The 121,896-nt window shown below is 45.1% G+C and overlaps 4 protein-coding genes across 6 annotated transcripts in view; 3 read left to right on the top strand and 1 right to left on the bottom strand.

Annotated features, from left to right (window-relative positions):
• Positions 1–2,814: 2,814 nt before the first annotated feature.
• GALNT16 (polypeptide N-acetylgalactosaminyltransferase 16) lies at positions 2,815–66,338 on the top strand. 2 transcript variants are annotated; one of them, XM_032189541.1, is made up of 16 exons: positions 2,815–2,985; positions 32,675–32,850; positions 35,363–35,461; positions 39,411–39,478; positions 41,390–41,455; positions 42,530–42,651; positions 44,269–44,356; positions 45,503–45,587; positions 46,924–47,027; positions 51,557–51,683; positions 52,370–52,462; positions 53,474–53,557; positions 54,489–54,630; positions 56,000–56,116; positions 63,608–63,747; positions 66,030–66,338. In XM_032189541.1, exons 1-15 carry the CDS (start codon positions 2,815–2,817, stop codon positions 63,743–63,745), a joined length of 1,680 nt encoding a protein of 559 aa, XP_032045432.1. In that variant the 3' UTR covers positions 63,746–63,747; positions 66,030–66,338. The 2 variants fall into 2 exon arrangements, with proteins under 2 accessions (XP_032045432.1, XP_032045431.1); XM_032189540.1 differs by lacking the exon at positions 66,030–66,338 and having other exon boundaries at positions 63,608–64,245.
• A 15,212-nt stretch (positions 66,339–81,550) lies between these two features.
• Positions 81,551–89,254, bottom strand: ERH (ERH mRNA splicing and mitosis factor). Its single transcript, XM_032188419.1, has 4 exons — positions 89,191–89,254; positions 86,057–86,144; positions 84,747–84,867; positions 81,551–82,050 (listed from the first exon to the last, which is right to left on the bottom strand). The coding sequence occupies exons 1-4, from the start codon at positions 89,191–89,193 to the stop codon at positions 81,948–81,950; spliced, it is 315 nt and encodes a 104-aa protein (XP_032044310.1). The 5' UTR covers positions 89,194–89,254; the 3' UTR covers positions 81,551–81,947.
• A 327-nt stretch (positions 89,255–89,581) lies between these two features.
• Positions 89,582–105,215, top strand: SLC39A9 (solute carrier family 39 member 9). Its single transcript, XM_032188316.1, has 7 exons — positions 89,582–89,717; positions 93,165–93,273; positions 97,356–97,547; positions 99,505–99,573; positions 100,673–100,758; positions 103,135–103,269; positions 103,559–105,215. Exons 1-7 carry the CDS (start codon positions 89,622–89,624, stop codon positions 103,787–103,789), a joined length of 918 nt encoding a protein of 305 aa, XP_032044207.1. The 5' UTR covers positions 89,582–89,621; the 3' UTR covers positions 103,790–105,215.
• Positions 105,216–116,216: 11,001 nt separating this feature from the next.
• The window catches only part of PLEKHD1 (pleckstrin homology and coiled-coil domain containing D1), a 22,921-nt gene continuing 17,241 nt past the window's right edge, over positions 116,217–121,896 (top strand). For both annotated transcript variants that reach the window (XR_004253311.1, XM_032188307.1), the window contains exon 1: positions 116,217–116,620. Coding sequence is in view for 1 of the 2 variants with exons in the window: in XM_032188307.1 (XP_032044198.1) it covers positions 116,472–116,620 (149 nt within the window). In the remaining variant the exon portion in view is untranslated. The remainder of the gene's footprint in view (positions 116,621–121,896) is intronic.

Below are 121,896 nucleotides of genomic sequence, written 5' to 3'. Positions count from 1 at the left end.
ATTCTTCCTCAACTGAAACCAGGGCTGAGCTCAGAGTCCTTCAGCAGGTAAACTGCTTTCACCCATGCCTGTGCACCTGCTGGAGCATCTGGAAGCTCACTGACCATTGTTCAAAGAGAGCAGGAGCTTCACCAGGAAGGGTGAGCCTCCAGCCCAGGGATGGAGTGGAGGAGGAGGAAGGAGCCACTTGGTGGCAGCAAGCTCAGAGAAAACCACCCTGAGATGCCTTGTATTCTTCTCCCAGTTACTGTGCTCTGCCCGTGTAGAAAGAGCTCTCTGAGGAGAGGTTTTGTGGGAAAAGTTCCTGAGCTGGGGCTGCTCTTTGTTTGCCTGGTTTGGCTGGGAGCCGTGATGAGCTTGTCTAAGAAAGCTACCAGAGCTGTCACAGCTGAACGTATGGATGGGCTTTGAAGTGAGAATTAAGAGAAGGAACCCCTGTGGATGGAGAGCTCCAGGGAAGTGAGCTGTGACTGTGTCCTCAGCCCTTGTGGCTTCAAGATATGTGACTTTCTGGATCCTCAGCCTGTAGTGCTTTCAGAGAGCAGGCAGGAGCCCAGCTGGGCACAAGGTACTTCTGCATGAGGTGCAGCTCCATGCCTGGCTGGTGGGCCGTGGGGGAGCAGAGCTGCATCTCCCTGAACAAGGGCCCACATCCCCGCAGGACAACGCCACACACTCCTTTCTCCCCCTTTTCTGTTCTCCTTGCTACCCTAATGACTGCTGAAGGAAGCACCCAGATGGGCAAGTGTCTCCTGCCAGCCTGGAACAGTGAAACCTCTCTGTCTGGCAAGGGTGCAGCTGCACAGCCCAGCCTTGCGTGACCTGCTCCAGCCCCTGAACTCTAATGCTGGTTTTCCTTACATATTATTAGCTAAACTCTGGATGACTTTGTCTAAACTGTTTCTGGAGTCTAGACAGGCCTTATGTTTGTGTTTCAGATGGCACTTCCATGCCCGGAGGCCACAAAAAATAGTGGACCTGATTTATCAGATCAGAATAGTGCTAAGGAAAGCCCTTTTGTGTTCTCCAGATGTTCCATAGTTGAAAGCTCAGCTATATTCATCGTTAATCTGATAAACATGTTCTCTGCACCACAGCTATAAAACAGCCGTGTTTTACTTTTTGTGACGACAAGTCCAGATGATGCTTGTCTTTATTATTAGTTTTTTTCCCCCCTGCAATGAAGAACACTTTAATTCTATCTGGGCAATTTGTCTCTCAAAAAAGACTTAAAATCTCTAACATGGAAGTCCCAGCTATAGAGGGAACACAAAAAGAGCAGTTGTGGTGGTAAGACCCCACAGTTCTGCTGTGATGCTTGTACAAGACTGACTTGTTTAGTTTATTATGTTTTTCAGGTCACTTCTGTTAGGCAACAAAGGTATTTATTGAATTATCTAATGCTTTTGCAAAATCAGCAATGTAATGCAGTCACTTAATATTCATTGTATGTCTACTCTGGAGGCCGCACTGAGGTCTCTGCTAGGCTGCTTCTGGTACTCTTATTTCTGATAAGGCTCTCTCCAATATCTATATACTACTTCGCAGCTTATAGTCATGCATGAAGAATTTGAGTTGTCAGAGGTCCCTGTATAAACACAAAGTTCAAAATATGCTGTCTTTTCAATGAGATGTGAGATTTTTGGAGCAAAGTCCTGCAGTTGGAGGTGAAATCCTTGCAAATTCTGGCTGCAGAGCACAGGACCTTGGTACTCATAGCTTGGGCCTGGGAGCCAGTGGAGCGTTTGGGCCTTGAAGATGAAATATGGCTGGGGAGGTCTTCAAGGCGTTCAGAGGCCTCGTGTTGTAGGAGTATGTGTCTCTGTGGTGGCTGTGCTGAACTGCTGCTGTCACAGGTGCCGTCTCCTTCAGGACAGCCAGCTAGCATGTCAGCTCTCCCTTGGCTGTTCAGCTCAGGTCCTGAAGCTTTAGAGACCTAAATAACAGGTCTCTGTGGATCTGGTTTATCTGTTTCAAGTGGGGTGCCTCAGGGCCAGCGTGAGCGGCTCATCTGGTGGCTCTGAGGTGTGATCTTGGTGGGGCTGCAGGCTGGAGCTGCCAGGCGGGTCTGGCTGAGTTTCTCCAGGTCTTGCTGGAGAAATTATTCCCCTTACTTGGGGGAATAATGCTCCTGGGGTGGCTAGCAGTGACTGCCCCCAGGGAGGAGAAACCCCTTCAGCTCCAGCTTGTCACTGCTGCTTCTGGGCAGGGGTCTGCACGCTTATTTTTGACACTTTCCTACAGGGCACCTAGCCAAAGGGGTTTGGGGCTTTCAAAGGGAAGAATTAGCTCATCTATCTTGGGGCTTCTCTTATGATCAACGAAGGGAGTTAAGGAGTCGTGATACTGTGCGGGATGCCTTCTTGCCGCTCATTTCTGTACTCAGCAAGCCGAGTTACCCAGGTGCTACAAATAAACTCCGAGTTTTGGGGTTTTCTGTGCCGTTTCCTGAAATCCACCACCCTGGAAACGCTGTGGGAACAGCGGGACGCAGTGAGGGCAAGGAAGCGAAGCATCAGGGCTATGAGACCTGCAGGCACGGGGGGGTTCTGCTGGGACCCTGAGGGTCCCGGGGGGCGGCTGTTCACGGGGGGGCGTCTCCATTACGGGGCTGCACCGCTGCTTCTCTCCGCTCCCCTCCAGCCGGCGTTAGGACCCGGCGGGGCGGCCCTAACCCGGCCCTCCCCAGCCCATGGAGGAGGAGGAGGAGGAGGAGGAGGAGGAGGAAGGGGGGGCCCCACGCTGCCTCCCCGCCTCCCTCCGCCGCCGCTGCCCGGCGAGGCAGCGCTCCCAGGCTCCACCGGGGCTGCCGGCATGAGGCGGCTGCGGGCCAATGCCATCGCCGTGCTGACGGTCGCCTGGATCCTGGGCACTTTCTACTACTTATGGCAGGACAGCAAGCCCCGCACGGCGGCGGGCGGCGGCGGCCCCAGGGCGGCCGGCCGGCCGGAGCTCCGCCGGGAGGACGGGAGCCTGCCCCTGGCCGTGAGTGGGGTGGTGTGAGGAGCCGTGCTCGGGCGAGGAGAGGGGGGTTTGGGGTCTCTTTTTTGGGTCGTTTTGGGGCGTTTTGGGGGAGGTTTGGCGTGCCCGCGCGTCACCATGGCAGCGGGAGCGCGGGGCGATGCTGCGCGGGGGGAGGTGGGGTCCCCTTCAGCCCGGGCGCAGCGGCAGCTCGCCCCGCTCCGGGGGCAGCTTCATTAAAAATAACGCTAATAACGAGGCAGCCCCGGGGCGGAGGTGGCCCGGCTGTGCTGCAAAACGTGCCCGTGCTGCTGGGCAGCGGGAGGGTTTGGAGCTCCGCTGTCTGTCGGACCCCCCCTCAGCTGCCCCGAGCCCCCCATGCCCTGCCTGTGCCGAGCGTGCGGCTCCGGCAGCTTATCTCTCAGTTCCCCCCACTTACCCTTCTGTTGGTATTTTTTAAACTGCGTTTACTTCGCTCCCCCTCGCAGGCTTTGCGAGGTTTCCAGGATCTGCGTGCCCTAGAAATCCTCGGCAGGAGGATGCCGTGGAGGTGCCGCGCGTTGCTGTGCTGCTGCTGGAGCTCGCTGCCAGCCACACAGCCTGGCTGTACCAGCTCTAGCGCCCGGCAGCTGCTGCTCCACGTCCCAGCCTGCTCACAGGTTGCTTACCACTTACCTTACCACTAAAATCCCTTGCCACGGGGAGAAATAATCACCCCTTGCCCTCCCGTCCCTCCGTGCTGGCGTCCCACGGTGTGCCACCCCCTGGGAAGGCGGTGGCAGGGATGGAGGACCTTCTCCTGACACACCTGACCACATCGTGGTGTGGTGGTAATACCACGTCCTGACCTGCAGCGATCCCACGGCACAGAGAATGGCAGCAGCGGGGTTTTGTGGTGTCTGGGCTTCCCCTTGTGCGTGCTGGGGACAGTATTGTCCCCACAGGGGTGGCATCTAGTGAGGGCTCGAGCTGCTGGTCTCGTGTGCCCTGTGTGCGTCTGTGGGGTTGGTTACGTGTGGCTGTGTTGAAAGCATCTGCTCCCCGTCCAGCCCAGAAAACGTGCCATTTCAACCTGAAATTGAACCAGGAGGGAGAACCCTGAGGGAGAAATGGTTATCTAGAGACATGGCTGTCCTGCTGCTGTGCAGAGCCCTCAGCCCTGAGCTCCTTCCTGGAGAAGCCGAACTCCTTGAGGTAATAAATAATGGCAGTGTTGTGCAAGAGGAGGCGTGCATATCCTCTGCTTGCTGCTCGAGTCCCCTGCCCTTCCACAGAGCCGCCAAGGCAAGCTGCCTGTTTTCAGCCGGCTTTTGGTCCGCTCTGCTCTGTGTGACTGATGCTGGAGTTCAGGTTTGGGTTCATCTGCAAGTAAGGGTGACTCATGTGACTTGCGCTTCTCTGGAAAAAATATTTTTGCATTTTTCTGCAATTGGCTGCTTTTCTGTCTGGGGGAAAAATTGTGTCTCTTTAATGATCAAGTCCAAGAGTTCTGCTCTTGCATCTATGCCGTGACATTTCAGATCCTGGGTGAATTATGGTGAAGTGTTTTCTGGGCTTGCAGTGAGATGTGGTTTTCCTAATTATTCTCTCCTGATGAATAAAAATAACTTAAGGTAAAAAAAAAAAAAAAAAGTTGATTCTGAGTCTCATCTTGAACCTGGGTTCTTACTTGTTTACCTCACATTTATTAGCACAAGTTTAAACTTAAATTCTGGATGCCTGACTCTTGGAAATGCCATTCCAAGGGAAATCTTTGAATCCTAAAGCTGGGCAGAGGGGCTGTCAGAGATCAAACAGCATCCCAGAAATAGCTCATGCATTAATGGTGATCCTACAGATCCCTGTTCCTTATCCAGAAGTCTAAAAAACTTGGCCTCTATGCAACAGCCTCTACCCAAACAGGTCCTGCAGATGCTTGAAATAAAAATGCAGCAACTGGGAAACTGGAGGCGTGAATCAGTGTGAGCTGTGCCCCTGGATGCTCCCTATTTCATCCACTGTGGGCAAGTGTCAGAGGCCAGGCAATGCACTTTTTCTGTTTGCCTCCTGACCCTTGGAGGCTTCCCAGAGGCAGAACCTGTGCGATGTGTCTTCAGAGGGGCTTTGGCATCGTTTCCACAGGCTGTTAATCATTCACCACTTGCCTCTCATCTGCTTTCGTGTGGAGCTGATGGCCAGAGCCTGACTCCATCCTCCTGCCACAGAACGCTGCCGGGTGGGAAGCTCGCCCAGAGCACCCCTGCCCCACCTGCAAAGCGTTTGGTCAGAGCCTTGTCTGCTACCTTTGTCCTGCCAGCTTCTGTGGCCTGTGCAGCTTCTCTGTGAGCCCACCAGAGTCTGCTTGGCAGCCGACAGCCCCGGCACGGTCACACTGCCTCATGTTTCCTGGTGTCAGCTCTGGTGGCTGCCTGCTATCTCCGTGTTCAGCCACTTAAAATGAACACCAGGCAGATAAGATCGCTGTGTCCTTTTCCCTTGTAGCAAAGGATTTCTAAATGCTCTGTGAGCGGCACTGAGCTGAGCTCTGCCTGCCTGTTGGGAGGCAGCTGGTGGGGCTCTGGGCTGGGCTGAAAAGGTGCTGCTGCCTCTGGGCACTGAGCAAGTTGGTGAGGAAGGATGCCAGTCGCCTGGCTTCCCTTTTGTTTAGCCAGATATTAGGTAGTGGCTGGGGGGAATGCCATTTGCCTAGCTGGCAGAAAATGATTGTATTTAATTTGTCCCAGTGGCCCGTGTGTGACATTAAAAATAAATTAATAATAATAATTAAAAAAGAGGTTCACAGTGATGTTAATTAAATCCAGTTGGTAGCATTGGCGTTGTCGATGTGTGGCATGGCAGTTCTGGTACAGGGGAGCGTGGTGACCGGGCAGCTGGGATGCTGCTTGGAGGTGGGGGGCTGAAAGCACAGCGCTCCCCAAAAAACATTTTTTAGCAATTTTTGAATTTTTAGCAATTTTTGAATGCTTTGAATAAGCGGGTGAAGCAGCTGCAGGCTTTAGTGAGAACGCAGTGTGCTGCTGCTTCCAGAGTTAGATTTCTCCTTGTGTTTGTAAAATCACCCTGACAAACCTCCGTGATCTAAAAGCTAAAAATTTAGTAGCGTTTGCTGGGAGCAGAAGCAGTTCTGTGCTGCCTTTTAGTTTCCCCAAAATCTAAAATGGAGATTTTACCTGCTTTGCAGGGCTTTTGGGAGCCTTAACTAGCAAGTCGTGCAAAGCATTTCAGATGAGATACCCTTAGCAAAACATTTGGTTGAGTTCACTCTTTTGTGAACATTTGAACCAAAAACTGGATTAGCAGAAATGCACGGGTCAGGGAGGATCAGCTGCAAGAGGGCAATGCTGTGAGCACAGCAGAGTTTGCTCGGTGTGCTGAGCAGCAAGGAGTGAAAAGAGGCTGTCTGCTACCTGCTGCTATTCCTCACTGCATTTTTGTGAGCATATTTTCTTGCAACTAATAAGAGACAAAGGACAGGAGGTAGGCTGTTCTTAGCAGACTTTCCAGGTCCAAATTGGGCTTGCGGCTGTATGTTCAATGAAGTATGTAGGAGTATGTTAAAAAAGACTTTATTCTGGACCAGCCAAATCCTGAAACAGCCACAGCCAGAAAAGCACTCTTGCCCAACAAGGCGTCTTTAGCAAGTCTCTGAAAAACTCTTCCTGCAGGACCAAACTGGAAAACACTGATGCTTTCCATCTGCTCACGTGCAGAATGCCCTGCATGAAGGATTTTTGTGCTGTGCCTCTGTGCCTTTTGGTATCAAGTGTGCAGTTTAAAAAAAAAAAAAAAAAAAAAAAAAAAAAAAGCTTAATAAGTGAGCATCTGAGAGCTGCAAAAAGTAGCTCCTTGGGTAACTTGTGAGTTGGTTTCTGAGTCTGAGAACGGTGATACAGTGGCAATTCAAATGGTAACCATCAAATCAACTTGAAGTTGCTTTAAAAAAATAATAGTAAATTAGTTATAAAAGTTAATAGTAAATTATCAAAGCTTAGGAAATGTGAGTGTTGGAAGTGCTCAGTGATGTGATCTTGCTGTATTTCCCAAGTGCTATAATAAGTATGTGATTCCTTCGTTTTCCTTTGTACCTGGAAGACATTTTGGATGCAGTTGTGCAGTAGGAGGAATTACCAGCTACGCCAGGCTGTTGGAGGAGGAGGCTGTGCGTTTCCTAACTTCCCAGGATGTCTGTTTGCCTGAAGTGCAAATGCCTCAAGTTACACCTGAAGCTAGGGCACAGTCAGCCTCCCAGTGTGGTTGCTGGGTGGGTTGATGGGAGCAGCAGCAAATAGGGCATAACCCGTGGTGCTCTGCCTTTGGCTTTGTGCTCAGGAATAGCAGAGCTGGATCCTGGCATCATCAGATGCAGACTGAGGGGAGCGTGGTTGTGTTTCTCCCACCTCTCAGAGCTCAGCATGGTGTTTACACCGAGCCTGGATTGGCAGCAGGATGGATGCTCTGCGGTGAGGTAGCCCCTTCCAAAAAAAAATCTGTCGGAGCAAACCTGTGCCTGTCTGCATCCGCTGTGTCTTTGGGTGGTCTGAGTCATGCTGTGCCATGCCCTGGGATGCCCGGCTTCTTCCAGTCTGCGCTGGGGAAACTGGTCTGTGCTGGCCGGGCACACCCAGAAATTTCGGGGAGGGCTGGGAGATCAGTGCTCCTGCAGAACAGCTGTGGTTGGCACAGAGGCTCCGTCAGGTCAGGAGACGAAGAGCACCAAAGGGAGGTCTAGCCTCAGAGGGGTTGCCCCGGCATGCTTCAAAAGCTGCTTTTGGCAGCGTGTGAAAGAGATGCAAAGAAAGACCTGCTGGCTCAGGGCAGGCTCCTGAACAGGCACAACTCGTGCTGCGATGCTGGGTGAGCCGGGAGGAGGTGGTTTGAATGGTGCTGTGCTTGCAGTGCAGGACACGGAGCGGCTCACATCAAGTAGCTGGGAAAATCTGCTGATCTGCTTGCATCGCTTAGCTTCCAGTGTTATTGAACATCATTGCTAATTGTAAATTATTTCTCATTGATTTTGGGGGCCCAAAGCCTTGCTTTCAGGACAGATATGCCAGAGCTGAAGGGAAATGTGGAGGGAAGATATAAATGATGGTGTTTGGCAGGGCGAATGACACAGGTTGTGTGGTATTCTCCTCTCTGCTGCTGTTCAGCCGCTGGCTTGTGCAGCTGTGCTCTGCCATGGGCACTGCTCCCTCCCCTCCTGCCCCGTACACCCAGGGAGTCAGGGAGCTTACTGAGTGCTCCTGCTGCCCCTGTGGTTTTGGGCACGCCAGTCTCAGCGTGGCAATGCCATGGCAGGAGAGCCCACTCGTCCACCACCGTAGCAGCGGGGCTCACCAGCTCTTCCTTGCCATAGAAAAAATTGCAAGGACACCATCCTGCGTGCAGCTCATCGGAGGCATAGGATGTGTGCGAAGCTGAGCCCTTTAAATCTTGGTGCCCTAGTTAACAGGGATTTAGTCCTTCCAACCTGTCACAGCCCATCTCATTTTTCCTCTTTTTTCTTTTTATTTAGAGGATTATGACTGTCGCATTGAGCTTAAAGGGGATCAGAACGCTCTGTGTCTTTCTTCTGCTTCTCCCCAATGTCTCCCGAGAGACACCACAAAGAAGGGGCAGGAGCGGATGAACGGGCATTAGCATCACTGCGAGTGCTGAAGAAGGGCTGAGGAAAATCCTGTGCCTTTGGGCTCATGTTCTTGCGGGATCTGCAGGGGATGCTGTGTCGTGCTCATGTCCTGATATCATGCCTGTGCAGGAGCAGGGGCTCGCAGCAGGCTGTTGGCGGCTGCAGGGGGAGAGTGCTGGTGGGCAGCTGTGTCTGAAGGGGTGCCCTTGCGGCTGCTCTGTGCTTCCTGTACCCTAGGAGGCATTATTCGAGCTCACGGGTGTGCAAAAGGCACTTGGTGCTGCCTGCGTGTTGCATGGTCAGAAAACAAGGTATGCAAACCTACCTGATTGCTTCAGCTGCATGTCGGTGAAATCCAAATCATAATATCTGAATTTCAAACGAAACCAGTGTAAGCAAGCAGAAGCACGGGGTGACTGAACTCGCTAGTTTATACAGCAGTGAATTGGAGAAACTAGAAAATAACGCAGCACACAGCATTTATTAAATGTCCAGGAATTCGCTAAACCAAGTCTTGTGGCAGATTCACTAAAGCTAAGCAAGCTTTGGGGATCCACATGACATCATCATTAGTTGTTTTTTTTTTTGTCTAGCTTTCTGCTAATGCAGTTATAATTCCACTAGAAACACACCTCCTGCTGCTATATTTAACTTGCCAGCCCTGTATGAAGCTTTAATTGTGGTTGTCACCGCTCCGTGGTGGGGACGGTCGGGAAGCACGTTGCCAGAAGGCTGCGTGAATCACTGAAGGGGGTTCTCTTCCCGGAGCCGAGTTGTGACTGAGTGGGAAAACACTTCTGTTTAGCTCAGAATTTGCCTTATCAGCTCAATGTTTTTCTTCCCAATGTAAATTCCCATCTCGCTGTCACTTGGGAGCGCCTGACGTGGGTAAATTTTGGTAGGTTTCAGTCGCTGCCTGTCAGCTGTTTTGGGTCTGAAGTTAGCGAAAGCGGCGCTGGCTGTAAGCCTGCCTCGCTGCTGGGCCCGTGCCTCCGGGGCAGGCTCTGCACGTGAGGGACGTGTCTGGGGGAGCCCCTGCAAGTGGGAGAGCGGGGCAGGGACACGTGTGGAAGATCAAACCATGGGGGGCTGCTGCAGGGCTGCCCACGGTCAGCAGCCGCTTCTCCAAATGGCTGCGGGTGAAGGCCGTGCGGCCTGAAGCACGTGGGCACAGCCCTCAGGCACAGCCCCTGCTGCCGGGTGCCTCGTGCTGTGACTGGGGGTGTCGGGATGTCCTACCCCTCGATTACCCCAAGTGCTGCCTCAAATTTATCGTGCCTATCTTTCTACCTGTTTGTTTGCGGGAAGAAGCAGCGTTTGGGGATAAGCTGCCGGGAGTGGGGATACAGGCGGGAGAAGCTTATAAACGGCTCCTCTGCGCGGCAGCGTTAATCATTAAGCCAGCCACCACTTCACTGCGTGACTTCTCGCCAGGGCGAGCTGCCCCTTCAGGCTGAGCAGAAATTAACCTCGGGGTGTTTGCTGAGCTTGTAGGTGGGCGCTGGGAGCTGGACCGCGGTCTCCCCACTGCTGGAGGCTCTGTCGCTGGCAGTGCAGCACGGCTCCTGCCGGCTCCTGCCTCGCTTACCACTCTGGCTTTGGAGAGTTAAATCCTCGACTTCACCCTGATAATGTGAGGTTGCCCAGCTTATGTTGCTTCTAATGTAAAGTGACAGCCGTAACCCATGGCTCAGGCCAGTAGCCTGTGTGATTTGCTCTTCTTGGGGGAAAAAATCCACTGTAGGCAGTCTGAAGATCATTCCCTCTGCAGAAAAAAAGCGTGTTCGTCTGGGAACGTGCTCCTGGCGTTTGTATTATGCGTTTGTTTTTTGCCTTGTTAACAATTTCTTTAAGCAGCTAGGTAACAGTAACGTGAATGCCTGCATGCTTAAACATACGGCACAAGGTAGAGTGGGCAATACTGGCTGACGGGGCACATGGCCTTTCTGCCACAAGTCATTAATAGTCAAATGCAAACACAAACTGCAGCACTGACTTTTGCAGGAGCAGAATTTTGCAAGGATAAGCTCAGCTGGTTGTACTTTCCCCCAGAAAAGAAATCTGAATGTTGCACATCCACTTCTGCTACTGCAACCTCTGACTTCGGTCAAGAGGGGTGTAACTAGTGTATGTTGGACAGTCTGGGCAAATTCTGCTGGATGATGAGAAGAAACACGAGTGAGCAGGCATTTAGCCTCACTGTACTGGTAGGTAAAGCTGGATATGTGAGCTATGGTCTGTGAGCTGCGCTGCGAGGCTCCAGAGACCACTTCCCTGATCAGAGGGGTACAGAGGGGGGATTTTGGGGCAGCAGCAACATGCCACCCCAAGGAGGCTCCTCACAGCCAACAGCAGCACCATTCCCCGAGGGAAACTTGCCCTGTCTGACACATCCTTGCTGTTCTTTCTTGAAAATCTCCTTATGGCTCTGTGAGATCTGCAATTTGGAGTGGCTCTGCACTGTAAGCAGGAATGGGTTATCCGGAGTTATTTGAGGGGAAGAAAATGACCAAGATGGAGTGAAAACCCTGCTGATTTAAAGAAAAGCTCCCTAGCTAAATACCTTTGCCCCTTGAGAAAGAAGAGAGTGGAAAATCCCCACTGTTTGATAGGGCTGCTCAGGCCCCCATGGGCTGTGCCTCCAGAACTACTCACAGTGCTTCTGCCAGCTCACTACCTCCAGCATTACCAAGGCACGCGTGAAAAGCATCTGCCCAGGAATGTCTTTGGTGTCATTTGGAGGGCAGCTCAGCTATCTGTCCTCTGGACAGACACTGGGTCTGGTGAGGAAAAAGACATTTATACTGTGCTTTACTAAGTGTTGACCTAAAAGAGCGTGTCACTGCACATTTCTCAAACCTGTTAGCTAAAAATAAATCTCTCCGTTTTTAATTAAACGGATTGAGTGGATTTCTGAGAATTTGAAGGTGGACAGCCATAAGCCTTTAGGTTTGCTGGAGTAGCTTGCATGAACTTGGAGAAGCTTCCCTGGTGCTCCCAGTGGATGAGAAAGGAGTACGAAGAAGCACAAAGTACAAGGACTTTTTTCTTCAGTATATGCCTATAATGTAGGGCTGGTGTAGAAGTATTAAAATAGCAAATATTTGAATGTTTTAAACACGAATCTTAATATTGTCCTTAATTGTCATGGCCTAATGGTGTTGTTGCAGAGAAGAGTGGGCAGAGGATGATTTTCCTCGAACATTTTCTTTGCTGTGTGGGCCGGGGGCAGTGCCCACCTGACTCAGCTGCTGTGCAGCCACGTTTCTCTCTGCTGGTCAATGAACAGAAAATGCTGCTTTCTGCACGGGGAGCGGGGATACTGGCTGCTAGAGTCACGTCTGAGCTGCTGCTGTCACAGGAGTTGGGAATTAGGCGTTGCACCAAGCCAAGGATCTACCTACTAAGGATACACAGACTGAAAAGGAACGAGTGTTTGTAAGTTAAACAAATTTGTAGTAGCATCTGTTTTACCCAAATTTTTATTTTTTTTTACTGGGGGAAACAATCCAGAGACAGTGAGACTGAGACACTTCAATTGTTATTTTTGGCACTAAATATATTTTGTATTGACACATCTGTCTGCTGCACTTCACTTAACACATTTCTGAAGAGCCCTTGAGCATCTTCTTTTACAGATCAAGAATCAGAGGCTAAGAAAGGTTAAAGTCTTGATTTGCACTGGTTGCTCATGCTCTGACTTCCTCTTTGAATGTGTCTCGCACCGGGCACTCGGCTGACACCCCTTTCTCTAGTGTATGTGTGAACAGCCATGGTTCCTTTGTGGGAAGAGGCAGTGGATTAACGAAAAGCGAGGTGAATATACCCTACTGGTGTGTGGTGCCAGGATGCTTCATCCCCTGAGGATGGTGCTTCTCCTCCTGATGAGTCTTTGGATGCAGCATTGAGAGCGCTCAGGTCTGTTGGCAAAGTGTGGCACCTTTCAGGGCTGCACGGTGAAGCCCCTAGTAATGAGAGGCTCAAATGAGACAGACAGTAACGAGCTGTCCAGGGATGGCTCATTGGCTTCTGCCTCGCAGACAAAAAAGTGTCACCCTAATTTGTGCTTACCTAGCCACGCAGCTGGCTTTTATTCTTGAACTAGATTCCTAGCTAAGATAAAGTCCCTTGGGCATGCCATTTGCATGGGGTTCTTAATTAGAAGAATTCATCCTAAACATGGGCATCTTTCACTCATTAATATGGCAGGGGATAGAGATTAATTGCATCAGCAGAAACGTGTTTGTTGTTGTTTATGTGAAATGTGGCGGTCCTTGGTGTCTGCAGGCAGGGATGAGGTTCTGGGTGATATTGCTGTGCTGCCACTGTTGTGTTTTTAATTATTTAATGAGTTGCTGACTTTGAGTGGAGGTAGCTCCACAAGGCTTGCTCTCTGCTGATCAGGAGATGCTTAAAACTTGCCTATTCCAAAGCTTCTAGATCTGCAGTGATAAAGGGGGAAAATAGTGCCATGTTTAAATTTTTAATAGCCCTCTCCTAAAACATCTTTGTTCTCCTCTCCTGTACTGCCACGAGTGAAGGAAGGGACAGGGTGCAGAGAGGTTTGCTATGATAATTTCAGAATTAACAGCTTAGTTTGCAGCACAAGTAGATCTTGTATCCTGCTTCTTTCCCCTCTGCCCCCCTGTCCCCTCTGGTTCAGCTGGCCAAGGGATGCCCTTTCAAGTGTCTGGAGAAGAGAGAGCTTAGAAAGTACTGTGCAGAGCTGAAGAATCGGAGCTTAGAATTGCTCGTTGGATCCTTCTATGTGAAACCCAGCTTCTAGAATTAATTGCTTACGTTCAGGTTTCGAAGGGGCTGTGTTGTTCACAGAGAATAATGCAGGAACAGCTCGCCGGCTCTGAAACACGTGAGCACGATTTGAAATGCTTGCCAGTGGGGTGCAGCAGGGCTCTCCTCTGAAGCTAGTGGCAGCAATTAAATCACTGGAGAGGAGTGTTGGTTCCCCCCCCCCCCTTTTTTTTTTGTTAATAATCTCATTCATCTTTTCAGTGGAAAATTTCTTTTAGCTGCCTCAACTCCTTCCTTCCTCCCCCGATACCTGTCATGGTGTAAACATATTGCCGAGGAGAACTGTGTCCTCACACAGAGTGAAGGCATGCGAGCTGGCTCATGGAGACAAGTCTTAAGCCCTCTTCTAACCTGGCTGAGATTTTGCTCTCACCCCAGGAGCCTTGGGTGCCCATACAGCTACCCCAGGTCCCTCTGGGGCTCTCTCTGTATGTAAAAACTGTGATCTTCAGCTTCTGTCCCCTAAGTACAAAAACTGGGAGATCTGTGGCATTATGAGAGAGGGGATGAGTATTTGCCCATGCACTTAGTTAATACCTGCTCTTCAGTGAGTGCTTTATTGCAGGTGTTTGCTGAACACTTCTCGCACTTCCCCTTTGGGATTAAAGTGTTAAGAAATTTTCTCCTTCCCCTTGTGCTCTGTGCTGTCTCACCACAAGTCAGGATGAAAGCGCCTCCTCGGCCAAACAAGATCTGGTGGAAGGTTGTGCCTGGAAGATTTCTTCGAGTAGGAGGTTTTTCAAGTTTAGTGGACACTAAGTTAAAGAAATATCTCAAAATGAGGGAAGGTAGAACAAGCATTTTTGCCTCTCCTTGTTCTTAAACGTGTAGTGCCAAGAAATCAGAAGAAGAAATACTATGGAGTTTTTAAGGTGATTGAAGATTTGGTGGTTTGCTGACCTGTGGACTGTGGAGCCTTCTCTGTCTAGAAAAGCCCCCAGAAGAGTTTCTGTGCAGTTTTCTACATGGCTAGCTCATAGTTTGAGGCCCCAGACATCTGATTTTCCAATCTGCCACGTGTCTGAGGACAAGAGTTACAGCCTAGCACTTCAGAATGGTCAAGAAGTTACTGACAGTCCTTGGCTTATTGGGTTCCTCTGTGTAAAATCTCATATACAGCACTGATGACTAATTGACTGAACTCTTGTCTGGAAAAGTTTCTTGTGAGATGTGAGTAATGTAAAATTGCCTTACTGGCTCCAAAAAGCATAAATATTAGTTTAAAATGACTGTTGCCAGGCAGAGAACGCTGTTATCTGCTTTTAATTACAGGACAATATTTTCATTAAAAAGTGAATCCAAGTCATTTTTTTTCCGTACAGTGAATGGAAGCAGTTAATAAAACTAAACACGTTGGGTTTGAGATTTGCAAGGTCTCTCAGATGAGGACGTACAAAACACCTGCTTCCAGGTGTGCCCGAAGCTGCTGCTGGTGTTGCAGCTCTCCCGTGGAGCTGAGGTGGAAAGGAGGTGTTAATCACTCCTCAGGGGCTCTGTGAGACATTGATGCAGCACTGTGAACGTCGCTGATCGTGTCCTCCAAAAGATCTTGCTGGGGCCATTCAGCTGGAAGAAGGGGTGGACAGCTCTGATAGCTTGCTGAGAGAAGCAAAATTTGTGATTTAAAAGCCTGGGGACGCTTCTTACTGTTCCTCTTGCTACATGAAGGTGAGATTCTTATATTTTGCTCTTCAGGTTAACATAATTTATGCCATTCCTGCAGATCTTGGTAGCTGCCAGTAGAGGCTGTGCGTGGGAGGTCTGGAGAAATTATCCTTACACTCTTGGGGTACGCCCTTCAGCTGTCTGCACATGTTGCTCCTGCTTCCTTGACCCAAGCAGGGCACTGCCTCCCTTTTGGGCTGTGACGGAGGCAGAGGCTCTCCCAAAGTATTAGTTAGTCTGTGACTAGGTTAGTCCTGGTGACCTGAGGAGATTCCTGGTTGCAGATAGCTCTGGAGATCATGGTACACCAGGAGGAGGAGTTGAGCTGGTATCTCACTGACCTTTTGTGGTGCTCCTGCTTGAATCATCAGGTATTTTCAGCTTCCTCAGCTGATGTGAGCACTGGCGTGATGACCAAAAGCGGGACCGATCTTCATGAGAAGGAAGGTGACAGACAGAGGAGGATTCAATCCCCAGTAGATCCAAGGGGCCAGCTTGTGTGCATGGCAAACTTGGCATCTGCAGTCGAAGCGATGCTACCTGACCCTAGATGAGATGCCTTGTTTTTTGAGGGAGTGGATTTAAATCAGGACAACGTTGCCGCCAAAGGCTGTTCATGACCTTGCAGCAGCCAGAAGCCCTGCTGTGCTCGCTGGCCTGACTGCATGTGCCACTAACCAGGCTGGAGTGGGTGGTGTGGAGCTCCTGGCATGTCTGTCCTGTCCCTGCTGCAGAGAGGGGAGAGCGTGTGTTGGGTCTGAATGCCATGGGAAGGGTCATGTTATGGAGGCAGCAGTACTGAGGGCACCAATGCCAGCTTGTGCCACTGCTGCCACTGACAGCAGGTCACCTCGTTGTGGGATCTTTGGAGGCTGGATGGAAAAGGAGTAGCAGGAGATGAGTTTATTTTGGACAGAGTAACCTGTGACTCATCCTCAGCTTCCTAGAACCCACTGGTCCAAAAAGTGTAATAATTCTGCAAGACTTCAGTGTCACGATCCTTCTTTTTGTTGGCGGTGTCTTAGAAAAGTCTTGGAGTATTGCTCATACTACTGCTTCAGCAATAACTGCTGAAGCCACCGAAGACTTAACCTTGCAACCTCACGTCAGCAGCACTGCTCCAAATCTTCAGATGGAAAACACGGAGCATGGAGGGGGCAAAGACGATTAATTGCCTTCTGGAGGTGATTCAGGGAAGCGTATGAGCACATCTCCATTTGCTGCCAGCAGGTACTACAGGCTCACCCTTGCTGTAAATTACAGGCTTCAATGGTAGGACTGAATGTCAACTGCTCTGTTAACCTATGAAATCTAAACCTTTTCAGCCCATCTCTGTATGGGCACCTTGCTAACCAAGTTTGCTTCTTCAGAAATCTTATGTCTGTGCTAGAAGAATTCAGCAAGATTGCTGGCTAGTGTTACAAAGTGCAGGACTTCAATAAAACCTCCAATGACGGTTTGCTTACGTAAATGTGACGTGAAACTTCTCTGTTCTCCTACCCTGCCTCTGGAAAGCAAAACATGATTTACTCAGGGAATCTTCCGTCGTCTTCTGTCTACACGCACCTCACATTAATCTGGTCACCCATTTAAATCTGTGTCTTCCTTGAGCTCTAACATTTATATAAGCCAAGTTCACTCAGCCCATTAGTCACAATTGCATCAAACTTACTGTAACATCCTTGTCAACGAAGACTAAATTGAATGAACTTCTTTCTGTGTCCCTTCTCCCCCCAGTATTTGGATATTTTCTCTTCAGAATTAATCTTTTAATCTCTTTAGTGTTTGAAATTTGACAATTCCACAACAAAGGTCACACCAACCGTGTGTACCTACTATGACAGAATATAACAGAGATAATAAAAACACGAGGGAAGGGCTGAGTTTAAAAGCCAAAAAGGTGGCCTCCTTGTAAAACCTCTCCCAAAAGCATCAGCAAAGAGGGATGCACCATAATGTCAAAGGATATTTGTCTAAAAGGAAAAAGGTTGTAAAAATAAAAATATTAAAATAATCCACGTTTGAAGTCTGGGTGATTGCAGGTGAGCTGTTAAAAATGTCTGTGCATATGCTACAAATGGTAGGCTGGCTGCCATCTTTTTCATCTGTTTCTCCTCTCATTTTTGTGTCTTTTCATGCAGAAACTACGTGCACGGTTTATGAATGAGTCGTTTGGGAGATGTGGATGTATAATTTACATGTGTGTATATTGGCAGGCTTGAGGTTCATATTGCAGCCCAGCTATGAGTGCATACTGTAATGATATTTTAATTGTGGCAACTTTGGGAGACTTCTTTTCAGTGCTGAGGATTTTCATTTTATTTGAAAATAAGTATTTTCCTGTTTTATTTCCAGTAGTGGTTCAGAGAGACTTTGCTGCTCTGTGGAGTGGTACCAATGAAGTGACAAGCTGTTGGACCTCTTGAGCAGAACCACAGGAGGTCAGAGGGATGCCTCTTGGTATCTACCACAGGAGCTATCTTACCTATCTAATAACAGACTAAACCAGATTGGTTTGGCTGCTATGGGAGGTTTGCTGGGGTATTTTTGTCCTCACTGAGCAGAGGTCCATCGTGGGCACCTTTTACTTTACAAGCCCTGGAGCCCTCTGTCAGAAAGGGCTGGTGCCAGTTGGCTCCTGGGAACAAGCTGCCTTTACTTCTCTTGGGTTTCTCCTGTCTGAGACAACCCAGATGGGACTTGGGGACGTCCAAGAACTGGAAACAGGCAAGTTACAGTCCCCTCCTGTGTGAGGATGGGGTGGCATTGCTGATGAATTCACCAGGGCACCATTGACTTGCAGCAGGTAGAGCCCTCTTTAATTAGAGGTGATGTCTGAGGTGGTAGCACATCCAAGTGTGGATTCCCTATTTGGGTTGCTGCTCAGAGGCAGTTTTCTATATCAGGTATCTCCTAAAGGGCTGCTTTGGTAACGCAATCTGCCATGACTTTTTTCCTCATCCATATCCAGAAGTCACAAGGCAGGCCAAATTTTCAGGATTCAGCCCTGCATCCCTCTATGTCATCTTATGCATATGAAGTGTACTTAAGCTTTTGTACTGCTTGATAAAAGCCTACAGGCAAATCTGAGATTGGATCAGTATTGGCAAATCCCTGAACTATTTGGCATGCTGCAGTGTTACCGAGTGGCTCTCTTGCTGCTATCTTCATAGGCCAGGGGAAACTGAGATGGAAAAGCACTCTCATGGTTGAGCTGGAGGGACCAGGAGTTGGAACTACAGGGTTTTACTCCTGACCTTTGCAGCTTACAGTTGCTCAGGACCTATTCCCCTCACAACCTGCCCGGCCCTCTGGTCCTCACCCCACTGGGGCAGGGGGGTGCCTCCACCAGCAGCCTGCCTCTGAGCAGAGGCTCCACCGGTGAAGCACTTTCAGCTCTGCAGATTAAGACCGCAATGAACGCACGCTTGCTTGTGAGGGCTAAGTGAAGAGGCAGTACCTTAAGCCACACGATTGTTAGATGTTTCAGTGTTCCCCAGTTAATGAGCCTCTTTGAGATAGGTGTCAAGAGAAAATAAATCCTATCGTGTCTCAGCCCTTACACAGTAGGATTTGAACTGTGTAACACCGGTTAATGCAGAGAGATAAATTGCTGTTGCGTTACCCTCGCCAAGGTACATGGTTCGTGTCAGTTGTCTCTCCGAGGCAGCCATTTCTGGAGCACTCCATCACACGCTACAAATACGCTTTTAGTAAGGAACACGACTGACTTTTCTGCAAAGAGAAATGTGATTTGTTCACTAATCTGTGATTAAAGATCAATGGGAAAGATGCCTTTCTACTTTCCTTTAATGAACTTATTCATTCTGTTGCTCTGTGTGACTGACAGATCTGTATCAAGCCCCAGCCTCTAGCATCACAGTACGAACCTTTATTGCTTGTGTTTAAGGGCTGACTGTTCATTTACCGTCCGAGTACCAGGCAGTTATCCTCTGCAAACCAGCACACAGAAGTGAGTAGTGTGAGGTTCTAGCAAAGCAGGGGGACAGGTGTTGAAAAATTGTGCCTTTTTGTGATGAATGCAGATTACAAGGAATTGATCTGCTAGTTTCTAATGAAGAATGTGCTCCTCAGGTCTTCTGCTCTGCTTAACTTGGGACACTGTTATAAAGGATCGGCTTTCCAGAATTGCCTGAACGTACCAAGAGTTTGGGTCTTTTTGCAAAAGGATGCTTTTCTTTCTCTTTCTGGAGGGGTTCTGCTTTGGGTGTCTTAAGTTTTAAGACCTTAGGTCTGAACATGACCGCAGTTGGTTATACTTGGGGGAGGGCAGGGAGCCAATTTCTGGCAGTTGGCTTGTTTCATTTTTGTGGGTCCTTTGGAGCAGCCCACAAATGACACGTTGAAAACCACACTGGTAACCCATGTATGTTGATATGGCAATTCTCTGTTTAGGCTCCTGTAGGTCGTTACCAGAGCCTTGAAGTAGGTGCTAGCAATGAAGAAGTCTACTTTACTCGTGCTGGTTTTGTAAGCTGCTTTTGGCCAAGCTGTTTGGGAAGAAGCTGCAAGTGGATGCCCAAAGCAGTCTGATGAGTGGCACCGTGCTGGGCACAGGCATCAGCTGTGGCTTGGGTCAAAGAAGCAGGCAGAGCCCTGCAGCCGCGGTGGGGCCTGAGGCAGGAGCTGAGCCAGCCAGCAGGCCCTGCCGGGTCTGCAGCTCACCGAGTGCTAATTCCCTTCTCACACATGGGAACTGCCTCTGTTTGCAGTGGGTGAGAACCTAGCTTTAAAAAAATAACACACACAAAGGCAACAAAACAAACTAAAAATTACTGTGGTATTGCTATGGTAACAAACATCTGAAAAGCAGGCAGATCTCTGTATCAATTGCAGGCTCAGACTTTATAGCCTGTGCCCTGGTGCGTGCATACGCAATCAGAGGCAGAAATGAAGCTGTGAGGGAAAACAGCAGCAGGCTTATGATACCTTGGGGTCTTCCCAAACGTGAGAGTTACTGCGGGCCCCACCTGAGGCAGGCTAGGGGCGGCTGCAGGCTGCTGGTACAGTCTGTCACTGCCAGTCTGTTGCCCAGCCAGACTGTGGGGGATGAGGGGACAAATGCACCTCACAGCATTGGTACAGCTGAGCAGAAACGGGTGATCATGGGATGGGTATTGGAATATCCCATGTTTTGAGTTTAAGAACACCTTAGCCTCTCATAAGGTTTTTGGGGAAGGCATAGATACAATTTGCACTCAGTTCACTGGCAGGCCTGGCATCAAGGCCTGGGAGGAGGCAACAGGAGCTCGGCTTCTCCTCTGGCATGGTGTGGTTCTGGGTTTTGCTTTGTTTTCATTCTTTGCTTTCTGTTTTCACTCTGTTATCGGCACCATTTGTCTCTTTAAAATCAGTGACATAGCAGAGGAGGTGCCAACAGCAGAGAGCTTTGCTTCTCCGGCTGAGATGGAGCAAGTTCTTCCAAAGCACCCCTAATGCATGGGGTATGGTGGTAGCTCTTCCCTTCCACAAGGAACTCCAAAAAGTACAGCAGGACCAGGCAATAGGGCAGGAGGGAATGAGAAGTAACTTCTACCAGGGCAATTGTGGAGGTGCATGGGAGCCACACTGTGTGGAGGCTGATGTGAGGAGAGAGGAAAATCCACCCTGAGACAGCCTGTTTTTGAAGAGGAGGCGCTAGCCCAGCATTGGTACACCTTCAAAACACTGCCGAGGAAAAGAGGTCTCGTTTCCCCCCAGCCCTCCCTGGGGGATGATGCTGAAAGGAGTATGGCACAGTGTGTGTGTGGAAGGGAGCGGCCTCTTGTCGTGCAGTGAATTCTCTGCTTGTTGCAGCTCCCGCTCCTCAGGGACCGAGCTGCAGGCTGATTCCTCCTGAACAACATCTCTGCCTTCAAATTAGTAGAAGCTATTAAGTGTGAGATACCGCTGGGGACGTGCTCTGGATGCTTCTGGCATGCTGCTCGTTTCTGGCCTACCTTGTGTGTGACTGCGGGGAGGCAGGGGAAGAGATTGTGGTTACTGAACTCTCACGTGTCAGGCAGGGCACACGGTGGCACGCCATTACGTGCAGTCATACCACTGAATGCTTACACGGGACATGTGTGGCAGAACTAACGTTGTGCTGAGACTTGTCACTCAGGATTGCCCTTTGTGCTGAGTGCTTGACTCTACAGCTTCAAATGTCCCTTCTGATACTGGTTTTGGGAGAGATCTCTATGAAGTATTGTAGATACTGACAGACAGTGAAGTGCCCGTCGTGTACGGTAGATAAATCCTGAAGGATGGGCTCCTGTAGAAGTTCAGCACATCTCTCATCTCTGACTTCAGAAATACAGAGCAGCTCCTGTTGCTTAAGCCTCTGCTAATTGGGGAGAAAAACTGAAAAATGACGTCCCAGCAGCTGGCCAAATCCTGAGAAGCGTGTCACTTGGTGGCATGAGAGCTGCTATGTGTGGCTCACACGCCGCGTCTGCAGAGATCTCAGTGGCAGCTGCCTTGTGTGCTAACCAAAAATCAGATTTCACATCTCACTTGAATCACTAAACCCACTTCATTCAGTAGGAGGTGCTGCTCTGCTAAGGCTTTTTGCTCTCTGTTTGGCGTGTTGCTCTTCAGGCCATCTCCAGCGGTGGTAGGCAGGCTGTGTGAGCTGGGGTGTGTGGGTCAGGAGATGGGTTGGTGCTGTCGGTCCATCGTCCTGCCACGTTCAGGCTTGTTACTCAGCATGCCTTTTGCACCCAACCAGTTATGGTAAGAAATGCTTCTTGCAGACTGTAATGAGAGTTATAAGCCAATTCTTCTTTCACACTTCTCTTTTCTCGTTTAAGAGTAGATCTTCCAAATCTTGTTCCCTCTTTAACAGTTCTTTCAAGTTTTTGGTGGATGGTTTTTGTTTTTGTTTTTAATGCGGTATCTTTAGTGCTGTGTGTCCCCATGCTTGCAACCACAGCTCTGCTGTTTGCTTTATAATTTATTTTTTTTGAATCTACTTTGAACAAACCTGTCAGCAAGTTTCCTTTGTTCATATTTGTTCATCTCCACGCTACCTTCTGGAGCCAGAAAAGCTAAAACCCAACAAGAGTGAGCCAGAACTGTGAAAAATGTCTCTACATCTTTTTCTATTTGGGAGAAAATGAGTTGTTAGAGACTCTATGTCTCTAACAAGCTGTATTGCATTTAACCTTTAGCTCACCACCACAACCTCCAGCTAGAAATTTATATATTACTTGTCTTTTCTGTAACGAAGGCTATGTAACAACATACTAATTAGAACGTTTTCTAAACATAACCCATTTCTAGGGCAAACATAGCAGAAAATTGGGGCTTTGATTAGTAGAGTGTGTGTGTTTCTGTTTATATTTCCTGTTCTGGCTGAGATACTGTCCTGCTGATGTGACTGGGAATTTTGCCACCGGTCAGGATTTCAGTGGTAATTTACAACACCCTTAGCTTTTACATTGTGTTCTTCTGAATATGAACAAAGCGTTTGTGCTTCGTGCTGCTCTCTGAGTAACTTTGGAGAGGAGGAAGCAGAGCTCATCCTCATGAGTACCCCTGTGATTTTGATGGAGTGAATGGTTGGATTATATGTATATAGTTTTTCTTTTCCCTTCGTATTTAGGAAGGCTGCTGGAGGCCCAGGCAAGATTCTTTGACCATCACAGCACTGGTGGCTTTTTGGAGCTATGCATCAATTTAGTGAAATAAATATGAATGGTGAAAAATGTGCCTGCCTGGTACTCCAAGGCAATGGGAGGAAGCTAGACTGTTGCACTGCCCAAAGACATGAGCTCACTTGATCCTACTCGCAGCTACCATGATTTGGAATAAGAACTAAAAATTAAAAATAAACAAAAAATTTTAAAAAAAGCACCTGATGGAACTTAAGGAGAAGAGAAGCCACGTTTCTTGACCACATTGGTTATATTCTCACAACACTCCTCTGGGAAGCAAAAGTTTATGGTCTCAGCTCCAGGTGTGGGAAACAGCCACGTACATTTTTCTTATGACAAATGCATGAGCTTTTTGTTTAAAAACTTGCTTGTGGATTGGAAACTGCTGCCACTGGGCTAAGGTGTGCGAGGCTGTCGGCACTGCAGCTGTGGCACTGTGAGGGAAGTGGCGTGTGATGGTGGGGCTCCTGCAAGCTTTCTGGAAATGTCATTTGGGCAAAAACTCCCCACTGGAGTAAAATGTTGAAGTGTCTTTTAATAAATGAACTCAAAAATAGCAGTTCTCAAAATCTGTCTGATCAGGCCTAAGATTTAGCCAAGCCAAAAACCAGCTGTAGGCCAAGCTTTCTGCATAGCTGTGCTTTTGCTGACCACAAACATTCAAACATTACAGGATTAGTGCTGTTTGTATTGTATGGGGACTGGTGCGGTAATGGATTTTAAAGATCCTCACTGGTCACATTGCAGTCACTGAGTTTGTTTTGCCGCAGTTTGCATCTGCAGGATGAGACGAGTGGCTGCGTGAGGGGCTGCAGGGCTCCGTGCATGGGGAGCTCTGGGTTTCCATGAGCAGTGGTTGTGCCCATGACCTGCCCTTAATATTTTGAGGCTCAGGTGTGTGCGTTTTTGTTGGTGCCTGGGTCAGTGGTTCAGCTCTTGCATATATGCCCAACTCTTCCCTGGTTGACAGTGATTAAAAAGGAGAGCAGAAGGGCTGTTGAGGATGCTGCTATTAATAATGTGATGGAAACCTAGAATGACAGAGGCCTGCATAGTGTAACACAGTTTTTTTTTCATATTTGACAGGCATATATGAGCCCGTTGCATGATTTTTCATTGGTATGCACTATCCTTGATTAAATTTGCTATTGGGGAGGTGAATTTAATGCCTGTGCAAATGGAGACCCAAGCAGGAGCCGAGCATGGTTCTGAGGGTCTTGTCAGTTCAAATTGATTGCTGAGCCCTGGAATTGGAGTAATGCAGTAACTGAAAAATTAATCAATTAAATTGGATTTCATTTGGCTTCTAAACAAAATGCCAATGGCCTGATCCACTCAAATCTTCACTGACAGGGAATGAGTTTCTGCATTATCAGAAGACTCTGTTGTGAGCCACAGAGCTGAATGCATGGTGGTGAACACATCTGAGCAAGCTGCCTCGTGCAGGACTAATGCTTGTAATAATTCATGGATGCATATGCACCATCCCCACTGTCCTACCCAGATGGTATTTCCTGGGAAGATGAGTTCCATGCAGTTTCTTATTGAGCAGACGGGTGCTGACGGGCTGGGTTTGTCCCTGTTGGGAAGATCCAGCTGTCCCCTGGTCTTCCTGTGCGTTTCTGAGGAATGTGAATGTTGGCTATAGCAGAACTATGCCATTTTATTCGTAATCTTCTAATTCCCATTTTAAAGCTGTGACTCTTGAGGATGAATGATTAAAGAGGTATTTCAACTCCCCTTTTCTAGTCTTAGCAAAAAGCCCTTGCAGGGTGATCTTGAAGGCAAAGAAAATGAGCCTCGAGCTTAATATAATTAAATATTTTAATGCTTTCAGTGAACTGTGCCAGCTCCTCAGTGCTCACTGACCTCTGCTTATCTCTTAAGTAACTAGTTTGCAACTGCCTACATTAGCAAGAAGCAGGCAGCAGCTGCAGGAGTTCAGACTAAGATGTTTCAGGGAAGCTGCACTGTTATTTTCTTGACCATTGGAGCCTTTCTCCTTTTATTTTTTTTTTTTTAATAGCTAAATCTTTAGTTTCACTGTTGGGGAAGCTTCTTCACACAGCTTTCTTGACAAATAGTATGGAAATGTAGGCTATATTCTTGAGTTTTGTCCATATTCTGTGCTGTGTTTTCTTTATGGAAAGCTGGGGATTAGTGTAGCTTCGTTTCCTCTCTTGACCTGAGGCATTCAGCAGGTTAAAACAAAAAACAAAACAAAACAAAAAGAAATCTTGACTTCATCAGGAGAGGTTATTTTTCCTTAGAAATTTCAGCTGCCTATTCTCAGCCTCCCGTTCTCCATGTCACTTCTCCTTTCTGCTGGCTTGGGAATAGCACAATGCTGCCTCGCCGTCCTCAGCTTAGCAGGCCTGAAGCTGCTTTCTCCTCTACGGAAATATCTGTGGCTGCATCTGTCACTCTGGACAGTTGTGATTCACTGGGAGGAAAAGGCTGAATGTAGGTCACTTGAGTTCAAGGGGAATGGATGAGTGCATCAGCTCAGGAGGCACATGCACATGTTGCATCTGTGCGGACAGCAGAGGTGGGGGAGTGGGCACAGGGAAATAATTAGTGATGGATATATTTAATGAAGATCTATCCCACCGCCATTTGCACTGTCTTATTGGCCTCATGGGTACTACCAGGTAATCAAGAGGGCATTATCTGTGTCTTGATGTTGAATGAGGTGCTATAAATCTGGGCTCAGGTAGTGACTATATCTAACACTTAGAAGACAAATAAAACTGTTCCTTTTTCTTCTTTGTTTTATTAACTCAAAATTACTTGGAAACCTGGGTCACTCTTAGTGTATTTAAGTGTCTACAAAGACAGGGATATTTTGCTGCAAGAACAAATGTAGCAGCCTATAGTGCCTGACTGAGAGACCTCAAAACCCACTTTTACAAACTGCATGTGTATAGCATTTAGCAGAGCAGTGCTCCTATATACAGTGAGTAGCCAAGATGGATTTTGCTAAGGAGGTTTTCTATGTGATACTAAACAGATGTCTGAAAGCAGACAGCTTCATATTCATGTGACCATCACTTCTTTGTTCAAAACCTTCATTCCCAGAGGCACTGTGTCTCCAGCTACCCTTTGGGATCTCTTTCTGACTATGCTGTTGTTCTGGTAGGGGCGCCAGTATCAACTGCCTAGTCTCTTAGGTATTGAAAGAGTGTGCTGGCATATGTCTTCTCCCTGACACTAGATGTTGTCATGGATATTTATGGATAGAAATAGGTGTGTTTGGAAAACAAGTGCTGTTTCAGGGAAGAAAAACTCACAGACCTCTCTCTCCTCTTTCATGCTGGTGCTCAGTAATTTTGAAGACTTTCCCCTCACTCCATTTTTCAGGGTTTTCTTCGCATTGGCTTTCTCCTAAAGAGAAATATAGAAGCATAAAGGCTTTCTGTCACCAAAAATGGTGTCCTTTGTGTTACAGCAAAATTTGCCAAATGGGGGAAAAAATCTTTCTACCCCAGGAAGTGAGAAGAAGATCAAATGAGCACAAAGCCAGATGTGTCCGGACATGCGGGTGTTTATATAAATTCAATGTATAAAAATATCATAAATATAATAAAAGCAAAAATTGTCACAGATTTTCAAGTTTGTATAATGGACATCTGTGTGCGTTAGACTTCAAACTCAGGGAAGAAATAGGCATTGGCAACTGCATCACCTCATCTGGGGTCTGGATTTCCATGCTTCTGAGCAGCTTTATTTCCTCAAAGTTGCTTATAAGGTAGTGCCTTCAGGCATCTATCTTTGAAGCTCTTTTGGCTTCCACTGTTGCTTTATATAACACTCCTAAAAACAAAAATTGAGAAGGATGCCCCAGAGCATCATGTCCCCTCCCTCCAGTTATTGGCAATTTCTTTTTGCCTGTGGTTAGCTGGGCCAGAAAGCTCGGTGGGGTGCAGCCCTTGCTAACTGCTTCAAGGTCTGCTCAGGGATTATATAGCTGGATCAAAGATGGGCATACTTAAAAGGTTACCTCCTATTAAATGTAGGGAAAAATCTGTCTTGGCCAGCTGTAGAGCACAATAACTGACAGTATCAGGCACTTGTCGTGTGAGGTTGTAGAATAAGTTCCATCTTCTCAGGTTACCATTCAACAATGAATATACATCAGGGAAAATGCATGTAGTAACATAATTGTCTTTATTTTCATCTCCCCCCACTCCTTTGTTAAATTTCCCTTGCACAGATTTCCCTCTCCTGTGTTGCCTACTTTCTTCCCCCAAACTGTCTAAAAGACCAGCTTGGCAAACCATGGCAAATCTGTTTGAAAGGCAGTGGCCAAGCCTTGTCCATCAACCCACTGTTGTGACCTGTAAGTTGGCATCGTCCCATTTCTAAATCTTTTATGCCACCAACCCCCAAGGTCCAGCGGCTTGTGACACACACCACAGGAGGACGTGATGTTTGCTGCATCCAGGCTGTAGGCAACACCATGGAAAACACCGTGCCATCTTCTGTGTCTCTTGGAGGAAGCTCTGAGAGTGGTGTCCAAAAAGTGATGGGTGTGGGGAGAAGGTTGCTGTGGAAACCAAACACAGGAAAATAGTTGCTTCGCCTTTCTTGCATCATGCAGGGTTTCTACCTTTTCAGGCCAGATGCTTGAGGACGCTTTCCTTGTCAACAGCTCATAGCCTCTGCTGGGGACCCACCACTGCTCTCTCCGTCCCCATTTGGAACTGGCAGCAGGCCTCACGATAGCACGGAGCCGATGCCAGTAGAAAATCTCTTGTGATTGATTGCTGGTGTGGGAGCTGATCAATTCAAGTTGCTTTACTACCTCCATTGTGTTACTCTGGTTTGTGCAATATACAAACTAAATGTCAAAATTAATTTCAGAGTCCTCTGTCAGCGCCTGTACTCCTCAAAGAACAAGGGATGGTTCTATTTAATTGTGGTAACTTTTATTAACATTTCATAGCAGAAGTTCTGTAAGAGCACGGTTCCCAAACCACATTTAAAAAGCTTTACACAGTTAAAGCATGAATAAAATAGGGCCTATTGCTGTCAGGCACAGCCTCTTCTCTTAAAGTATTTTGTGCAATTTAACAGAGCAGTTTATGGGTTATTCCACGAGGAATAAGAGCTGAGTGCACGCTGGGATTCCTAAACCCCCTCTGAGAACGTGATACCCCCTCTAAAACAATTGCCATTGGCAAAAGGCATTCGAGCTCGCATATTCAGCCCACTGACTGACAGTACCGTGCTCCCCAGCAAGTAGGATTCTCCTGGGAATTTACTGGGAGCTGCTGCAGCTCCCAGTCCTGCCCTGTCTGTATGCTGTGCCATTCGGAGCCCAGCACCGTGTTGCTGTAGGGGCTGCAGAGCAGCACGTGTCTCCCTAGCATCCCCAAGCACTGTTGTGCCCAGCAGCTGGGGTTAGAGGGAGAGAGGCACAGGCAGATGTGGGATCACTGCGGTGGAGGTATGTGGGGGCAGTGGGATAAATCACCTTAAAGATCACCCAGTTCCAACTACCCTGCCGTGGGCAGAGACACCTCCCACCGCACCAGGTTGCTCAAAGCCCCCTCCAGCCTGGCCTTACAGTCTCTCTGGGCATCCTGTTGCAGTGCCTCACCACCCTCTGAGTGAAGAATTCCCTCCTAATATCTAATCTAAACCTACCCTCTCTTAGTCTAAAGCCATCACCCCTTTTCCAATCTCTACACTCCCTGGTAGAGTCTCTCCCCATCTTTCCTATAGGGTCCCATTAAATACTGGAAGGCTGCTACAAGGACTCCCTGGACTTTTCTCTTCTCTAAGCTACCTAACCCCAGAAAGATATGCAAGAGCTGCAAAGTATGCATCCTGTCATAAAATTGGTGTGAATCTAACCTCAACTACAAATTATTAATTATACTTACATCTGAGAGTTTTGCATACCTTACCCCCGTTGAACAGTGATTCCTTCTGGCCCCTGGAATACGCTTTTTCTTTTTGAGTTTGGCCAAGCCAAAAAAAAACATCTTGGGACTCTAAGTTCCCAAACTGCTCTGGTTTTAGTGTCTGTTTTCTCAGTGTTGGAATTGGTGTGTCTGGGCCTGGTGGCAGATGATGGACAGAGGTGAATGGTGCTGTATATTACAGTCTTGCAAGCGATCTGGCCTAGAGCTATAGCACTGTCCTAGTTGAGAAATGAGGCCCTCACATTTTCACGGATGTGCATGGCATTAATTCCTTTCCCTTAATCCCCTGCTTATGGCATTAATTTTTCTACTTAAATAGTTGCTTGTCCCTCAAACCATGTCAAAACACACATAATGATGTGCTTTCAACATCCAGAAGAGTAGCTCAGTCCATCCTGTCACTAAAGGGAGGAGCATATGTGCAAAAGAGAAATGGTAAAATGAGATTAAAAGGCTTACAGTATTTCCTAAAATTTTAGTGTGTGAATTGTGTTGGAAGTCACAGTAACGTTTGGGTCAAACCTCAGTTTGTGCAAACTACTTTGCTAATCCCTAGTCTAGACACTCAAATTTCCAGTGCCTATTAATCTTTTTCTGCTTTCACGTAGCAATTTTTTGGGGTCTGTCATAGCACATCAATCAAAAGGAACTGGTCTCTTCTGCTCCTGTAACTCCCAGTTGTAGTTCCAGCCTCAAGAAGTGTCTAGCCATATAGGTTATGGCAACGAGCTATCCTGGTGATTTGGTAAAAACCTTACCTGTGAACTCAGCTGTACACACTGTGCCTTTAATGTGCCCAAAGCCCATACATGCTTAATTTGACTTTCTCCTCTCGTGAGAGGTGTTAATGCAAAGGGAGAGGAAGGAGGGGGTTGCTGTCAGTCTGCCCACCTCAGAGGAGTTTGTGGGGGAACTGAGTACTGTTTCATGGAGAATCAGTGCTGTTCCTGGTAAGTATGTTTTGAATTAACAGTGATGAATGTCCTGTAGTCAAACAGCTGTGTTCTAGGGAAGGAATCTGATAAAGCAAGTCAAGTCAGTCCTTTAAAAATAAGCTTTATATTCACTTTGCTGGGCTTTTATGTAGCTGTGTGGACACCACTGAGAATGGTGTTTGCTCTCCTCTGTTTATTAGGCTTTGCTTTTGTGTTGTTTGCAATGAGTTGTAATGTCTATGGCTTTTCTGAGGAACTGCTACCATGGTGTTTCCTCAGTTTTTTTGTATTAGTTCAGTCCTGCTGAACTCTAGGGGTTTGAGTGCCTTTATTGAATTACAGGTATTGTTTTCAGGTACTTTTCTACATGCATTGAGATAATTTTGAATTCTAATCCGGCTCCCCAATGTCTCTGACACCTTTTGCTGGATTTCCTTGGGCTTTGATAAAAATTGTTAGTCTCAAGATCCAAGCCGTTAATAGCCCTGGATCCAGCACCCCTAAAACCTGCCCTTGCAATAGCCCCTCTGCTCTGTCAATGAACGGTTGGTAATCCTGCTCTGACAGCAGCTTTTTAGTTGGTTTCAACCCATTCTCCTCTAGTTTTAGTCTAGGCTATTATTTCTCTAGCTTACTAATGATATTTTATAAGCCTGTATCAAGAGCCTTACCAAAGTCGTGATGTGTCACATCTACTGCTTTTCCACACCCGTAAGACTGATTACTCCATCACAGGAGCAAATTATCTTGGTCTGACATGATGTGGTCCTGTCATATCTCAGCTGGCTGCTATTTATTACCCTCTTCCCTTCCCGGTGCGCACACATCGGCCATTTGATTACTCCTTGCAGCATTTTCCTGAAGCTAGGCTGTCCGAGCTATCATCCCCTGAATCCTCCTTCTTCCACGTTTATAGAGAGCATGAAGAGATACCAGCTGAGTTAAAAATGAGATGTGTTCTTAACTGATAATGAATTCCTAGTGCTCTTTATGTATGGCCCACGTCAGCCCCAGGGCCACCAGCCCCAGTGAGGCCGCAGCAGGACTCCAGCTCCTCACAGCCCGGCCTGGCCACAGACCCCACAGAGCTGGGCCCACGTCCCAGGCCTTGTCTGGTCCCCAAGGAAAGTTCCTGGGGCTGAGGCTGCCCCGGGGCCCCTGTTCGGGGTGGAGGGATGGGGTCAGGCCCTGTCCCGCTGCCGTCGCAGTGCCCTGACAGGATGGCTCCCGCAGGCTTGCTGCTGCTTCCAGCGCCTTGCACAGTGTTCGGGGCAATATAAACCAAACCCAGCTGTCGCTTTTCCAGGGCTTGGGGAGACAGAGATAAGTAGCAAAGGGTGAGTGAGTGACTGGAAAATATTTAAAGGCGCAGGATTTGCTGGGGTTTTGCTACACAACAGCGTTGTTTTCTAGGGTGAGAAAGAAAGGAAGCTCTGATTGACATAACTTCAGATATAAATTAGAGGAGGAAATCATTTCAGCTTTTAAAGAAACCAAAGTAACTGTTTTTTCCTTGTTCTGACAATACAACCTCAGGGAAAGTCTAAGAAGCAGGGGAGGCAGGGGCTGGCATCCCCGCTGAGGTGCCTGCAGGGTGGAAGAGAGGCAGAGTGCGTGCCAAAGTGTGCCTGAACCTGAGCTGGGTAAATCCATGTGCAGCAGCTTGAGCATGCTGTGTTTGAGAAAGTTTCTGGGTATTGAAAATAGTGTAGCTTTATTTCCTATGCCAAGACGTTTTTTCCTTTCTTGTATGGTCAGAAAGGGAGATCTGAGCATCAGGCTGACTTGGCTATAGTAGTCATAACTTGATGGGTCTTCCTTTTTCCTCTCCGTCATTTCATTCATCTTTTCTCCAAACTGAATAATTATAACCTTTAGTTTCTCTTCATCCTCCAAAAATGTATTTCCAGAGACTGCGTTGACAAAAACTGTGCTCTGGCCATGACTGCTGAGCTGTCCCTGATTTTGTATGACAGCATTCATGACAGTTTGTTTTCTCCGTCCTGTTCTAAGTCCAGACGTTTGCTCTCAAAAGCATTTGGACAGTGCTCTCAGACACATGGTCCGATTTTTTGTGTGGTCCTTTGGGGACCCAGGAGTTGGACTCAGTGATCATTGTGGATCCCTTCCAACACAGGATACTCTGTGATTCTACTTTTTGTCCTATTTTCCACCTCTGCACACTAAGTGCTGAGGTTTCATTGAGCTGTCCATGGGGATGCTCAGATCCGTAATGCATGTGGTCACATTTAGTTTGCGGTCCATCAGTGTGTGTGAGTAGTTTAATTTGTTTCTTCTAATGTGTGTTACCTTGCACTTGCGTACACTGCATTTCATTTGCCATCATCTTGCTCAACCATTCAGGTCTCTTAGGGTTGTCCACACTGCAGAGGAGCCCTTTGCAGAGACAGTGACCCTATGAGATGGTCTTCGAGTGTTGGCATTGTGTTGACTCCGTGATCAGGGAAAGGAAATTAAGAAGCATTTAGGGAGTGGAGAGGGATAGCCCTGTTGTTTTAGCTTCTGTGTGGGACTGGGGATGGTCATACGCAGTTTCCAGCTTTATCATGGCCTTCCATGAGACTGAACAAAGTTAAGCAAGGCTTAGGGGGAAACCTGTTAAATCAACTCCATCTGTGTTCATAAGCAGTAGTGAATGATGAAAGGCTGAAAATTTTCCTCAAAGTACTGTGTTTCAGCCATACTGGCTGGAGGTTGTTCTCAAGCCCGTGCTGTCTGGAAGGGTTTCCAAATGCCTGCAGTCTTGCACGTTCTGTGTAACAAGTGCTGCAGAGAATTTGGCTCTGTCTGCACTATCGGGAAAGCAGATTTCAGCTGAAGCTGAGTTGGTGAGGATAGCGAGGCCTGCAATTTTCCTCAGGGAAGGCAATTATAACATTACATCTGTGAGGGTTTCCTGCTTACCCTTCCAAGCTCTTGCCTGTCTTGCTTCCTGCCATACCTGAGCTACTTGCGGATATGTGGCAAACAGCCTCCCGTAGTGTTTGCATCCAAACGTGTTACATGTGTCTAAACATGGATCAGCTGCTCTCCCTGACGCTCTGATGCTTATCTCTGCTCCAGATGACAAGGGCTCCCCAAGGAGAGAAGAACAGCCGGAGGGGGTTTGATGAAAAGGCTTATTTGTCCTCAAAGCTGCTGAAGGCTGGAGAAGACCCCTACCGCCAGCATGCTTTTAATCAGCTAGAGAGCGACAAACTCAGCAGCGACCGGCCCATACGGGACACCAGGCACTACAGGTACTGTGCAGCCCTTGCTCCACACCATGGCTGCTGCTTGCTGTGGGCAGTCCAGTGCCACACTGTGTTGTTCTGCAGTGTTAACAAAGGATGCCTTTAGCTTTTCTTCACCAAGGTCTGTTTGTTACTTCACTTTGTTTCATGGTTAATCTGCAAAGGTCTCAGTGCACATTCAGTCCCAGCCCAGCTTGTTGCTTTTCTAGTACATCTTCTCCTAGGTCTGAGCACTATCCTGTTATTTCAGTTTTTGGGTTTCAGCATAGCCCCTCCATTGCAGCTTAAATTGCTCAACTGGCAGCTGTTTTTTTTGTATAACTGCCTCTACACTCTTGGCTTCTCAGTGAGCCTCTGTCCTGGCTGCAAGGTACACAGCTGTTGTAACATTGCTTTACTCTGTTTTTTCTCACCTGCTGTGTGCCCTGGCTGTCTGAACTCATTTCGTGTGTTCTTTTCAGCCAGAGTGTTACATTTTGGATGAAAAGTGCTGAGGTGGGGATGAAAATAACACGATTTTCATCTTCATACAGTGAATATTTCATGGCTTGCAAAGTGCTGGTTGTTCTGTCCTTGTTTCACTGGGGGTGAATTTATTCTGCTGATTAAACTCATCCTTAAGTTACTAATAGTGCCCAGGTAATTATTTTGTACCTTCTTCAGTACAGAAAGATAACGTTGTACCTTGAAGATGATAGGTTTGATAGGGATAGGATAGTGCAAAAGAGCCTGCTTCAAAGAAGAAAAAATAGAAGCAGAGTAACCGTGCCTGAAATGATGGTCTGTCTGGGCTGGAACCTGGACCCAGTGTTGCAAAGCTTCTGGGGAAGGGAAGCCAGGCATCTAACTTGACTGAAACTGCGAAAGGGATGTCAGGAGAAATGGAGCTGTGTGAGTTTGCCAGCACTGACAGCCGTCAGGGTGCTTTGTGAATGTAAGCGGTTGGAATCGTGGTTGTGAGATGAAAGTCTTGCGGTCCCGTTCCCCGACCTAGTGCTAGGGATTGGCTTGCTAGTGACTCAGAGGCAGCGGTGCATGTCCTCCCTTGCTGACAGATCTCCCTGCCATGCAGGATTGCTGTTTTCTGTTAATCTGCTGTCATGCTCTGGCCTAAAAACAGCTTCCTTCAAAGAGGAATTATTTATTTTGATCTATGATCTGTGGTATCATGCAGAGCACGCTTTTTGTGAAAAGCCCTGTCTGTGCACTTCAGCCTGAAGACAAACATATATGCTGTTCCATGGAAACGTATGGCCGCTTCAGGCCCCAGCTTTGCAAACATTCCCTTAAGCAATGGGGAGTCCCTAAGCAGTGTATGATCAGGGCAGATAAACCTATTACCGTGTTCCTCTGTTCTGCAGGGAGATGGGGGAGTTTTTGGGCACCTTGCCTTGTAGCGATATTGGAATGGCTGATGTGATGGCAACTTAGGATGAGGACTTTTTTCAGCTGATACAAGTTGGATGTGGTTTGAGAAATCAATACATCCTACAATCTGCTTCTAACCTAGCATGTAGCTGTTTTCTGATCCAAAGCAAAGGTAGACCCCACTTTCAAGCACAAACTTTATCCTTGTCCTCTGTGATGCTGTAATAATGCTGAGATCTTAGAAAGTCTCTCTCAAGTAACACATACACCTCTCTCTTTTGTTTTTCCACTTCCTGATGACTTAATGCATTTTACATTCATTACACCATGGATTTATTTTGAAACAGTAATAAGTGAGGTATGTCTCCTGTCTGATCGCATGTTTTTCACTTTAGTCTTTTCAAAGGTTTTTTGTATGTTTGAAAATTGCTGTAAGAAGTAGTCGTCTTAATAAAATATTGCAATGAAAAATAGTAGTAATTTAGAATAGTTGTAAACCAGTAGGATTGAAGGTGGTGATAAAAATAGTTAACAATTTTGCAATAGCCATGAAAAAAATAGTAACTAAATGTAGGAGTACAAGTAGTGGCTATAAGAAATGAATTATATTCCTTCTAGTGATGTATTCCGTCTAAGCATGGTCTTAAGTAGTTAAAAACACCGGGCCACAGTTTCAGGTGCAGGTTCTTTGCCAGGCCAGAAATCAGTGCAGACTGACTGCTGCCTGATACGGGCTGGAAGTTAAGGTGGCAGCATTCCGGAGGAGCAGATCAGCCCAAATCTGTCATTTCTAGTACCTGCCAGAATTGGATCCAGGGTTCATATTCATGAGTTGCTCTCCTCCAAGAATCTTTGTTGTCCACAGGGTATAAGCAGCCCTGGTGCAAGCTGATTCTGAGGTAGTTCTTGATTTTGAGTGTGTGAATGAATATACATACCTAACATTACAAAGTCAGATAAGAAGATAAGAGGAATTATTTTCCCTTGCCAGCTGCAGTACTAGTGTTCTGAGCTCCCTTGCTGCATCTCCACTGTGCTGGTTCTGGTTTTAGCATATTATTCTCTTCTCTTATAGATATTCTAGATGCATTGCCCCAGCAGCTGCTGGTGGACGATGTTTGGCTCACACTTCTGCTCTTTGGTGTTGCAGGTGCACCTCTGTACGCTACGATCCAGACCTGCCAGCTACCAGCCTCATCATCACCTTCCACAACGAGGCCCGCTCCACCCTGCTCCGTACGGTGAAGAGGTGAGTTCAGCACGGGGTGCTGGGCCCAAACCGCCGTGCCTGGAAGGCCACCACTGGTGGGTGTAGACATTTGCAGTGGTTAGGCAAGCAAGGTTTGCTTGCTATTTTGTACTAGTGGCTCCTGATTTCTGAGTATCAGCAGTGGCCAAATCTGACCAGTAAATAGGTGGCATAGGGCCTGGCAGCATCCCCAAGCAGATGGGACCATGCAATTATCTGCACCACAGAGCAGTGCTACAGCTGCTCCTTCTCCTCCCCATCACCCCTGCAGAACCTGGGGAGGCTCTTTTCCTTTTTTAATTTTACATAAAATATGTCCTTTGCCCTCTGACTTATCAAGCATTTGCATAGATGGTCCCTGAAGCCTGCAAGCAGGTCCAGGAACAGATTGTGAAGGCTGAAAGGAGAGTGAATTGTCCAGGTAGAAGGTTGAACTCATGGTATCACTAGCAGGAATGCATTATTCATCATCATAACTTCTTGTCAGGTCCTGTGGGCTTAGAGGAATGTGCTTTATGAATAAATAACAAGCTTGTTCAAGTCAGCCTTATGGCTAGAAGGCTGGGTTTCTGTCTGCCCGGCTTGGTGCTGCTGTGTTTCCAGAGGTCTGCATATATTGCATTAACACATTCTGTCTTTTTACCTCTTACCATTTCCTTTTCTCTTGAACCATAAAATTAGTTCTGCGGAGCCACTGTTCAGAAAATGAGCAGATTTGTTTGGAACTACAGTGCTGCTAGGGCAACAGCAGGAGATTTCTGCTGATTACATCATAGGTCAGATAATAAATGGCTAGGTGCTCAGAAGCTGTAGTAGTGTGATCCTCAAGAAAGATCTCAAGGCAGTCAATCAAATAGCCAGATGCTATGATAATTAAAATGTAGAGAAGATGACATTCAGAACAGCAGTAACCCATAAAGAGAGGAACTGATATCCATGTCCTATGGGGGTGATATGTACTAACGAGCAGATGAGCATTGCCAGTGCATTAACAGGCCAGGTTTGCTCCAAGCAGGATCAGCTTGAGTAGGTTGCTCACGTCTGTGTCCAGTCAGTTTTGAATATCTCCAAGGACAGAGACAATGCAACATCTCTGAGCCTTCTGTTTTCAAGGCTAAACAATCCCAGCTCTTTCAGCCTCGCTTCATGCATATGATGCTCCAGTCCTTAAATCATCTTACTTGGTTCTTTACTAGACCTGCTTCAGCATGTCCTTGTTTTTCTTGTCCTGTGAAGCCCAGAATTGGACATAGCACTTAAGAAGTGGCCTCGCCAGTCTCTCAGATGTGGTCTTCTGCAACCCGGAGCCCCCAGCAAAGATTTTGAAAAGTGGATGCCATAGGGACCAGGCCCAAGCATGAATAGGCCATGCTGCCCTAAATCTCACTGGTCCCATGTGGAGAGCCCTTCAGATGAACTTTGGTTAGTTTTCAGCCTAAAGGAAGAAAACTGCTTAAAAATATTCAGCAAGTGACTAAGAAGGTGCGTAGGGAAGAAAGTGGGAAATGGGCTATCCTCCAGGACCTGTGAATGTTCCAAAACAAATGGGTCATTGCTGACAGCCTTGGTCCTGCTGGTGCTGCGAGTCCATCAAGAGCTGCATGCCTGCTTGATCTTTTCCTTGGCAGGACGTAGCTGTCACTTGCAAACCAGTTACTTGCTTGGCATCCTGTTCTTCTTGGAAATAACTGTCATTCAAAAGCCATTTTGAATAATTGGTGTCTTTGCCTGATTAGTTGTTAAGTGATACCATCATGTGTGTTGCAGTGATGATTTTTGTAGAAGGGAAGATCAACCGCCCTTTCTTTTTATTTATTTCTGATTTCAGTCAGTATTGCAGGTACTGTTTGTCTTTGTAAATGCAAAGGTGAATGGTCAGGCTTTAAGACAAGGGTCTTGAACAACTGTTAGTGGTTCAGTGCCTGTGCAGGCAGCCTGTATAAATTATGCGTAAAGGATGCTGATGCAATGCTAGACCTTTGGTATTGTAACTCATTATGATGACAATTTAATTAATGGCGAAAGAAGAGACAATTTTAGAGCACAAGAAAAAAGAGATGGTTCTCTGCTAACATATGGAATAAACAAGAGTATTTGTGAACTGATGAGGGATGGACAGATCAGCAGAGGAAAAAGCTATTGGCAGTTGCTGATTTGGTGTTGTAGGACTGAGTCAGGACACTGATATTGAAAGAACAACAAAGCTGTGAGGAAGGACGAAGGTTGTAAGGTATCTTTGAGATGAGGGTAGAAGTCTGTGTTTCTGCTGTAAAAGGCAATTGTCATTTGGATTTTGGATTTTGGAATCCTCATAATACACTTTGTTCCCAAGAGTAATTGATTGTCATGCCAGCCTGGGCACCTCACTGAAGGGAAATAGTCGGATTACTGTGTTGGTTGTTAAAAAACAGGCAAGATGAAGTGCAAAGAAGATAAAGTACCTTTCCCAAGGATCCACAGCAAATTATTGCAGAGCTGAGAGCAAAACTAGGCATTGAGCGGGAAGCTGTGAACTCTTCAAGAATGCTTCCTCTGCTGGGGGATCAGTGGACAACTGAGGAATGGAAAACAAAGTGTTGGCTTTTTTGCCAGTTATGTTAACTTGGAAGACCTGAAACTTGTGGAGAAAATGTGAGCAGCATTAGTAGTCAAGGCAGTGGGAGAAGAATTAGAATCCCATTTTACAGCTGTTACGCTGCAGTATGCAGCCAGTCTGGATCGCTAATGCTTTGCATTGAGTTTGCATGGACAAGTATTTCAGCACAGGGCAACCTTGTCTTTAAAATATGCAGATAATGGCTGTGCTGGGAAAAGCTGCAGTCATAAATGCAGAGAGGAACATCTCCCACCTCCCACCCCGCTATGCAATGCTAAAGGATCCAGAGAAGTATGAGCCAAGAGCAGCAAATGAAGTTCAGCTTTGAAAAATGCAAGCTCAGACATCCAGGGACATATAAGCTCAAAATACAAATACTCTTGAGATGTATGAAGCAGCATACATCTGAAATAGAGTGGGATGTGATACTGAACAGCAGAGCAGTCAGGATTTTGCAGTGTGAGACAACAGAAAACTAAGGAAGCTTTGGCTCTGTATGCAAAGCCATCATTGATGCTAGTTAGCAAGACAGTGACTTCTTTCTCTGCAGACTTAGTGGGCCATTCCTGGGAGTATGAGATTATGCTTGTTGTGTTTCCTATATAGAACAAAAAAAAAAAAGCCAAACAAAACAAAACAAAACAAAACAAAACACAAAGAACTTAACCAACACTTTCCCCTAAATCACTCAAAATCAGAAGAGTAACTCCCACTGGAATGAGATGGGTCGCTAGAACCATGAGGACAGTGTTTACCTCTGATTTTTAATATTGAAGTTTGTGTAACTGACCTCTTCATGGGGTGCCTAAGTGCAAGTGACTTTCAGCACGTGGGCAGTCTTATTGGAGGTGGTGAGGACCTGCCTGTGCATTTGCTGAAGGAGGCTCAAAGAGGGAGTGTGCTGTGTGGTTGTAAAGACAAGGGAGGGATTTGAAGAAAGTCATAGAAAATTAGTTCAAGCATTTTAAACAAATGAGAGAGACAAAATGTAACTCCAGGGTACTAGAGTATATCAACCTCTATAGAGGGTGGAAGCTCTTATCACCTCTTATCACCTTTCCTTATATGCGAAAGTGTCTGTGTCCTGCAGACACAAACTCACTACATCTCTGGTGGTATTGCAAAGTACAGTGGAAGCCACCCAAAGGAAAGGTGTGTCTCAGCAAATGTCGTGGCTGTTTTGAATGAAAGACAAGTAACAACCAAAAGGGGTACAAGCGCAGGGTTACCTCTTCCACTGGCGTTTGTTATTCCTGCTGTAACGCGTGGCACAGCAGGCTTGTGTCAGTCCTACCATTGCCATTACTTTGGCAACTCACAGAGACTGTCTTTTTCCTCTCTGGATCCCTGCAGCGTCCTGAACCGCACTCCTCCCAGCCTCATCCAGGAGATCATTTTGGTAGATGACTTCAGCTCAGATCGTAAGTATGGACCCATTTCCCTTGCACTTTTTTTCCCCTCTATTTTCCATATTTTTGTTTGCTCTATTTAGTCCCCCTCTCTCACAGAGATTCCATCATGTCTGTGTACAAGAGAAAAGCAAGAGGGAGGTGGTCTTTGTATTTGTTTTAAGCACGTACATGGCAGAAGCCAGAGTTTCCTGCTTTTTTTGTCTGGTGCGTCTTCCCTCTCTGTCAGCTTGGCAGTTTTGGCCACATTGCCAGAGATCTCTGTCTAGTTTCATTGTGTACCATTTTGTGAGCTCTTCAGCACAGTTGCTGAGGCAATGCTGAGGTTGGGGATTTAAGAATGATGCTTTCAGAGTCTGATTTGGATAAAGACTGAGCTGCATCCAGCTGTTGGGGTTGGGTGTTTCTGAGCATCTCTAAACAGTCCTAAGTGTCTCACACTCAGCCCCTTGAAAATTCCTATATAATGCCAGTGGCCTAAGTGTTCCAGATCAATGCCGATGGATCTCTGGCACCAGCACTGCACAGGGCTCAGCCAGAAATTCCCATTTAGGTTCCTAAGTGGAAAAAAATATATCAAAAAACCCTATCCTGTGACAGTTCTTATTTTTCTCTCTGGCAGACAGATATCTGTGCTCATACAGCTACTGCACTGAAGCGCCTCCATAGGGATGCTTTAGTACCTATTTGATGACTCTTTGCTTTAGTATCTACCTCAGTTTCTTCAAAAATACAAAGAGTCTGCCAGTGCTGGCACCTTGTTACACTCAGAGTGACGTGCTCCACTCCTGGAGAGTGAGTGACTAGATAAAGGTTCTTGTACTTATTTGAAATGGTGACTTAGCCAAGAGAAGAGATGCTTTCTGTTGTAGCAGCTGTCCAGCAAAATCTCAGTAGACTTTGAAAGCACCTGCCACTTTACTTGGATGGTGCAGCAGCTGCCAGAGTGCCCACACAAGAGCAGTATTTCAGATTGCATGTGTCCTTGAGAGTGGAAATGCTCCTGCAGGACTGTGCCAAGAGATGCACTTTGGATGATGGCTTTTGCATTCTCCCCAGAGTGCTGAGTCTGTGGGTGGATGAAAATGGGTAAGGGGGGGATGTAAGACATGAAAAGGAGTGTGGAATAAACATGGAAAGTGATGAGGGCGTGCAGAAGCAGGGGAAAAGTGTATTAGAAATTGCTATTACTGTGACTTCTGCTAGGGCAGTTCTCAGGCAGTGTAGCCCATGGCATCCTGCAAAGCCCGTGCAGCCTTGAAAACTTGCATGACCTGGTGCTTTGCTATGGATGGGCTGAGCCTGGGAGCTGCTGCTCTCCATCATGTTCCCTGGGCAGTGGAAATGAGGGATGGCCCAAGATTCAGGCAAGCTGCCAGCAAAGCCCTCAGTTAGGCATCCATCTATTAATCTAATAGCGTCTCCAAGGAAGCAGGTCAGATCCCTGTGACTTACATTAAATAAAATCAAGCAGAAACTGCCTTGAGAATAAATGTTGGGAAATGCCCAGGTGAGCCGCTGAAGGCAAAGAGAATGGATGAGATCACTTCATATGACAGGGCTCTCTTTTACTTGGCACTTCTGCAATTTACAGCCCAGGCTCCCTACAGCCCCTCGTTTTCATCATCGCTCAGTGCCACATTGCTAGCATATGCCCTGATGTTGCTGTGAAGTGCTGAGTGTAGGAGGGCGATGGCCTGGCCCACTGGAGCCTCAGCTGTCTGAGGTGGACAGCAGGCAAGCAGCTTTCTTTTCTGTACCCTTTAGACAAGAGAACTAAGGCCATCAGGCTGCTTAATGTGATACTAAGTGAAAGCCGAAGTTCCCCTCCCATGGCGATGCAGGAGAATAGTTAATTGGAGCTCTCTGTTGAAGCCAAGTAATTCATGCATGTGTGCCAAACGTTTTTTTGCCTTCCTTAAGCTGAGGACTGCCAGCTCCTTACCAAGATCCCGAAGGTCAAGTGTCTACGAAACACCCGTCGAGAAGGTGAGTGTGGAAACTTCGTAGGTGCAACGTTTTAGTGGGCTTTCCCACATGGCCCTGTTTGCCTGCCAGCTGCATGTAAGTTGTTTCTTACCGTCATGTTGGTTTTTTTTTCTTCTTTTTTTTTTTTTTTTTTTTCCCAGTATAAGGGTTTGGTGTCCTAGTGTTGGAGGTCTTTGGACAGATAACCTCTCTTATCAAACCTAAGGCTCTCATTTCATAGTTAAGTAATGACAAGTGGTATCCGGAGGCCCTGGCTAGAGCAAGGACAACATTTTAAGATCTTTGTGAATATAGGTGCAGATGGAAGTCCTGTCTTTTAAACTCAGAGAGCAAGATAATAAGCCATTCAGGAGATGTGGGAAAGGAAAAAAAAACAATTATATTATCATAAATAAATACAATTAAGGAAAAAATTCTTATATATCTCATGTATGCATAAATGGTAACACTGACTTACCCGGCTGCTCTCTAGTTTGACTCAAATGTTCTGGCTGATTTCTAAAGCTGTCAGTGCACAGCAGGCCTGGAGCAAGGGTCTGAAATGAGAGATAGGAGTCACTGTTCTGTTCATGAAAGTCATCCCAGGTAGTGGGATGGTCTGTGAGAAAGTATGGAGATGTCTGAGAGCCAGGCCGACACCTCTGATCACGGGTTAGAATAAAGGAGAAAAGGAAGCAGGTAAGAAGGAAGAAAGGCAGCAAGAGAGTAGAGCTGGTTCCTGTTTAAGTGGTAAGAGAGGCAGTAGGGTGCTCTGAGGGGAGAGACACTGAGCAGGTGTGGCCCAGGCAGCAGCAAGGTATGTGTGGGAAGGGGACCCTCGTCAAGGCAGGAACCAGATGAAAGTTGAGTGGCACGGACAGAAGTAGCAGATTAAGTCATTCTTTGAGCGCTGGGGGGGCTCACGTTGTGGTGTGGCCCTCAAGGGATGCCCTGCTGTAGCTGCTTTCTGCTCCTGACAGAGGTGTGATAGTGGACAATCACCTGGTCTTCTCATGCTAATGGCCACCCAATTAGTTTATTTTCTGAAGGAGGCTCAGCTGTTTCCCTTCCTAACCTTCTGGCTCCTCATCGCAGGGCTGATTCGCTCTCGGGTGCGAGGAGCTGAAGTGGCCACCGCCGACATCCTCACCTTCTTGGACAGTCACTGTGAAGTCAACAGCGAGTGGCTGCAGCCAATGCTTCAGAGGGTTAAAGAGGTGAGCACCATCTCCCAGTCTGGGCTAGCTGGGGCTGGGGCCTGCCTTGTGCTGATGAATGCTGTGCCCTTGTGTGCCAGGAACAGTGTCAGCAAGGACAGAGCCTTCCCAGGTAGTCCTCTTTTCAGGCAGGCTGTTACAGAGGAAGGTACAGCCTGAGCTAGATGGGCAAGAGATCCCTGATGGCCTTCATACATGCTCCTGCCGATGTGGCAGGGCAGGAGGTGCTGAGTGACGGGAGCTTCCCAGCACGGAGGAGCTGCCAGTGAGTGCAGGGATGTCCTTTTGTTGGCTCACTTGGGAAAGGTTTGTCATGTGTCTGGAAGAGTGAAAACGAGACAGGAATATTAGCAACTGTCACCCTGATTGCACTGCTGACTTGTATCCATCTCTGGCTTACAGTGGAAGAAGGTGAAATTTCAGAGCCGATGACTTAAAAGATTCTGCTTCTTAGTCATGCTCAATAAATCCTCCATCTTGGAAGCCCATAAATATTTACTTTACTAATTCTGTGTAAGTCAAACTACAGCAGCATGGTGTTCCTAAGCAGCAAAGACCTCACTGGTTTCTTCAGGGAAGGATCTAACTTGCAAAAGCTTGGCTGCCGACTCCAGCCTTATTTAGTGAGCAGATTTCAAGTCAGCGTGTTGCAGACCTACTTCATACGTTCCCGATGTGGGTCCTGGTTTGGATTTCAGTCTTGCCCTACCCAGTCCTAGTGCTGTCTAGTAGGAGCAGTAGCTGGAGCATCGGGCTCAGGCACTGCCAGCATACTCCCTGTGCAGCTGTCACAGCACTAAGGGGATATCCATGAGCAATAGGCTCTTGCTTCCATGCTGGCCAGCCAGGCCACAGCAGGAGGAGCTACTTCAAGGCATGAAATGGAGGCTTGGTATGAACATTGTGGAGGCTGGTAGGTGCCAGATAACAAGATGATGTTTCTGGAATTGCCAGCTCTCTGTTTCATCATAGATTTCAGCTATCACAAGGCTGTCTCTAATGCCCTGTCTCATGAAGAAAACTTGTTATAATCTCAAGTTCCATTTACTAAAAGGATTGCAAAGTAAAACTGTAACTATCTATACCCCTTAAGGCCAGTAAAGTATCCCTTTAATATTACAATATATTTATTTTTTTCATTTTGTGCTACGATTCTTAATTATGGAGCTTTGATTCATAACACTTATTAGGGAGATGTTTTTTTTAGTGGGTTGATTGTTTCTGGGCTGATGGCAATGAGTTAATTCAAGGATGGCTGAGCAGGAAGCATGCTGTCAATAGATAGCAAAAATGAGCACAAAACCTTAGGGACAGTGATTCACGTCCTGTGACTTGGGCAGAAAATAAAGAGCCGTTTCTTAGCAGCACTTCTGGGTATCAGGGTCCCACGCTTCATTCCCCATTTCCATGGTGCACACTTGGCTAATACCCACCATCTCCTTGTTTGGATGTTGTGGACATCCATCACTTGCCCAGCTGTCAGAACTATACTGGAGAAGCCAAACAAAAATTTGGATGTTACATGTGCAGCTTTGTGTTTTTTATGATCTCTGGCAGTTTTTCCAGACCCTCAAGAATAACCTGACTGTTTTTTCCCCCTTTCTCTATCTCCTTCAGGATTATACCCGAGTGGTGAGTCCAATCATTGATGTTATCAGCCTGGATAATTTTGCCTACCTGGCAGCATCAGCAGATCTGCGGGGAGGTGGGTATAACGAACGGCTTGTGTAAGCTTGGCCTGAGGGATGGTGCATGAAAAATAATTGTTGTTCTCTTTAGCTTTACAAGAAAATAGTGAGACTCTTTCCTGATGGGTTCTCTGTCCTCCTTTTCCTGCAACTTGCTAAATCAGATCTTTTGCAGAGTTGAATTAAAGCCTAAATACTGTTTTTTTTTTTTTTTTCTTTTTTTTTTTTTCTTTTTTTCTTTTCTTGAGCTTACATCAGTGTCATTGTGTCTTGCAGTATCAGGGCTTAGTTAACTGGTTACATATATCACCATATCCTCTGGCCACTTTACCTCCTACCAGCAAGTGAACAGCAGGATTTTTAGGCTGTGGCACTCAGACTGAGCAGCCAGCCATGAAACACACTCCTTCTGTGCTCTGTTTTTATGTTCATAAACCATGGAGGTGACTCTTTACAGGTTCCACTAAGGGAAGGAGGGTAATACGAAAGAAGATCGGTGAAAGCCACCCCTACAAACTCTTCACTCTTCTTGTGCTACTTGTGGTCCTTTTAGCATCTTGTGCTGTTTCTGCATGATGCAATTTGCTCCCTGGGAGAGAGCCACTAGAATTAGGAGTGGAAAATTAAACTCTATATTAGCACAAGTGTCCAGGCTTTGTTCCTATGTGGCTAACCTTAACAGTGGTATGGTGCTACTGACTGCTGTGCTCAGCTCTCCACCACAGGCCAACTGTAAGCAAATGGTAGGCTCAGAGGGGAAAATGGTTAAAATGCTCTACAAGCCTTTGTTTCCACAGTGCGTCACATCCAACCCCACAAAGTGCTTTGATTAAAGCCTCATAACTCTGGTACTCAGGGAAGTGTAAAACAAACTGGCCAAAATGCAGCAGCACTAATTAGTACATCTCACACTGACAACACTCTCCTGAAAATGTAGAGTGGAACTGAGCAGAGACCTGTACTGCTAAGGGATGAGGACGCCAAGACAGTAAATTGTCAACTTCTTAGCTGCATTAAGATAGACTCTTACTATTTTGGGTAGACAGAAAAGGGAGGTCAGGGAAGGAAAGTAGGGTAGCTTGTGATGTAAGGACAGAGGCTATTGCTAAAGCTAGTAGAAAATCAAGAACAAAACCTATCTGGTATGTTTCTTTTTTTCACAGGGTTTGACTGGAGCCTTCACTTTAAGTGGGAGCAGATTCCTATAGAGCAGAAGATGTCCCGAACAGACCCAACTCAGTCTATAAGGTATCTGTCTGTGTGCAATCCTCTAAATGCCTTCATAAGCCTTCACCTTTATGGCAAGCCTTCCCTTTAAGGGGATTGCCTTGCTGAAGACAAGATACCAGAGTGTTCACTCAATAATGACAAAATCCCAGAATCATAGAATATCCTGAGTTGAAGGGACCCACAAAGATCATCAAGTCCAACTCCTGGCTCCCCATAGGACCAACCAAAAATCAGACCATGTATCAGAGAGCATTGTCTAAATGCTTCTTGCACTCTGGCATGCTTGCTGCTGTGACCACTTCCCTGGGCAGCCTGGTCCAGTGGCTGACCACCCTCTTGGTGAAGAACCTTTTCCTAAAATTCAGTCTGAACCTCCCTTGATGCAGCTCCATGCCATTCCCTCATCCTGCCCTCTAAAAATCATGTTAGTTCTGAAGAAATCTTGCAATGTATTGGTGCACTAATCCTGAGAGTATTATTCCATGAATATCATAAGAATAGTAATTATATACTGTCATAGGCTTGTAGTCTTGCCATCTCTGCAAGCCACCTCTTCTTGTTCTATATGTTTGTTTTTGTGATCTCCCTCACTCAACACTCTAAATGCCTCAGAAATCATTTTAATCATTTTTTTTTTAATTACTTCTGTCTTCCAGGTGGAATTAAGGAATTAAAGAATGAAGTAGCTAAACAGTCACCTTGGGAAGTGTAAAGCAGACCTGGGAATTGAATCTCACCTAGTAATTTGAGCACAGAATTAACCTCCTCTCCTAAATAAGTGTGTCCATGGACAAAACAGATTGAGTTGGCTGGAGCAGTTATTGCCAGCCTTGCTGCTGTGTACAGGGTTCTGAGGAATGTAGAGTGTGACAAATCCTGATATAAAAAGTCAGTGTTTGTCCGTATAGGTAGACAGCTCCCTGTTTGTAGCATAAAAGTATCATTCAATTCCTTTGCATAATTTGTGAGCCTCTGTTTTGCACTCAGGAAGCAGCCCGTTTACCGGCAGCAGAGCAGTACATGCAGCAAAGCCCCTCACACCATGTCTAGCTGCTGAACACAGTTATCAGACAATACTCTTGTCATTCCTTCATACTGCACGCATTTGTGGAAGTACAAAAGACAGCATTTTTCAAGTAGTGCTTGCAGCACCACCTGAAAAAGGAGGAGGATCTAGTGAGGGGCATCTCAGAAGACTCCTGTTCATGCCTCAGCTCTGCTATTTTCTTGTTTTGAAGAGATAGGATTTGTTGGGTCTGAACAAATTGTCTCTTCCCTAAAATGTAGATGGTGATGATGGTGGTGTTGCATGTACTTGTGATAATTTAGTATGGGCTTGTGTTTTCTTTTCCAGAACCCCTGTCATAGCAGGAGGCATCTTTGTGATTGACAAGTCCTGGTTTAACCACCTGGGAAAATACGACACTCAAATGGACATATGGGGAGGAGAGAATTTTGGTAAGCTTAGGGTGTTTCGGGTGAATGACACTAAAGAACCACTTCCCAGTATTTGTTCACCTACCTGAACTCTTCTTGCAAGGGACTGATCTGCATGTTGATGTAAGGCTATGGACATGGTGAGGCAAACCCCATGTTGGTCAAAATTGTACCTGTTATCTTTGTGCAGAGTAAATGGAGGCTCTTTGAGGTCAGGGCTATCACTGTCTTACATGCATATGCACTATTGTATTCTTATTATTGTATACTCTGGTACAAATAAGTGAAAAACCAAAAAAGTCCTGATATTTAAATTGTTGCTTGTTTTTGGAGAATACTCCTCTGGTCCTCCTTCACATGACAGTCTGTGTCAGCCCAACTCTGCAAGGGACAGTCACTCTGACATTCTCTTCCTATAACTGTCCTTCCTTCCTAGAGAAGTCTGAATTACTCTCCCAGCTTCATAACTCTGAAGGATGATTTTCCTAATAAAATAAGCCTCTTTGTAAGTGGAATTTGTGTATAAATACACTCAGAATTAAAACATTTTGAAGCAAAGTAGAGCATCATAAACATCTGAGCTATTCACATGCCCAGAATAGACTGTCCATTTAAGTGCAGTTACCTCAGAATGTGGTGCTGAAACCCATCTTTTTGTACCTAATGGTGGCACAGCTATTTCAGGGATCTCTCTTCTCTGCCCCTCTGAAAGGATGCTGCACTGTCACTGGGGATTAGTGACAAAAGGAAGAATGACATTGAAAAGACATTCAGGGAGACCTCAAGTATTTGGGGCATTCATTTAGAAATGACGTAGCTGGAGCAGACGTGACAAAAGTTTTCCTCTGTTCTTCAGTCAAATTGATTTTTCTCTTGCTTACACTGGCAAAAAACATATTCTGTTTCTACAGCTTCCATAAATATCACAGATTTGTAAATAAATCTCTTTAAAGAAGAATTTATTTGGTGTTTCCTAGCACCTGAAGGGCCAATTAGGAAGAATGAAATAGAAGAAACTTTTGTTTCTCTGAACACAGCTGGGAGAGGTGCCATTTTCTGAAATGCTGTCTGAAACCAATAAATGATATTTTTTGTCTGGTAACAGAATATCAAGTACCAATTTTTAAAAACAAAATACAAATAATGAATGCTTATGCTCTCAGTTTGCTGAGGTCTTGCTTCAATTTTGTGATATTCATGATATTAAAAAGAGGTGTTCAACTAGCAGTGCCAGTAATGTCTGCTAAGTGTTGTAGGCAGATATAAATAACAGGGAGCATTTACCTAGGCATGAGGATGCCTTTTCCTGTGTCCCTCAGACTCCTCTGCACAGCCAAACTCAGCTCCTTGCTGTCACTAGCCCTGCTCCAGCTGCAGTCAGCCATTTAGCCATCATGCCAGCCTCTCAGCTGCAGCTGTGTAAACCCCAAAGATAGTGAAAGAATATTTATTTAGGCTTTTCATTGTCTGCTGCTGCCTGCCTGGGAATCCTAGCATGGTTGTTTGGTGCGTATGTCGGTAGCTGATGCTAAGCAGAGCTCTCTGCCACAAGTGGCAGTAAATTACCTGCACACCCACAGCCCTTCGTGCCTATACAGATGATAAAAACCTCCACAGACTTGGTTCACTCTCCTCCTTCAAACTGCTCTTGTACAGCCTGACAGTGGCTGGGCCAGGCTGTGTGGGACTGGGCGAGGTGTGCAGGGCTTGCCAGTTCTGCCTCGTGCAGTTCCTTGTACATTTGTCTCCCATCACTTGCCTCTTACCCTGCACCTTGACACTTCTCTTCAGAAGTCAAGGCTAAATGCACAATGCTCTGTATAACGGGGCCTGTCCCTGAGATGCATTGCCACAGCACCAGTGTGATGATAGCAATGGGAAAATATTTTAAAAACAAGACAACTTTTCTTCTCTAAAGCTAACATTTGTTCAGCTCGTTGGCATAGCATGAAGCAATGATTCAATCAATGGCTTCTACATTCAGCCTGTTGCTGTTGCATAGCAGAAGGGTAGAAACCAACCTGTATTTGACAACAAAAAGTATTCATTTTCCTTGAAAAAGTATTTAAAGTGGTGAATTTATACTCTGAAAAAAATGTTTTCCATACTTAATTGAAAATTAAATTCTCTGTTCAAGGAAAAACGTTGATAATATTCTGAAACACTTTTTACTGCAAGTCACAATTTTGAGTGGAAAGGAACTGGTTGGATAAGGTCACCATTTGTGGGTGAGCTGAGAGAGTAGCTCTGACTAATCTGTGTGGGTGAGAATGGCCACAAAGGCCATTTTTAGGTGTTTTTTTTAAAAAAAACAAACAAACAAACTACTTTTCCACAAGAAAACAGAATAAGAGAATGTATTTTAAGGAGCTGGACAAGCCCTGTGCACACAGCAGGTAAACAGGAGTGTTCTGGTAGTGATTACCAGCTGCCAGAGTATTCTTCCAGCTGGATGTGAGCTGGTTAAAAACTTTTTTTTCAATTGCATGGAGAAAAGCCACAGTGATTAAATCATTTAAAATGTATATGGACTAGGCCAGGTTCTGGAAAGCATATAGCAAAAAAATCTCATATGCTTTTCATCAAAGGATGCATGGAAGACCTTAATAAGTTATGCTTGATCTCCATTTTCCTTTCTGTGCCAAAACCTGCATCCTTTCATCCCTTTTCTAAAGAATTCTGTCATCTGCAAACCTGGTCATGCAAAGTCTGTCTGTGTGCCTAAGATATGAATATGGCATGAGGATTCCTCTCTTGAGAAATGGACATTGCTTTAAGTTAAACCTACTAGATTGAGAATTTTGTTTCTGTTATAGGCCAGAGCAAATCAGAACCTCATTTCAGGAGAGCAAATGCCAGCTGGACACAACACCAGACAGAAACTCATGTCTTGACCCTTTTATTTTTATTTTTTTATTTTTTTATTGGAGCCCTTCTTTTATTTGAAGCTGAAACTCCCTGTTGAAAAGAGACTAAAAACAATAAGCTGTAGGAAAGGGTCAGGGAGAGACCAGAGTTAGTAAGAAATGCCACAAAATGCAGTCCACTTATTTAGTAGCTAGATTAAATACCTCTCCCCACTATTCACCCACCCAACCAAGTGAGAAACACACTACACAGTTTAAACAACCTTTCCCAGGAGCTGGAGAGGAAAGCTATGGAGAAAGATGAAGAGCAAAAGGATGTTAGTGTGTGTGCATGCTTTAAAACAGCCATTAGAGCTGGATGCATCATTTCTTTTTTAATTTCTGAACATCAGAGCTCCATAATTCGGGCATTACTGGAGGGAGATCCCAAGTGAGTAATTTTTTTGAAGTAATCAGTCTACACAATCTGAAGCCCTTTTGTAAGGACTTGATCAGAAATCCCAACCAACTACCCAGCTAATTTTCCTTTTCCCTCTTACTTCTTCTCTTCTCACCGCCACATGAAACACAAGCAGAAAACCCCTCTGGTGTGGCAGTGATTAAACCTGTGAGGACAGACCCATAAGCCTGAGCGAGGTCATATCTCTTCTGTGATGCAAATAAGTGCCTGCACATCAAAGCCCCATGTTCTTCTAATCCTTTAAGAAAATGTTGAATTTAGCTTCAGGACCAGCTGAATTTCTTCAGGAAACAGGGCTCTCTCCATATATTTGTAATCACGCTATTAGGCTGATTTCTGCTCCCTGTAGCTCCCCCAGCAGGGGCAACAGGTGACAAACTGCAAACCAGTCATCCTCTTTCTATTTTATTTTTTTGACATAGCCAAGCAGAACAAGAGCGATGAAGCACCTTAAGGTGTATAACAGGTTGATGCAGGATATACTGCCATTCCTGGAGGCCTGGGAGAGGCCAGCAGCAAAAGAAGAGGGGCTCCTTGGCTTGTGGTACTCGCTCTGCAGGGAGTGAGCGTTCTGGGCCCCAGGTTAGGGAAATGTGTTTGCCTGTAAATATACCAATCTCCTCAGCTGTGCTATTATCACACTGCATGATGTAGAGGGGACAACTGCAGATCATGTCCAAGCAGTGTTGGAGGTATTCTGCTTTCAGGTGGTACCTCAGGTGATGTAGCTGGAGGTATGGGGGAGAGGACTTGGCCCTAAGCATTGCCTCGCTTCCTATGCCCTCATATTGTTTTCTTCTTTCTCCTTTGTCTCCCAGATCCCTTCTCTTCCTCACATGATTTGCTTTACACAGTGAATTCTTTTTTTCCTTCCATCCGTGTGCTGGGTGGGAGAGTTAGAGAAGTCCAAAACAAGATGGGCGTGGGGGTGATCTCAGCCACTAGGATCTGCTTAAATGGAAAGTTATCTCAGGATATACCAGAGAGGAACAGGACTGGAGAAGGTTAAGGCAGTCTCTGAGCCATGGGGGTTGCCTCCATTTTAATGAAGGAATGAATTTGTTTTTCATTCTCGCCCTGGCATCACTTTTTCTGTTTTTGCTGTTGCTGGAAACACATCTAGAGCAGAGGGGCAAGGATTTCAGGCACATTGCTGAGGTTGCTCTTCTTGGAAATGCTGATGGCCTGGCTGCATCTGTGTAACTCTTGGGGTTTTCTTCCAGAGCTCTCTTTCCGAGTGTGGATGTGTGGTGGCAGCTTGGAGATTGTGCCCTGCAGTCGAGTGGGACACGTGTTCAGGAAGCGCCATCCCTATGACTTCCCCGAGGGCAACGCGCTGACGTACATCAAGTAGGTGCTCAGGAGTTCCTGGTAACAGACAGATCACCTTGATGTCGAGCATGTCTAAATAAGCCTGAATTCTTTGTTGTTTTTCTGCCTGGTGACAGAGAACAGCTTGCGGTTGAGCATCTGTTCTCAAGGGTAGGATGGGTTGCTGCTGTCTACGCACAAAACCTGTTCCCTTCTCTGTTTGTGTTCCTGCAGCTTGTTCTTCCTCGCTTTGCAGTGGAGGTGGGGAGCAGTGCCCCAGGGAGAGACCATGACCATTTGTGGATGCTGCCCTAAGACATGTGCTAGACACAAAGCTAGTCCTGCTTTCTGTGGGAGGGTTGGACTAGGTGGTGCCCAGGGATGCTTTCTGAGCTGATTTATTCCGTAGTATTATTCTAACGTGGGGAAAGGGAGCAGGGTGATATCAACAGTTGGTCCAGTTACCTCTGCAGAGGGAGCATATTTGAAAGAAATCATGCTGAATTGGCTGATTATTTTTTTCTTTTTAACTCCTGAACTGTAGCATCCATGCAAGACTTTGTAGAGTTAATACATTCAGTCTAAATCTGACCATACTGCTCACTTTGTTTCATGTTTGGTACTGTTCCCCACTCCCTCCGGGCAGGCTGGCAACCCTGTGCTTGTTCACAAGGAGAACAGGTTCTACAGCAGCACTCAGCAAACATTTCCTTGTCCCCATGCAGGAACACTAAGCGCACGGCAGAGGTGTGGATGGACGAATACAAGCAGTACTACTACGAAGCCCGGCCGTCAGCCATTGGCAAGTCGTTTGGGAGGTAAGCTGCTCCACGAGCACAGGAGGAGAGCTCTGGTAAGCTGCTTGCTAGCAAGAAATAGTTATGGGATCTTCTCCGGGACTTAGTGTGGGAAAGAGAAACAGAGGTGTTCTGAATGGCTGGCTTGCCAGGAGGGTTGGAACTCAAGTGTCTGGCTAATGAGGTTTGCTTCTAATTCACTTTATTTTTCCCTCAGTAACCCTGCATAAATCATTTGTTAATGGAAGGCCAAAGGGATCTATAATGAAATTAAAATGCTAGACTTTTTAAGTGGATAAGAATATTTTCTAATACAGCATGCAGCTGCTCTGGAAATGGGAGCTATGCAGTTACTAGAGCTTGATCCAGAGCTCCTGTGCAGATGCAGAACTGAGGGCCAAGCACAGCTAGCTGGCACATGGGGGAGGTTGCTACCTGGTGCACTCCTCTTTGCTGATGAGTGTTTTGCCTGGTTTATAGGTCAGGAAAGAGCACGGCCAATAGTGAGATGTTATACTCCTCTTCTTTCCCAAAAGAACAAATAATTATGTTTTTTAAAGTCTGCAATCCAGCCTACAGCTGCTGCCATGTCCCCTTACCTCTAGCACACACATATCTGAGCATAAACATTTTCTAGGCCTTTTCAGGAGCTGATAGTTGTGCAAGTTTTGTGGTATGCTGCTACAAGGGTAAAAAAGCTAGGCTGAAAAGCTTTCTTGGTCCTACAGTAGCCTTACTGTGCTGTATCATTTAGCACTGTAGAATCTGGGCTCTGGCATCTTTCTGAACTGAAGGAAATGCAAGAATTGCTCTCCAAAGGCATTTGTTTCTTCCTTTTCTATTTCCCCCCTGTTGCCTCTCCATTCTTCTTCACCTCAGGTCACTGGTAGTGCTCTGAACCCAGCAACTAGGTGGGAGAACAAGTGAGGGGAGAAAATTCATATAGTCTCCCTCAAACCTCTTGATTGCTCTCCATTGCTCCCCTTCCTCCGGTTCACTATCTTATCTACAACAACCTGCCTGTGTTTCCAGTGTTGCAGAACGAGTGGAGCAGCGCCGCAAGCTGAACTGTAAATCCTTCCAGTGGTATCTGGAGAACGTCTATCCCGAGCTCAAGTGAGTCAGTTCTCAGCTTGTAAAAATCTCTGATCAGGGAGATGGGTCCCAATGAGAAGCTGAGCTGCGGCAGCAGCAAGCAAAAAAAAACAAACAAGCAGGCTTATGCTTGGAAAAGGTTTTCCTCTGGTCCTCTGGTGAGAAAGCTTCAGTGATTTCCTGGTTTGTACCATTACAACTCTGAGAAAGGTTTGTTGCTTCTGCCTCTGGGAGCCCTCTGTTCTGCCCCGTACAGCTGTTTCAGGCTTGGTCTCTGCCTGTTGGATGTTATTCCTGGAGGTAGCTGGGCAAAGTAGAGCTAGGCTGCCTCAGTGCAGAGGTGCAGGTGTTTCAGAGAAAATCCTGGTGAATGCCAAACCCAGCTTGTCTGTGTCTTCCACTGCCCTGGGTCAGGCTGTGGTAGTGTTGTGGCACTGCTCTGCTGGGAGGTAGCATGGACCACTCCAGAGTTGTGTTGTTAGCACTTGCTAGTCAACACACCTTCACATCCCAGTCAGCAAAGGCTGTAACTAACATGCATTGAGACTAAAACATCTAGTTGTAGTCTGGCTTTGACGGATCTTTCCTGTATTGCTACCAAAGAGGCAGTGAATACTGCCACTGGGGGGAAGAGTGTGGAAAAGGTGGAGGCAGATGCAATATAGGTGCGGATATGGCTTTTTACTGGCAATGATCTCTTTCAGAGGAGGCATCACACTGAACTACTTTCTGAAGAGCCTTCTGAAACAAGGGTACTGGTCCTCTGATCAGGTTTTCCCTTGACTTTTGCCTGCTCCAGACATTTTCAGCATATAGTGTGATATCTTGCATTTTCTGTCAAATACAGGGTGCTGTGTTTCATACAGGGGCCAGTTATGCTCTTATAAATCTGTAAAAGCGCTTTGGACTTTTGTGTGTATGAAGTGCCTTACAATTGTTGTTTTGTTCCAAGGGTTCCTGAAAAGGAGTTAATTCCAGGGATAATTAGACAAGGAGGAAATTGCCTGGAGTCTTGGGCACAGGATACCACTGGAAATATGTTGGCTGGCATGGGAAACTGTAAAGGGACAGTGAACAATCCACCTGTCACTCAGGTAAGGCGGGCTTCAGCTTGATGCTTTGCTCCTGCCTCTGCCCTTTTTATTACCAGTGGCCCTGGTGGGTTTGTACGGAGATGAATGAAGGAAAAATTTGGCCCTGTTAATGGTATTAGCAGTAAGAAGGAAAAGAAGCAGTGCCCATCTCAGAGCTCCGTTGGCTTAACAGATGCAACAGTCAGGCACAGGGTAGGAAGGATTTCGTCACTTGGAAGCAACAGGTAACACCTGAATGCTCAGAAGTGTGACTAGTCTCTGCAGTAAACTCATGACCAGGGTTTGAATCATGTGGCTATCACCGCTTGGGCCATCACTTGGGTGTGCTCCAGCCCGTGTGGCTATGACTTTTCCATGAGAACCAGTCCAGGGGTGTACCTGGCTGGTACCCAGGCATGCAGGGTAAGAGAGTTCCTCAGGGTCAGAAATGTTCCTTGCTCCACCACTTCAGCTGTAGCTGTGGATGGCTTGAATTGTGCTGTGTTACAGATGTGTTTCAGTATAATGCCCAAGTACAGTTTAAGTAGCCAAGACCTCAGCTGCAGTAACTGGGTGCAGCTTCTCTAACTGCAGTGGAGATGTGCTGGTTTGTACCAGCCGAGGATGTGCACTCCATCTCTTCTTTTGGTAGTCAAAGCAGCAGAGAAGCAGCTTGAGAAAGTTAAGGGTTGCTGCAGGATATTTTATGCCAGAAAATACATAATCACATCTGTTAACTCTTGGAAACCAGTTTTCAGACAGCTTTCGACATGCCATTAAATCTGACTCATTGCTTCTTGTCATTACCATTTAAAGTGTCTGAAACTTACCGTTTTGTGTTTCTTCCTTGGGGAAAGTAATAATAATTGATTGGGTTAATAGTTGCATGGGTCAGGCATCCATCTAGTGAGAGGAAGGAAAAATGAAGTAGTTTGTGCTTTATGTGTATTGGTGAAATTTATTAACCCATGGATATGTTTGCATGTGTTTTGCTTCATTTGACAGCCTGTACTCCTGGTTACCTGTTGCAGAACACGTTGGTTATGTAAAATATGCAGAGGCAGTTGCACATCTTGTAAATCGGGGTTGGTGGCCTCCCTGCTTTGTAGGCCAGACTGTGAATCTGCAGAGTAAGGAGTTGCAAGGGATCCAAGGTTAATCAGGCAGCTCAGAAGGTCAGGGGAGTCAGCTGCAGCTTTTGCAATAGTCATGATGTACCAAGCCTGAGCATAAACTTCTGATCAAGTGAAGACTGCTTCCATAATTTTCCCAGGGAGTCATTGAAGAAAATATCCAAGTTTTTGAAATGTACGCTGGTAAAAACTTTCTCCCTCGTCTTGTCAGCATTATGATCATAACAGAACCTTTCTTTTTCTTTCTTATGCCAAAGGAGTGGGTATTCAGTGACCCTCTAATTAGACAACAAGACAAGTGTCTTTCCATTACCTCCTTCTCTACTGGCTCTCAAATCGCACTGGAAGCCTGCAATCAAAAAGATGGCAGACAGGTAACTGTGCACCTTTATTAATCCCTTTGTTGTCACATACAGGTGTTCGTACATCAGTGCAGCTTATGGGAATGAACACAGTACTATCAAAGTGTGTAAAAGTCCCTTCCACCTCCACATCTCCCTCTCTGGTGCATTTCATAAGCACAGATGTACGAGATTGCCTATGACCAGAGAGAGAGGGTGGGGGTATATGCTCTGCCTGGGCCCTTGGCATTGTAGTTAGCTCCAGCCCAGTCACACCACCACGTCACTCCATGGAAACACTGATGTTCAGCAAGGTTGGTTCACGGATGAAGAACAGCATCAGTGAGGAGTAGGTAAGCAGCAAATACTTTGAGATACCTGAGAGAAGGGCAATGTATGCTATCATTTGTTTGCTTATTTAAGAGAATAGTTCAGTTGGAAGGGACCGTCAAAGATCTAGTCCAACTGTCTGACCACTTTAGGGCTAACGAAAAGTTAAAATGCATTATTGAGAAGCTAAAAGTTAAAACACAATAAATTATTGAAGACCTTATCCAAATGCCTCTTGAACACTGATAGGCATGGGCACCAACCAGCTTGCTAGGAAGCCTATTCCAGTGATTGACCACCCTCACAGTAAAAGCATTTTTCCTAATTTAGAAGTGAGAACTGTGTTCTTTGTGCTGTCTTTGGACATGTTAACAGGCCTTTAAAACTGAGTGTGCGCAACTCATTTGAGAAATATTGACTGGCATAAAGCACCATATGTTCTGTCCAAACTACTCCCTGAGGAGAAATACACAGCAGCAGTATTGGCTTTGCAATGCTCCTGACAAAATGCAGCTCTGGGACTGTCATGCAGTTTCCAAGACGCGTGTCCCTGATCTGTCAGGACACCTAAGTCATTTTGCCTTGCAATACAAGGTGTGAGATAGTGTCTGAGATGGCTGCAGTGCTCCTGCAGATACATTATGTGTTTTGTTTTGTTTTGTTTTTTTATCAGAACTGGTCAAAACATAACATGTGACAACACAGCAGTGGCAGACAGTGAATGCACAGGACTTACTTCATCCCTAGCTCCCGTGCTTCCCTCTATACCAAGAGAGAACAATTTTCCTGTCATCTAGAGCTATACTGGCTCTGTTGTGTTTTCCTTTCATCTATTGTTTTGGTAGCCCAAAGACAGGAGGTGGCTCAGCTTGCTACCAGTCCTCAGCATCATCCTTTTTTGTCAGTACTTTTTAATGCCATATGAATTTCTGAATTAGGTTCTTCCTGAAAGAAAGCACTGAATTCCAGTCTTGCCCATGTGTTGAATGCCTGTGTAGACTTTCCTCTGGAGGTTTGGTTAATGCAGAAATGTCTTGAAGAGTTGTCACCATGAATACGTTGGGAAAACTCTTAGCTCAGCTTAGCATTGCAAAGATATCCCAGGTGGGCTGTGCTCGCCTGCTCCTTTTTCTTGTTGGTAATCACTCAGCCTCTTGCTGTGTAATTAGGTCACTTAGCTTCCCCTTAGGTGCCTTGCAGCATTTTCCTCCCTGGCAGCAGAGAGGACTCTAGCAGCTGCCAAAATCAGTTCTTTCCCCACCTCCTGTATCATGGAAGGACAAGGGTCCCCTGGAGGGGGGTGGAGTACAGGCTCTATTAGCCAGAAGAGAGATTAATCCACACTAACACATGCAGGTTCATTCTGCTACTGGAGTAGGATTTATTGAGCCTTGATGTGCTGATTGTATACAGGCTCATTATAAAGACATGCATATACACTTAAGGATGTGAGCTGTTGTTTTCCATTACCTTGTGTGAACAAACCGCACTTAGATCAAGGACTTGAGCTAACAGATGATTTGGCCAACTGACGGTGAGCAGGGATTTTGTTGAAGCATTTCAAAAAACTAGAGACTGATCTGAATCTCAGCTGCCATTCCAAACCCCCTTGTGGTGGTGGGGATGAGGTAGCAGAACTGCATTTGAATTTTTAATCTAATTTGGGTTGAAATGCTCTGAAATTTTGGGGTTGCTATGAAGCCCCAAACTGCTATTTCAGATTTCTGCTTAGAAAGCCAGTTCCACATGCAGTGCTCAAGTTTGTTGTGTTCTTGGGGAATGTTGTTATGGTATCTTCCTTCCATAAACACATTGTGTTTTAATTAGTTGGAAGTCAGTTGTCTTTGCGAACTGGCCCATTCTCTTTCCTCTGCCTCACTTCTAGAAGGACCACATACATCTGATGCGATGTGTTGTCTGTTCACTTTGGGAACTGACTCTTTCTTTGCCAAATCCTATCTGAAGTGAGAAGTGAACCTAACAGCTTATATGGGGTCATCTGGGTTAGCAAGGCAGGATTCTGGCAACAAAGAGACAAGAAAGAGACGGAGTCTTGTTCTTCATAAGCAGGCAGCTTGCAAATCCCCCTGCCTAGGATGTTACCCCAGCCCAGCTCCCAGTACTTACAAAGGTGAATTTCAAGGTGTGGAAACTTTAACATATTCCCTCAGTTTGCCCTACAGGATGCCTCTCTCCCCGTGGGCGTGAGGTGTTGGGAGGGATTGCTGCCTTTTCAAACTACACATGGGTGTAGCCACTCCTCAGTTCCAGCAGGCTTCTCAGAAAGCCAAAGGGGCTGAGTGGGAATGGAGGAAGGGAATTGAACTACCTCAGAGAAGTGGAAGTGGCAAGCAAGAGCCTTGAGAGGAAGAGGGCAAGCCTGGCAATGTGCAACATGTGTTATCCTGCGAGGAGATGGTGGCATAAAGTCCAGATCTGACCATCTCTAGTGTCATTGTCATCAGAGGTCTGTGGTGGAAGGCATTTGGACTTTCCTGGATCTAGACTTTGTGTCTATGGCTGAGTGATTTCAAAAGCACAAAAAAGTGATGGGTTCATTGTTTGGTGTCAGCAGAGCAGATTAGTTCACAACAGCACCATATAGCTGCTAAAGCTGCTTTCTGCTTTCCAACATGCTGAATCTGTGCTCGCGCTACACAGCTGTTGTGTGTTAAGCCTGTCCACAGGGAAGAGAATTTTGTTGTTGTTTTTGACTGCAAACAACAGTCTCATGTCCATCTGACGTGTATGTAATACTCTAGCAGAGGCTTTAAAGTCTTATGAGCAGTATATGTAGGGTATTACCTCAAAATAACTCTGGAACCTTGCAAGCAGGATACTAGACAATGCTCCGAATGTAGATGACTTTTGACTCTGTCAGACTTCTCCCTTGGGCTGAAAGAAACCAGGAACAGAACCTATTTGGCACCACGATCCTTGTTGATCATTCAGCAGCAACAGCCAGCACTGCTAGCACAAGACCAGCCAAGAGCTATTGTGCATAATCAGAACTAGATTTCAAAGCAGATGGATGTCATCCATAATGTTATTTGGAGAATAGCATTTTACTTGAATGCACAATAAATTCTTGCCTTTAGCTTTTGTTTTGGCTCTGACTGATGGTGGGAGTGGCATTTTAATTCGTATTATAGTGAGGACAAATAGGAGGCAACGTGAGAGTCAGACACTAAAACAAGAGAATGAAAATGAGAAACATTGGCACAGTATCTCCCAAAAGAACAAGAAGCATGCTGAGAAACCTTATTAAATGGCCATATTTCATTAAAATGTGCTCAAGGAACGTGACCCCAGCCTGAAAATGAGGACATCAAGCTTTCTTGGGAGACAAACAGTATTTGAAGTCCTATGTGCCTTTGGACATGATTGGGAGTTTTTCCCACCTTACTTCTCAGTGTCTTGTATTACATGAAATGCAGACAAATGCAACTTTGCACAGACTTTCAGAAAAGGGGAGTGAAGACCTGTGTGTTCTGGAAGCACCTGACTCAGCATCTTCCTGATAGTAAGCAGGTAAAATGCTCCTTGCAATATGCCAGACCTTGAAAGCAATTTTCAGGAGACAAGAGTTGCTCTCAGTTCTGATTCTTCCTTTTACAAATTTAAAACTAAAATTTAAAATTTAAGAGTTCAAAGGGAGACAGTATTTGCTGGGTGCTGACATTAGCTTTTCTATCACACTCTCTCTGCTCATATGTTTAAAAATGAGGGTTTGTCATCTTCAGCACCAGCTTTGGGTTGCCCATGGCTCTGCAAATACATTCAATTACAACTTGCAGCATCCTTGTCTATTCCAGTTATCAGTTCTCCATACATCTCTGTCTGAGGCGTCTCTGTCCTAATCAGCAACATCTGCTCTTCCCAGCTGCGTTTCCTAATCTTGGCCAGCTCCACCACATTTCCAGGGTTACAAGGCTATTGTCTGGAATTTGAAATAAACCCTGGACTGATCGGATTGCTGTGGGTTAAAAGAAGGCTTTTGATTATCCTGAGAAATTACAGTACTGTAAACACTTTCAGCTCTTGTATATATTGTGCTGTTTCTTACTGACTGGTTAGATGAGAACTAGCTGTTTCAGACTTTTCTCTTAGTAATTTCACATGGAGTGCTTCTACCCAACCACCTCAAGGTACTTTGCAGTGATAGATAATAAAGATGGAGAGAGAGCTTTACTAAAAAGTAGGGAAAATTTTGATTGACATTTGGGGAAGAGGTTCAAGCAGAGAGTGGGATAGTATTTCAAAGAAAATATTGCTTCTTTTTTCCATCTTCACTTCATACCTGCTGCGACCAGTAAACTGTATTAGCTACATTTGCACTAAGGAAGATTTTCAAATCAAAATTTTTCACATTGTGGCAATGCTTAAATCTTCAAAAAGTTGCCCTTGGTCCAAGTACAGGCTGATCAAAACTGTTTGTGAGTAAGAAAGAAGGCTCCCTGTAAAGTTTGGCTCCATGCAGGAATTATCTGATCTGTTAGTACTTTTTTTTTAAATTCTTCTAAAGATGGCAATCACTGCTGCGATTTAAAACTTAGCTGTCCAGGTTCCCCTTGTGGTCTTTGGAGGAAGCTGTGCCCTCCCAAAAGGTGTTTGTACTTCAGACCCCTCCGTTAACGTGTCACTAGGGGACTAGTTTAGGATAAGATGCTCAGATCTGAGGTGGCTGAAGGTGGGAGCATCTTATCTTCTATTTCCATCCATTCCTACTGCCCTTCCTCCTGAAGGGTCAAAGATACAATTTGTCCTTGCAGGGTTAGCTATTGGGCTGTCCCTGGCTATTCTGTGGTCTGGCAGCCAGGCAGTGGGCTCTTGTGAAAGGTTCAGGTGAAGTCAGAGGAGCTCATCAGGTATGTCGTGGAGGACAGCAGAACACACTTTCTGACCAGAATGAGTAGAATCCATCACTTTGAAAATACCACTTATGTGAAATGAGGGAGCCCTACTTTAGCTTGGGCTGTCATTGTGCTTTATAATAGCTCCATGCATGCATAACCAGCCAACCAGCTAACTCTGTCACCTTCTCAGTGTTCCTCCCAGTTTCCCCATCCTTCCTATCCAGTCTGTTGAATGGAGGGACACAGAGTGACTCTGGCTCTGGGCCTTCCAGTGGTGCCATTCACTGAGATTGATTTGGTGTAGTTCATTAGCAGCAGAGAATGTGCTCTGGTGAGTGTTTGCTGGTGTCTTGCTGTGTCTGTTGCTGCAGACTCTTCCTGCAGACAGCACAGTGGGTGCCTGCTCAGCATGGAGAGATCACAGCAGCAGGTCTCTGATCTGGAGGAATAACAGGAGAGAACCTCCTGGTAGTGCCAGGTTTCTTCTAAGCAGCTGGAAGAAAGAAGAAAAAAGTGTCTCTTGGTAAAATGACAGAGGCAGGGACAAGGGTGGAGGGCAAGGAAGAGTTTCCTACATGGAAGCTGGGAGTCAGAGTAGGGCAAGAGGCTCTTCACAGAGCTATCTGTGACCTTGGGAAACAGTGAGGGAGGGGGGTCATTGCTCAGAGATCACACCAGATAGACACAGTGTGCTGTTTTCTGGTATTAACTTCTTCCTCAGTTCTTTGCAGGGAAACTTCTGCCAGATGAGAGCCAGATGGCTCCAGGACCCATGTAGACACTGGGATGCAGCAGCTGGTGAGGGTATTGCAGGCTCCTCTGTGTGCACAGACTGTGTTGGATCTTCCACTGCATCATCGCTACATTCCTCTTTCTGCTTGCCTGTTAAAACCAGCTTCTTCCTGCTGTTACAAACAATTTGCCTCTAGCAGTGTCCCATCAGTCAGGGTTAGCAGCCATAGCACAGTGATTCTCCCCCTGGAATAACGTCTTGAAGGACTGTGTGATGTAGGAGTGACATTACTCCAGGCTTCGCGACTGCCCAGCCCTCCAAGAAGCATAACCAGCACACGGGTTTGGAGGAGAGCTGCCAGCAGTATGTGAACATAACGGATTGCCTTAAAACACACAGCATGTGGCAGTCTAAGCTGTTTGCTGCGTTACTTAACCAGGAATTAAAATATTGGTAGGTTTTGACATTGCCTGGATAGCACAGGATTTTTTTACTCCAGTTTGCATGCATTTCTGCAACAGACTTGAGGTCCATCAGTGCTGCCAAGCTGTTTCTTCTTCCTCATCAGTCACATGGGTTAGCCAAAATATCCTCCTCATATCCCTAAGCCGCTGACCGACTGAGTCATCTGCGACTGAGTGGGAGAAAAACCAGGAGCCTGGAGCACTCAGTCCAATCACCTGCTGGTCCCAGCTGTGCCCCGCTGGAGGGAAATGGCACAGCCCCACCTGGGAGATCCCAAATTCACAGACTCATTTCTGCTTTATTTTCTCGGGGCTATTAGCAGGGATGGAAGGTACTGCCTTTTCCCAGCAGGATTTGCAATTCAAGATTAGGAGATATGTTTTCATACCTCAACAGCAGCACAAACAAACAGGGCCTTCAGGAAAACGGGGTTGCATGTGGGGTCTTGTGCATACGCTTTGGTGGGAGCAGACCCAGGGGACAGCACTGCAGAAAGCAGAGTGACGTGTGCTGAGCAGCTGTGAGATGTACACTTACAGACTGAAATGTTGGTAGGGCAGATGAGATTATGAAGAACCAGCTTAGGAAGATGCAGAGATATGAAGAGCTTTCAGTGTAGTGCTGATAAAAGTCTTGATTTGATGAGAGGAGAGATGAGGACATGAAAGAGGGAGAGATACAATCTAGTCAAAGAGCAAGAAGTGTGGTTTTTGTGTTCTGTGGATGGTTTGCTTTCTGTGCTGGGAGAGATTTTTGAGGATTGGAAAGAAACCATAGAAGGGTTTCAGGTTTTGAAAGGTATCTGGGTGTGCAGAGATACAGAGCAAATGTGATTTCCTACATTCCTACAGAATGGTAGGGAAATTCTGGGTATAATATACTTTTGAAAATGCTGGTGGTTGATGGTTTTGTGTTGCTTGCCTTCTGGATACTTCTGAATATCTAACCCTATAAACCAGCTAAGCTCAAGCTCCAGATATCATTAACGCAGGAAACCAGTGCTTTGGAGAAGCTGCCAATACCCAGATTTCCCAGTTGTTGAGGTTTACAACAGGTTTATGCTCAACCTTTCTCCTCCTTCTTGAAGGCATGGTTACCTGGTGAAATGGCAGTAACAGTGTGTTTCTTCTCTCCTCACAGAAGTGGAAGATGAAAGGCAGTTTCATTCAACACTTCGTCAGTGGTCTCTGTCTGGAAAACCAGGCTGGGAGAGTGGTGACCAACCCGTGCCAAGCAGATGTACCTGGCCAACAGTGGGAGCTGCTACAAGCAACATGATGGTAGCACAGAGATCTCCTTGTTTCTTTGTGCATGAGACTTTGGGAACAGAGAGGGATTGGGATGGGAGGAATGGCTTTGTATGTCTGACCCTAAACGTTTTCATTGTGTCCATCAGCAAGCCACCATTTCAGCTGAATACTTGGTGTTTTTGAGCTTTCCAGAGAAGAAGCTGTGGGTGAGAGAAGGATGAGGAGTTGTTGAAATCAGCCTGTCTGTTGTCTTAAGTTCTCCTCTGTAGCTGGTGTCTGCACAGCAGCACACAGGGAGGGGAGAGCACCTAGCCTGATACTCAAAATGGTCAGAACTGCCTTGCAGCTCTCCCCCTATCCATTCCTTTCTCTGCATCCAGAGTCTGTGACCTTCAGTCCAACACTTTGGACAATGCTCATACAAACGTCGGTAGCTCTTTGTCTTCCCTGGCTTTTCACTTCAACATCGTGCATCATTTATGCATATATGTGCTGGTGTGTCGCAGCGAGGACTGGCCAGAAGAGGAGCCATCGCGATGAGTGGAGGGGCTGGGGGGGGATGAGCAGGCCCTGGGGGCAGGTTTGTAACCTCGTTGTGGTAGGCCCACATCTTCCTCTGCCTCACAGCCAAATGGGCTGAGGCTGGGAAATAGGGCACAATATTGATGAGATCTGGAAAAGGGCCCTGTCTGTTTTAGCAGTGTAACCTGGGATTTTTTCAGGAACTATTCCCTGCTGAATTCCTGCTTCCAGTTTTCTACAGGTGGAAGGCTGGCCCCGTCTCCATGAGTAACGCAATCTGCAGGCAGCCCAGCTGGACCTGGGTTCAGGGTACGGTGCTCCTGTGGAGCTGCCCTTGATGCTCAGCAAAGGGTGCTGATGCTCGGGGATTCCAGACAAGCTGGGGCCATTCCCTGGCTGCTCTTTCTGGTGCTGTCAGATGCTGCCCACTACATCCTGTATCAAAGGCAACGTGTAGCCCTTGTGAACATATCCCAGCGTGACAAGCCACCCAACCCCTCTGTCCAGCTGATCTTTCCCCTCTCTCTGAAAGAGGAGGTGAAAAGGCCTGGGGCTGCTCTACTTGCGAGGCCCAGCTCTCCTCCCAGGGTCACCTGGTGGGGGTTGGCTGGTGGAGCTGAAACTGCTCTGAACTGCCACTGCCACAGAATAGGTCTGCCCAAGAGCTCTCCTCTGGATGCTGGAAATACTGAGGACAGATGGTGTTTCTAGCTGACATCCCCTTCTTGCTCCCAGTTACCAGTCAGCTGTAGCTGAGTTTGTGTTTTCAGACTTGCCAGGGGAAGCTTACCAATTTAAACAAGCAAACAGAAGTCTCCACAACATCACCTTGGAGCACGGTTTTGTAAACCAACCCTCCTCTTCAAGAGCCTGGCAGGGAAACCATATGGTGGGGCCACCTTCAGAAGACATTTGCTCATCTGGGTCCTTTCTCATTTGGTATAAAAGAAACACAGGGGGATCATTTGGGTTCTGAACAATGGCAGCTTTTGATCATGTTTGTAACCCTTTTTAATTCTTTCTTCTACCTTGTTATTACTCCGATTTGTTGACAAAAGAACAGATACTGTTCTTCATATGTATGTTTGCATGTGCTCGGAAGTGCTTGTGTGAGAACTGGAAGATTTTTTTTTCCCTGTTCTCAGTTTTTCTTTTATTTAAAAAATTAAATATCAGTGAGGTGGCAGGAGCTCTTTTCTTGTTTCCCCCTATATTTGACATCAGCTCACCATCTTGACAGATGGTGACGAATGACCTTGCCTGCACAGTGAAGACTCAGGAGGCAGTTCCCTCTGGCCCCAAGTGTGCAGCATGGTACAGCTGCACTTCTCTGTGGGGACAGAGGTACTGACTCTGCAGAGACTTCTCTTTCCCTGTAGAAATGCTTTGAGCCTGGACCACTGAGGCTGAAAGAGCTGAAATTGGAAGAAAATAGCCTAGGAAAGGAAAGATGACAGGGCAAATGGACCCATCTCAGGGAGAGATGCCATCCCACTGACAACTGCATTTTTAAACAAGCATATGCAGGACATGCTACTTACAGAAAAGCATTATTAGGCAGTAGGAGACATGAATGGTCAACTTCGCAGACAGCTGGCTTGAAAAAGTTAATGCAAAGACAATGAAAGGCCACTGAGCAGGTACTGTATGTAAGCTCTGCATACAATAAAGTGTTAAAGGATTATTTATTTTCATCAAAATGTATCCTAAGTGAACCATCCGAGCTTCCCCCATTTCACTTTCCGGCATCTCACGGGTTGCAGCTAACAGCATGTTCGCTCCTCCACCAGGTACTGCTTCCTTCCTTCTTGCTCCCACTGTGTGTGTGCAGCTTTCTTGCAGTTCCTTCTTCATAACCCCACTGGGACTAGGACCCCGCTCCTCTACAAACAATCCTCCTGACTGCTGCAGGCCACAGGAACTCTGCTTATATAGCCTCCAAGCGCTGGGCCAGCCCTGGTTCAAAGGGTTCTCCTTAGCATGCTGGCTACTGCCCTGGACTTTGTGCTTGGCTCCAATGTTAGAGGTTCCTGATGGGTCCCAGAGCAGCGGTACCTGGACTCGCTGTGCTGATTTGTGCCTCTCTTACCACTAGTCACCGCCTGGCAGAGTGTGAGCTCGCAGCCATCCGGGGCTGTGAGCTGGAGCAGCCTGAGCGCTCGTCTTCAAGTGCTCTGGCCTGGGGGAGAAAAGGGAGTGGGTGGGCAGATGCTAGATGTCAATAACTTAAATCGTCCCTGGAGTTAGGGGCTGCCAGAACCCTAAATATGCCTGGCTTTGGACGTGTTATCCTGAGGTCCCCTGCCAGCTGCTGTACTCCCCTGTCAGCCAAAGCACAGCTCACAGGGCCTCCCCCGCATAACCTGGAAGTTAATGGACTTCAGCAATTGCTGAAAAGCCGATGTGTTACAAAAAGCTGCTTTTAAGTGTGGGCAAACTAGTCTTCTCAGAATAAACGAAGGCTTGGCCAAACTCCTTACTGACGTGCTTTCTACTTCCCTTGCACCAAAGGGAGGAGGAGGGATGTCATCTGTTTTCTTTCGGCAAGGTCCAGCGGTGCCATGCTTTGGAACAGGACTCCAGTGGGGTTTTTGAAAGAAAACTGAGCCCTCAGATTTGGTTGATTTGTTTCTTCAGCAGTCAGAATAAGCAGCTGCTCACCTTTGTTTTCCTGTTTACTTTAAACAGACCTCTAGACTGTGAAGACGGAGCATTTGCATTGGTAATACCCTTTAAGAAAGCTGTTATTGTGTCAGATCATGCAATGTAATTTCATGTGCTACGAACCAATGGGGGTTTATTTAAGAGGAACTGAAACTACTGTTGTACAGAAATCAATTTCAAAAGGTTTATTTTCCCCACTCAGTTGTAAGTTGCACTTTGCCAGATGTAATTTATGTGGAACCCAGATTTGTTTTCCCTTTTCTTGAAGAAAGCATGTGCCAGAATCTCTCTAATGCCTGGAATAAAATCCACTTTGAAACAAGTGCTCCAGCCTGTTCTTATTCCCCTTTGCTTCCCATTGGAAAAGAGCCTCCCTCCTCTTCTTCCTGGTCCCTGCCTCTGTTTCTCCGTAGGTTTGTGTCCCCCCAGTTCATTGCGTGGGTTCCGGGGGTGTTTCTAGAGGGGCTCTGCAGGAGCTGGCTCAGAGATCTCCAGGTTACAGTGGCGTATCAGTTGAAAATGACTGAAGTAGCCCTCCTTAGCTGGCTGAGCAGGAGAGTATCCTTCCTAGCAAAAGCTAAGAGCAGTTGTAGGCTGGCTTTTACACGCTGAAAGAAATAGCTTGGTTGGGTGGGGGATGGTGGTTCTTCCCTTAACTCCATCCTTAATCTGCCCTTCAGGCTATTGGCCTGCCTGTTCCCTACTAGACCTCCCAAAGGCCTTTCTTCTGCCTCTAGCTTGAGGGCAGGGCAGCATCACCACCCACTGCTGTGTGCTAGCAGGCGTGTTGCAGAGCCTCAAGTATTGTGACTCCAAGAAGGCTGGTAAGCTTTCCTAATCTCACCTGAAAAAAATCATCCACACAGTATCAACAAGAAGCCTAGCCAGCAGCGTGTTCTTGGAGGCTGTGGGTTTAAAACCAGGGCTTAAGTGCCTGCTAATGCACCCACAGAGGCTTTTGCAAACCAGGATCAGCTGGGGCTGCCCCTACAGCCATCAGCCTGCTGGAGCCTCGGCCTAGGGAAGGAGGGGGAGCCTGTGCTGGAGGTCGGTGGGGGGGAAAACAACACCTCCCCATCCTGCCCGGCAATGTCTGTGTTTGAGGGTTGGGTTTTTCTTTCTTAGCGCTGCTTCTGGAGCAGGACATCAGCAGAGCTGTGACCCAGGACTCCTGCTCAGGTATGCCCCAAGCAATGACTGCTGTCGTACCCTAGAAACCATTTTAGCACACACAAGGCAGAATATAGTCCTAGAAACAGAGACATTCTCCAAGCTGGCTTCAGTAGGAACACGAAGGGCTAGATCTCCTGTTTCAGCAGCCTGTTAAAAGGGATGTTCTCGATACAGAGACCTTACAGGAGTGTCTCTTTGTTTCCAAACCCCTGCTGACGAGCTGCAGGAGGTGCTGAGGTGGATGGCTGTCTCCCAGCCCCTCTCCTTGGACCTCTCCTGCACTGTAGAGGTGCTCACGGATTACAGAAGTGCCTGGAAACCTGCCGGCTGCTCCTCCCTCAGGCCTGACACACTTCTTCCATCCTGTCTCTTTTGGTCTTGTACTTCCTGGCCAACGCAGCCCAGGAGCTCCTGTATCCCTTTCCCTAAGGCCTGGGGCTTCACTCCTCTGATCTACCTGAAACAAAACTTGTTTTCCATGTGTCTGTTCTGCTGCTGTGGCAGCAAGAAACCAGCGCTGCCCCTCCCTATCGCAACAAAAGGGTTGTTTGCAGGGTGCTGGGGGTTTGGCTGGGCTTTCCCAGCAGAGAATTGTGTCTCTGCACAGATAGGAAGGATCGCCCTTTGCCAGCCTCCTTGCTTCAGTGCCAGCTGACGGGGCTGTCATCCACGTTCCTCGTGCTTCATTTCTGTGAGGCGCTGTGCAAACATCTGCGGCAGGGTCAGGAGCTGCACGAGCAGTGTGCCCGTGCTGCAGCGTGTTGCAGAGGTGCCACCGGGCAACGGGAGGCTGGAACAGCAGGGAAGTGAACGGGCGTTTGCTTTCCTGACTGATCTGCATCTGTTGGACCACAGCTGCTTACGTCTCACCCGTGACTGAGCAGTGATTAAAGCCAGGGCAGAACAGTGCAGGGCTGGGAATGGCTCTGGGAAGCGTTCGGCCCTGCCTCTTTGAGTCAGGGACATCCCATCGGAATGGGAACAGCAGCTCCTGCGTGACATCCCGGTGACACTCCTGCTTACCAAATCCCTGCCAGTAAAACAAATCCAGCTTCCTCCGTGTACTGTGTGGTGCAAGAAGAAAAACGAGAGGAAAGATAACAAAATAATCCACTTGGGACAAAATTGTGCTTTAATATGATTTTGGTGGGAACCAGCTGCTCTGGCTCCATTTCCATGGAAACCAGCACGGCGAGGCCGCCTTGCTGCCTGTGGCAGGGCTGTGCCTGGCAGCAGGAGCCCTCACAGTGTGCTGGTGATGAGCTGACCGCTGCCCAGGGGTGCTCAGGAACATGAGCTGAACAAAGTGGGGGCACTGACCCCAAACACTGCCTGTGGGCCGCTCCACACCCATGGCTCTGCCTCAGCTTTCTGTTCCCAAGGCCTCCTCTCTGAATTTTGTGGTCAGAGCCCAGGCCTGCCTTGCCTCCTCCCTGTCTCTGCCTCAGTTTGTTGGCAGGATCCCAGCGTCACCGTCCCTGCAGCAGCCTGGGGCTTTGTGTGAGCGTGGTGGCCGCTGGCTCCCCAGGCTTAGTGCCAGTGCCCGCAATCCCACCTTGCCTCGCACTGTGGCCTGTCATTTCACAGCCCCAGGGCCTCTCCTGACAGTTATTCAGCTTTAACCTGCGGGCCTGCTGCCGTCTCCTATGGGCTTCCCTTCAGCAGCTGGGTTACCCGAACTGGCCCTGCAGACAGATGTGTTTTGGAAGGGACCACAGAGGTTTCAAAGAAGTGGGACAGCTGCGTGCAAAGCAGAGAAAAGAGCTTATTGAAAAAGCTGACACCTTTTCATGGTTCACCAGAATTTGTGTGACAATCAGTTCAGAGTTTTGCCTCCTCTTGCTGTGGGACAGAGCACAAGGGACGTGTTCTGCTGCCAGCTGTGACCCTCAGGGACCACAGACAAGTCCCATTGCCTCCCAGTGCTCCCTTCCCTTTGCTGGAACTGCCCACTGCTGTGTAGATGACGGCTTGACTATGTGGGCTTTATATTGTCATCTCTCTGCTGCTGAACATGCTGCAAGGCAGGAAACATGCAAACGGTGTTTCAGCAGCATGGAGAAACCTCTCTGAAGCAGAAGTCCTTTTCTCTAGGCAATTTCTCAGATTTTGGAGGAAATGTATCAAATTGTAGCAGAGTCTTCATTCCAAACTGCTGGATTTGCTGCAGTTGGTGCATTAAGCTCACTGGTGGCTTTGTCTTTTTCTCAAGCCCTGAATAATTTTAAACCATCCCTTGGACCAGACTTGCCAGCACAGCTTGGTGTGGTACAGTCCACCTGTAGGCTGAGAAACTCCTCTGGCATGGGAGAGCTCAGTCCCTCACTCAGCAATTGGTCCTACCTCCTGCCAGAGCTGGGATTTCCACGGGAGACTTCACATCCAAGAATTTCATTTAGTCTAAATCGCCTGTGATGATACTGCAGCCATAGGTATCTGCTGATGAAAATGGGCATTCGAACGTGACAGACGTAGCTAAGTGTAAAAGCATACTGCAGGATTTCATTCTTGGGGTGACATTACAGAGTGCAATCTGGTTCTTTCATGGCTCCTCTCAAGGCGTCAGTGCAGCGTGGCTAAGCTTTTGTATTTTTAACTCGTAAATTTTGTTGTGTGAGATTTGTTGTGTGCATACACATTATAATGCTGTTGACAAGGACAACCAAATGATGTCAAAGTCCTTCTAATTATCCCGAGCTGAAGTGTCACCTCTGCTTTCTGCCTCTGTGGATGAAAGCAATATTCAAGGAGTCCCACTTAATACTGGAGCATTTTTCAAGGCAATCAGCTGCTCCAAGCTCTTTTCCCTCTAAGCAATCTAAATGCTAAATAGATCTTTAAAATAATTACCATAGCTAAGATGAGGAGCCATTTTCCCCTGCAAACACCTGATGCTCATTAGCAATATTTAACCTGTCACACATCACCTCAGTTTGCTCTAAACTTTCTTGACAGGAGTTTGTCAGGTGTCTGCAAGTGCTGAGCCTCTGCTGAAGAGCTTTGGAAAGCCTCTTGAGCACAAATCCTTTGCCCGAGGAGAGAAGGGGAGAGAATTTCTGAGAAACACTGCCTATCTTCCCCTGCCCAGTTTCGTTCTGGTGTTAGTTACAACACCTAGTCTCAGTGAGTGGTGCCAGCCTGAAATGGGCCCCCAGACCAGAGATGAACGTGGCACTGAGCTCATGAGGGACAGAAAAGCTGGCTTTGTCACATCCACACAGCCAGGACAGAGCAGGACCCAGCTGGGTCACTGGTGGCTGCTTACAACATCAGAGAGCCCTCGGGAGCTGGTTTGTAGCCAGGCCTTTGCCCAGAAACGCATTTAGCACACTTGGAAATGTGAGCACCATGGGCCTGCTGCAGGGCCTTGCCATGGCCTCCCTGCAGCAAGCACAGCTCCTGCTGGGGACATCCCCAGGAGTCTGCTCCCTGCCCCTCATGTGGCTCTTGGGAACCAGTCCCACCCTCGTACCAAGGCAATGTATTAATAAAGAAGAGGCCCTCTGGGAAACTGGGCTTGTTAAAGGTCTGCCTGCTGAAGCTGTTCTTTATGCCTGACGTGACAATAAAGCTTGATTCAGACATGGGATGTGTATTTCTGGCCTAGTGGCTCAAGAGCTTTCAGTCTTTGGAGCAGGGCCTGGAGCCCAAGGTTGCTTCAGGAATTACTTAGCATTTTTGATCTGTACCAGTTTAATTTCAAGTTCACAGCCTTTTGGAGCCATGCCTGGAATCCAGGACCTTTTTGCCATGCTAATGCCCCAGCTGCTGCTAGAAACCTGTAATTACTTTCCCTCTGGTGCAGGTCATCCTCAGATAGTTCATGCAAGGTATTTCAAAAGAGCCTCACAAGAAGCCATACAGTGTTTTGCCCTCTAATGCCTCCCATCAGCCCCAGAAGAGCCTGTGTAACTTGGTGAAACGAGGCAGTGCCTGGGGAGGAGAGGTCTCTTTGTCACGGCAGAACTGAGCCTGCTTCACCACATTTACTGTGATGCTGCAGCGCGTGGTAAGGTCGGAGGGGACCAGCTGTCAGCAAAGGCAATGCTTTAACATGCGCTGAGCTGTGAGAACTGAGAGGTGTGCAGTGAAGGTGAATCTACCTTTGGACAACAGCTGAGTGGAGGCTTTGCGGATTCCCCTGTGAGCTGTAAGCGTTCAGATGTCACCCACATCCTTTGGATCTGGACTTCTGAACACCCTGCATCATCCACACATCACCCCGCCTGGAACAGTCTGAAGTCATCCACCTTTAAGCCCCGTTTTTAGGATGGGATGCCATACCCTCCTCATATATCTTAATGCACACTTCTCGAAAATCTTGATCAAATGTCTCATTTGAATAATGTGTGCTTCATTACCACAGGGGCTCTTTAGCCTGTAATATACTACACATAACGCTGAAGGTGTTGAGTTAGTGAGACCCTTTCGTGGGTGTGCTGTGCATGGTAATGCTATCATCTGTGACTTCTGGGAAGCCCAGAACCTCCAGACAACATTGTCCCATTAATAAAATGGATTAGACACTCTCAAAGGTTTTTGAGATTGCTCAGAGGAGAAGCTAGAGCTGCTGTAGAAATTTCCTCTGAATTAGGCAGTAATAAAACCCGTCCCAGAGGGTGGTGAGCATGTGTGAGAAGGGTTATTTGGGGGTGCTCCCTCATAGCCTGGAGCCCACACCAGCTGATCTGTTCAATCACATCTTAATTTAACCATAATCCCAGCAAGATAATGAAAGGGAAATAGCATGAAAGGCTCGGTGCCTGCCGTAGCAATGAGTGACCAAGCAGATTCTGAAAGCTGGCAAATCCCTAAAAGGTTTTAAGTGGATCAATATTCTCTGTGCTCTCATTTCTAATTGGGCTTTATTGCAGGGCTCTGATTCATGTAGTTCATTAAACGGCCTCAGATGGAGTTTCTACAACTGAGTTTATACTCCCAGGGCATAGAAGTAAAATAGCAGCAGCGAGCAATTGCCAAGGCCCCCAGAACTCATCTAGAGAAGTAATTGCCAGAGTGCTGAAGTATTAGGCCTCAATGAGACATGGATGTGGCTAAATCACTGTTATTAATTGCATTTTAGTTTACAAAAAAGTTATCTGCCATGTTAACAGTCACTTTAAAAACCACTCAGTGCCATGAAGTGGATAGTTCAACTCATCTGTAGTACCACCTGCATTCTGGGGGAAGTGTTTCCCAGGTCTTCATGAAGCCCCCAAGCAAACAGCTCTTAACCAGTCACTCCGTCAGCCAGAGCCGTGTCGTCTCCTGCAGAGTCTCAGTCTCAGGATAGCCTGTACGAACCACTAAGAGGTGGAGGCAAGGAGGAAGACAGTGTGTATGGCAGCTCCTCATCTACCTTAGGTCTGCATACACACTTTAATCTTCCCTGTAAAACATCTGTGAAAAAAAATAGTTAAGTTAAAAAAAAAAAAAAATGGTTTTGTGTCCAGCTAGTCCCTTAGCCTGTTTCTGTCAGTGACCAAAACCAAGTGTCTAGGGGAAAAAATAGGAATAGGGCAATTGAATGGTGCTAGTCTGCCAAAACATTCTCAGGGCCCTTAATAACTCCTGCGTTATTGACAGCCTGAGCCAGGGAGAGCATCCTTGAATTTAACAACCACTAATGGATTTCTCTTTACTGGGCTTGTCTAAGTAAACAGGAAGAAGGGTGTATTTCAATCCTCATGGGATCTTCTGCTTTAATTAGCAATAGTTATTCCTAGTTATGGTGAGTCAGTGTTTGGTGGAAACTAGGGCAGGAGATATCAGATCAGTCAATACACATGTGAGTGAAGGAAATGGGGGAAACTGTGCGAAGCTGGTGAAGCTGTTGTTGGGCTGGGACCTGGATTTTATTTTTACATTACTCCAGTAGCTGGAAGAGAGCTTGGACAAGTCACAAAGGCAGATTATTTTCAGTCTGAATTATATGTCAGGTACCTTTGAGGCTGGACCTTCATTCTCTCTGCAAATAGATTTAAGTAACATCTAACTTCCAGTGACAGCACGCCTAGAGGTAGTCATGAATTTTGTACAGTTTAAATGGAGACCTTGGAGTTGTGGAGCTTAACATGTTTTACTTGAGGTCTATTGTGTGTGTGTTGGGGGGTGTCTTAAAATAAAATTTCTACTGGCTGCTGTTCCACCCCAGGAGAAATGTAGGGCACCAAATGAGTAGCCTGAGCTTGGGGGGAATGCGGTCTGAAGAATAAGATAGACAGAAGCCACCACGCTGAGCAGGTGCCCAGGTTATGCAATGTGCTAACGAGATGATTGGCTCATTAATTAAAAGATGGAGGGAGGTGCTTCTTTTCCTGGGGACTTGCAAATGGGAAATACTTCCTGGAGCTGTGGCTGACCTGATTTGGGTGCCTTTCTCCCAAGGCACAACAACACAATTTTGGGATTAACACAGTCCCTGTTTTACTCATTTCAGAGAGACCTCGAGTCCTCTGTAAACGTCCTGGTGAGTGTCCTAATTAAGGCTAATTACTTGGTTATCCTTGCATGGCTCTTTCTAGCTGAAGTTTCATTTTGTATAAATAACAACTGTTTGGAGATCACAGGGTGAAGAGATATCCAGAACGATAAAAGTGTTGCAAACGTTAAAACAACATATGCGTTGTTTAGAGGCATTAAATGATTCATTCTTGGTTAAGATTAGGGAGATATCATTAACACACTATGAAAGATTGGTAAACTTCATTCAGAATGGTAGGTGCCCAGAATGGAAACTACCCATCACAAAGTGTTCATTTAGCAACACTGGAATGGGGAACGGTTATTTTTCATGGGAGATGAGGGGAGAAGTACCTGGAGAAAGAATATAAAATGTTGTTACTGGCACACAGTCAATAGAAATTGACCATAAACTCACCTAGGTCAGAATCTAGAAGGTTCTGGAGCTGCAAAGATTCCTGTTCTAGAGTTGGAATGAGCTGCAGAAGGTGTTCTGGAGTAGCCTCACTAGTTGGCAGGGAAAGCTGCATTAATTCAGCATGGGCTAAACTTCTGGAGATGTTTGGGATGGAATGGAAACAATTCTGGTTTGAGAAATGCACTCCTTCAAAGAGAAGGATTGGATGATCGACTCTGCTTGCTGCAGGCTGCTGATGTCTTGGTGGTTTTGCTGCATTCCATTGTTACGGGGGAATAGGTGTAGGAGATAAGAACCCCCTCAGAAATCATGTTAATACTTTTTTTCATTTTATTTTAAAATAATTGTTTCTTCTGCTCAGAACCTGGAAGTAGCCATAGTGAAAAGCAAAACACGGCACAAGGCTTGTTTCTAGTCCTAGTGGGGTTGACTTCTTCCCCAGCACGTACCTCACCGGGTACTGTGTTAGGATGCCTTTGCTTCCCCTTGAGGTTGGCAGGGAGTGTTGAGCTTTTCCTATCAAAACATTACGGATTTTTTATGCCTTTTATATAGAAATATTTACGTTTGTTGACAGCTGGAAAAGCATATGGGTGGGTGTTTGGGGGGGCAGAGGTGTGTCTGGGTGGAAGGTCTGATGGCCTCCCAGGACTACACCCATGTAATAAGGGATTTTACTCTGTGTCATGTGTGAACCTTCATTCCTGCACAGAAAATATTGAAACAAGATCAAATCTAACCTGTCCATACCCTTCTTAGTAGTTAAGATAACTACTACCCAGCAAGTACATACAGTACCTGCTGTAGCCCAGTGAATGTGTCATACAAACCCATTTAGGAGTACTCGATATGCTGCCATTTGCAGCAATGTCCTAGGAAGGCTGGGGAACACTGAGTTCAGATGCTTCTGTGAAATCAGCCACAGTAGGGATTCAAAACTCTTATTTCCCACTTCTTGAGATGGGATGTCCCAGTAATGAGTCCCATAGAGCGACAGATAGCTTAGGATGGAAGGAGGCTCCCCAAGTCCTCTATTCACGTCCTGCTTAGAGCAGGTCCAACCAGACCAGGTTGCCTGGGGCCATGTCAAGTTGTGTCTTGAATATCTCCAAGCACGGCTGCTCCCCAGGCTCCCTGTGCACCAGGCGTGTGTTGGAGTGTGCAAAATCCCATCCCCCAGGCAACCAACAAGGCAGCAGCTTAAACTCAGGAGCCTGCTTCCCACAGTCAGTGGAGTGATGGAGACACCGAACAGGAGTTAGACGCTAGGTTGAAGCACTGATGCGTTAGAGATCGGGGCCATGCAAGTATCTCTTTAGCCAGTAGCTAAGCCCAGAAACGCAGACCTTAAGCACGCAGGCTCATTTTCCTCCTGGTCTCATTGACTTACGTGGCACAAGCAGAAGGCATGCAGCAGCTACGTGCAGTGACAGGAGCTGTGTGCGTGTCACTGACTGCTGATGCTAAGACAGCAGTGCAAAGTAACGGTTTATTTGGAAAGACTAAGAAGTTCAATGCTGCAGGGGTTGTAGGAGACAATTGACTGTTCTGTGTACAAAAATATTAGCAAAATTCCTGCCAATGCTTCACAAGCAGTGGCATTGACTGGGGATTTGCGGCACGCAAGTTTCGCTTGTGTGTCATTTGCAAGCTAAGCACAAAGAGTAGAAAGAAAAGCTATAGATTGGAGCTGAGCCTGAAACTCATGCAGATAAACTGTTCGTACAGATCCATAGCTCAGATTGCAGTAATGAGAAAACATCGCTAGGATCCAGTGTTTCTTTGCGACAAATCCAATCGGGGCTTGCTTTAACTTGGACGATTTTCAGATGAAGTGAAGACGAAACCTTTATTCATGGGTCAGAACAGAGAACTGTCTTGTACTGTGCAAAATCAAACCTCTCCATTCAGTGCATTTCAGTGGCAATTCATTCCCCTGCTACTTCAGTGAATGGCACATTATATTCAGCCAGCACTCAGTAGCCTTCTAACAGACAACACTCGGTGTAGGAAGAACTCAGAGGACTGGCTAATATAGCAGAGCTTTAAAATAGTTCTCTATTTTAAACAGATTTACAGTTTTGATATGTAACTTCTGCTAGCTCAGGGTAAAACTGAGACAAATCTGAAGCAAATGGTTCCAAGCGTCAGGCACAAGCAGTCAGATACTTGGTGATGCTGACACTCCTGAGCTCAGTTACTAGCCTCAGCCACAACCTGCCTCGTGGTGGGGCTGCTAAATGAAGCTCCCTGACCCCTCAAATACTTTCCTTCCCTCCTCCCACAACAAACTTACATTAATGGTAAGACGTTGGATGTATTTAATACTCTCCAGAGTCAACAAAGAGACAATACTAGGTTCCAGCAGACCATTATTTTTCACAGGGGTTGGAAAGCAAGAGCTTGAAATTACTTTATACTTGTAATCCAGTGACTGTTGACTTTCACTGTTTATTATCTTTCTTGATGGACTGTGTAAGTGAATTTCTTCCAACAAAGCTCTCTTTAAATACAATCACAAAATCAATACACTTTGCAATTCAGTGGGAATGGCAAATGTTTCTATTTATGTACTCTAAAGAAGAGTAACTGGAGCATTCCCTTCTTCCCTCTGAAGGTAACTCCTCTTAAGAAGTTTCCATGTGTTTTCAGTGCATCATGAACTAGTGATGCATTGAGTCTTCAGAATTCTGAAAGGTGGCTGCAGAGCGGGATTCTTGTAAGAGAGCGATCCTGTTAATGTTGTGATGTGAAATGTAACCCCACTTGGATTAAAATTCTGATTACATCAGACCTAGGTCCTTGAACTGGCTGCGAAGTTTTGGTCCAAAACACACAATATAATCGTGTCAGGCATCCTCTCCCTCCATCCCAGTCCATCACAAACTGACAGGAATGTGCAATGGCAGATAAACTGGTCCTTTATGTATACAGCAGTTTAGCTACTGTTTTCTGAAACAGCATTTACTTGCTTGATCTTGCTGTCAAAGCACAAATGAGATTAAGTAACCAACTGCTTTGCTTATGGCTGCTGAGTGGCAGGCCCTGTTCTGCCTTTCTCCCGTGACTCCCAGTGTCTCTCCACTACCAGCTGTATTACCTACAAGTGTAGAAACTACAGCGTGGAGCAGCGTAATGCCCTTACAATAGCAGTGAACTGTTAGATCAACTCAGTCATCTCATGGAACTTCACCTTATTTGCTTGGTGAACAGGCATGCCGTGAAATGAGCTGTACCGCTCTGGTTTTGCCACACCTGGGATCAGTAGCAGGCAGTTCAGGGTCTGCATGAGGACTAACGATTAGATGAGATGTAGAATGCTTCATGGCTCCATAAGCCAAACTGAAGTCAGGCAAGCAACTCAGATGCTTCATGCTCCTGGCAAGGGATGAGGGCTCATCTATTCCACTGAAGCGAGGCTAGGCTTGCTTGATGGACTTTTTTTTAAAAAAAAAAAAAAAAAAATCAAGTATTTGGAAATACTCTCTCTCTGAACTCCATTCCTTTTCCAATTCTTAGAAGACTGTACTGTTCCCCTGCAGAAACAGTCAGTATGATTTACCTTTATCATTTACTCCCACACTGTAGCTGCTATGATCAACGCTGCCACGTATGCATGTCCTTCATGCAGGAAGCATCAGGCTGCCACAGGGCAAAACGTGCATAGGATGATGGGTTCTGTTCAGACATACCTTCTGTAATCATGTAGCTTAGTTACGGGTTACTAGCCAAACACTGCTAACAAACCTTAATTGTAAAGTAGCTGAACTCAGGCAAATAAACGTTTGATATTGGTTAGTGGAACTGCTGTCTTATGCCTTCATGGACAGGTGCAACTGGAGAAGGTCCTAAGAACACTGCTATCGCCCCTTAATGGAAAGGAGCTAGTAAAGAAACACCACGAGACTCCTCGTGTCTCTGGATCTGGAAGCAGTCACTTGCTCTAGGCCCAATCCTCCTGTAGTTGTGGCTTTGACCATAGGGACCACTCTGATACTTCAAGCTTGGCTAAGGGAGCATTAGAGCACTGTCAGTGACCCATCTTCTGGGTACAGTCTGGCATTTCTTTCACCTGTTTTAGACACATGCTGTAAGGTTTGGGCAGAGTTAGATGATAAAAATGAGAGCTTGAAGGGGCGCAAAGCTTTAACAAAATACACGACTTGGATTTTTTTCTGCCAAGCAGCAAATTGAGAAGTAATTTTTCACCTGGCCTCCTACAGCAGACTACATTACTAGAGTGCCAATAGAATGCCTACTGGCATATTCTATGTTTCCAAATGCTCACAACCCTCTTCTTTACTATATTTCTGAAAGCAAGTTAGATGGATTTCAGATTAGTTTCATATTCGCCTTTCTCATCAGTTACAGGTCAGGCAGATGCTGCAGCATCTCTTCTTTCCTTCAAGTGTTTTTGCACTCAGCTGCCCAGTTAAGCAATTGCTCTGTTGTCTCATGAATAGTTAATCAAGTAAAAGGCGAACCCAAGGCAATGTGGAGAATGGCAACTCGGAAACTACACACTAGGGAATTTTAACCAGTAGCTTATTTCAGGAGGAAAGAAAAAGCAGCCTCCCCCCAAAAAAAACAAATCAAAAAGACAGCTATAGTTAGGTGCTGAGGGGAAAATAGATGTTTAAGTCCCTTCTCTTAAAGCGGTCTACCGACCCTATCTTTTCTATCAGCAGAAGGCTGAGTCTGGCTCCACAGGTATAAAAGGAACTTTACTTACATTTTCCAGTTCTGCTAAACTTCAATTACTGAGATAACCAGAAGTGCAAAAATGTTCTTGTGAATTAACCTCAAGAAGTTAAAGCTTGTTTGCCTTCTATGTTCTAAGAAACCCCATACTTTCATAAAGTCCCCTTCATAAAGGAGAAACTTAGTGCTACCTGCTTTAAAGTACCATCTTCCCAGTTTCTGCTCTGACATGAGAACCTCTGTACTTGTTAACCAGCCTTAGTTTGTGCTGTTACATCACAGTCAAAAACTTTTTTTTTTTAAATCAGACTAAACTTCAGGTTATCTTTGAAGGAAGAGAGATGTTATGTTCCAAGCCCCAGACTGCTATAGATTCTGCACAATCCTTGTACTTTTCAAAATCAGGAAAGTGCCCACATGCCTTTTTTTTTTTTTTTCCTTTAAGTAAAACCATGCTCACAAAATGATAAAAAATACTTGATCAGTCATTTCTAGTGTGCAGAAAGCGAGAAGGGATTTTTGACTTCACTTAAAGATGGCAGTATTGCATCCTGCTTAGCACCTTAGAGGAATATGCACTAGATTGGTTCACTGTGAGAATAGTGGAGTTTTAACGAAGTATTTACCAGTAATAAAACCCAAATATTTCCAAATATAGGAAAGAACGTGCTATTTTAGTACTTCCTAAATAGGAGGATAAACTATACAAGATGCTTGAATAACACTGCTTATATTAATTTGAATGTCACTATATGGGGCAACAGTTAGCGAATTATTTTTGTTTTAAGCTGCATTTGGATATAAAAGCAAGCTTCCACGCAGAAATACTTCCAGATATAAGTAATCATGTGTTGATACACTTCAACCTGCCCTGCTTTGAAAAATCTGTTTTGAGGTTAGCAGACTGAATCGATTCCTTATTGCTACAATCATAGAACTAGTAGCTTTACTCTCCAATTTGTACTCATGTTGGAGAAAGTTTTAACATTCCCCTTGGATATGTCTAAGAATTTTTCTCTCTCCTGTAATTTGATTCCAAGTCTTCAGCAGCACTTACTTATCACTTAAGTGAAGCTATTTTCATTAAAGCTTTACTATACACAGTCCATTTAAACTCATGTTCTTTTAAGCCAATGCATTTGCTGTAAAGTCTATTGGAAAATATTAATGTGTTTCAGGAAGTTAAGCACACTGGAGACATTCTTCCATTAACCCTAGCACTACTCCTGGTTGGGCATACCTGGAGAGTCTGATTCCGATCTGTACCCACAGTGGACGGACTCTGGGTTAACACAAAGGCAAAAAGTACCAGTCTAAGTATAGCCTTGCTCTTCTACCTGCTGTTATTTGGTCCAATATATCCTCCAGCACTATTTTTTTCAGTATAGCAAGATTATAAACACTGCAGCATCTGTTTTAGGCAGGGGGGAGGGTATTGTTCTACAGAACGTGCAAGAAGATAGGTCCTTATCCTTTGTAAAGCGGGAACACGGTTTGGGCAAGATTCATGTCAGAATAATTCACTTTGCCCATTCCTTTCTCAGGGGAAGCTTGGAAGTAGAATTATTCATGGGGTCTGTGATGCGATACATCAGCCTGCTCTTAGCCATCATCTGTCCTAGCAAGCAGGCACACTTACCTGAATATAAATGCCTTCTAAGAAAGATCAAGTTTAGAGTGCAAGAACAAGAGGGTTGCTATGCTTCCCAAAGTTGCCCAGGAAAGACAGCCAAATATAGGCCAGAGAAGTTAATTTTGGAAGGTCAGAATCTGAGCCACCCTGCAAGTAACCGTGGTGTTCAGTCCATACATGCTTTCAAACCCCATTCTTCAGCAAATGGACAAGAAAGATTTAGTTCATTGTTTAGCATGAAAAAACACACAATTCAGCACTCAAATTTAACTAAAGGGTAGTTTTTTTATTCCCCATTAAGACCGCCTCAAGGACAAAACTAAATGTTGGAAACCCCACGGAAGGGCACATACAGTGGATGTGGTGAAGTACAATGTGAACAGCCCCAGGGGTTCAAATAAGGTAAGACCATTAGCTAACCAGTGGGAAAAAAAAAATTAAAACTCTGCTGAAGATGTTGCAGTTTCTTCCCCATTTACACTGAAAAAAAAGTCAATCCAACAAAATCCTTGCATCTCTAACAATACATTCAGTCCCGACTAAAGAGTTTAACAAGATGGCAACAGGATGACTATAATACAAAACTTTCACTACTACACTCTGTACACACCTGTTGTCCAAGCCCTCCCCCAGCCCCACGTAAGGATGGTGTCCCCATTATTTGCTTGCTTGCTGGGCCTGCCTGCGGAGGAGGACATAGATCTTCTCCTTTATCCAGTCTTTATTGTACGGCTGGTATGTCTGAGTGTCAGCACGGTAACTAGAAAAAAGAAAAGGACTCATGTAATATTGGTCTGTCCCACGGAACGCTTACTACAAAGACTTCACAAACAATTAAGTGTCCTCTAGTGTACGAGGCAGAAAGTTGTATACAGAACATCAGTAATATCAAAAGTGAATGGAAATTGCCATTTAGAAGTTCTGTTTCCTAAAAAAAAAAAAAAAAACCCTTACAAGTTACCCAGCAGATCAGTAAGAAGCTGAAACAACTAGGAACTCCAAAGACTAAGAGACTGCACTTTGCATTTAAATTCATGAAGGTAATTACTTATGGGAGAAAGAAAACAGCACCTCGGTATTCTGGAGCTCAGAATTAAGAAGAATAGTTCCACCAGGAAACCATACTTAATTTGTCTTAATGAGCCAAACACTCAGTTTAACTTCAAGCAAGTGTTCGTGTAATTTCTCAAGTGTACCACTTCTGCCTGGATTTTTTTTTTTTAAATAGAATGAATAAAAGCACAATTTTCCAGGAGTAAAGGCAGGCTAATAGATGGATGACAAATGATTCTTGCCAGCTAGCAGCAAGGAAAAGCTTGCATCTATTAACCAAGGACACTTCATAATAAGCAAACTGAAAACAAGAACCTACAGGTTAATTTTCTTTACTACTCAGGGACAGGTGATAGAAGTAGACCATTAGCAAGATTTCTTGTCAGGGCTAAAGAACTTGGTTACTCAAGACACTGCTGAACTGCAACAGAATTAGACCGAAAAATAGAAGCAAAGCATATAAAGCTAACTGAATATTCATGCTGTCCTTTTCCCCTTTAGTCCTTAAAGGTAAAAATTTTTCTTTTTTTTTGGATGAAGATGGTATTTTCAGTGAATGTCCCAGCCAGTCCCTCAATTTCCTATCAGGTAAGAACAGTAAGGAGGTCACTGATAAGCAGCTGAGTATAAATCCAGTTGTTTAACTCAATCCAGAACAATTTGCAGTTCTTTCTCTAAAAAACAGAACTCTGAACATACTGTTTTTAAAGAAACCTTATTTAAAACCTAGCATGAATAATTCAAAGCCATAGAAAGAGTTTTATTCTATACTAACATATTAATGATTTCATTACAGTATAAGAAATGTTAGTTTTGGGAATTGTTTGATTTATAACCCTCCCTTCCTCCTTATCCATTCATAATGCTACACTGCAAGACCAGATAGCAAGTACTTTACAAATCTCCACGAGCACAAGTCATATCGGGTATGTTATGTGCTACGTGTGCCATCTGGTGGAAAACTCTAAGCTGAAGTAGCATGACGCTAAGTTTACAAGCCTTATTAAAGAATACGAAAGACTGTACTAGAAATCAGTCGCTACTTCTTAAAACAAATAGTCGTCAGTCTGTTAAATATGCTAAAACAAAGCTTGGCTTTCAAACCACGTCAGCCTAGTATGATGACACCAGGAGACCTGACATGGCAGAACAAGGTAACTGCAGAAATTGTAATAGTACTTTATTTATTCCACTGAAATCTTTGGTGAATGGCATTTGTCTAAGTCACTATCAGTAACAAAATCTGTTTCTGTATGTATATCTAGATGCAAAGAAAAGCAATCCAATGTGTTTTGTTTTTTAAAACTTTATTAACTGGCAAGGATTGCTTACTGTACAGCTGCACGGTACTTGCATTGGGATTTAAGACTGAGCGGTGCAGCTGCAGGAATGTCCATGCTAGATGCTCACTGGCTTAAAAAGAGATCCTAGAATTTTGAATTAAGCAAAATGAAGTGGTTTTGGTTATCTGAATGTGCGATTTGTATCCATATTCCTACATAATTTCTATGAAATTCAATGCCACCGTCACCTCAAACCATTACTCTGAAAGGTGTGGTACGGAAATCAGCCAGGATCTAACTGGTTGGGTCACAATGTTAGCTACATTCTAAATACTGAAATTTAACACTTGATTTCACAGTCCAGTCAGAGTGGAAACCACACAAGACCACCTTTGCTTCCTCACAACTTTAACACACAGATGAGAACCAGAGATGATATATTCACAAGGGCACTCAAACCACTAGCTAGGGGGCTCAACAGGATTAATAGGTTCCTCAGTCACTTAATTAGGATTTACAGAAGCTTCCATCTTGCTGTGTCTTAATCAAAGTAAATAGTTGCAAGTGACTTCTATAGACTACCACTATACTGATGTTAAATCCTACAGCTGAATACAATTCATTAATCATTCTGCCTCCTTAAGAATCAGACCAACTGCATAAAGGCAGATCCAGTCCCAAATCAAAGAATCACAGAATTTCACAGAATTTTCTAGGTTGGAAGAGACCTCAAGATCATCGAGTCCAATCTCTGACCTAACGCTAACAGTCCCCACTAAACCATTTCCCTAAGCTCTACATCTAAACGTCTTTTGAAGACTTCCAGGGATGGTGACTCCACCACTTCCCTGGGCAGCCTGTTCCAATGCCTCACAACCCTTTCAGTGAAAAAGTTCTTCCTAAGATCTAACCTAAAACTCCCCTGGCTCAACTTAAGCCCATTCCCCCTCGTCCTGTCACCAGGCACGTGGGAGAACAGACCAACCCCCACCTCGCTACAGCCTCCCTTGAGGTACCCATAGAGAGCGAGATTAAACAGACTAGCCAGACTAAAATATGTAGAAGTTTATACAGAAGAGTTTTGTGAGTCACTGACACAGATTTATACAACTGAACTTACACAAGACAGCTGAGGTCTGCCAAGTCATCAATGAAGTCAAACAACTGGCTGATATCATATGTAATGGATGGACTGTTGGGATTCATTCTCTTCAGATGCTCTTCATACATTTTACAGACTCCTACAGAGGGGGGAAAAAAACAGATGAATAATGCAATAATGTCAGCACTGGAGAAAAGAAGAAAAAAAAATCTGTATTTGCTGTACTTTTTTTCAGATATTGAACCAGATGCCAAGAAAGTTTAGATGTGAGTACCATGAAAACAGATATGAACTTACTCAGATTTTCTGTTGTTGAAATGCTTTTGTTTTAGCTGTTTGCATTGAACACAATGCTATAGAACTAGGTAAGATGCATGATGAGCATCATCATCTAAAGGGAAAAAAAATTAGTTCTGTTGTGGATATAATGTTCTATGGAGTAAGTTCCAAATGAAATATGGAACTCTAATAACTTTTAAACAGCAATTGCAACATGTATTTCTACTATACAAGCACCTGAGAAAGAAGGAGTTCTGTTAAATACAGCTGGTCAAGTCTCAGAAGAGGTCATTCTTGATGAAATAGTCAAACACAGTGACTGAGGTAAGAGTGACAGAGCAAGTCTGTACATTTACATAAGTTTTACTTAAGCTAGCCCATAAATAAGTCAGATACATTTGAAAAGAATGTAATATTAAAACGAGCATGGGGGTTTTACATTATCTCTCCTGTGCTTTTGTTTGTCTTGCAAAGCTTCCTGGAATTAGATTTTAATGCTAAGAGAACTTTTACATTTAAATTATACAGCTGTAGTATTTCAATCTTTTCTCCAACTCACTGCATCTCTTAAAGTCACACAGAACTTTTTTTTTTTTCTGGCACAGAAGCCACCAGGTTGCAAACTACATTTCAACTAAAAAAATGCTTTTATTTTATATATTATTTCCAGTAGCAATCTTTCCTTTACATGGTTAGCACCAAAATTTGTGAGAAGGTTGGAATCTGATTGTGCAGTGAAATATGTTCAGCCTGGTCTGTTGCACAGCACCACCACAAATATTGCCTGCTTCCATGAATTGAATGAACATGGTTCAATCTAGTTAAGCCAGAAGGAGACATTTAATGTCACAAGGAAGTTTTAGAAACAAGGATAATAGTTTGCTAAAGCACTAGTAAATTAAAAACATAAGACCCTTTTTAACTTTTTTTTTTTTTGGTGAATTATCTTGGGAATACATGAACAGCAGCTTACTCTTACCAAGGAAGTATGAGAATATGTCAAAACCAGGATTTTAACAGTAGTTTTAAACTACAATGATTGCACCCACCTTCCATGCACTCATTCACCGATTCATAATCAGCATATGTTCTGCCTTCTGGCCTCTTGGTAGGCTGAACAAGTAGAATTGTGTGAGACTGAAAAACAAAACAAGATTTTTTCAAAACCTTTTTTTTTTTTTTAATTAAAGTTACTGATCTGAATGAAAAATAAGCTGTAATTTTGTTTTTGGCCACCCAATCATTACACAAACTGGGAAGCATACCACAGCTGTTCCCAGTGTTACTTTGTGATGCTTCCACACATCTTTGGCATGTAAAGGTTAATTATGAGGAGTAAGATAGCACGGTCTTCTCAGAACTAACCAGGCTAAGTAACTTGCAAAATTAGTACAGCTTTAAACATGGAATTACCAATCAAGTTCACAGACGTTTTCCAAATAATACTTTTCATATAAGCTGTGTTACTTTTTGTTTTCAATCAGTTCTATCAATTCTCATAAACTTTTAAAAATACGTAATGTAAAATCATCAGTAAAGCAGCTATTGTGTTGAAGAAATCAAACATGGAAATTGTAGTTTCTACTTAAACAGAAAAGCAAGGTGATGCAGTCAACATCTAGAAGCTATCCCATTGTACATTTACTTATTTTATTCCAAGGGCAAGCTGTTAGTATGAATTAAGTACCCCAGCTAGAAAACAAAAATGGGGTCCAAGTTAGCATCGCTGTCAGTCTCACCTTGAAGATCTAAACACAAACAGCTATTTAGAGTTATTCAGCTTCAAGATAACACACATTCTTTAACAAATCCGCACTTGGTACTCAAGATTATTTCCTGCAAATCAGATGTGCTGATTTTTTTTTTTTTTTTAACACTTCAGCAAGTCTACTGAAAGGGTAATTATGGCACAGATAACTGTTCCAAATGTCAGCCTGTAAACTCGCTCTTCTGCAGGGAAGGCTTTGATGATTGTACAGTCTGTGGCTTGCATTATTTCTGTAATATTTTTCACTTGGATGCAGCAAATAATTTAAACAAACAAGATTTTAAGTGTATACAGCCTGTGACCTAATTAACAGGTTACACATCATAGGAAGTTTGCAAGCACACCAGAAAACAGCATTGCCCGTGCTGCTAATTTAATCCAGCACTTTCAATGCTAATATATGAAGTGAGTACTCAACTTCTAAAATTCATGCAGGGAACTGCAGAGTAAGACACACTGGAAACAAATACTGAAGTGTATTATCATGCTACAATGAAAATCATATGAAGGAGACCAGCCTGCTAAGGCTGCTTCCCTGCACACCGGAGGACACTAGATGCAAACAAGATGCCTCCAGGGCTGCTGGTACCCAGCTGCTCCTAAGGGCACTGCACTGCCCCAGGCACGCCTTACCAGGGAGTCAAAGGACTGCCAAATCCATTCACAACTACTTCCAGCAGTGTCCTTTTTATTTGCTTATACCAGGCTCACTTCCAGGACTTGGAACTCTGATCTCCCAGGAGCATCTGAGCAAGAACCCCTTATTAATAAAAAATGGGGTCTGTCAGTTCAGTGTGTTTGATAAAATCTTGTGTGTTCTAGCAGCAGAATGCCCTGCAAACTGCAATTGTGGTCGTTGTACTTTCAAACTCAACTGTAATATTAGAAGAAAAAGTTGGGTTTATTTGACAAAACCTAAAAGTATAGATATCTCAATACTCAGACTACAGAAAAAGTATCAGTGAGCCAGACACATAAGCCAGTTCTTTCAGAACTTCAAGTTAGAATTTATTTGAACTTCTGACTTGAAACCATTTTTCCCTTCGCAACTTTTTCAGTATCCTTATCAGCCTGGAGATTATTAATTGCCTTGTACAAAAAAATGGAATAATTCAGCTTTTTTAAAAGCAACACCAATAGATCATGAGTCTCTAAGAATAATTACTACAATAACATCAAAAAAGTCTAAATTATTGCTAGTATTTCTTTTGATCCTGTTACTGCCAACTAAATTTCTCCTTTTAACAAGTACTAACGTCTCAGCTTCTACTAAAAGCTCTGAAGTAAAGCAAAGAATAAAAGAATCAATTCTTTCATGTTTATATTGTACAAAATGGCTTTTAAGATCTTTGTCCACCTTAACTGGTCTACCAAAATTACTGCCACTGGGATCACCTCTATTGCAGGATTAATGCATTACATCTGAAGAGTTTCTTTAGGAACTTCCCATTATTTTACCTTAAGGCAAATAAATAAATAAATAAATAAATAAATAAATAAATAAATAAATCCCAATTTAGCTTGATTTGCTAAAATCGTTCCTCCTCTCCCACCAGAGATGCAACAAGTTCATAAACCTGAGAGGTTTCTTCCAAGTTTTACCTGCCCCGCTGAATATGTGCCTAGGTGACGTGGGACAAAAATCAGTGTAAATAAAATGTTTGTTTTTTTCTGAGTATAAATCTCATTGTAAGGAAAAAGAAAACCAAAACAGGGGAAGATAGTGAAGATGTCATGCCTTAGGCGCAGGTAATGTGGAAAAGCCCTGTACAGACTCTTTATCGTGTTGCACTGTTGTGTGTTTTTGTGTTTTCTTTTGGAGGGCAGTTGCACTGGCTGTCGTTAAGGTTTATATCCCTCCAATTTCCAACTCCCAGAGCGCCCTTGAGAAACCTCCCCAAGTCCAAGATTGCAGACGTAGCCGCGCAGAAACAGTCGAGGCAGCGCTGGCAGCCCCAGGAGCAGGACCCGGGCAGCACCTGCCTGAAGAGGCTTTTTCCAGCTGTGAGGCTTAGCTGAGCCCCAAACGTGGGGACGAAAAGAGGGGAGAGAGGCGGAGGCATTGTGAGGGCAAGGCGCCTGGCCAGGCGAGGCAGCGCACCGCATACTCGGGGCCCTCCAGCCCCCCGTGCAAGGCAAGAGGAGCGATTTCGATGACTTTTTCCCCTTTTCAGGGTGCAAAGCTCCCGCCCGGCCCGGCCCGCGGCCGCCAGCCCCGCGGCACCCCTCAGGGAGGCGACCCCCGGGCCAGGCCCCGGCCCCCGCTCGCGGCCTCCCCCCGCCACGTGCAGCCGGGACGGGCCCCCCCCGGGCCTTACCGTGTCCCCCGACCTCCCCCCGGTCCCTCCCGGTCCCCCCCGGTGCCGGTGCGGCCTCACCGAGCCCCCCTCGCCCCCCCCGGAGCCCCCCGCTCACCATCGCGGCTCCCGCTCCTCAGCTCCGCCACCGCCAGGCGCCCGCCGATCCCCCACAACCCCCCGCGGCCGCACCAGCGAGAGGGAGCTAGAGCGCCCCCCCGCGCACGCGCGCCCTCTGAAGCTGAAGCGCTGAGGGCGCCGCGCGGGACGCGCTGGAGGGAAAGGGGGGCGAAGCGGGTTGCGCCGCCATCTTTGATGAGGGAGCCGCGCTTTCCCGCCTCCCAGCGGCGGGCGGCCGCCATCTTGGAGCCGGGAAGGCCCGGAAGGGGAAGCGGCGCGCAGCCGCTCGGCCGAGGGGGCGGCCATGGGACGGGGCCGCTGCGGGGCCCGGGGCGGCCGCGAGGGCTGAGGGGGGCGAGGGGAGGCTGAGGGGAACCCGGGTGGGCTGAGGGGAGCCGGGCTGAGGCGGGCAGCTCGCCGCCGGGCGCCATGGATGACTTCCCTGCCATCTGCCTGCTGTCCCTCGCCATGCTGCTGGCCTGCTATGTGGCGGGCATCATCCCGCTGGCCGTCAGCTTCTCCGAGGTGAGCGGGGCCCGGGGGGGCCGGGCCGGGCTGAGGCGCGCAGCGGGGAGCGGGGCTCGGCGCTCCCTGACAGGTCCTTGACGTGTACGGACGAGGTTATGGCCTCGGTTCGGTTTTACGCTTGCCGTAAGCTTGGTGCTGTAAGGAGCTGTCTGCTCGGCTGGTTTAGCAACGGAGCTGTGTCTCTGCGCTCGTTTTATCTGCAGACACCAGTCCTGGAAGCGTCTGATTAGCAGTTACAATCGTTTTGTTTAAAATAGTCGCTTAGGCCCCTGCTACGTGAGTAGTTTTAAACTGAAATGACTTTAGGCTGTTCATTATGTGGTCTGCAGAAAGCTTTCTAGGTGATGCTAGAGAAAAACGTCTCCTCCCCCTGGGTACTTATCATGGTTAAGTACAAATCAAATTAATGCTGTACGTAATAAACCCAGATGATAGAGAACAATAGAATTATTAATTAATACATTTCTTCAGATGAGTTTAACTGTGGACCTAATTGTGTTTTGATTTCATATTTCTATTCTTTTAATTACGCTTGAATATTCTTGAGAGTATGAAGCTCCAATAAAGCCAGGTATAACTAAACATCAGTGATGAAAAGGTTCAGACAAACAGCTCTCTGCTTTATTTCTGCAGGCAGTTGTACGTTTTCAGTTTAATCCCGATTTACATGAAGTACTCTAGGAGGCTAACCGTGGGCCAGAAACCACACTCTAGCAGTACTTGAGGCTCTCTGAAGCTGCAGCCTAAATGCTCAAAATAAAAACAAGTTGTTCAGGTAGTTCGAATCTTTTCCTTGGGTAACAAAGACTCACAGTGTTGACTGGAATGGGACTGTTTACTTTTTGCTAGGTCCAAGTAAGAGTTTCAGTGTCATGAACATTTAAACCAAGAAATAACTGAGCTGTGGAACAGCTTGCTGATTCGAGGAATTTAGGTTTTCCCTATGTATTTTTTAACAGCATTTACTGTGCTGTTCTTAAGAAGAGACACACAAGTGGTGTGGAACTGAAATAGTTGATTTCCGGGAACTTTTTGGAACTGAAATAGTTTGGCTTCCTGAATTAAACTAGATGACTTCCCTGTCAGGATAAGTTGCAGTTATTAGGTCGCTGTATTCACTGTTTTGAAGTATTTCGTATTGAAAAAGAAATGCAGACTTCTCTTGAAATAGTAATTTGTTAGTGTTTATTATTTTAATGCATTTTTAAAATTCACAGATGTCCAAATTGAAGCCGCGCTCCGTATTTGCACTAGTAATAAAGCATTAGTACTTGAGGTGTTTTTTGGTAAATGCACACACACAAATGCATGCACACAGTGTAAAAGAGATTATAGTGCTGCAGTATAAAATCATCTTGTTTTCATTCTGAAACATCATATTTTGGCAAAACTACTCTGGGAACAGTGGGTGTGGAAGATTATCTTTTCATCTAGATTGGCACTGCTTAATGATTTATCAAGTGCAATTGTCATACATGCAACTGTACCATGCATGTTGATGGAAACTTGGCATCTTTTGCATATTAGTACTCACGTTTTCCCCAGTGATGCTGTGATTGTTTCCTGATGGTCCCAGTTGGCTTCCTTTCAGAAAGCTGGTTGTGTTGTCGAGAGGTTATGCTGTTTTTCTATGCCAACGTCACCTGTGTAGGCGAGATAAAGAGGGCAGGTAGCACGACGTGTCTGTGCTACAAGTGGTTTCACAATATTTGAGCACAGACCTTTGTCTCCAGGGCTCTGGTAGCTATTTGGCGGCACGCAGTCCTCTTGTGTGTGGAAGGTGATAGTTTTGCCACAAAATAGGTGATACCCGATTGTTAGGAGGACCTAATTTTGCACGGTTACTATACGCACTGTGTTACAGCCTAGTTCAGGAGTGACCTCTGCAAGTTGTCATATTTTGCAGTCTAGCAGATGATGCCTATATAATTGCATTTTCAGCACGTGACTTTGACTCTAGCCTGCCAATGTTGTGTTCACAGGGAAGCAAAAAATATTACAAACTGTTCTTATGTTGGTGAAACAGAATTTGGTCAAACAGTACTGCAGTTAAGTTGAGCATCTCTGGCTTTTATGTTTTGTTTGGTCCAAAATTAGAATATAACTAGGAAAACAGCCGTTACTTATGGTATCGAATGTCTACCTACCCTTTGTGATTTTTTTTTTAAGCATGTTGAAACTTTTTCTGGAGTATAAACTAAACTATTTTTGTTTACTGTACTTTAAAAGCATTAAGTTTATGTAATTTTTGTTAAGATTTAATTACAAATTTGCAAAACCAACCAACTGGCATGTATTTTAAAAGCTCTCTTTGCGGGGGGGGGGAAGAGGGATGGCTGTGGTTTGTAATTCAGTAAGTTTATACTTACTGAATAAAACTTAATTTGATGCCTTTTTGAATACATGGAACACATCATCAGATCTTTCAAATACACAAAAGTACATTTCTCTTTAATTATCTTTTATTCACAACTGTTTTTTAAATAAGCTCTTCTTCAGTGATACTGTATTAAACACAATGCCATTAAAATATGGCAGTTTTAGGACAGACTTTTGTGCAAGGGTTGTTTTAGAGACTGAAATGTAGTTCATCTCATGTAACAGTCTTGTAACAGGTTAACTTTGTTGTGTCTCTCAAAACTTGTAGGTGACTTTTGTGCTCTAAAATCTTCCTTTTATTCTTCCTGCAGTCCTGAAGCTTTTCTTAGCCTTTTTCTGTTATCTAAATATAGCTGACTTTGTGGTTTGTACTCTTATTTGACCAACGTATTTGCATCTGTAGAGGCGTTTATATTTTTGTATCTCTCATTTTTCTGTCTTTTGGCAATTTGCTTCATTTATATATTTTCCTTTGTTATTTTGTCTGACGTTTTCAGGAATGGGTGATTTATCCTGTGTTGTGCTGTACCTACAAGAGGTTTTAGGGAACTTACAAGTTTAAGTAGGTTTCTAGTGGGAAGGATGTTTAATGGGTATTTGATAACAAACCCAGAGCAGAGATAAAGTACAGAATTGTGAACATGCCGCACTTCAAATGTATTCTCCATGATCCTTTGTCTCTGCAGGCTTTGCAATTTGAGGTCTTGGGCGTGAATTAGCCCCAAATAACTATTAGTGTCAATTATAACAATTCTGGCTGTTGTCAAGTATGCACCGCTTCACTTCTCTGATGTTGCCAGTCTAATGGGCTGTCTCCAACTTTCATTGCCTATTTCAGCTGTTTGTAGTGGACACTGGGTGCGTTCACATTTCAGCAAGTTAATTGTTAGAAATACAGGACTATACAACTGGATCTCTTGAATACGAATCAGCAAGAGGTTTTGTGGATCATTCTCTCTCCTCCACTCCACTTTGTCCCTACCCCGTTTCCCTTACTCTCCCTTCTTAACAGTGGTTAAGCGTTTTCATTCTTAAAGGTGATGCTTGTTTTGTGCTTGCTTGCAGGAGAGATTAAAGTTGGTGACCGTTCTGGGTGCCGGGCTGCTGTGCGGAACTGCCTTGGCTGTCATTGTGCCCGAAGGAGTACATGCACTTTATGAAGACATCTTGGAGGGTAAGAACCAAAACTATGGCTCTAGATAGCCTTGTTCAAGGTAACTTAGGCCACAGCTTTATTATTTACTGGGGCCTGTTTGTAGGGCTTTTAACATAAGATTGGCAGGGGCTTTCACAGTACGGCACAAAGCCAGCATACAAACACAGAACTGCCATACGTAAGATACTGTACGTTTCTGGTGGTTTGGGAGAGGAGTGTGATCAGGCTGGGGATCGGTCGGGTGATTCTTGCTAAGCGATCCCGTCGCTTGCAGGTCCAGCTTAACAGACTGCTCATGGAACCATAACACATTACGCTGGGTCATGTGTAATTTTTCTTATTGTGGGGAGAGTTAAACTTTAACTTTCACCGGAACTTCTGATGAGGTGTAGGGATGTCTTTGGGTGAGAATGGACTCATCGACTATTTGCTGTTGCATTTCGTAACGTAGATCACTTCTCATTTCAGCAATTGCTGGAAGTGCTTTTTGGATCTACGTGTACTTGCCATGTAATAGTTTTCTCTTTTGAAACTGAAGAACTTACTGAAGTACAGACAGAACACTGGATGGCAGCTGCTGTTCCTGCCCACAGCAAGCTGGGGGGCTGTTCCAAGCCAGTTAAAATGGTCTGAAGTAGGAACCAAGATAACTTAAGGCACCTGACTGAAAATTTTGGTTACGTGGGGCTAATTCACAGAGTAGGAGGCATTTCTATCTTGGGTGGTATAAATACATCTTGTACCCAGAAGTCTTGGAAAATCCTCAGATTGAGGTTATGACCTTATTTTGAATAGTTGGGGCCTGTTACCTTTGTTTGCAGTGCCCTTTGAATCTTGCTTTAGCTTGGCGTGATGTGCTATCACATTACCTTCTGACAACTTTCTGATCTGAGCACACTGGGAGGTATCACACATGCAGTGGTAAACAGCAACAACTTAACGGTCACAGGAGTAAGGCCTATGAAGTTGAGACTAGAGAAATCAGCAATTGTCCGATGTACCATTGGTCCTAATCTGTAATTGAGAGATAATTGCAATACTCTGTTTTTTGTGTGCTACTGCATCTTTCTTAATTCAACAACCTTTTACATTTCTTTTTAGGAGTATGCTTTCATCTATTGTGCTTTAGTTTCCACAAAATTTATATGGTGTTTCACTTATCTTCTGTTTACTTCAAATCTATAAAATCATCCATTATCAAGAAGTAAAAGAACCTCTGATTATGCCTTTATACTGTACTGTAATTTGTGCACTCCAATGTAGGATGTCTCTAATGAGCTGTAGTTGTGGGCTTGCTCTTCATTCCATTTTAATTCAAAGTAGAATAAATTTTCTTCTAATGATACGGATAGCAGTAAATACAATTACTGTGAATATTTGCATATTTTTCACTAAATACGGTGTACAGTTCACATTTAATATCTACATTCAGATGTTTAGAGCTGTTAATCTATATTTTTATAATACATTATCAGGGGAAATGTCAGAGGTATTTACCTACTAAAAAAGATTTTTTTTTCCTGTGAATGACTTCAGGCTCAATTCCGAGCTCACAGTATTATGGGTGAAGTGATTCTGTCTGTAAAGAAACGTGTAAGTGACATTAAGAGAATGATCTTTTCCAGAGAATTCTCCCTTCTGTGGTTGTCTTTGTAGTTTAATTTTGTCCAACACATTACACTTGCTAATCAAAACCTAAGTCATTGTTTTCATTTCTTGTAGATGCAAGAGAGAATGAGATTTTATTCATTTTTTATTGCAGAGAGGCAAAATGCACAGATATTACGGATTTAACTACAAAAATACTTGTGATACCTTTCTTAGAGAAGTAGGACATACAAAGTTAAGCGTAAGATTCTTAGAACGTATCAGCTTTCATTACAGCTCTTGCAACGTACCCATTTACGTCACTAAGTCTGGAAAGGTGCTGAAGGGAACACTGAGGCTTAAGGCTGTATATGGTGTACACACACACATGTATGTATGTGGGCTGTGTTTGCCCAGTTCCAAGTGTAATTTAGCTCTGGTTTCCTGTTATCAGTACAAGAGTTTGCCATTGTTACAAAAGTCACTTACCCTTCTGTATCTTCCCTCAGGCTGCAGAATAAGTAACTGCTCATTTTTTGACCTCTTAGGCTTCAAGGAGAGCAAACAGCATGCCATGAATCAGATTAGTATTTGCTCATAAACCTATTTATGCACGTATGTACGTAGTGAAACCAAGTATTACCAATACATAAAATTCCTTGGTGACTGTGGTCCTTTGTTTTAACTGGTGAAACTGCATGACTTTGGTTGCTGCGAATTACCCACGACGTCTTAAATCTTGAAATAATGTGAAGCGATGCTATCTTTTTTTATAGAGATGGCAACAATATTGTTTGGTCTAAATTGATTTATTGGTTGATCTTGTGCAGCAAAGAGAGGCTGGTGAAATCTTTCAAAGATTCTAGTGCTCTTTGTCTGTAGTAATGGCATGGTGCCAACATCTTGTGCAGGAGGGTGGTACGACTGAGGCAAATCCAAGAACGTGTGAATACTCCAGCATAAAGATGACTTGAATCAGTCACGTTTTTGCTGTTAGTGTCTAAAACTTCAGAGCTGCCAACCAAAAAACCTGCCCAAAATGACAGTTTTGCTTTTGTCACTTACACCACAGATGTTAGAAAAGGCATGATGTGCTGTGCTCCATTTTGTTTCTTGCTGTTCTTTTTTCAAAAAGGTGAGAGATATTATTCTACTTTTTTTAGGTAGCAGCATATCTAGAATAAACCTTAAAAGTGCAGACAGATTTTGTGTTGAAGTATAGTGATTATTCACGTCTCGATTCATTACATCCTTACCTTGATTCAGGCACAACAAATTGGCTCTTCAGAAGTCAGAAAGCTTTCCAGAGCTGAACTATAATTCCTTCCAAGCCCATGCTTGTTCTCATACTGAGAAAACATTGGTTGCTGTTAGACCAGTGAAACAATCTAGTTAATATTCTACTTCCTTAAGTGCTGTATGCTAATCCTGTTAGTCCTTTTACCCTTAAATGAGATTAAAATTAAACTAAAATCAGTAACATTATTTACAGTGAAGACTTCAGAATTTCTGATGGAAACTGATGGAAATTTCTGACGGAAGTGAGAATTGCTGATGGAAACTTGCTTAATCAGTGCTCTTTGATATTGTAATCAAAGCATTGCTGCCCTGTGTAATAGCAAGGAGTACGAAGTGAAACCTAGGTGTTTGTGTTACTGTTTCAAGTCATTTTTTCAGAAAAAAGAGATTTTTAAAGATGGAGTACAACTGGTGGATAAGGTCAAGGAGATCATTCTAAACTTGATATAGTATTTAAAAGGGGTAAGAAAAGTGATGAATACATAAGGAGTGACAACTGGATCGTGTGGATTGAGCAAATGCAGTAGAGAGGAACCCGAGGAAGAGATTGGAAATACCAATAAACTCCAAATCTTCCCCTTAGTTAAAAATAAACAAAAAAAAGTATTGCTGTACATGCATAAGGCATGATTGAATGCTTGTGGGCAGCGTGATCCTGTCCTTGCTTCCCCAAGTTATTTGCTGAAAGATTTGCTCAAGTAGGAGAAATGTTGAGACATGTTTGTATCTTGCCTGTGATGCCCAGATGTCTCTTAGAGTAGCTGCTAATTGCTACTAATCACAGAATGGCTGAGGTTGGAAGGGACTCTAGAGGACATCTGCTCCAACCCTCTGCTCTAGTGGGGCCACCCGGAGCAGCATGCCCAGGACCATGTCCAGGCAGCTTTTGAAGATCTCCTGTTGCAACTGCAAGGCTTACAAACTCTGGGCAACCTGTGTTGGTGCTCGCTCACAGTTCCAATGAACAAAGTCTTTTTTTTTTTTTTTCCTCGTGTTCAGAGGGACCCTCCTGTGTTTCTGTTTGTTCCTATTGACTCTTGTCCTCTCTCTGGGTACTATGCAGTACCTGGGGACTTGATTCAAAATTTCTTATTCCTGATCTTTGCTTGTGCCTTTCAAGTAGTGTATTTCTTTATGTCTAGGCCTTCCTTCTGCCAACAGCAAATGCCACATTTAGCCCACTGTCTCCTAATCTGTTTGTTTGGCTGCCGCAGGGAAGCATCGCCCAGTGAGTGAGATGCAGCACGTGGTGGAGTCTGAGAAGGTCGCAGAAATCCCAGTTGTACACGAGTATGGCCACGACCATTCCAGGTTGCACGCCTACATTGGTGTTTCCCTTGTCCTTGGCTTTGTCTTCATGCTCCTGGTTGACCAGATAGGCAGCTCTCATGTGCACTCTACAGATGGTAAGTAGAGAAACATTTGGTTATTCTTGCTAATTAGTTCTAATTAGCAAGGTGCAACATTTTTCTATGCTACTGGGATTTAATTTGACCAGTCACATCCAGAATTTCAGTAGGTGCTGTTCAAACATAAAGCAGGGTCTGTGTGAAATGTTTGTGCTGGAAATCTGTCCTGGAATCCAGCATAATTTGAGAGCTTGCTTCATTAATGTAAAATAACTGCAGGCATGTGTATTGTGTGCGTGGAGGGTGACTTGACACCGGAGTTATTGTCTGTTTTACAGTATCACCCATAGGGTTTTTCTGTGGCTTTCCCAAAAACTTCAGGTTAGTCTTACCATCATTATTTTTCCTACTTAATTGTCATACGTGAAGGCAAAATTTGCAAAAATAAAAAAATAAAAAAAAAATTATCACAAGACTGCAGAAAGAACTACATTTCAGCTCTGGTCCTTTGCTGTAACTGCACGGCTGGGCTCCTGTATTAAGTCTACAGCCTCACTTCCTGTGAAGTCCAAAGATTTCTCAACTTACTGCAAGATTCTCAAAATGCCCCCAGTTGCCCTTGTTTCTTGCTGCAGCTTCAGGCCCAGACTGTAGCTTAAAATGCTCCAAAGGTATTTTGTCATCAAGAAAGGTATTTATTGCCTCTGGCTGCTCATTTTTTCCCCACGTAGTCTCTTCTGTTAGTAGAATTTGTCCCTCCAAAATTAAGGAACACATATGACAAGAAAAAAGGAGCTGGGGTGGGGAAATGTTTTGTTTGGATCCTTAGCAGTTCATGGTGCAGCTGCACAAATGCTTGTATGGGGTCAGTGTGATGGGACAATTATGAGGCAAGTTCAGTGGCTGTGTCTTTCTCTAAACTAGAGAAATTCTGGAGGCTGGAACGGAGGTACGAACTTAAATGTGACTGTCCCCTTGACTTTTAGTTCTGATCAATCAGTGCAGTTGAAGAACTTGAGAAAACGTGTTTTGTGACTGATCTCCTGTTTGACACGAGTATACCATCCCAGTCATCTGGTGCAATTGCTCACGTAGGCTCTCCCTCATAAGGAAGACCAATCTAATGGAAGAGAGTACGTTAATTTTTTTAGCCAGCTCACTTCCTTGATATGAGACTTCAGGAGGAAAGGAACAGTATTTTTCTCTTTTGGCAGCAGTGCAGACTTGTTAAAATAGCTGTGTAAGCATGCTTGCAGTCTAATTAAATAATTCCTGTTTAACTATTCTGGAATTAAACAGTTGAATAATGTAAGTCCTATGCAAATATAGAAGCATCACTGTGATAAACAATGGAGCTTCCTCGTATCACTTTCACTGTCTTTCACTGCAACTGCTGGTTGCAGTCACAGTGGATGTATGTGCTGGGCTATATAATTAGCTGACATGAAAATGTCCTCAGAGTAGTTGTCAAACAGCTGCAGTCAAAGCACTGGGTCAGGAAAATTACTGAAATCTTTGCAGCTGCCCCCACAAGAAGTAGCATTTATTGCTTACTGGGAATTCCCAGAGAATCAGTGCAGCAGGGACTGTCACAGATTGTCACCTGAAGGAAAACTGGGCTGGGTGGGGGGAAGCATCCTGACCGTTGGAGTAACTTGAGTTTGGGATCTGAAAGCTAAATTTTCTTCCCCTTGATAGCAAAGAACTTCAAGGTTCAGTTTCAGGAGCTTAAGAAAAACAGCTAGTATTGCCTGTATCAGTGATCCTGTAAGTTACAAATAATAATCTATGATTCTGTTATTTGTTGATGGAATTTTGGGTTATTTGAAGGTGATAAGTATCAAACTGTTTTAGAATAAATTTAATGCAGAAATTCAAGAGCTGATAGTTTCGAATACAGCTGCCTAAACTGCTTAGCACAGGTAAGTGATGTGCAATTATACTTATAATTTTTCTTCCAGCATAATTTGTTTATTTGTTCTCATTATGTTTGCTTTCCTCATGACCATTTCAGATCCAGAAGCTGCTAGATCGGGCAACTCCAAGATCACCACAACACTGGGATTAGTGGTCCATGCTGCAGGTAATGAGGGACTTCTTGTTAGAACTTGAGGAGGGCTTCTGTTGCTCTGTGGCGTGTCCCTAGGTGCAATAGAAACGCTTGCATTTTAGTTTAGAAGGTGGTTTTTTTTTATAAGCAAAAAAGAGGGGAAAGAACTAAGGCTTTTTACCAAAAGTGGCTAAGAAAACATACTCCAGTACTCAGAATGTTTCAGAGAATTTTGAGTGCTGTGTTTTCCCTTCTTTATTTTTCCAGTCTAAAATATTGTGTGACACTTTCTGCCTGTCCTTTGCTGGCTGCTGTAGCTGCAGGATTTCAGTACGTGCATACTCATTTAATATGTAGGATGAAATACGTTTGGGTTTCTCATCAGTAGAGATGTGTTTTAAAAAATAAAAAATAATATCTTGTGGAAAAAGGAAATGATAGGGTGGAGCTTAAAGGTTTGACTGAAACATTTATGTTGATTTACAGGGATTGAAAAAATTAAACTTGTATTGCAGTTAGCCCATGTTCATGTTGTAATCCTTCATTATATATCCGTAGTGTAAATATGATACCTTTTAATCTCTTCTGCTGACAGTTACCATGTAAATGTCTTAATTTTGATCAAAAGGTATGTCACTAAATGAAGTGTCTACATAGTACGGATTAATACAGTATCTATTTCCTATTTCATTTAGATGATAAAATTGTTAAATGGTACTAAAATAATGTATTTAAACATTCATTTGAAGAATAGTAATTAAAGTTCTTTTAATGTTAAGAATCTAAAGCAGCTTTAAAAAATGTATACAGACAGCATTTCTACCACAGAAAAATAAAATTAATAAAGTTGTTATTTGATTCTAATTTGTCAGACTTTGTCAATGCTGTATACGTTCTCCTTATAATTTTTATGGGCTTGGGGAAAGTGATACAGCTCCTGTTGTGGGTTGTCTGAAATCCTCAAGTTGTTTTACCTGAAGAAACAAAGGGGAATGAATGACATGCTGAGCTGGTTTATTTAATAGTATTTTGAGTAATGGGACTTCGCAAATGTTTCGTGATCCCAGCCATTATGGGGGGCAGCTGAAATTTACATGGAGGAATAATCCAGGAACTTTTACTTCTCTTTCAGCCGATGGTGTTGCGTTGGGAGCAGCAGCTTCTACTTCTCAGACTAGTGTCCAGTTAATAGTGTTTGTTGCAATTATGTTGCACAAGGTAAGTCAACAACCAAAAATCTGTTCTTTAGTCATTAAAAACTGTTAAAGCATACAGGCATTACTGAAGATCTTAAATTTGATTGATGGTGTGATCTGGAAGTGTGTCATCCCATTGAAATGAACAGGTTGGCAGTACAACTTCAAGGACCAAAAAGCACTGGTATGTGTATGACAGAACAGTAAGTGATAGATGTAAGTCTGAATGAGGTGCAAATGAGAAGAAATTCAGACTTCTTACTGCCTAATTTGTCTGTAGTTGTTGGGAGGAGTCTCCCAAATGCAGGGATAGAAGAACAGCTCATTAAGAAATATGGCAGCTTCGCGTTACTTTTTGAAACAAGGTGTGTTTTGGTGTTCTTTTAGATAGTATTTTTGGTGGGGAGGGATGGGTTTTTCTTTTTCTTTTTCTTTTTTTTTTCTTCTTTTTCTTTAAGGATTCTTGTTGTTATAAAAGATGTTTTCAAGCAAGATGTGGATGGCGGACCACAGGATTATATGCTAGTATTTTCAAGGACACAAAATATTTTTATGCTGTTACACAGCTTTTTTTTTTTTTTGCCTCTGTTCTCAAAAAAGTGAGAAGGATATTCATGTTATGAAGGGTTTCACAGTGTATGGGGTTAGTCTTTTGAAACTACATAATAATGGAGTGCTAGAAAATAACTTCTGATTACCTGTGTTATTGTAGTAGCTTCAACATCAATCATGACGCTTCTGCAAGAAAAAACTGTGAAACATTTTTTTTAATGATAACAGGCAAGCAGTGAAGATGGGAAGATCTTTTTTCCTTAATGTTTATTCAAAGATTGGCTATATAAGTGTGCTGATGCACATAACTTATGGCAATACATACATATATTACAATAGTTAGTCATGTGTATATTCAAGCACAATTTTGGATTATTATATGCCCAAAATGTTTGGAAATTCAGGTTTAGTACGTCTTCTGTTCAATGTTCATGCAATAAACCATTCTTCATGTAAACCTCTTCAAAGGTGGTGATAACAATGTCACATGTTGCTGTGAAGCTTATTTCACAGCTAATGCTAGACATAATTTTTCCTCTTTTATTTGTAATGTTCAAGTTAACTGGCTTCTTAAGTTTTGCAGTTGCACAATTTTAAAAGAGAACTTTTCCCCAAAAGATTATCAAGAAATATGTGATATTTAAAGAGTTTCTTTTTGGTCATTTTTTGATTCTTTTCTTCTGATCCAGATTGATGGTCATCTTTCTCACTTTTTCCCCTCACTCATTTTCTTTCTTTTATTTCTTTAAAAAAAAAAAGACTGCACATAAAACCAGTGCTAATACATATTAGTTGGTCTTGAATAGTATTGTCTAGGTGGAATTGTACTGTCTGTGTGTGAGTAAAAATACAGTAAACTGTATGAGCAGGACAGCCACACCTTGTGAATAAGAAACTGGATGTTAGTGGGGGGAATACAAAAGTATTTGCTTCACAGTGGGAATAAAAGTATAACTGAATGATGAACAAACCAAAGGAGCTCTTCAGTCGTTGTTCATTTGCTATCTCTCTTTGGGAACCTTTTCCTTTCCATTTAAATGTAGATTTTTTTCTGTTTCAACTTTATAAAAAAAATAAATCTAAGAATGCATAATATCAGGATGGAAAAAAAAAAGAAATTACATAAGTTAATGGAAATTTAGGGAGTATAGCAACCACTCAAGTCAGAATGAACATCTGAGCATTTATGACTACACAAATATCTTTACTTGTGGTACCTTTCCCAGTGTTGCACTAATAGAATAACATTGTGAATCTGTAACTGCAGACCTTCCTCTAGAATCAGCATGAGAATAGTCTAAACTCTTGCTTCTATCCCTTCTTTTTGCAAAGAAATTATTGGCAATAGAAGTAGAGCAATCCGTATCTGAGAGTCTGCAGTTGGAGTTTATAATGAAGAAATTCATGGAATAAACTTCTAAAATGTGTTGCTACCCCCAAAAAGATGGGTCATAAAACAGGGCTAGGACTGCAGTTTGGTGAGATGGACAGGATTTTCTTAACTCACAGTTCACATGTCTTTTTTTCTGGAGACCTTTAAATATTTTTTTGTGTCTTACTGCAACACAAATAAATAAAATAGTTTGTAGGCTGATGAAAATACAAAATATAATTTACTTGAATGATAGGCAGAACATGGCTTTCTATTAGGTAGTGTTCCTAAGGCAGAGCATTGTATAGGATTTTGTTTATCTGGGTTAACTGAAACATGTAAGTGCCTTCCCCAAATTTCTTCAAAATCTGTGCATTTCAGTGAAGTAAGTCATATTTCAACTTAATCTTTATCATGTGTTTTAGGTAATTTTAGAATGAATTGTATTACCAGTAAATAGTATTTTTTTTGCAGGCACCGGCTGCCTTTGGCCTGGTTTCCTTCCTGATGCATGCTGGGCTGGAACGGAATCGAATTAGAAAACACTTGCTGGTCTTCGCATTGGCAGCACCTGTTATGTCCATGGTGACATACCTGGGGCTAAGCAAGGTAGGTCTGCGATGTTTGTCCTGCCCAAAACATAGGTTAGTGGTGGAGTTCAGGGAAAGGAGTATCATACAAGGTTCATAATTCTCTGCCCCATCAGCTTTATAATGTCACTATCCCCATGTGACGTGGAAGACATTAAGCAACATACTGAACTACTGTCACTGTGAGAGAAGGAGATTTGATAGAAGTCCTGTTGTGTCTGGACCTTTATAGAATTGTTTCATTATTGGTTGAAGAACTTCTGCTCATCTTCATTTTTCGCTCTTTGTGTTTTTTTCCCATTTCACAGAGTAGCAAAGAAGCCCTTTCAGAAGTCAACGCCACCGGAGTTGCTATGCTTTTTTCTGCTGGGACTTTTCTTTACGTTGCCACAGTTCACGTCCTCCCAGAAGTAGGAGGAATTGCTCATAGCCACAAACCTGAATCAACTGGAGGAAAAGGACTCAGCCGTCTGGAGGTGGCAGCCCTAGTCTTAGGATGCCTTATTCCTCTAGTTTTGTCCATTGGACACCATCACTAAGAGCGCGAATTTCACCGTTCTCCTCCTTGATCTGACATGAGCAGTAAATGTCGGCTGCTCCCTTTATCACTGTCTGTCTTATCCATCATCCATCCCATCTACTTTATGGAGTTCAGAGGGAACCTTGATTGCAAAATGAGGAATACTGGGAAAATTTTTAGTGTAGCAAAATGTACTTTGGCAGCCGGACATAAATTCTATGTAACTCTTCTGAAGACATTTGCTATTTTAATTGTTACTTCTGGCCCTATTCTCAGGGAAGACGGAATTTGGAATTTGAGAAAGGTGAGTGGGGAAGAACATAGCGACTCATCATGAAATTGCAATCACCAAAGTATCCTGCAGTTCAGCTTTCAAAGCTGAGAGCAAAAACAAAGGATGGCTGCCTTTTGAGAGGTTGAAGTCTTCTTACTAATGAAGAAGGGGGCTCTCCCCCATCGGTTCCATGTTGTCTTGGCAACGTGAACGGTTCTTGTAATGTTTGTCATTAATTGTATTGTGAAAGCGGGCTGCACTCAGAATTCTGGACAACAGTGCTATTGTGACAGGTGTCATTGATAGGAATGAAATGCTGTAGAGAAAGCGTAGGATTAGAGTAGGAAATCAGCTGGTTAAAAGTGCAGAAATGAATTTTGCAGTGTATTCCATTATTTAAGGGATAGAAGCAAGGAGAGTATTGTTCTGATTATTTATGCAATTGTTAATGAGTTTTAAACAGGCAGTATTTACTGGGAGATGGTCTTCTGCCAAGTAAAGCATAGGCACCAAAATGTTAGCGGGAATTAGGTATTTGTAACTGTGATTACACTACTGCTACTCTTGAGAGAGATCCGTGTTGTCCTTTGAAATCAAGCTGTTCTGGGCTCTGAGGAGTAAAACTCTGATGGAAGCAGCTGTTGAGGGACCAGAGAACTTTACTAGCTCATTTTCAAGAGTCTGAACCACTGAGATCAGTGGTGTGTGTGTTTCTCATCAAATAAAATGTATTAAGGCTAACGTAACAAGATCTATAGATAAATATTTATGTTACAGGTAGAGTACAAAGTGTTTCTAACGCAGTTCTAAACAAACAAACAAAAAAGAACAGGCAAGCAAGCAGAACCTGGTGGGTTTCCAGTGGACCTGTTAGACATTTTGCTTTTCCTTTGGGAATCCTGCTTTCACCTTTTACTGATAATCATTAGATTCGGTGAATCTACTTGAAGACTTATTGCCAACTGCTGACGCCTCTCACTGCAGATGGGTGATACAAGATCCATCCCTTTCCAAGCCACAGCATTTTCTTGTCAGGCACCTTTTCTCTTATGCAAATTATATTACACTTTAATAACTGTAGTGCATTGAAAAGTCAGGAATGCTTGATGTGCACAGACTCAACATAAAATTATTTCTTTAGGGGAAATTTTTTAATGCTGTACCCTTTTTGAGCTATACTTTTTCTGCAGTTTTTAAAGCTAACATTGCCAAATAATTTTTTTTAAAATGGATTTTCAAAGCCTGAGATCTTTCCTGAAGTGCTTATTGTTTCAGTTTGAATGAGCGTGTCTTTTTTCATGCCATTTATTGCTTATACTACACAGGCCATTGTGCCTTTTAACTTCCACACATTTTTGTCACCGTCCTATTTGTCTAATAGCCCGGTAATGGGCATGGCCTGGTTCTTGGCCTAGTGATGCTCCATCTGTTGGCTTTGTAACAATGCAGGCGTATCCCAGGAGTGCACCCAGTATTGATCCCCAGGAGAGCTTGTTCATTTGTGCATTTTACAATATGTTAGATGAACTTAAGTATCGTTGAAAAATTACTAGAAACGATCTTCTCCCACAAGATACCATTTTCAGATAGAATTTCAGGCCTAAACAATCATCTTTGGCATTAGAGCTTCAAAAGTTAATCCCGTTTTGAACAGTCACTGCAAAATTAGTGATGCAGATGAGATCCTCTGCTGCACATCCTTAAACTGTTTTTACAACATATGTATGCAACAAGTAACTTACTAGTTGTTATCTGTTAAAAGGTTCAGTGAACAGGTTACTGACACATGCGAGTGACATACAGGGGTATTTACACCAGAGCTCCCGGTGTTCTTTCTCATTTCTCTTTATCTTCTTCCTTTGTGATGTCACTATTTTACCTTGCTTAACCCTTCCTTTTGTTTCCAGGAGCTGAAGAGTTTGCATGATCTGTAAAAAAGCAAAAGCAGGAAATAAGTTAGAGCAGCAACAGGTGCTTGAATTCTGTAGAACAGCAGTTTTTAAAGTGGAGGCTATCTGCCTGAGTATGCAAGCTGAGTCCTTCTCCCACTAGACCTGAAGCAGTTTTCATATGGAGGGATGAGTTCTGTTTCTTGAAAACTGATCCAAAGAGCAAACCTCAATAAGCCTGATGAATGTACGTGAGTGCTGATTCATGATGGGTGATGCTGGCATGCCGCAGGATGTAGGGAACCTGTTCTAACTTGCAGCGTTCTGGGAGAAACTTGAGTTTCTCAAATACTGCTCCAGCAGCCCTTATGTGGAAAACGTTTGAACTGGAGTCCCAGTGGCAAATGGCAGCAGGAAAGTACTATGCTCTTCTTTTTTTTTTCTTTATGTAAAGCCACATTTTAGCATCTGCCATTTGCACATCATCCCTGACTCCACTAGTTACACTGCTATCCTGATGCTGTTCCTCTTCAGCCTTGTTTTGTACACAACAGTTGCAGCAGTTTAGGGGGGTGCGGGTAGTACCTTTTTGTATGGATGAGAGTTTGCTTCACTGCTGGTGTAACCTCTGGCATGTTAATCATAACAGGTGCCACTGGTGAGAAGCCTTGTTGTCTTTGGTTTTCCCCCATCCCTTAGGTCATGTTTCGTGTTGATGGGGCAACTACCAGGAATGGTAATACTCAATTTAATCATTCATGAACTATGGAGGCCAAGTTAGAGCAGCAGGCAAGGGATATATAAAGTTAAAAATCGACAATTTGAAATCGGTGAAAAAAAGTCTGATAACACAGCTTTCATTTTGGCACTCAATTACGTGATATAAGACTTCTGTGAAAGTTTTTCTTACCTATTTGGAAGTAGCGTTTTCTTTTTGCTGCCTCTGTTATCTCTGTGTTGAACAGTTATTTTCAATTACGTAGCTGAAACTGCAATGACTAAGGAAGATGCAGGGTATGTCATAGGAAAGAAGTAAATCTTAAATGACCAAACCTTTTCAAATCATTAGGTCCACGTGGAGGATTATTTTATAGAAGAGATATTTTATTTACCTCATTAAATTACTTTGCATTTTATCATATCTCTGTTCTTACCTATCTCCCCATCTGTCACAATAAATCCAAGCACTGCGTGTAGTCAAGGCCATCTGGTACAATTTGCTGTTCCTCAGGGGACCTTGCTGCAAGCAAGTTCCTCTTTACTCTCCCTGTAGTGGCCATCTCTGCCTGTGTTTCTGCCGTGAGGTAGGTGGCAGTAGGAATAGCAGGCAGCACTTTAACCAAGTGCCAGGCATTTCCCCTTTTTCTTCTGTCAGTCCCTCTAGGAAACCTATAATCTTCTCATCACTCTTTTTTTTTTTTTTTTTTTTTTTCCCCGTTAATGATTTCTTAATTGATTGGACTAAAGCTGTGATTCTCTTCATCCCAGTGTGTTCAGGTACTTTCCCTACTGCTCTAATTCTTCTATTGTTCCTTGTGTTTAAAAAAAAATAAAAAAGGAAATCTTTTGTTTTCAGCACCTGGTGGCAGATGCAGAGGCTGCTCTGGCTTTAACTTGTGTGAGGAAGGTAGATCTGCCACGCCGAGACAGGAGGCTTTGATAATTATTCCCTGTCATTTCAGATGTTAAACACAAAAACCCACTGCTGACTTCTGGTTTCAGAGAACCATCGCTAGGTGGATTGTGTAAAAGAATGGCATCCAGGAGACCCAGGAAGTCTGTTTATTCAGGAAAAATTCAGAGCCTTCAAGGAGCTTTTGAGAGTAGCAGATGTGTCTGTGCGGTACCAGCTCTTGGCAGAATAACAGAGATGCTGTGGAATAAATGCTGCTGCTGCTCTCGTCCTGTTCTCTGCTGCTTTGCGTGGGGCTTGGGAGGAAGAGGAGGAAGTGTGTTCTTTTGGGATGGGAAGAGGAGGAGTTGTGGTGTGGTGGGAAAGTTTGAGTTTCAGATTCCTGTTCACCTCAAATTTAAAAAACAAAAACAAAACAAAAAACAACGAAAAAACAAAACTTTTATTTCTGGTTTTCTTTTTATTAAATCTCTTAGCAGCCTTGGCTTTCCAGGGAAGAACACTGCGTGGTCATTGCTGTTTACCGGACTCCTTGTATGGAACTGTAATTTTAATGTCTCTTTTTTCAAACCATTTGTACACAAAATCATTCCATGAATGGCTGCCTTATAATTTTTCCACTTTAATTGTGAATGGTTAAAATAATGTTGCAGTTTTCAATTTGTTTTATTATATTAAATTTTTACTAGGTGCAGAGCTTCAGAGTTGGCTTTTCATTTACTGCATGGGGTTTTGTGACAGCTCGAACAGAGGAATGACAATCTCAAATGGGATGCAAGCACTGCAGACAGTACGTCTGAGTTTTGTATGATTGTGCTTGCAGCTTCCCCTCGTAATGTCTGAGCACCACTTGGAAACCTGAAGCATGAAGCTGACTGCACATTGGGAGGCAGTCTGGCGTGTTGATTTGGACATGGCATGAATGATTTTAGAGGTATAAATACAGATGGGATTTGACAGCTCTGCCTAAGAGGGGCGTTTGACAACTTCTGTCTCCCACCGAGTGCTGAGGAGCTGGCGTTGCTCTGAAGCTCTCTGCCACCCTCTGGAAAATCTCGGATGCTTACAAGGCAGAGGTGTCTTTGGAGGGTCCTGAAGAGACGACTGGCTCAAGATTGTTGACGAGGACGTGCTAGGTCTAAAGCAAACTGAGAGCACAGGTTGGAATGAAGTCATCTCAGCCCCCAACCCCAAATGCCAACACTCACCAGAAGAATGCAGCGCGAGGTACTTTGTAACCGAGCAGCCTCCAGTATTGATGTGGGTGACTAGTCAACTTTAGATACGTAGGCAAAAATGTGAGTTCCCCTACTTTGGAGAAAACCCTAGCCTGCTTTTTGTGTTATGGGGGAAAACTGTTGTGAAATCTTGCCCCTGTTGTGTCTTTCCTCCCCCCCCTTGCTGTTCTTGGGCTCCTTCTCATAGCTCAGCTTTCCATGTGTCTGCCACGGGATCCTGCTGCTCACCTGTTCACAGCTCTTCCGTATTGTTGTCAGTCTTCGCTATTGTCACTGTTTTTCCTGAAGGCAGCCTACCTGCTTCCTGCCACAGGCAATGAAACGAAAGGCAGTGTTAAACCACAGCTATGTGAGCTTTCTCTTTAGTCCCGGTAGTTGTAGGCATTTTAACTGAGAGCAGGTTTTGTTCCTGCTGTGAAGAAAAATTGTCTTAGGCTCCTGAATTTCTCTGGAAGGGTTTTATTTGCTTCTGACATAATTTTGAGTTTTAAAGAATCGTTGCAAATTAATTACTTTTTTTTTTAAGAGTTGGGTAGGCAGGGGATATGAGGAGAGCTTTGAAAATGGATCGAGCAAAAACATGCAGGATTTTTTTTTTTTTTCTTGCTACAGGACACTTTAGGGCACATTTTTAGGGTTTGCAGGTTTTCTTAGAAGATTTGCAGAAATCCAGGCAGCTGTGTGTTTTGTGCCGTGGCTTTCTGGAAGATGGGTGCTACAGCTACTGCCAGGATTTAGTGCAAGGCTGAGAAGTAGAGTTGGGATCTTTGAATTAAGTAGGAAACAAATAGGAATTTAGCTGCAGGTCATGAGACAGTTCATAAGGAAACACCTGCACAGGCGTTTCACAGCTGTGTATAGGTCCCGGGAGGAGTGGTTTAGCAAGTAAGTGGTCTGAAAATGTCATTTGACCTCTGGTGATAAAAACACCAGAAGCCATCAGCTGGGGCAATTCAGGAAATGTTAATGGCTTAGAGCAACGCAGGGAGCGAGGCAACCCCTTAAGGAGCTCATGGAGAGGTAATGAAGGACTCTCAGGTATTTATAAACATGGATGAGATCCCCCTGAGCCCCCTCTGCTCCAGCCTGAACAGTCCCGGCCCTCTCACAAGGAGAGGTGCTACACTTCCTTCTCCTTCTTGGTGGTTCTTTGTGGGATGCTCTCACGTATGTCCATCTAGGCATAGCTCTCTTGTGATAGTCAGCCTTTAGAAATACGGGTAAGATGCTGGCTTGACTCGTTTTATTGATATTCTTGCCCTCCAGCTGCCCCGTAAGCAGGGTTGGCTATCAGGCATAGCCTTTCAGAGGAAGGGGAATTATGTTATTAGGGACCGGGGAAGGTATTCTTTCCCAGAGCAAAGAACCTTCAGGCATCCCTTTAAATAATAGCCTCGATGGAGGTAATTTAGAAGTAATTCAACAGAAAAAAAATAATGATTTTTTCTTTCTCCTGTGGTTGCTATCTATAAGGTTATCTAAGATCCTGTAACCTTAAGGGTTGGAATGGTTTAGCTCTTTTACTCGAGCAACAAGCAGTCTTCTGAGTTGTTTTTTTTCTGATAGCTCATAGGACTTGTGGTTAGGAAGGTGTCATCTCTTTGTGCTGCCGTAATTACAGGAGAACATGATTAATGTGAAGTCAGTGAGAGAACTGAAACAAATGGCAGTTTTGCTGTTGTACCTGGTACAGGCAGATGAGAAGCCAGCACTTAATCAAATAGGCTCTTGTTTTTTTCTGCAAATAAAGCTGTTTTAATGCTGAAACATTACGCAGTATATTAGCATACTTTTAATGTATTTTAATAAAAATGTTTTCTGGCTATTTGGAGACTTAACTGCAGTGATCTGGTGTCCATCCTTGTGAAGCTGTGGGGAAAGAGGAAGTGTTTTAGGGGGTGTTTGTTACAAGACTTACCCCTGAAAGCTTAAATATGGAGGAACCGTGGTGTTGCAGGCATCCCGATGATGACTGTAGAGTGCTCCATCATTGAGGGGAAAAAAATGTTTTTTCATAAGCATTTTTATCAGACTCATTAGGGATGAGCACTGCAGCAAGAAGATGAGCTGTCATCTATTGTTCCAGCTTACAAATTAAACCATTTTTCTACTGATATGTGCAAACCTCATCCAAATGTCCCTCCAGGCAGCATTGCGGAGCGTTCACCCTTCTTACCATGGCAATTTTTCTCTTGTCTAAAATGTCTGGAGATTAACAAGCCATTACAGTGGATTTTGGATCAAGAAAAATGCCTCAATCAGAAAACATGTAGAGCTAATGAAAAGTAAGCTGCATTATGACTGACACCAAACCATATACAGCATTTAGGTAATCTGAAATCCAGGGTAAAATTATTAGGGGAAAAGTGCTTCTGTATCTGTGTGCCCGTCCTGTGTCTGCAGTAATTGCTTATGATACATGATCACAGTTTGTGTTGGAGCCTGTGGATTTTAATGGTCTTTTGGACCAGACAGTACAAAGTGGGTGGAAGTAAAGGGACTGCAATCAATTTCTAATTTTCTTGCAGCTGAAAAACACCTAGTAGAAAGTAGCCCTGCACCACTGGATCCAAGCTACTGTGGGTGTGTGTGTGATTGTGATGGTCTGGGTGTTGGTACTGGTGTCGCATGTGAGGGGCTGTGAGAGAAATGAGGTTATGTGCTTGAGGCAGGGAGGTCCTGCCAGGGCTGGGAACTGAGCCCAGGTGTGCAGAGCCCTGCCTCAGTGCCCACATCACAAACACAGTGCTTTTCTATGCTCAAAATTAACAGGACAGAATAGGCAATTGCCCCTTCGAAATGCTGTCCCCAGGACAGCTGCCCCACATACCTGCCTTGTCTCTGGTCTGTCTGTGAGGTCTCTGAGTGTCTGGGCACACAGGCTGCAAGGGGCATGGAAGTTTTAAAATTCATGTGTTTCAGTAGCCCATGCTACTGCTGTGGCATGTGTATGAATGCTGTGTGCAGTCCTTAGCGTGACTTGTATGTTTCCTATATAGAAAGCCTCTTGTAGAGCTCACCAAGCAATTGCTGCTGAGCTGTGTAACCTCCTCAAACGTTTCCTCTCTAACTTCCTACCCCTGCTACTGGGTTCAATGCTTTAATCAGGAGCTTTTTGTTTTTTTTGACTGATGTTGAACCAGGTGTGGGTTGGAAGCTCTCTAACTGGTTCAGTGCTAAGCATTTTCTGTTCATACAGGCCATGTGAATGTTTCAAGAAGACTCTGGGCTGTCCTCTAGAAGGAGCTTTTTCAGAGGCACCTTACTGCTCTGATGTGTTATTCCAAAGGCCCTGGGAATGTCTGCTTAGCAGAAACATTTCATTTACTAAACACCAGAGCGAATGAGTCTTCTCCCAGGAGAGATCTTTCAGTAGGATTAAAACAAAAACAAACGAACAACAACAACAACAAAGCAGTCTCCTTTTAGATGGTGAGAGAAAGAGTCATGGACTTTGGTGTCAATCCCTGAGCAAATTACCCCCAAAAAAGCCAGGCTGTGCATGCTTGCCATTCACAAAGCTGTTGGACGAGCTGCTGGCTATCAACCCCCTTCGCTCTTCAATAAACAGTAAATTGACATCTTATTTCTGTCTTCCTGTAAGCCTCCTCAAGTGGTACTTACATCCCCAGCTAATGATTTGATTAATATGACTCAGGGGTCGCTGAAAATGGATCTGGGAGGGTTTGAATGGCAGGGGCTCATGGAGGGCTTTGTCTGGACCACTCTACCGAGACCGTGGAGCCACGTCAGATGGAGTTATAAATCTACAAAGGCTCTTTGCCTTAATGCCCATTTGCTTTGAGCTCTGCAGGACAGCTCTGAGTTCCCATCTGACGTTAAAAATTTAATCATGTGCAAAAGAAAATCTATCAGTGGATCATGTGAAAGAGATGGATTGGTGCTGGTTGCTTCTGCTGTGTTTAAAGCTGCCCCTGCACACAGCTGTGTGTCTGGGGAGCTGGAGCATCATGTTGGTACGTAAATGTGGCATTTTACCTTTGCAGGAATGTTACATCAGAAATGAAACCTGAGCTGGACTTTTTTTTTTTTTTTGTCTCCTCATTGCTCCAGATGCCTGCTAATACCTCTCATAACTGCTAATGGGCCTCTGGGTGGAAACAGCCAAAAAAAAGCTGTGAGAGGAAAATGAATCCAAACTGGAGAGCCAGAGCCGAACCCTTCTGACTGCAGCAGCTTTACCCAAATCTCAGTTTCCTAGCCTCAACCCGAGAACTGGTAAAGTCTTTGTAAAGTGCTGCTGCAAGGCTGCCCGGGACATAAAGAAATAACTTCTTACTTTCAAAAACTGCAAGGCTCTGCCCCGGCTGGGGTTATCCAGCGTGTGCTTCCTTAAACTGAGAGGGGACACCGCTAGCCGGAGGGTGGCCTGTGGCGATGGAGCATTGCTTCCCTGCGAGCTCACACTGCTGCTTGCCTCTGAGTAGTTTAAGCAAAATTGTATTGGCTTGGTGTGTAGGAAACCCAGGGACAGCAGCAGGGAAATAATTTGCTTGTCAGTACAACCTATCTCTTCCACAGGAAGGCTTTCTGAGCGAAGCTCCAGTGCTTTCTCCGCAGGCCATGCAGCTGTGTTTTCCCTCAGAGCCATTGAGAGTATAACATCCATCGAAAGTCTTTAAATTATTACTCTGCAACAAATGTTTTGGAGGAAGAGAGTAGGCCTAATCCGTACCCCTGGAAGGCACGGCCGCCTCAGGCTGCTGTGCTTGTAGCATCCAGCCCAGTGATGGCTTTCCACCTCTGCCGCTCTCGTCGTGTGCTCGAGCACCTCAGCCCCCCGCCCGTGGTGGGTACACATCCACTCGCTTGTTCAGGACCAACTCCAGCTCGCTCACTCGCTTTATTGCAAGCATCGACCTCCGCTAATACGTTAAGAGGGGAAAGAGCTCTTGAAACTTGAGAGCAGTCAATTTTTCCCCTCAGCTCTCACTTAAACAAGTGAAGTGCTTCCAGTCTCCTGTCAGGCTGTGGGTTAGCTCTACCTGTGATCGTCCCTCAAGTCCTCTTCTGCATCGCTTTGGGGCCAGGGAATCTGTGGTGACAGCAGTGCTGAAGGGACCTGTGGGCCTGGGGTCTTCCCTTACTTCCAGTGCAGGCTGTGACCATGCTTTGATTTTTGCACTTGTTCAATGATTATCCTGCTGAGGCCCAGTATGCTTGGGTTTTCCTCCTCTGCCCTTATAAATGAGCCCCCAGGTTAACCCCAAACTGATCATATAACTGTCTGCGTGCTTTGGGGCTGTTATTTTTCACCAAGATCTTATATCAGAAACAAGGTTGTTCGGTTGTGCTTCCTGAAGGACCTTTGTCTCCTGGGATTTGGAGAGGACACTTCTGCAGGACCTGGCTCCCCCTGCTTGCCCTGTGGTGGATCCTTTTTTTCCCCTACCAGGTTTTATGAGGCTGTTCTTTTGATCTCTAATTCCTGGCTGGTGGAAGTAAGTTTGGCACCTGGCAGAAGTTACGCCAAGAAACCTGTAGGCTGGCCCTTGGGCCCTTACCTTCTGTTTGTGAGAGAGAAGTTGCTTGCCTTACTTGCAACCTGTTGGGTTGCTTTCCTGCGTTTTCCCTCAAGCAGGCCCCTGATGTAACTGGATTAGCACATGCACCCTGGAGATGCTGTGTGCCACTGTTTTTACAAATTGCTTTGTCCCGGGCATCAGTGGTTACAGAACTCACCCTGCTGCTAATTCCTGCCCTAGCATTGCTAGTTCTTGCCTGTTTTTAGCTCTTTTGGAGACTTGATGTAAGCAAGTTGCTTTTTCCCCTCCCCTGGAGCTGCCTCCTGTGATGAGCATGCTGTGACTGCCCCGTGCCTCACTTGGCCTGGAGGCCTCAGGGCAGACAATACCTGCGTTTCCAGCACTGTGAGCCACAGCCATCCTTTCTCTCTTAATCTCTAAAATAAAAAGAAGGAAGGCCTGTTTTTCCTCGCTCCAGGTCACTGCTATAAATCATTGTGTCGGTGCTGGTGTCCAGGGGCAGAGACATCTTTATGCAGGGGCTCTCTGGCTTTTCCCTGTGCACTTATAAGTTAAGGCGGTGCTGCTGGGCCCAGGATACTTTATTATTATTATTATTATTATTATTATTTATTATATTTGTGCAATATAATTCCAGGGAAACTTTCCCCTCTCCCGAAGCTCTGGTTATGAGGAGTATTTTCTTTTTAGTGCAGTGGGTGGGATGGTCACTACAGCACTAATGCTGCTTCCCTGTGACACAGCGAGGTGCTCAGGAGTTGGGGCTCAGGTGAGATGAGGCAGTAAATGCTGCTGCCCCTTGCTCTCCACCCTGTCCCTCAACGCCACTTTGAGCTGTGATGCTACCTGACACATGCTGTATGGTCCAAAAAGCCAGGGTAAGTAACAAAGCACTGGGGTTGCTGACTCTCATCAGGCTGTTGATAGCGACATTTATCAGGGACCTGCATCTGTAACTTCTCCCACACCAGCTGCGGCCTGTGACCAGCAGGCAGGCTGTTTCCTCAGCTTCAGAGGCTTCACATGCTCTCCAAGCTCCTGCTTTCTGTCACCAGGCAAAGCTGAGCAGGCCCCTGTCCAGTGCTGTGATGTGGCACATCCCCTGGTCCTAAACTGTAGGGCTGCGGGGTGCTGCTTCTGAACAACAGCACTGCTGGTGTATTGGCAATCAACGTCAGTACAAATGGGATGGTACAGGCCAAATGGGAGGGGTTGTCTCACAGCATGTATGCATCTGTACTGATTACATGAGACCCCAAAGCGAGGTGTCTAGGAAGCAGAACCAAAATCTCATTGTGTGAGTGCTGACAGAGATGAGTGGAGGCTCACCCAAGTCCTGTGCCGTATTCCTGCACCTTTGCTGTGGCCAAGGAGCAGCTGGAACCCAAGAAGCAGGGCAGGAGCTGTGCCTGCCATATGCAGACCCCAAAATGCAGGGGGAGGCAGCTCTCTGATCCCCGGCCTCTCAGCAGGAGCAGCCCTTTAAGGATGAGGCAGGCACGCAGCCTGGATGCTGCCCAGCACAGACCCAGCAGCCACGTCAATGTCCCAGGGTGGGCTGCGCCAGCCTGGCACAGAAAAATCCTCCCCAGGGCAGAGAGAAGCTGATTGAGCTCGCTGGCTCCTGCTCTGCTCCCCTTTTTTGCAGGACAAATGAGAAGCAGCTGCCTCCAAGCGTGAGATTTTGGGGTGTGCGTCAGAGTAAGGGATGCCTGACAGCAAAACGCCTTGCCCTGGTTCCTGCCTGGGGAGCTGCAATGTCAAGTGAAATAACCTTCCAGGCTGCCTTTGGTGCAGAGGTCCTTTGGCTTATGGTATTGCTTTCTGTCTGGTGAGCTGTCTGCCTCCTGTATGCCTGATCTCAGGCTTTCTTTGCTCCTTTTTTTTTTTTTTTTTTTTTTTTTCTTCCCTCTTTGGGCTGGGTTGTGCTCTGCCTTTAATGCATCGGGAAGCCATACGCAATGAGGAGACTCTCATCATCTGTGCATCAGGGCGAATTACTGACTGAGTGCTGAGCAGCCACGGTATTGATTCAGACCGTAGCCCAGTCTCTCCGCCTGCCGCCCGGCGTGGCTGGCTGCATCCTTCTGGTTCGCCGCATTTAATCGGCTTCCCGGAGCTGCCAAGCAGAGGGGGGAGTTGGAACCAAACCCATCTGCGATGTTTGCTTCAAAATCCAGCTCTGTGTCCCCTTCTCCGTCCATGGACCAGGCAGATTCGGATGCCCTGGACATCAGCACCAAAGTGCAGCTGTACGGCGTGCTCTGGAAGAGACCCTTCGGGAGGCAGTCAGCCAAGTGGTCCAGGAGGTAAGCTGCAGGGTGCTGGGGTGAAATACAGAGCCAAGGGGTGCTGGGCTGAGTTGGCTGTGTGCTCAGACTCTCTTCAAGTGCAGCCAGCCAGGCAGGGACGAGGGGTGAAGCTTTGGCAGAGCTTCCCTGCTGTCTTGTGCCTGCCTCACAGACCCCAGTGTGCTCTCCTCTTTCTGCCCAAAGGGCATCCTGAAAGGGGTCTGAAAGGTTTGCTAGCACACTGCCAAGGGCAGAAGTACAACCTATTGCACCGAAGTGGTGGGTCAGCCTGAGGTGCAAAGCTGGCACAACTTCTGTACGTGAAGCACTGGGCCTCTCGGGAGAGCAGCTGTCAAATGATGAGGTAGGGCTGGTCACGTACGGGTACGAGCACAGGAACATGGCATGGCTCGCTCTTGTTGCTCACTGGGGGTACATGACCCAAGGGATTAAGCCCTCTGGCATTCTTGGGAGGCAGACTCATGTCACTGCTGTTAGGTGTCACTGGCAAGCCACTCAGTTTCACGGCCAGCAGCCGAGAAACTTGTGTTTTCACCCTGCTGCTGTCAGAGAGAGATTTTGTGACCCAGGATTGTTGTCATGAACTTTAGAAGGAGGATAATAGTACTGGCCCTCCTTCGGTAGCTTGGTAGTACTACCTCCTCTGGTAGATATCAGCAGAGGAAACTGTGCCAGAAACACAAAGTAATGCTGTTTTCCTTTTTTCCCCCTTTTCCCCTGGGAAAAGGCAGAAATGAGTTGCTAACAAAAGGCGGCCCAGGAAGCCCGAGCTACCCCTGGGGCTGAAAAGCAGCACGGCCTTTTGCTGAAGTGTCGACACAAGGAATCAAAGTGTACTTTAGTAGTGCTTTTGTGCTTGTGGCTATCTGGGACTCATGCAGGTTTTATGCTGTGCTCTTTCTCCTGAAAGCATGGCCTGTTTTCACCAAGGACAGAATTTGTGTCGGTGTTCCCTGCTCAGCTCACAAGCACTGCTATTTAAATGAATGGTGTCTGGAAGCTGACGTGACTGTGCTGCTGAGAAATGGGCAAAATAACATAGGGGAAAGGTAATTTGCTATGGAGGACACATTCTTAAAAGGTTTTTTTCCTAATCAAAATTTCTTACAGGCAAATGGCCCAGCTCTGCTCTCTCTCTGTCATTATTTATTTAGTGCTGTTCTATTCCTAGAAGTCATCCCCATCTTCAGCAAGTTGTAAATATTTTAGTGATGGCGGGAGGGAGGATGTGGGGAGGCAGGCGTGGGGCAGTGTGGAAGGCTGGCTGCGAGCATGGCCACTGAGGGTCCTGGGGGAGCAGGGACAGGAAGGTGTTTGGTAAATGGGAGATGACTCCTGGTAAGGAGTGGCTTCCACAGCAAAAAGCCTGTGGGACTGGAGGAGTGATGAGGGCAGGGAGAGCTGGTCCAAGGATGGGCTGATCCTGGCAGCAGAGAGTGTGGAGACATCGGCACAGGGCAGGGGGAGCACATGGAGCAGTGTGATGGTGCCCTCCTGCCTCGGGGTCGGAGGGGCCAGAGAAGGCACAGGTTTACCTGGGGGAGCCCCAGCACATCAGGCTCTTCTGCAGCCCAGCTTTTGCCCCATCAGACCCAGTGGGGTGGCTCCTGGGCCCTGGCAGACCATGGATGTATGCAGCTGGGTGCGGGCTGCAGGGTGCTGGTCCTGCGCGAGGAACCCAGAGCTTCTGGCACAGCGTGTCTGGGGATGTGCCGTGCCACAAGCTCTGAGGGTTTGCTGAAATTCCTCTGAAAGCAGAGAGAGTTCTTGGCACAGAACTGGTTCGCTCTAAACTCAAAAGTCTTGCATGTCATTGTCCATCAGTCATTACGGTGGGGGATGAGGAGCATTTCATGCATTTCCCACCCCACACACCCAGCAAGGCACAGCTGGGTAAGTGCATTATTCTATGAAAAGAAGAAGAGATGTTTCCTTTCTGGTTAAATTAAGAAAAAAACAAACAAACAAACTACTGCTAGATACAGTTGGGGATCTGATCTCTGAGGAATGCAGATTTTGTCCTGAAATATTGGATTTTATCTATTTTGTCTCACTTTATCTATTTAGTATTTACAGGTTGTGCCATTGCTGTGAAATAATTTTGCACTAGACAGAGGTAGTAGTCCCTGTCCTGAGGAAAGCTTTTCCAAGTGAAGGGAGATAAAGCAGGAGGATTGATCACGTCAGGCCATCAGTCATGCAACTCACTCTGTGTGGCTTTTAAGAGCTGCAACTATGTTTACTGGCTCGATCCCATTCATTTGGCTGTAGCAACAGTGCTGCAGGAGATGCTGAGAAGAAAACCAATTGTTTAAAGGAAGGGTGGAGACTGAATGGATAAAAAATAAAATAAAATCAGAGGAAAACAACCAGGCACAGTGTCCAGAGCTGTGGTGACTTAGTGATTGAAATCCCAGATTTGGAGATTTCATTAGCAGCATCCTATCTCTCAGAGTAGTGCTCTCTGGCTTCAGAAAGCTGTGTTCTCTTTCCTCTTCCCATAAAGCTGCACTCTTTTCCTCCCAACCAAGAGCACACAGTTCAGGCTGTTCCCTGGTACACACATTGTATGGGCAGCAGCATCAGTGGAGTCCAGAATGAAAGCCTGAGGTGTGTCCCTGCTGCGTGGCCATTCACAGCAAGGAGGAACACAGGGAACTGAAAAGAGTACAGAACAAAAGGCAAAGTGTGCTGATACATCTGAGATGTGCTTATACCCACTGGAGGTGCCAGGCTGCTGCTGGAAGGAGGAAAACACTGCACTTGTGTCCTTTTCCTGTAGTTTTCTCAATCTGTCCCGAGGGAGAGGGACTGGGGCTGGGATCTGCTGCGTGTGCTCCTGGGCTGGTGCCCAGAGACCCGTGGCCAGCTTGCTGCAGTGTGGTAATATACGTACTTAGCTTGGGCCACTGTCACTTCAAAAACTTTCTCAAAGATTAGCTAATTAATCTCGTTAGCCCTCTGCGATACAAAGACAGCGCTCTGTCTCCAGAGATCAGTATCTCTGCCTGCCATATGGGTCTGGCAGGCCTAATCCTGGCAGACCTCGTCTCTGCCTTCACACCAAGTCACTGCTTGTTGCTGTCCCTCCCCATCCCAGTTTAATTACACAGCCATTTCAGTGGTTTCCCTCTTCTTTCCACTCCCTCTTCTTTCCTTTTCACACCTGTGCTCAATTCAGACACGAGCCCAGCATCCCCAGCCCTGCAGGCCCACTCCTTGGGGTGTCTCTCCCATTCCCCCTCGGTCATCTTTGGCCTTCCTGCTCACCTGGGTGCTGCTGCAGCCATCTGCCTCTGGAGTCCTGCAACTTCCCTTCTCCCAGTTAGCAATTACCCCTGCATCTTTGTACAGAGAGTTTGTCCTGAATGTCAAAGCTGAAGTGGTGGTCTTGAGTTTTTAGGTGTTGCCTTTCCGGTAAGGATAGAAAAGAGAATATAAGCAAATGCAGCAGCCCACCAGCTAACCAGATTTACAGTGTTCTTCCTTATTTGCCTTTTTTTCCCCCTGTTATTTATTGCGTTTTTAAAACTCTTATTTAGTCTGTTTTCATTCCAAATCCCCATGGATTCTCTCTGCATCCATGAGGTCAGGGATCTGAAAGTTCATCAATCCGCCAGAGGCACATCAATTCTGGGAGATCAGTGCTGGGCTTTGCTCTTGTTTTTGTTTGTTTTTCCACTGGAGCATAACCTGTAATACGGGGATTATCAGGAACACTGAGAATCCGAAAAAGTATGATCCAACTCTGATCCTGATGCAGGAGTCACGGCTGCCTTTTCTGTTAACGCAAAAATACCAGAAAATACCAATCCTTGTTTCACACAGAGGTGGAGCCTGGGTGAATCCACGCCATCAGGCATGTCTCCTAGTGCCAGATCTGTCAAATGGCCTGTGTTTGCCTGGGTCTCAGAGCTGTGCGAGCTGCTTGCCCCCCTTCTCTGGGATGCTCCTCCATGTCCCTGCCTGCTGTCACGAGAGAACTGTTCTGTGGTGCTGGCTAGAGATGCAGTACTAGGGCGAGTGGTACTAGTTCTTCCTCAGGGACCTTGCTGGACTGGCTGCACGGGGCACAAGCACCATTTTGGTCCTCTCCTAACTAACTAAGCTCAGCACAGAAGAGTGTTTTTTGCACTGTCACGCTGTGCTGTCCAGAGAGGTTTTGCAAGGCTGTGGTTGGGAACAAGAGGTGAGTTCAGGCAGTCAACCGTGATGTTCCTGGAGCATCAGGCGAGAAGAGTGTCCTGCTGAGGCAGCAAGCTGGCTGCTCCTTCCCACCTCTTCTGTCAACACAAATGGATACAAATGAGTGGGCAAGGAGAAGGAAAAAACTCAGGGCATCTGAATTTCTGCTGTTTTTTTTGTGCATTGTGAACATACCTGGGTGTAAATGTGCTCAATGTGTTCAATGACGGCCACGCTTAAACATTTTGAAGCAGGCCCGCAGCCGGAGCTTGCTGCAGGTCCTTCTACAGAACACTGCAAAACATTTTCTTTGTCATTTACTTGTTTGAAAGCTCCCTACTAAACCAGTCTCCATCCTTACAGCTGCTCTTCAGCATGTTTGAGGGCTGCAGATATTTAGGCTGAACTGAAGTCAAATCTCTCTTCCCTGTGCCACTGCCTGCAGGGTAAATGCAACATCAGTTTCCTAAGAGGCACTCTCCTAGGGGCATTTTGAACATCCAACTAGGCTAAAAGCAGAACTCCTTTAATTACAATTTTAGGACATGCTCCAGTAAATTAGAGGCTTGGTTTACAGGTGCTGTGATGTTTTGTGGCTACCGTGCAGTGCTTGTCAGAACATACCTAAGGCTAACTGTGTACAACAAGGCACATCTTAATGTGGTGCATATGAGAAGAAAATTCAATTTCCTTTCTATTTACAAAGGCCAGTGTCAGGAGACTTTGCCAACAGCTCTGCTTAAAAATATCTCTAAAATTTATTTCTGCTTCTGAGTGCTCTCATGACGAACGCATTGCCTTGAGAGTCGCTTGAGGATGCTCCCCTGTGGCTCTCCCTGCCATATGACTCAGTGTTACAGTGGGAACACTTCCCTCTTGGCTTATGCTGGCAAGGGACAATGAGAGAACAAAGGGCAGCAGGGAGCTGATTGCAAAAACAAGCTTTTAGTTGCTTTTAGCCCACGTGAGGGCCTTTAAAAGAAAGGAGCAGCTCTCTTCCAAGAGGTTGAAGCCACCATGTAGGCTAGACAGAATACACACAGGTCAAGACATCAAAACACTTTGGCTGGGATCCTGTCTTGGATGCA

This window comes from Aythya fuligula, chromosome 5 (genome assembly GCF_009819795.1).
Source record: "Aythya fuligula isolate bAytFul2 chromosome 5, bAytFul2.pri, whole genome shotgun sequence".
Lineage (NCBI taxonomy): Eukaryota > Metazoa > Chordata > Aves > Anseriformes > Anatidae > Aythya > Aythya fuligula.
This window is presented reverse-complemented; position numbering and strand designations above follow the sequence as displayed.

Bases quoted from the DNA above. Each gene is read 5' to 3' on its own strand.
- GALNT16 (XM_032189541.1), top strand. From the start codon at position 2,815: ATGAGGCGGCTGCGGGCCAATGCCATCGCCGTGCTGACGGTCGCCTGG. The intron at 51,684-52,369 runs GTAGGTGCTCAG...GTCCCCATGCAG, and splicing joins AACGCGCTGACGTACATCAA to GAACACTAAGCGCACGGCAG. The intron at 53,558-54,488 runs GTGAGTCAGTTC...TTTTGTTCCAAG, and splicing joins AACGTCTATCCCGAGCTCAA to GGTTCCTGAAAAGGAGTTAA.
- SLC39A9 (XM_032188316.1), top strand. From the start codon at position 89,622: ATGGATGACTTCCCTGCCATCTGCCTGCTGTCCCTCGCCATGCTGCTG. The intron at 93,274-97,355 runs GTAAGAACCAAA...TGGCTGCCGCAG, and splicing joins TTATGAAGACATCTTGGAGG to GGAAGCATCGCCCAGTGAGT. The intron at 99,574-100,672 runs GTAATGAGGGAC...CTTCTCTTTCAG, and splicing joins ATTAGTGGTCCATGCTGCAG to CCGATGGTGTTGCGTTGGGA.
- ERH (XM_032188419.1), bottom strand. The intron at 84,868-86,056 runs GTGGGTGCAATC...CCCCCTCTGTAG, and splicing joins GGTGAATGAGTGCATGGAAG to GAGTCTGTAAAATGTATGAA. The intron at 82,051-84,746 runs GTAAGTTCAGTT...TCTTTTTTCTAG, and splicing joins GCAGACCTCAGCTGTCTTGT to TTACCGTGCTGACACTCAGA.